Raw genomic sequence first — 121896 nt, forward strand, 5'->3', positions numbered from 1 at the left:
CACCTACGACGAGACGGCTGGCGTGCTGAAGACGGTCAACCTCCAGAGCGAGGGCTTCATCTGCTCCATCCGCTACCGTCAGGTGGGCCCACTGGTGGACCGGCAGATCTTCCGCTTCAGCGAGGACGGCATGGTGAATGCCCGCTTCGATTACACATACGACAACAGCTTCCGGGTCACCAGCATGCAGGGGGTCATCAACGAGACGCCACTGCCCATCGACCTCTACCAGTTCGACGACATCTCGGGGAAAGTGGAGCAGTTTGGCAAGTTCGGGGTCATCTACTACGACATCAACCAGATTATCTCCACGGCGGTGATGACCTACACCAAACATTTTGATGCACATGGGCGTATCAAGGAGATCCAGTACGAGATCTTCCGCTCACTTCTGTACTGGATCACCATCCAGTACGACAACGTGGGCCGTGTCACCAAGCGCGAGATCAAGATTGGACCCTTCGCCAACACCACCAAGTACGGCTACGAGTACGACGTGGACGGACAACTAACGACCGTCTACCTTAACGAGAAGATCATGTGGCGCTACAACTATGACCTCAACGGCAACCTGCACCTGCTCAACCCTGGCAACAGCGCCCGCCTCACCCCGCTGCGCTACGACCTTCGCGACCGCATCACGCGCCTGGGCGACATTCAGTACCGCCTGGACGAGGATGGCTTCCTGCGTCAGCGCGGCACTGAGATCTTCGAGTACAACTCCAAGGGCCTGCTAGTGCGTGTGCACAGCAAGGGCGGCGGCTGGACCATCCAGTACCGCTATGACGGGCTGGGCCGGCGGTTGGCCTCACGCAACAGCCTCGGCCAGCACCTACAGTTCTTCTACGCCGATCTCAACTACCCCACGCGCATCACCCACGTCTACAACCACTCCAGCTCGGAGATCACCTCCCTCTACTACGACCTGCAGGGCCACCTGTTCGCCATGGAGATCAGCAGTGGCGAGGAGTTCTACATCGCCTGTGACAACACTGGAACTCCGCTGGCAGTCTTCAGCAGCAACGGGCGCCTTCTCAAGCAGGTGCACTACACGGCCTTTGGCGAGATATACTTTGATTCCAACCCGGCCTTCCAGCTGGTCATCGGCTTCCATGGCGGCCTCTATGACCCCCTGACCCGGCTCCTGCACTTTGGCGAGCGGGACTACGATATCCCCGCCGGACGATGGACCACCCCAGACATCGCCACCTGGAAGCGAGTGGGCAAGGATCCCGCCCCTTTTAATCTGTACATGTTCCGCAACAACAACCCCGTCAGCAAGGTGCACGAGGTCAAGGAGTACGTCACAGGTGAGGTCACGCAAGGAGAGAACAAGGTGTTTTTAATTCATTATGTGGAGAGGTTTAGAAAAGCAGTCTGGCTACATATGAAAGCAAATTCTTGGGCAAATAGCAAGCTTTATCCGAAACGAAACAGCATTTTGGAAAGGGGGTTGTAATGAGAAGATGTGATATGAAAACATTCATCCTTAATCAAAGGATTAGGGAATTTAGTGTGCATGGTAAAATTGAGTTCACATATGTCAGCCATTTTTTTGGTGTGGGATCACCTTTGTTTGCGCTGGCAGAGCTGTGAAGAGAGGTTTGGATGTTTGCCCTCGGGCTTGCTGTGAAGTTAGGTCAAGTTAACAGAAATGTCACACTGCCAAACCCTGTAAGGATTTGGCATTCATGGTTTTGTTATTGGAAGAGAATTTTCTGGAATGATGCTAACTTTCTATGTTGGTTCTTCCTCCCTCTCCTACTGTACCTAGATGTCAACATCTGGCTGGTGACGTTTGGGTTCCACCTTCACAATGCCATCCCAGGATTCCCCATCCCGAAGTTCGACCTGACGCAGCCCTCACTGGAGATGAGGAAGAGTCAGCTGTGGGATGACCTACCGGTGTGTATCTCCAGCTGTCTTCTACTCAGACTTCCTTTCTCCTCCATCCTTCCACTCTTGCCTTTTATTATCCTACGTCCACAGTGTTTATCCTCTGTCTCTCGTTTCCTGTCTTTCCTCTTCTCTCCATTTCCTTAGCCAGGGGTCTTAAAGCCACTAAGTGGCTGGACATGTGTTGTTTTACCCTCTTAAAGGCACACATCGAAAAGAAGCAAACAAAGTCAGGGTGGCCCTTAGTTCAGCCAACAACGATGAGACCAATTATCCAACGCTGAATCATTACCAGTTTTGCTGGAAATAGGGTCGTTATCTGCAAGCATTTGAAGTGCAAATGAGTCCCCCTCTTTCCTTAATTGTCCTAGCATGACAGTCACATCACTGTTTGTAATTAACAAGCTGTACTCAAAGCTCAACATTTAAAAAAAATGTATCAAAAGTATGCATTGGTTTTTATTACCCTTCGAAACTTCTGTTGTTGTTTTTGCTGAATTTGTTTTGTTTTGACAATTCCTTTGTTAAGCAAATTCTGTCAACTTCTATTTTCTGCCACCTTCAAGTTAACGCTAAGAAGATTAAAAGACAGACATTTTCCAAGTCGTGCCTTTGTTCGGCATTTCAAAATATTTTGTCTTTAAAGAAGACCATTATCCGACACCCCGCTGCCCATTCTGAACGGCTGCTCATTCTTTGCTCACTCTGTTTCGCTCTCTCCCTCTTTCTCTTTCCCCTTCACAGTCCATCTCTGGGGTGCAGCAGGCTGTGACACATCAGTCCAAGGCGTTCTTGTCGTTTGAGCGCATGCCTGAGATCCAGCTGAGCCGGTGGAAGACCGGCACTGAGAGGCCATGGCTGTGGTTCGCCACCGTCAGGTCGCTGATCGGCAAGGGCGTGATGATGGCCATCAGCCAGGGCCGCGTGATCACCAGCGCGCTCAACATCGCCAACGAGGACTGCATCAAGGTGGCGACGGTGCTAAACCACGCTTACTACCTGGAAGACCTACACTTCACGGTGGAGGGCCGGGACACGCACTATTTCATCAAAACCACACTGCCCGAGAACGACCTGGGCACGCTGCGGCTCACCAGTGGCCGCAAGGCGCTGGACAACGGCGTCAACGTGACGGTGTCGCAGTCCACCACGGTTGTGAACGGGCGCTCGCGGCGCTTCGCAGACGTGGAGCTGCAGCACGGTGCCATGGCGCTGCACGTGCGCTACGGTATGACGCTGGACGAGGAGAAGGCACGCGTGCTGGAGCAGGCGCGGCAGCGGGCGCTCTCCAGCGCATGGGCGCGCGAGCAGCAGCGGGTACGCGAGGGCGAGGAGGGCGCTCGGCTGTGGACGGAGGGCGAGAAGCGGCAGCTGTTGAGCAACGGCAAGGTGCAGGGCTACGACGGTTACTATGTGCTGTCGGTGGAGCAGTACCCCGAGCTGGCCGACAGTGCCAACAACATCCAGTTCCTGCGGCAGAGCGAGATCGGGAAGAGGTAACACGACTGCACAGCCCAGCACCACTACATGCCAGATGGCACGCCGGACTCCCTCGCCCTTCCCCCCATTGCCTCTCACACGTCCACCCGCCAAAGAGACTGTAGAGCTCTCCCTCCCCAAGTCTGTGTCCTGTAAACAAATATGTTTAAATACACACACACATGCAATGACGTCCAAATACACAAACACACATACAGATACATATACAGATATATATGGAGCCTCCCTGTTTCTGAAGACTATAGGAGGCTTCAGGCTAGAGCCTCATGTAGAGTCGTCTCAGTTTAACGCAGTTACCATGTAGAAAATGACTCAATTTTAAAGCAGTAAAATGACCACTACATGGTCTGGATTAGAATGGTCCAGACCCATGGTGACAGTTTGGCCCACTTCACTACGTGTAAGTAACTCTGGACTTCTCCTCAGAAGAACAAGTCAAGACTCACTTTGTAAAAGTTGCAAAACAAAAAAAACTCTTGTCTTTCTTTCTTCTTTTCTTTCTTTTTTTTACTATCAACCTTAGAGGTGACCTTCTACAAACAAGAAAAAATGGAGGAGAAAAACAAACAACGGAAGACTTGACGTGTTTACATACAGTAACACATACCACTGCACTTCTCTGGAGTGAGACCCTCTGTGTGTCCTGATTGGCTGACCTAATAGGAAGAGAGTTTAGAAGAAAAAAAAGCGAACCACTTGATTGGTCAGGTCAGCTCTGGGGTGTACAGCTATGAGCTACAGAATGGAAACCGTGTGGTTCTCTGTGGGAAGGACACTCCTGAGAGTGACGTTCACACTCCCACAACGGCGCCAGGGACCCGCGCTCCGACCCAGCGTGCTTAGGGCCACATCCATGTGCGGCCAGACGAGGAGACGCGGGAGAGGCGTACAGTTAAATAAAATAAAAGAGCGACACATGAAAGAATAAAATAATCATATCCAACCAAGCTTTTAACTGAAACATGAGAATAATCTTTATGGATTTTTTTTAAAGATGAAAGAAAGTAAATCCACTTATCCGTATTTCAATATTAGTCTCAGAGAAAGTAATTTATGTACAGTGTTTCTACTTTAAAAAAAATAAAATCTTAAAAATAGAGATTTCCTCTTGTCATGCATTACTGTTTATACTTTAAATATTTTATCCTGTTAGAATTTATGGTAATGCTATCCAAGATAAGTAACAGACTGTACTTTGTCATTCATTTCTGCATTCAGGCTGGAAGTATTTCTTTTCTTTTCCTTTCTGTATCTTCCTTTTTTCTCTCTTTCCTAAAAGTTTGTTTGGCACTTACTGTTTTTGGAAATTGTCCATAAAGTCTTTTCAAGCTCTGTATGCCTTTATAGGAAATCGTTTGTGATAGATACTGCTCACCAGCTCTTTAGAAGATGCAAACAAACTTTACACACGAGTCGATATCTAGCCTGGTGACCGCGTGTTCGATGAGCAGACAGTGTTGTTCTCTCCGGGCTGGATTTGTGTTGTTTTCAATGCTTTATCTTGCTCCTTGGCTTCACACGTCGGGAAGCCTACAGCAAAGATTTCCTGTGAGTGTCAGAGTGCTTTGCCTTGTGTGTGTGCGGGAAAGCATGGGCTGATGCGACCAGCCAGTTAGCTGCTTGCCCATAGGCACAAGTTGAACGAGCGAATGCACGAACATCGTGAACATCTTCGAGCAGGCCACTTAACGCATTCATAACAAATCATGACTAATGGAGCCCAACAAGCCCCCAAAGCCCAGTTATCACAGCAAGTCGCGTGCAGACACAATCGTGTCAAACGCATGATTAGCCCTAGTGTGGGCATGATCAGAAGAAGAGCAGGGGGGAAGGAGGAGGAAAAAGAGGTGACCCCTTCCACACTTCAGTTAAGCCAGTGGAAGGTGGCTGGGCAAAAACGAAACAATGCGCATTAGACTGGATATTTTTTGGACATAACCCAAATAGCAAGTGAGTGTAATGTGAGGAGGTTGCCATGCAATGTGCAGGAGGATCACCAAGCAACAGAAGTGTTCTTGTTTTTACAGTGTTTAACTCAACACTTTCTAGCTCTCTCACTCTCCTTTCCCCTTTCTCTTTTTTCTTTTTCTTTTCTCTCCCTCTCTCTCTTAACGAACCTGAGGGAAAACACACAAGTTGGAGGAGAGGGAGAGTTATAGAGAGAGGGAATAAAACTTTTTGCGCTTCGAGTTTTACTTTAACCAACCATGATTTTTTTATTTTGTAGGTAGAGTTATTGCTTGCGAAGAGAATTTCGACAGTTCACACAGTGTGAAATTATTCTGACAGCAAGCCTCTCATCTCTGAAAAGTCAGGACTATGGTTCTGACTGTAAACAAATACATCCCTCCTTTTTAACATAGGTCATTAAGGAATGGCTCATAGTAGACATTGTTTTTTTTTTTTTTTTTTTTTTTCATAAACACTCTTTAAGATTGTACCAGTTAAAAAAAATGTATGGACTAACGAATGAGAAAGTATTGTTTTTGTTTCATGTTTTTTTGTATCTGTTTGAGTTTCATCCTTTTTTTTTACGAGTCATTGAATTGTATTTTTCTATTCATGTGTGACCAGTTTGACTGGGTCTTTGAGAAGGAAGCAATCTTAGGTTATTGCGCTTGTGTGATTATTTTTGTTCTCTCTATCTGTGTGTCTGATTCTCTGTGGTGTTACTGGCTGGACCCAGCCTGGGTCATGCGCTGTGTTTGAACAGAAAGGACTAAAGCTATTCTCCTCCTGACCCGCCTCCGGCCCTCTCATGCCTTGCCTGTGTATGTATTCGAGGGTGGCATCACAATCAGTATTCACCATGGGATTTTGGTTCTCCATGGCTGTCCCTCATTTTGACCCCTACCAGAAAGTTCAGAGGTTATTTTTTTTAAATCGTTTTGTTTTGTTCAGGCATTTGACTGCATGTCAATCATTTCATCCTTAAGGCTCACAGTAAGCCACACCAGATCTTTGCTGGAGAAAAAGGAGTTTATAACTAAAAATGCAGTCGAGTCCCTGTGCTCCTGTCCCATAGGAGGGGGGCTAGGGAGGAGGAGGAGCAGGGCTGAGCAGTCAGACAGGGAGAGCAGATCACCAGGGTGGAGTGAGAGTGAGGTCCGCTTTTGTTTGACTGTCGTTTGCATGCCTACAATGTAAAATGCCCATCGCCGCTCCGTCAGAGAAGAAATGTGCATCTCATGACTTTGATCCCTCATGTCAGCACACAAAAAAATATGTAGGTTAGAGCAGGGTGGGGGGGGTACATTCTGTAAATGAAATATTGCACTATAATGTTCATAGTGTAATTGCGTCGCATTGTTTGATTTATTTACCTTTAAGTGCTAGTCAGGTCATGGATCCAAGTGAAAACAGGGTTTGTACTGTCATTTGTAATGGCAGATAAGGACATGGGAAGGTCCTCGGTAAGGATGGACCCTAAATGAGAGGGGGGATGTTTTCACTGTCATGCATCATTTGTTGGAAGCAGGCACATTTTCGTTGACATAGGAAGAATTGGTACAAAATGGCTGCCATTCACCATCCCAGATACGAGCACTATTCATACAGTAAGCAACCACTAGGATGGAGATAGTTTGTGTGTGTGCCAGATATGGAAAACCCTGATCCTTGGACCTTATGTGGTGATTGAGATGCGTTTGTTTTAAACATGCTTTTAGTCGTCCCATCACTCCACACTGGCTAGATAAGGAGTTTATTTTCAGAGATGGTTCTTTTGTATTTTTATGTGGCAAAGAAAAGTGATTCTCTTTTTTTGTGTGTGAAGCAGGGATGCAAACACCTGGAGTTAAACTGATCTGAACTGTAAATCCAATAAAAAAAATGTATCAGTCTTTTTCTGTGTGATGAAGGTACAGAACTCTTTTATTTATTCAAACTTGATTTTTTTGCTTAGTTTTTTTTATTTGTCCTTTCTTCAGTCAGCATCCTCTGCAGGTTCATGTTATTGTTTATATACACGTTGCCGTTTAGAGTGCGAATAAAGTGCAATTTTAATGTAATCTGGGAAGAGGTCATTTCTGGGACTCCAGTCCTTTTTATCTTCATGTCAATGCTCCACAGAGATCAATCATACTAATAAAATGGAATACTGTAAAGGTTTCTGAATGCTGCAAGCGCGACTGTTGTTTTCTTTACATATGCATACATGGCTTGGAATAAAGAGTGTTTTGTTTGAATAGGCGCCACAGCCTTGGTCGTGCTTGCACACCTAAATGGGTTTGTGTAACACAGCTGTGCAGAGAAGACGGCCTTTGTGTTTTACATGTACCCATAATCAGTGGTGCAGATGGGATTTTCGAACTGGGGGGGACGCTAACATAGCCTAATCAGCTGTGCAGAGTTATTAACTGATGATTGTCGCCTAACGTAGGGAGAGTGGGGGGGACGGATCGGGGTCACTATGAATCTGGGGGGGGGACATGTCCCCCCCGTCCCCAGTGCTATCTGCGCCCCTGCCATAATCAAGAAAGTGGGTGTGTGTGGGTGTGTGTGTGTGTGTGAATTGAATCACAAATCCACAAGAAAATGTAAGATTGTAACATGAATAACACAGACTTTAACAGTCCCCAAACACACACACACATGCACATTTATACACATGTGTGCAGAAACACAAACACACACACACACACATATAAAGATCCACCAGAACATAGCTGCTTTCCAGCTGTGTCCAGGAGGATGAATCAGGATGTCTAGCAATCATGCCTGGGAGTCTCTTTCCCCAGCCAGCCCGCCTGATTGCCTCGAAAATGGCTAGTACACACATCTCCATCCCAGCCCAGACATCCGCTCACAGCTCCACCACATCCATCCATCCCATCACGGAGAGCCTTCCCGGAGGACGGACGGGCGTGTGTGTGCTGCAAGCCATGCTGGCATAGGCAGGCAGTGGATGTGGGGGTCCTTTTCTCCTGCACCTGGTTTACAGGGTCCCCACTTCTACACGCTCTAGCTCACACAGCCCACTCTCCTGCACCTGGTTTACAGGGTCCCCACTTCTACTTGCTCCAGCTCACACACCGCACTCTCCTGGGGTCTCCCTTGAAAGATCTGAACACACACTCAGTCGGGTGTGAGTGTGTGTCTGCCTAAAAAATAAGTAATGTTGCGGCCATACTGAGTGTGTCTCTGTGTGTGTGTGTGTGTGTGTGCAGATGTGTGCATTAAAGAATGTATGAACGTTTTTATTATCCCTCATGGTCTTGTTTTTTGTACCTGGCTGCCCAACAGTGATAGTTAGAGCATGAATTGATAGATTAATTCATGCCTAACACTTGCATGCCATAAAGCACCTAATGTTGCAGTTACATGTTAGAGAGACTGGTGTACATGTTAAATATTATTACCAAGTCCTGTGTTACCAAGACACTCATGGCTGCTGTGTGAGTGTGTGTGTGTGTGTGTGTGTGTGCGCGTGTGTGTTGATTGGCTGGGCTCTCAGACTGCTGCTATGCTTGACTGGCCTTGAGAGATTAAGGGCTCGGTCAGGTCCCAGCTCCTCTTCCTCCTCATCTTCCTCCTCCTCCTCCCTGGCCTCACACAGTGATGCTGAGATGTTGAGGTGACTTGGCTGCTGCTCCACAGACACCTGTGACTAAGAACCCAAAGGCATCGTGCAAAGAAGTCTTCTGTGTGTGTTTGGTTTTGCTTTTACAACTGGCAAACTGGTTGGTTCAGAACTAGGTAGAGAGAGTCAATAAAGACATACATTAACATAAAAAAGACAATGCAGGAAATTGCATTAAGTTTAATTTACATCTTTTAATTTACACTATTAGTCATATTGTGAGTGTGTGTGTGTGTGTGGTGTGGTGTGGTGTGTGTGTGTCTGTGTGTTTTGCATCAGAGTTGAGTTTACAGTAACAGGAGCTCTACAGTCTCTGTAGTGTCTTAATAGAGCTGGGTATGTAAGAGGGAGTGTGTGTGTCTGCCATAACTGATTATGTCACCTGCTTCCCAAGGCTACACATCTCCCATGTTCAACCATGTATATGTATACCTGTACCTGTGTGGTATGCGTGAGTGCATACATGAGTAGATGTGTGTGGGCTTGCGTGAATGTGTGTGTGTGTGTGTGTGTGTGTTCTAAAGGATGTGTGCTCTCCCATGTATTATTCAGGTAAGTGCAAAAGTTCTGTGAGTGAGTGTGGGCTTTGGGGCATTAAAATATAAAACACTTGAATTCATTCCCCATCTCTTAGCTTTTATGCTCACATAACCTTTTTTTCTTTACCTTTTTTACTAGACATCTGCTTGCTTTGATGGGCCTCCAGACAAAGTTCTGAGCATTTCCACCGACATGGACAATCTTTGAAGTAACAATATTAAAAGACTCAGCTTTGGAATTGAAAAAAAGTCTTCCCTGCACACATTTCCAACATACTATGCTCAAGGGCAATCTCCATCTCAGTGTTCAAGAATGGCAACAGCATCACCGTCTGTCCAAGACCAGATGCACACAAACCGGCCGGATCCATCTCTCTTAAAGGGCTTTCACTGCAGGCACAGCAACAGGCAACAGATGCTGTGTCCAAAGTTTGCACCGAAGAGTAAATCTCTCAAGTTCATTCATTCCTAAAACTCTCAAGTTCATTACTGCATTCTCTATCCATCTGAATAGACAGATGTTGTGCTATACATTACCGCCATTACAGTTGTGGGGCCACCAAACTTAAAGAATACAATTAACTTGTCGAATTGGAGCTCCTTTGGTACTCATATTGCATGAAGGGAAATTAGATTGACAGTAGAACAGCACACCTGTTGGCTTCATCTTCTTCTAAGGGGCCTGGATCCATTACCAAACAATCCACTTCCATGAGCCCCGTCTGCTGATGTGAAACCCCTTAAGGAGCATGCAGAGAGAGGGGAGTTTGTGTTGCAGCATCGCCCTGGTGTATGGAACACATGTGCTCTTAGACTGTAATTACACAGATCTGGTTCACTCAAGCTAAATCTTTTGCATACACTTCTCACCAGTGGCATAACCAACTACAATATGGGCACAATAAACTGGTGACCTAATGTTACATAAATTAACCCTTAAGGATCGCACAAGAAAATCATTTCATATTAGGTAAAAAAAATGATGAATGATGTATCCCTCCTCTTCTCTATTGTGCATATTGTGAGCCCTTCTGCCTCCATGGGATATTAAGAATGAATAATTCCATCATATACGTACATGATTGATTTTCTCTGGCAATGCACTGCTGTTTGTGTGTTTACCGGTGTCTACCATTACTGATGGTAACAACGCTACACATCCTGATGTCGGACACTGCCTGAGTACCCTAACCTCAAATTGGTGGGCGTGGCTAAATCTGGCAAAAGGTCAGTTCTCGCCATTATTGCATTTTTGCTCACTAAATTGGGTAGTCTGTATCAGGAATAACCATCCAATATATTGTTTATAATAGCTAACATGGTATGTATATATAATTATAACACGGGTAGATGGAATTATAACACGGGTAGATGGAATCCACCATTCTGAGAGTTAGTTCCGGGGTGTGCTATATTCTACGGTATAGTAACTGTACGACCTGTTTTCATCTACCTGAGCGTTCCATATCAGTACGCACTCAAAAGGAAATATCTATCCAAGATGGCGGCGTGTTGTGGCTAATGTAGTGGGGAATGTTTCATGTGAATTAAGCTATCTACACGACTTTTTATATGTCTAAATTGACTCGGTTAGTTGTTTCTGTGCTACGCGAATGTTGCAGAGTATTGAAAGTATTTACTGAAAGTCTCGAATATTATTTGTAGGTGACTTTTAGCGCTTAGACCAAAAACCCATTTGAAACACACGTAGCTTTTGTGCTAGGTCTAACAGACGTTAAATTCCCAATGCTATTTGTCTGTTGCATAGCAACAGCCACACAAAGGGGGACTATTTTCTCTTGGCTACTGAAATGCGATACACAACGTTTGGTGTCTACAACTTTTTTTGTCCTGAAAGGCAGCTTACTGTTTACTTTAATTGTACTTAATATTTTGGAGTCGCTGGCAACCGTGTTATAAAAGCAATAAGGTACTCGAGTCAGTACGGTATCGTCAATAATGTACTTGTTCGAGGGTTTGCCGGCCCTCCGCTGCGCGTCGGGCCTAACAACTCCCTCGAACAAGTACATTATTGACGATACCGTACTGCCTCTCGAACCTTATTGCTTAATAATAGCTTACATGGTAGCTGCGTGTGTGTAGGTGTGTGCATTTTTTATTTACGGGTACAATGGTGCCCACAGAAGTGGATGTATAAGCCTCTGTGTCTCACAGGTGTAAGGGCGTCTGGGCTATTTGAGTAACTGAGCACGGTAGCTACAAGACATTCTTGTGTTCATGTGAATGCCATCTCTGGACTGCCTTTGACATTCAGCACCACTGTGTTCATCTCTCTCACATTCAGTAGCAGACAGTGTGCAGCACGATCCATAAAATCCCTCCACTTGGCCTGTCAATGCTGTCGCTAAGTTCCTGTTCAGCCATTTTGCATCTCTATTGAGACTCAGTGGCTTTCTCTCGTGGTCTGTCAATGAGCCGTCAATGGAGAGGAAAAGCTGTCCTCTTTCCTCTGCGCAGGCCGATCATTAGCAGGCAACCCCTAATGACTTCACAGGCCCTTGTCATCTGACAGCTGGCTGAGGGCCAGAGTCGATGGTACTCTTGTGGAGGGGGCCCTCCCGTCTCTGACACTCGGGATTAAAATGTTTTCTCTAGAAGCTAAGACAGGCTAAGCTCAATGAGGTTTGCACAGGCACGGATAGCCATTAGCCTGTGAGCAGCGAGCACTTTGTCACAATATTGTCTTGTCAGGTCACCCCACCTCACCCCACCTCCCCGGCTCTGACTCTATTTCGCCACCAGTTTGATACTGTCTGGTGGTCAGTTCCATTGAAAGTAATAGATTAGAGTTTTAAATGAGTGCCCATATGTGGGAGGGGAGGGGGAGGGGGGTCGGGTTGTCCTTGAGAGTTGCTGTGTGGACTTGTGTGTTAACTTGTGATGGATGGGCGTCGAAGCTGATGCCCAAAAACAGAAAGGGGCTCAGTGCTGCCAGGCTTTCACCATCTTAAACCTTTTTTTTTTTGTCTTTTCACAAGAGCAGCTTCACAGATAAACCTGTGAGACTGTGAGAACCTCTGTAAGAATTAGTCACTAATCAGAAGCAGGCAAACAGTTACACAGTTCTTACACAACCTTTGCTTCTTTAAAATAGTTGCAGACGAAAATCAACAGGACCAGCCATATGTTTAATATTTGAATGCAGCTATTCAGAGCTGAAACTTTTTTCCGGTCCCAGCGAAATTTGATGAGGTTTCCGCAATCCATATGTCAATAACCAGTGACTTTTTGACTTCCTCGTCAACTTGGGATTTAAAGTCCCCGATTTGCCAGCAAGGGTCCGTAATACTAACTGAATGCAATGAACAAAGAACAGAGTTCATAGAATCAGCCTCCTCCTGTGTATGTGACACTCGGATATGCCATAGGGCCGGATTTGGATCCGTTGCTAACGGTGATAAATGAGTCGCTCGGGGCAATGTGAGCAGAAAGTGCTGACTAAGGCCATCTCTGTGGGTGCACACTGGGAAAGAGTCCTCAGTATGACCAAAGAAGTTCAAAGACAACTACAAAGACAAAATCTTTAGGATTTTTAATGAGGGAACCCCATTGAGTATCACAGTGCCATACTCCCTCGATGGACCTACTAGAAACGGAGAGGGCATTGATCGAGAAACATAGCCTATCACACAGTTTTCTTCACATACAGAATAAATTGTTAGACTCTGTTAGACTTCAGAGACAGATGTGTTGGGTCCCAGCTTTGCTTCCAGTTGAAAATGACACTTTTCAAAAAACATGATGCAACAATGCAACATGAACTTAAACAAAATAATTGCAGGTTAAATCAGCTTGTGGCTGTTACATCACTTTGTCCTGTTCTGGTTGATCTCCTGAGAGACATTGGCCTGATAAAAAGGTCCTACAATAAATTAAATAAATCATGTTTGATGTCATGTATTCTTTCATACTAACATTTTCAGCTTTCATAATACCTGAAAAACTAAATAAAACACTAATACTAAATACAAACGTAACTTAATCTAGTCAATTCCTCAAAATGGAAATAAAACTACGTAAACGATAGTAATGCGACCGACCTATTATCCCGCGGGCCACCAAAAAATCTGCTTAACAAATATGTTTTTATCAATATAAATAATGGTTTAATGAATCAACCTTACATATTTCAGAAGTGACAGGTGTGTAGAACATGCACGAAGTCTTGTTTGACTCTCAGCAGGAACATTTCTTAACGTATTTTCCGATTTGTTTTGTACAGTCGCGAAATGGCAACAAAGTTGGCGACGACCTATTATCCCGCATTGATGTAAAATGCCGTTGGGAATCAAGCTCAACAAGAAAAAGAATTTACACCGAACGTCGCGAAATCAAAATTCTACTATTTGTATCAGGCTGGTTTGTACACGCAGTATTACAACACTATCTTATACACTTCAATACGCTGTATATGTGCCATTTTTGCTACAAAGCTAATTGAAATACCCTTTTTGGGCAGGGACTTAAGTTTTCCGAAATCTGCGATCCTGGATGACACCGAAATCAATATTAAGTAACTTGTACCAGCGCTTGCGGGATAAAAGGTCGTGCGGGATAATAGGTCGGGCTACGATAACTATAATAACTCATAACTGCTGTGCCTCACCAGCAAAAAAAAGTAATTTCTCCTTGTGTGTATGTGTGTATTTGTATGTATATGGTCATGTATGTGTGACCGTGTACAGTCAAGGGGTGCGAAGTATGAGGTACCTGTCCATTTTCACCTGGGAGACATGTCACCATGGTGATAATGAGTTACCAGCAGCTGCGAGGTGCTGCGATTATGGAATGTTAAGTGTTGCCGTGGCAGCCAGGCGTGCAAACTGTGAGCATGTGGGAGTAAGAGTAATGGTCCTGAATTCAAAACCTAATGGAGCTTAAAACTGTACTCTATTGCCTGCATCCTGTGGTCAAGTCACTTCCAGAGTGCTGCAGTGCATTTTAATATTGCTGGAAAGGGACTTTTTCATCGCTACACTTTTTTTTTTATGTATGTGAGAGAAGCTGTTAAAAAAATTATGACAGATTTATTTTCCTCAACTTTATGTGCAAGTTGTAGCTCCAAAACTGATAACTCTACTGCCATGACCTACTGCACTGTAAAACCACAAGAGATTCTGCATTATCCTCGTTTTTCACCTCACCGCTGAAAAGTTAGTTTTCAGTTCAAAAGAGTTTTCTGGTTTGCCGGGGTGATTTCAGAGTGTGTCCGTTGTGTGCAAGTGGATGCCTTCTGATGTGTTATTGGAGGTATCTCTTGGCGGTGAGAATTTCGAAGAGGTAGAAGCTTTTGTTTGTCTTCAGTTAAGTTGAAGGAGCCTGGGCTGTTTACAGATGTTGAAAACCATTGAAATCCCCATGCTTCAGAGTTCAGTGTGCTTGACTTCATCACTTTCATCTCTCCACCAAAACAAAAAAGTGGGAGGGTCAATTTTGTACGCTCCTCTTGGCCTGCAAGAAGTTATTCTCTCACTTCATTTGCCGCTGTCACGTCAATAGAAACATAACATATATCAGAAAACCCCAGTGCTTTTTGGCCAAAAATTTAAACTGCTAATCTCAAGCACACTCGGGGCCGCCAGAGACTGTTTTCACTCATTTTCTCTCAAATCTGCTCTGAAAGCAAACAACAAGGGGGCACACACAAACAAGTCGACTTCTCTCTGCCCCTGAGAGGTGCCCACAGTGCCCCCGGAGCATCAGCTTTTCATTGATGTGCAGAATGTCTGTTATTTCCCCTGTTGCCCAGCCTTGCAGCTGAAACACTCAGATTGAATCAATTCAGCAACAACTTGCATGCAGCGTGTGTTTTTAACACCTCCTGCATATTTCGTTCAGTTTGAGAAAAAAAGAGCGTGGGAGGCAGGGAGGGAATGAGAGGGAGAGACGGAGAGATAGATTGATAGAGAGAGAGAGAGGGGAGGATTAGCAGGGAGGGAGGGAGCTATTAGCATTGATCTTTTCTGGATGGGCGAAGGGTGGCCCTGGTGCTCGGAGGTGATCTTTAGTTGCCTGCTCTCCTGCTATGAGTGGAATGGGCCTGTGCATCTGGCAGACTTTATCACCAATACTGATGATGGCCCGCAGTGGCCTAATGAGCACAGCCAATGCCAGAAGCCTCACATTTAGATATTCTCCCTGGCCAGTGGTGTGGATGTGTGCTTGTGTATGCGCGTGTATGTATGTGTGTATGTGAGTGTGTGTGTCTGTGTGTGTGTGTCTGTGTGTGTGTGTGTGTGTGTGTGTGTGTGTGTGTGTGTGTGTGTGTGTGTGTGTGTGTGTGTGTGTGTGTGTGTGTGTGTGTGTGTGTGTGTGTGTGTGTGTGTGTGTGTGTGTGTGTGTGTGAATGAATGATGTTACCGCTGTGTCTCAACCACACACCTATTTATCATTCTCATCTCCTTAGATGCTCAGCCATAACCTCAAAAAACATCTATCCCTTTAAAATGAAGTCCCCAAGGGCACAGAATCTTTTTGTATTATGCAATGCTAATACATCAGATCATTCTGTACACCATAATTCAGCACTAAAACTTGGATATCCTGCCTGGAATGATGACTTCATTGGCCATAAATCAGAGAAATGTGGGGGAAATGTTTTTAAAATATTTTCATTGTGGACTCTCCGCGTCGATATGAAATCCTTCTGCTTTTTATAGTCATGAGTGCTCACAGGTGCGCTCTGTAGCAATCAGTATGTTTGTGTCTATAGATCATGTACTTGTGTTGGAAAAATAGAAGCAGTCCCTGGGAACAAAACCAGCTCTGAACACATCATGAGCTGTGGAATGAGAGCTCTATTGAAAAAGCAAACAAGGATAGGTTCATGGGTGAAAACGAGTTGTTCAGCAGCAAGGTAAAGAGAGAGAGAGCGAGAGAGAGAGAGAGAGAGAGAGTGAGAGAGAGAGATTTAGAAGAACGGAGGATTTATATGTGCTCTACACCGTCAGTGGAGAGGGCTGGAAGAGTTCATTACCGGTTCCAGGTCCTGTCTGACCCGCTTGGCAGATGCTGGCTAACTCTGCCACTGCTCACCCCAACCTCATGCAAATCAAGAGAGGTGGCCTTGCATTAGCCAGGTCGATCATAAGACGCATTGCCATGGCAACAACTGGGCCTCATCATCTGGGCAGCATTATCTCCGAGTAGCTGGCCAGCGCCTCAATCTGTGAAGAGATTTGTCTAGTTCTCGGCGGGTGTCAGCACCCAACACTGTCTACCTGCAATGATGAAGAGCGCTATCTGCATAGACGGAATTGATGTGTGCGGATTCAGGCAATTATCAAACATGAGTACTTGTCCAAACCGCTTAAATGAAATCGCACTCGACTCCACCACCTAACGGTAAGTGACAGGCCGTATTAATCACATCATCTGCTCCATCTCATCCTTGTGGAGCCGTGAATAAAAAACAGTATCTCTTTGTTCCACTTTTGGGTTGTTGTTGTCTTTGTTGTAGTTTTCTCTCTCTGCACAGGCTGCCTGACTGCCAGAGCGCTCCGACAGTAAGCTGAGTCTTGAGTATACCTTGTTCACACATAAGCACCACCGCACCCTTCCCCAAAACAAACAGCATGAGCATGAAGATGCACTCCAGGCATCCAATCTCAGAGGCAGAATCAATCGCTTCCTTGTGTGCGATTGGCTCTTGTCCACAGAGACACAGCAGGCAAAACAGTGTTGACCCAGCTGAGAGAAGAGGCTGTGGGGTTGGTTGGGGAGGGCTTGCAGCAGGCCTGGTTGGGGTGGGTCTGCACCTCCCAGAGGGAGGGCTGGGAGGGAAGTAAGGGGCTGTGGACAGAGACAGGCTGAAGCAGGGTGGCCTCAGCTGGAATCACAGGGAGGCCCAGGCTGCTCATTAGCTAAAGGCCAGTTGTTTCAGAGGCTCTCTTAATTTCGAATGATGGCTCTTGTAAGTAATGGGAGGTGACTGGTGCCGTCGCCATGGTTATCTAGTGAGGTGATGATGCGTGTCATGCAGTGAAGGTGGGTGAGAAAATGTTGCTTGCGGGTGTGAGTGTGTGTGTGTGTGTGTGTGTGTGTTTGTGTGTGTGTGTGTGTTTGTGATCATCCATGCGTGTGTGGTTAGGATGTTTGTGTGGATGTGTCTATGTCCTAAATGGGGGGGTGGGGGGTAGGTGTTAGACATTTGTTGTCTCTAGGGTAAGGGGGTAAGAAAAGAGGGCAGCCTGCTCCATTAGCCCAGAAAACACTGTCGCCTTCTTCACCTTTTCACAGACAGACCTGACCTTCCCAGCTGTGTTTAAAACGAAAGGTTCTTCCACTGTGAAGCAGAGGCACTTTTCATGAAATCCTACAGATATGAGCGAATAGTCATACATTAGATTGTAAGAATTCGCCCCCTCCCCTCCCAGGCTTATCACTCTAATTCCAGATGTCACGTTTGATTTGATAATGGCCTCTTCCTCCCAGTTTTGGTTGCCGATGATGTCAACCACTGCAGATTTAGAATGATAAATCATAGTATTTATCACAAAATAGCCACTCTTCCTAGGGAGGCACTGATTGACTTTGATCATCCATCACAGGATCTTTTTTTCCAGCCACAGATGGGAGACAGGAAGGAAGGATCAATCAAAAACAGACTTTAATGGCTGATGTAGATACTCGCCTCTCATGGAAAGATCAATCCAAGAGTCAGGCGGAGAAAGAGAGAGAAAGAGAGAGAGAGAAGAAGTGAGGCCGGGAGAAAGACAGACCTAAAAGCAACAGAAAGAGGGCGAGAAACAGAGACAACAGCCATAAAGTGAAGAGGGGTGAGACAATAGGGAGCATTGACATTGATAGCATAGGTGGAGCGAAAAAAGACAGAGAGGAAAGCGTTTGTGTACGTGTTCACATTCTGTCCTGGTCTCTACCTCCAAAGATGTACAGCCCCAGAGGCCATTCAGAGAGGAATGATAGTCAGAGCAGTGTCAGATGAAGACATCCCCGAAGACAACCGAGACATTCCTCTGAATGCCGCCACCATGTCCTCTCCGCGCTGGTCCCTTGGGGGCGTTGGTTGGGCTGAAAGCGGCTGAGCACAGGCAGGGACGGCACTCGCTATGGCAGCTCTGAACTTTGCAACGGGGTTATGCAGCCCACCCATGCAATCAAGATTAACATCGGAAACTGGCAAACTGGCAGAGACAGAAATAATGAGAGGGAGAGAGGGAGAGAGAGAGAGCAAGGGATGAAAGATGGAAAAGAGACTGAAAGTGTGGGGAAAGAGATGGAGCTACATGAAGATAAGCAAAAAGATAAATGTAAAGAAGGGAGAACCATGCAGACAGAGCAACAGAGGCTGGGCTTTAAGGATGGCACAGTGTAAGACAGATAGGACTTGGAAGAGCGTACAGGACCGTACAGGGACTGAACTGAATAAAAACGAAACTTCACATTCCTTAATATTGTGCTTTTTAGGCTAGTCCCAAAAGTTGATAAGTCATTTTTACCAGTTGACTGAATACTTCCTGGTGTTCTAGAGCTATTCCAGTGAAATTGTCAGTTCTATCGGTGAACTATGATAGAATGATAATGCGTACAGTATGTCACTGTGTCTGCTGCAGTATCCCATACCGGGCCCCTCGGTGTCTGTGTTTAGGCTATGCAGTGAGATCCTACTCATTCTCCTCAATAAACAGTCACAGGCCACGCCACGCCCCGCTGACCACAAATATCCAGTTATAACACTGTGTTGATTACTGCCAATGGCAACACTGCACTGTTTGGTAATGTCTGCAGAAACTCTGACCTCCTGCAACCATGGAGACAAGAAGACAGATTAGAGGGAAAAGCAGACAGTGATTCTAGCCAAAAAGGGATTGTGTGCATAAATCATAGACACAGGCAGGGATATAGACACACACAGTGATCAATATGTAGGCTATTTGTGAATTCCTTTATCTATCTACTCCACTGTGAGGCTGATATTGAGCAGGGCATATCATGTTTATTATTTCAAATTCCTCACAGCTTTCCCAGGGACCAGACGTTCAAGTCTCCTGTCAATGGGATTTCACTGTTTTAATCCAACAGCCTTTAGCACTTGGCTTCACTTCTTTGTTTTATTGTTGATTTGAATATCGTTTTGTTTTTTCTCCTCTTTTTCCTGTGGCACGTTGAATGTATTTGTCCCTTGAAGGGGTTTCTGTTCTTCAACAAGGACGTGCCTGTGTTTAAGGCAGAGGGATAAAAAAGAACTGCCTCTCTGGCACTTTTCATGCCAAGATGCCTGATTCTCCCAAGTGGAGTTTAGATTTTCACTGAGGTGGAGAGCTGTTTTAGCCTCAAGTAGAGAGAGAGAGAGAGAGAGAGAGAGAGAGAGAGAGAGAGAGAGAGACAGAGAGACAGAGAGACAGAGAAAGAGAGAGGGGAGTGGACGAGAAGGGGGAGACTGGGGAAGGGTGGGAAACAGACAGAAAAAGGGAGGATGGAAGAAGGGCAAGAGGAGATATACAGTAGATGTAGAAATAAGACAGATAAAAAAGGGCGAAAGTGCAAGGCAAAAACACAACCAGCGGTGTTAAAAAGGGAGTGTGTAAAAGAGAGTGTGACTGTAAGCGGAGAGAGAGAGAGAAAGCTCATTAGGGCCTCACGAGGGACATATTACCATTCATAATTGGTACATGGAAACCTGTCTCATTTATATTTCATCAGGTTGTTGAGTGACGGTTTAAGCAATTAAACAGTGTGTGCATTGAGGTGCCCCGAGAAGGGAAATCAAACAGCTCAACACCCAATAACACAGCCAACAGTATGTTACAAAGACTACCCTCTGTCCAATGTTAGCCTGCCAATCATAGAAACACTGCACACAGACAAGACCAAATATAGACTGGGAATGGAACAAAGCCTACTGTCCACACATGTGTGCACTTTCATATACATGGACGTGACAGGTTCCAGTCTTACCATTCTCCTGATTGTGTTTAATGTGCAAGTGGCGCTAGTTGTGTAGCATACTGACAGGTTTCTTTTCACAGGTGTTGATTGAACATACCATTACATTAGCACATAGGCTGTACACACAGTCTAGAACAGCAGGAGCCCTAAGCACACCTTAGGACAGGGAGGGGTCCAGTGGAGACCTGACTGGGCGAACTGTGCAGTTCAACTGCTTGCTGTCTCCTGCCTTCCTGAGCTCTTGGGAAAAGAAAAAGAAAAATGCTTATTTTGTCAGCACTCAAGATAACAAACCCAGATAAGTTCATGTTTGAAACGATAAAAGAACTATTGAGTTTGTGCCAAAAAGGCCAAAGAGTCTGAGGCTCTTATGAGCCCAGACCTGAGAGTGTTGAAAGGAATTTGTCTTTGAAAAGTACAAGCCGCACTTCTTTTTTTCAGGGCGGTAACAGCTCAATCCAAAACGTCAAAGTTAATAGATGTGAAACAGCAAGTAAAAACCATGCGTGCCTATTAACTGAGCAGCACACCCTATTTGAGCCAAATGACTGTCAGACGAACTGGCATGGGTGCAGACATCACTGATGGTCAAATGCATACTCCATTCTTCAACAGAGATCCTTATCTGCAATGTAAACCTGCAGATCTCTCGTTTATTTTACACAAGGATATTTATATATACATTATATATTATTTATGTAAGAATATTTATATATATATATATATATATATATACAGCCGCGGAAAAAACTTAAGAGACCACTTCAAAATTATCAGTTTCTCTGGTTTTACAATGTATTGGTATATGTTAAAGTAAAATTTCCTTTTTTCTGTTGTTCTATACACTACTGACAACATTCGTACCAAATTTCAAATAAAAATAGTGTCATTTAGAGCATTTATTTGCAGAAAAATGACAATTGGTCAAAATAGCAAAAAAAGATGCAGGGTTTTCAGATCTTAAATAATGCAAAGAAAACAAGTTCTTATTCATTTTTAAAATTGACTTATACTTGATTTTTAAACTTGGCTGTATATATATATATATAACAAAATACTGGCCCATTCACTCCAAGTCTGTGAGATGGGGTGCATGTGTCTTAGCATTTTACAAGAGAGACCTTCCTACGTATACCTTAAGGCTGAATCCATGTTTCTGGAATCAATTATTGGCATTCTGGACACATAGTTTTGAGCATGTGTTAGATGAGTATGATGGGCATGACTCAGATTGGAGTGCAGGTGATTATTGTTAGAAAGAACATTGATAAGAAATACTTTGCAAATCAAAATAAGAAAAGGTCCCAAACAAGGACGGCTATAGACTAGATGTTACTCATAGATTTGTAAATCAGGGATTAAAAATGAAGGGCTAATTCATTCAGTCTGGCTTTTTATGTAATGAAACACAAGAAGTAATCTGACACATACCTTCGTCTTTACAATACTGTCAATGCATACGTCCTGACACATTTTTAGACTCTAAAACGTTTGTTTAATTTGAAACTGTTAAAGTATAGCTAAGAGTGCTCTAGAACAACCTTATGAAAGTATGTCTTAAAGAAGGTACACCTTAGCTAAGGATGTTTTGTGGAACATTTTAAAACCTTAAGGTACGGCCTAAATTATAATTTACAAATGATGTGTGAATTTGCGCCACAGAGCCACAGGTCCCAAGTTCAAAATAAAAGGGAGAGAGGGAAAAGAAGGAGGAAGGGACAGAGAGGGAGAGGAAGACAGGACAAACAGAGGGAGAGGAAGGGACAGAGAGGGAGAGGAAGACAGGATGAACAGAGGGAGAGGAAGGGACAGAGAGGGAGAGGAAGACAGGATGAACAGAGGGAGAGGAAGACCTGAATGGTTCTGAAGCTGTACAGGTCAAAAACTGAATGGATAAAAGCATCCCTCCAACCAGACAAAACCTTCTCTCCCTTAAGAGAGATGGCATGCAGGTGAGGGCACACAACCGTGGCTGGACTGCGTGAGGACTGCTGAGGGGCATTCAGGTGAGGGCACACAACAGAGCTGCGTGATGACTATGTGATGACCGCGTGGTGACTGCTGAGGGTTTCTTCAGTGGCATGTGCTGTGTGCTCATGTGAGTCATTAAAAAGCCAACAGAAAACTACAGTCGTGAAAAGCACCATGACTAATCAGCTTGTCATGAGTCCTTTTAATGGTTTTTGCCTGTTCTTAAATGACTTACACATGTACGGGGCTTTGGTCAATCCAGTCTTGCTATTGGGTTTCCAGCATCCTGAGTTCTTCCCTGCACAGTCCAACAACTAAGGGGCATGGAAATTGTTTAATTAGTTCAGGCAGGTCTGTCCAGGATGGCCCAGAACAAAAACAGGCAAAGCTCACGGCAGACGCCAGTGTGATTAGCATGACCTCTGTCACGCTTTTGAAGGCCCCTAGTGAAGCTGGATTGTTGTTGATTTATGAGACGGAGTAAGATGAGTGTTTGTTTTCCTGTGCTCCTTCTATTCTTGGGGTGGGGTTTCTTTCAAGTGCGTCTTGTCTTTGATCATGCGATTGCCATGGCGATTGCCATGCTGACAGTAGATTTGAGTTCACTTGACAAAAAGGAGACAAAATAAAAACTTAGACTTCATATCGTTCTGGTGCTGTGAAATGTGAGTAATCCAAGCGTGGTTGACATCAAAGTGTCACAGTAATGTTCAGAGAATGTTTCCTGGCTTTTAATGAGGGTAAGTGACAATAAATTGAGCAAATAAACTGGAGGTAAAGTGTATCAAAGCCTGAGCCAAGTGTGTGTGTGTGTGTGTGTGTGTGTGTGTGTGTGTGTGTCTGTGTGTGTGTGTGTGTGTGTGTGTGTGTGTGTGTGTGTGTGTGTGTGTGTGTGTGTGTGTGTGTGTGTGTGTGTGTTCTTTTGTGATTCTTTAAGATGATTTTGGATGCACATATGTTGGTTCATTTATTTATATATATTCTTTTCATATTTTTCCAGAAAGGATATGACAACCCATTGGCTGGTTTTGCTTTCTCTTGTTTTGTGCACACAGGCGCTGTAGTACAAACACAAATGTTCACACACACTCTGCAGAGTGCAACATCTTTCCCTTTTCCTGACGACAAGAAATCAAACCACATTATACCAGCAAAATGCACTATTCAGGATATCCAAACCTTTGCCATTTTAATGTCTGGAACTGGTGTGTGTGTGTGTGTGTGTGTGTGTGTGTGTGTGTGTGTGTGTGTGTGTGTGTGTGTGTGTGTGTGTGTGTGTTTGTGTGTGTGTGTGTATGCTTGAAGACTAAAGTGTTATGTGTGTGAACTGCTTCAGGGGTAAGCCTCTGCTGAAAATCCTGTCAAATTAAACGGCACAGATGGGGAAACTGCACTGCTGTGTGTCCGCCCAATGAAAACACGCGGTTGTGTTTGTTTTGACATGGTGCCTGGGATGACAGAGCCCTCACGGTGATGTGTGTGGGAATAGACGTTCAGTCGCTCATGACTTTAGCAGCAGAATGCCCTCTGACTCCGGCTGGACTGCGGTGATAATGTCAGCTCTGTGCACTCACGGAATGGCTAATGTCATTCTCACAGTGTAGCGAGTAACTCTAGTATCTGGCCACGACAAAGAGCACACAGTGTTGTATGGGTTATTACGGAGTTTCATTACAGGGTAAGCCACTAAAAGAGTAGGGGAGGAAAGAAGAGGTAAGAAATCGCCCTCTTGAAACACGATTCCTTCCAGCTGCGCCGTGTTGCACAGAGGCAAGCTTTTCCGAACACCACCCTTCGGCAGGAGAGGTCATTACTCCTCCACACCGGCGTCGCTCTGCAGGGGATGGGACCTGGCCGCGGGGTGGGGGGGGGGTGTCGGGGGGAGTGAGGGAGTGACTCAGCCAAATGACACGGTCATTTAGCCTTTGGCTAGCGCAGCCCAGCGTGATTCAGCCCAGCATGGCTCAGATTGGCTTGGCTTAGCTTGGCTCGGCGTGGTGGAGGTGGTCATTGTCCAGATCATGTTCTGTGCCCACTGCGAGCCTCCCTGAGCCGCAGCCAGCTCTCCTACCCCAGCACCCCTTAGCCCCCAAGCCCAACCCACGGCAATTAGACAGCCACACTGACCAGAGGAGAGCAGGAAACTAAGCCACCAACAGCTCAGGCAGGCGGGAAGATAGAGGAGAGAGGAAACAAGAACAGAGATGGGGGGAAAAGATAGATGGGGAATAAAAGTGAGAAGAATTGATACAAAGAGAGTGAGAGAGAGAGAGAGAGGGTAAAAGAGATATCCTGCAACTTGTTAATGGTAAGAGGAGAAGAAGCAGATAGCCTGTACTCCCCGCTCAGCCCTCCCTTACTCATTTCTTTATCGGAAACAGCACTTCTTTGAAGCCCTTGATTTTTTTTCCCTCTCTGTTCACAGATTAAGGGAATCAGTTACACGTGTGGCATCAGTGATGGAAATGAGAGGAAATGAGAGCTCGTTAAGGAGGCTGAATGCTATTTTAAAAAACAAGCCCCTTTTTCTTCCTGTTTTGCACTAAGACCAATGAGCATCCTCACGATTTTGTTCTCAACACCACCACCGCCACTGCCAAGCATTGCTTATTTCCTTCGACTCAGGTCCATTCAAACGCATTTGTGCAGCCAGACAACCCTTCAGCTGGAGCTGGGAATGGGAATGGAGGGAGAATGAGGGAGGCACATTTACTCTGGTATTTAGTCTGCCATGTTGTGAATGCACAAGGGTGATTCACTCCTTTGATACAGCTCCCTGATTGAGGCCATTAGACAGTGAAAGCGGCGTCTAAAGGAGGAATGCTATTGTACTGACAAGGCAGGTTCAGACTGCAGGTTCAATTAATGCTGCTTCCATCCACGGTAAATTGTCGAGAGTCAGCTGCCATGCCAGTGTTGTTTGCTCTAGCATTTGGAACACATATTCTCTCTCTGTCTCTCTCTCAATCACACACTCACACACACACATCGGCCCTGGCTATTAGCATCTGCACGGTGCTCTCGTGCGCACCGCTGCTGCCCTGGAATGCGGGCGATGTTTCATCGGTGATGACACAAGCCTGCCGAGAGCCCCGACAGCAGGCTGTGGGATTTATGGCCAAGGGGGGTGATGAGGAGTGGAAAGCATAATAGAGCGTCCATTAGGGGAGAGTCCCCCCCCACTCCGCACTACGAAAGGGGCTCGCTTGCGATAGACCAAGTCCATGTGCTGAGTGAGTCCATACGTCTAGAACATGGACCATGTTGTTTTGTTTTTGAAGCCAGAATATGGTAGATACATCATTATTAGGCCCCAAGTCCATTTTTTTAACAGAGAAAACAGATTGTGTAGGTGGGAAATAGTGGGGGTGAGGTCAAAATATTAAATAAGAGAGCGAGAGAGAGAGAAAGAGAAGAGAGAGAGGGGGAGAGAGAGTGAGAGAGGAAGTGAGTGAGAGAGAGAGAAAGAGGAAAGACAGAAGGGTATGGCCACTGTGTGCATAGTGACACAAGATCAAGTCATCATGGTGAAGTTTGCTCTCACTGAAAATAAAGTGACGAGACAATTTGCTCGGTAATACCCCAGCGATTAAAGGCTGGGCATACCTTCACAGTGTGACTTACCTCCGCTGCTATGGGAAGGAAGGCAGAAAGACAAAAGGCATCCGGATAATGACTAAAAGCCAATGAATAAATTTCAGTGTTTCCTTGAGCTCCTGCCTTTGTTCTCTACGTTCGCATAGGCTTCCGAACAAGAATGAATGTGGCACATAAAACAAAATAAAAATACGGAGTCCATCTTTATGAAGCTGTCACCTAAGTTGGGTTCCCATGAAATTAAAGCTGTAACTACCAGCAGTGTTTTATAATGACTTGTCAGGGGGAAATATTTGAAAGTCACTGAGAAGCTGTTGGGCTGTCATTTTTTTCTCTCCCTTTGTGAATGTCATCACAGAAGTGTCCATGCTGTATCAGCTTCAGGGAGTGTGCAAGTCCAACCACACAAGCATCACATTCTCCTTTATTGGCTTCATATATCATAGTCCATGCTTTAAAAAAAGATCTTAAGGCAGAGCTCTGACTAGCATTAATATAACTTAAGCCAGGCAGGCTTGTCTATCAGAGAGGGATCTTAAGTGCTATCACACATCCGTTTCCCGAAAGATAGGTTTTCCTCCTTATTTTAATCCCTTGTTCCTTCCACTTTTTCGGAGGCGGCTTTCGGCTGGAGCCTTTTCTCAGCTGTCACAGGCACGTGTCTGAGAGGCGAGCGATGTGCCACGCATAACTGTGGGTTAGAATGAGCCACACACACCCACCAGGAAGACGTGATCTCCACGTCACAAGCACATTTCCAGATCTGTCACACATACATGTACACACACATACACCCTATCATCATCATCATCGTTGTCCTCCTCTGCCCACCCTTGTAAGGGCCCATCGCTGTTTTGCTTTGGAAATGAGACACAGACAGCAGCCCCTGCTACGCCACTGTATTGTTCCTTCATTCACTCAGGCTGACATTGCAGTGTAATGATGATTTGTGTTCCACATGATGGGACGTATTAAAAGTAAAAATGCTGGAAGCCACTGGTTTGGCTACAGCTGTCATCGTGATGTAGCCTAAAGGAATAGTCGTGTTGGGAAAATTGGCGCCATCACGCATACATCTCTCCTCACTTAGCTTTATGTAGAGATACCCTCGACTCATGTGTTGAATCGCACTGTAACTAAAGCTATCCTGCCTTCTCTCAACAGCTCTCTGATGGTGTTTAAATTGGCGCCATAGAGGGCCACAATTAAGGGGTATCAGAGCTAAAGCCAGGAGACTCGCAGGCTCTGAGGGGTCATGCATGACAGCCACCGATCCATATGGAGATAAAGAACACACACACACACACACACACACACCCTACATATGCACCTCCACATACAAACACCCACAGGACAGAGAGCCCTTCTGTCAGACTGATAAAACAATCAATCCACAGCACAGAGAAGTCATCAGTCTCACTTTGCTGGACTGGGAACAGTGACAGCCTCTTCCAGTTCAGGAGTTCATTTCAATATGATTGTGTGGTGGAAATGAACTCCAGTGACTCTACATCATCAATACGGTCTCATTAAAGGTGTGAATTCCATGGGTTTCCTTTAATGGTGTAATTCTGAAGGAACAGTGAAAATATTGTTCCCAACATTCTGCATTAAGAAGGGCCTGGAGAAGGTAAACAAATGCATATAATGCCTGAAACCAAAGGGAGGAAGACGCACTGAATGCAAAGGAATGCTGGAATACAAGAATAAATGGAAGGAATGCAAGGAATAGATTTTTTTTTTCTATTTTGACTAACTGTACCTCTTAGTCTAAGTCTAACCCAGGCTTACTGAATTTTTTATGTCTAAGAACTGAAGCCACTACAGTTATGATGTGCTCTAAGTAGCAAATGTAATTGTATGTGTAAAAAGCACTGCATTGTCTGCATTGTTATTTTCACACATCTTAAACATATTTACAGATATTGCAGGGAGGATCATACTGTTACCTGGCAACACGGTGGAAATAGCCATATTCACTGTGTATATAAATACAGAACACATACTGATGCACAGAACAAATAGGACACTTGACTGTTGGCCATTTCTTCCCTCCTTACCCACTGAATTAACATCCTCATCTGAGCGGTTTGAAATGGGATCTGTGAGTTGGTGCATGTGTGTGTGTGTGGGGGGGGGGGGGGAGAGAGAGGGAGAGAAGTGAGAGAGAGATAGATAATTTTGGAAAGCCGACAGACGAAAAGAGCAAAAGGCTGGCCGCGTGAGAGCCGCCCAGTTTCCATTCTGAGCTTTGAGTGACTCACCTGTCTTCCCACCTGGGAGCCATAACACTCAGTCTTCAGCTCCGGCCATATTTCACACACCCTTGCTTGTAAGTGTGTGTGTGTGCGTGTGCGTGTGTGCGAGGGTCTGTTTTATTTTGTATTGTAAGTGCAGACATAACTCATGTAGGACAGCGGACTGGAAACATTTCTTCACGGCAGAATCAGACCAAAGGCAAATCGAGCAGAGAGACGGAACTGATGATAGCATCCAGACAGATCTCTCTGCAGCATGTGTCTGTCTCTCCGTCTGTCTGCTCTAACTAATGGCTCCCAAGTGCCGCATGCGTATGTATGTCATCTGTGTGGGGATGAGAGTCATTCCTGAAAGGCAGTGTGTCAGTGGAAAACTCCTGAGAGACCCAACCCATAAGAGATCAAATTACCAGTGGATGGAGAGAACAGCATAAGGCTCAGTCCATGTCAAATCACCAGCTCAGCAGCACCTCAGAACCTGCTGCTGCAAGACCAAAAGGGTTCACAGGTTGTCTGTTCAGTTGAGAGGATCCCTCGCTCTGATTCAGCTCTTGATTCTATTGATGACGAAGGAATGAAGGAACAAGTTCGATTTCTAAATCCAACTACGCATTTCACTATGACATAAAGTTGCACATACTAATGGTAGGTCAACAGTGAGACCAAACCCTCCTTGCCTGTATCCACTATAACAACAGTGTGGCCATGGTGGTATGAAACCACTTATGACTGAACAGAACCACAAAGCAAGTGGCTTGAAAAACACTCCTCTCTCCAATGTCTCACCTCCTCTCTGTGACTCTGTGAGTGTGTGTGTGTGTGATTGTGTGTGTGTGTGCTCCACACCTCCACGATCTTCCTGTCCCTCTTCACTCACCTCAGCCCCTCACGCGCCCTGGGCAAACTTTCCCAAGCAGCCGGGTCGAGGAGCAGGATAAGTGTCGGAAGCGTCCCTCAAAGCGTGTCCCGGATACCCATTTCCACCCCCTCCCTTTGTGCAGACCCTCGCGCCTTTAATCCACACACTTCTGAGGAGCCAATGCCCAGTGAACAGAGTGAAGGACATCATGTGAAGACAAAGGGAGAAGGTGGAGGGGGGGGGGGGGGGGGGGGGTTGACGGGGGGGAAAAAAAGAGAAGAATAAAGGTCAGGTGGGAAGAAAGCGAGGAGGAGAAAGAGAATTCCCAGAGGGCTCTTCTCTCCCTCACAGGCTCAGTCCTGAGACGGTTCTGTATTAACACCCTGAAGATGAGACACCGCGGAATCAATTACCCACCTCATCCCCTAGCCTCTGTTCTCAGCAACTTGTTCCAGGGCTGTGGAGAATGGAAATGTCAGGTTCCCTTTTATTATCAGCAGGAGCCCCCGCGTACACTCTTTCTCTCTCTCACGCACGCACGCACGCACGCACGCACGCACGCACGCACGCACGCACGCACACACACACACACACACACACAGGCCTACGCAGAGAGACAGATGTGACCAAGTGATTTCAAATCTGGTGTGTGTGTGAAAGATAAAGATGAATATGAAAGTAGACAGGTGAAGATGAAAGAAGATAGGTGGGTAGGTAGGCATGTAGGCAACTCTAAGATTCTCTCAAAGACAATTGAGTGTTCATGTGATGCTCCTGAAAAGGTAGTGGCCCTGCTATAGGCAAAAGTCTTTGAACATGTTAATTGTTAAAATGCTTGGACATTAGCCTGCAACTCGCATGCATACCAGGCAAGAAATGTCCATGTGAAACTAGCTAATGTTATAAAGATAACGATGTTATAGGTTCAATTTAATGTTCAGGCCTTGTCTATGGGGCAAAAAAGCTTATTTAATTAATTAAGTTTGTGTGTCATTAGCATATACTGTCCCTTGAAGGGTTGGCTTACAGGTCAGTCTCTCCTGTTTCACATGTAACTTTAGTGTCTCATCTGATATGTCATTCCTCGATGTATAGCATGACTTGCAGCACTCCTAAACTAAACAGACACGGCACCATTTTGTTTGGTGCCATATTCAGTAGACATTCTTTTGTAGTAGCCATTCAGGTTCAAATCACTTCATCTAGGTCCCAACCATAGTCAAAAACCAGTCCTACCATTTATCATTTTGGTAAACAATTTGAGAATGTAGCCTAGGTCTCATAAATATAACACCACAACTAATCAATACATCATCAAGTTAGTAATATTGCTTTTAAAGTGAATATTTCAAAAAAGATACAATATCTGTATAGCCTGTAATGTATAGGCCTTTGAGTTACTTTAATTATTTGCATTAACAATTGTGAATCGTTTTTGTGTCATTGGTTTATATTATTTATGCTTAGAGATTCAAATTTATAATATAATAACTGGCAAATGGCCAGCAGTGGCCTGGAACAAGAACATACTGACTAAGTTATAAATTATAATCACCAACTTCCAACACACATACAATCTGGCAGAACTGTGGTAACGTCCTTGGTAGTTCCTCAAAATGAGTGAGTGTGTGTGGTTTTAAAGTGTGACCCATGCTGACTATGAGGACATTCTAATCACAGCATTTTCCCAGAGAAAATCAAGCTTATACTACATGTTACATGGAGCCTGCACCAACGGTGTGTGCCAATAACGGTCATGAGTTTGCCCAAACTTTGCCAACAACAACACCATGACCTACATGCATGATTATAGATAATATTAGATTGCAGCACTTATAACCTCTTACAAAACATCAAAAGCCTTTTCATCTAATCGTTTCAAAATGTGAATATGACAATCACAACATGATTCAAGCTGATGTACGAACACCTTTGTACTGTAAGCACACACACAGAGAATGGTCGCTGTATGGTTTGGTACCTTGGTTCAGGCGTTTGCTGGTAAGTGGGAGACATAATTAAAGTGTAGCACCAATGTGACACAGTAAGCATGTAACCATGATAAAAAAATTCCCCTTTCAATGACTAACGCCAGCCTGAAAAGGAGCAAGGACCCATTTTCCCAAAACTGACGCAATTTTGGGCACAATTCAACATCATTTCATGTGCCAAAGCTCAGGGCAGCCATTTACCAGACACTAGACACTACATTACAGCTGGTCTTGATGTACATGAGACTTTCAGGGGATAAAACAGTTGGAAAAGGAACTGGTCACCCAAACCACAAAAAGTACAATGTAGTTCAGTACAATGCTATTGCCTTGAGATATACTCCCACTTATCACTTAATAATAATTCACACAAAAACAGTGATTTGGTTTAGTTTATTTCATAACAGCTGCAGTGTCCCACTGAAGATATATTTTGTTTGTGAGTATGTTGGATTTACATCAGATATTCAATATGTGAGGTCTGAATAAGAATCATTCACATCAATGCATTCATAGTGGGCAAAAAAAAGGTTTCTCAATGTACAACTGAACTTGGCTGTTAGGAGTTGAAAGTAACAATTTCAAAAAAGACAGTAGTTCAGCAATAAACCTGGAAGAAGTTTACATATAATCACATTATACCTACTGTTATAAAAATGTAGTCCAAGAGCCTAAAAACGGACACAAACCCATTAATTTACAATGTAACTGAGGTGGACAAACTGTGAGCTACTGTCAGATTTACTTAGGTTTAAAGCAATGTTAACACTTTTTACATTTCAAAGCTTTTATGTAAAAAAAAAAAAAAAAGTTCTAAAAAGTTTCTTTAAAAGTGAAAAGATAAAAACAAAAAGTAAAATCCGACTCCAATGCCACCTCCCAATTCCCACTTGTTTATTTACAGCTGGTGCCATAAATTCAGGCAGGTACACACACACACACACACACACACACACACAGATTAGCATACAAAATGCAGCGGCATGTTAAAAGTGAAATATCAAAACACTCCACGCGCCGTCTCAAAGTCAGAGGTGCTTCTTCAGATGCAGTGCTTGTGTGCGGTGTGGTGGTGCTGGGACGTCGCCGCGGAGAGGGCCATCAAAGAGGTGGTGTGCCGCCGCAGCCAACCGCTCAAGGAGACCACGCTCACCCCGTCAGGCTCTTCTCTCCCGAGTGGTTAATTGAATTAAAATCAATGACAATCTTGGTGCAACGCGGCACAAATTGTCTGACACACACACACACACACACACACACACACACACACACACACACACACACACAGAGAACAAAAAAAGGTAAGAAAAAAGTGTTTCTGTTTTACTAAACTTTTCTCTAATAATGCTTTCATTTAAACTCATCAAAACCTGTGTGAAACAAAGAGCAAGAAGAGGGGGTGGGCAACAGAAAGTGACCGGGGAGGGGGGAGGTGGACACTAGCAGTGGCTTTAAAAAAAAAAAAAAAATGCTTTCAAATTCACACCCCATCACTATAATCTCCCCCAGCAAGCGGAGCACTTTGAAGGAGCCAATTACCCAGAAGTCCACATGGGAGAGGCTGAGGAGTGGTAGCACCTCCAGGAAGTAATGACCAGGGCCCAGAACCTTAGGCCCCATGCTCCAGACCCCCCACCGAGACCGAGCCGCCCAGCAGGGGGGCAAACTCTCCTCTCAACCCCCTCCTTTCATCTCTCCTTCTCAGCATATCCCTCTCTCTATCCCTCTTTCTCTCCCCGTTCTCTCTTTGGATCTTTCACAGCACACCTTCCACTGCATTTTGCCATTTTCCTTCGCCAGCATCCTTTTGTATGTGTGATTTCTCTCCATCCTTCCTCTGGGTTTTTCTACTCTTTGCTCATTTAACTCACTGTCATTTCATGCCCTTTCCCTTTTCTCCTTCTCCATGTGTGATGATCACTTCCCATGATCCTCTCTGTGCCGCACCTCCTCTCCTCTCCTCACCATCACTTCCCCCTCCTCTTTATTCTGTTCCTCAAGCTTAGAGATCCATCTTCCACTACTCTTTTCAAAATTCCTTCTCTCCCCCACTACCATGACCTTTGTCATCCCTTCAAAGCCTCTCCATTACTCTGCATACCCTCCAGCTCTCTCGTTTTGTCTTTTGTTTTCTCTTTCTGTTTCCGAGTGCTGGTTCTCACATTAGGATTAGAACACTAAGGGAAGAGGGGACTCAATTACTGGGATCTTAATTCTGTTCTCTCAAGAGTGCTTCATCCACAAACTTAGGTAAGGTCATAAGCAGTCATACACACTTCCTGCAGACCCCCCTCCCCCCACCCATACACACACACACACACACACACACACACACACACACACACACACACACACACACACACACACACACACACACACACACACACACACACACACACACACACACACACACACACTGTTGATTCATCGCTTTATGTTGTGGACGAGGAGAACCAAGAGCTCAAATGAAAGCCCTTCAATGTCAGTTCCAAGATGCCCTTATGATTTGTTGTTTGGCTTTCATTTCTTCTTTGTAGGTCAGGTGCCACAGGGTTAAAGAGGTGACTTTAAACCCACCACTACGAGGAGGCCCTATTAAACGTGTGAATTACAGCTACTGCATAGCCTCGAGCTCGGCCAAAAATGGATCAAGAAACACAGGCAGGGGAGGGAGGCTGTGTGGGGGACGGGACATACATGGGAGAGATTAAAGGATAAATGTGGATGGGAAACGAACAGCACGTGTTCTCAGTGGTTCCCACATACAGGGCGATGTTGAGAGAGAAATCGGAGAGGGGGTTGACCTCCAGAACCCCAGCTGACAAAATTCCCAATCTCGATTGGATTCTGCTTCTCTGTCTTGGTCTAGAGCCTCTGCATCATACTCCTCAGAGCCTAGCAATCATCTTCACTTACAACCTCTAATGGATTTCGAGGCCTGTGTTTGCTTAGTTGCTATCCGACATATTCCTGAACCGTTAAACTTCCACATCTGTATTCACTTACAATGTTTAAAATTAACATTTCTCATTGAAAGGATTATTATAGATATAAATATTGCTATATATACACAGTACTGTGCAAAAGTTTTAGGCAGGTGTGAAAAAATGCTGTAAACTTAGAATGCTTTCAAAAATGGAAGTGTTAACAGTTTATTTTCATCAATTCTTCATAAATTAACAAAATGCAGTGAAGGAACAGAAGAATATTCTAAATTAAATCAAAATTTGGTGTGACCACCCTTTGCCTTCAAAATAGCATACATTTTCCAGATACACTTGCGCACAGTTTTTGAAGGAACTCGGCTGGTAAATTGTTCCAAACATCTTGGAGAACTAACCACAGATCTTCTGTGGATGTAGGCTTCCTAAAATTCTTCTGTCTGTTCATGTAAACCCAGACAGACTCGATGATGTAGAGATCAGGGCTCTGTGGGGGTCATACCATCAATTGCAGGACTTTCTGTTCTTCTTTAAGCTGAAGATAGTTGTTAATGACATTGGCTGTATGTTTGGGGTTATGTTCCTGCTGCAGAATACATTTGGTGCCAATCATACGCCTCCCTGATGGTATTGCATGATGGAATAGTATCTGCCTGTATTTCTCAGCATTGAAGACTCCATTCATCCTGACCAAATTTCCAACTCCACTTGCAGAAATGCAGCCCCAAACTGGAAAGGAACCTCTACCATGCTTCACTGTTGCCTGCAGACTCTCATTATTGTACCTCTCTCCAGCCCTTCGGCGAACAAACTGTCTTCTTCTACAGCCAAATATTTCTAATTTTGACTCATCAGTCCAGAGCACCTTCTGCCATGTTTCTGCACCCCAGTTTCTATGTTTTCGTGCTTAGTTCAGTCACTTTGCCTTGTTTCCTTGTTGGGGTAGAGCTTTTTGGCTGCAACTCTTCCATGAAGACCACTTCTGGCCAGACTTCCCCGGACAGTAAATGTCTGTACCTGGGTACCACTGGTTTCTGCCAGTTCTGAGCTGATGCCACTGCTTGAAATCTTCCGATTTCGAAGGTAAATAAGCTTGATGGGTTTTTCATCAGCTGCATTAAGTTTCCTTGACTGACCACTGCGTCTACGATCCTCAACGTCTTCTTCAAAAGAGCTTGAACTGCACATTTTGAAACCCCTGTCTGCTTTGAAATCTTTGTCTGGGAGAGACCCTGCTGATGCAGTATAACTACTTTGTGTCTTGTTGCTGTGCTCAGTCTTACCATGTAAATGGATAAAAAATAAACATTTATTTTTTACATTTTTCAAAGCATTCTTAGTTCATAGCATTTTTTCACACCTGCCTAAAACTTTTGCACAGTACTGTATATAATATAAGGTAATATACAGTATATTACCTTTACATGGCCTTGGAGGGTAACCTCACCAACAACCTTTTTATGCTTGCAGAAGATTGTAATGCAACTTTTCCCAATCTGTTAAAAATGTCAGAAATTGATGTATGATCAATCGTCATACTACATCAACATTTTCAATTATTTGATTTTTTTGAAGGTGTAAACAATGAGAACCTCTGCTATTTTATAAGCACGGAGGCATTTTAATAAAATGAGCTGCAACAAAGTCCCGACAGTTTTGTTGAAATGGCATTTAATCTTTTGCAAGTGAACACTGAGCCTAATCAGATACGTGCCATTAGCTAGGCTAGACATAACGCACAGGTGATGATGATCGGTAGAGCTGTTGAGATGGTCGTGTAGTTCTTCTATGTGCCATTAGCTAGGCTAGACATAACGTTCGAGTGATGTTGAGGCAGTAGAGCTGTTGAGATTGCCGTTTAGTTCTTCTACGTGCCATTAGCTAGGCTAGACATAACGAACGGGTGATGTTGAGGCAGTAGAGCTGTTGAGATTATCATGTAGTTCTTCTACGTGCCATTAGCTAGGCTAGACATAGCGAACGGGTGATGTTGAGGCAGTAGAGCTGTTGAGATTGTCGTGTAGTTCTTCTACTTGCCATTACCTAGGCTAGACATAACGCAAGGGGTGATGTTGAGGCAGTAGAGCTGTTGAGATTGCGGTGTAGTTCTTCTACGTGCCATTAGCTAGGCTAGACATAAAGCAAGGGGTGATGTTGAGGCAGTAGAGCTGTTGAGATTGTTGTGTAGTTCTTCTACGTGCCATTAGCTAGGCTAGACATAACTAACGGGTGATGTTGAGGCAGTAGAGCTGTTGAGATCGTCATGTAGTTCTTCTACGTGCCATTAGCTAGGCTAGACATAACTAACGGGTGATGTTGAGGCAGTAGAGCTGTTGAGATCGTCATGTAGCAGTAGGTAGGTCATATAAAGCCATGTCTCTAGAGGGGCAACTTGCATTCTACAGTATTGGCTAGCGTGCAAATTTCAAAGTTCTTCCTTTACCCCATCTGACTCATTATCGCTAGCCTAGGCTCAATTAATACGAACATCTGCCTATGTTCTAACTAGCAGGGTACTAGCTAGTGGCAGTCTACTGTCATTTTTATTCACTTAAACTTGGATTACTTTTGACATTTCTATTAAAAAACTCAATTGGGCATTTGGGTACATTGGGTTATAATATACAAATGACAGAAAGCTATATATAACTTCACGTCATTATCATTAACCATAGCAATCAATCGAGCCCATTCATACCATTTTCAGGAATGATCTTAATTTGATAAACTACATGCCATCCGAGCCGTTTCCATTTAAACGTAGTTTCGGACAGAAGTAGAAAACTGCAAACGGAAATACTGAAGCGTCATGGTGACGCCTAATGATTCATCAGGAATATGGTGGATATAGTGTTTACGGTGAGTCTAAAGTGGCTTTCCACAGACTTCTAGAATCTCCTGCCTTCCCACAGACACCAGACACAACCAGTATAGTGCTGAGAGAGAAGCCCTTCTGGCATCAGGCAGTTTTTTCAGTCTGTCATTTACCAGCACCTCCAACCCTCATATTGCAGGCAAGGCAGATATTAAAGAAACCCTCTGGCCAGTTATAGATCTGACGGAAAATCTACACCTAACTTTGACCTAGACATCAATTCTCATAATACTTTTATGTAACTGCATTCTGTACATTTCCTTGGGCCTCCCTTCAACCCTGTTCTCCGCAGATATTTCACTCTGATTTCATTCCCTTAATTTTCAATATTTGACTTTATACTTTGCATGTGCTTTGTAAAGCACTCTGGATACAGATCAGATTTAGAGAGACGTTCCCAGTATTTTATAATGAATTAAGCCCATCTCAAGCTGGATAGTGTGAAAGCACTGCGACGCACTCTGAGTGCCACAGCAAGGGCTGGGGGGGGGGGGGGGCAAACGCCTCCATCTGTGTGAGTTTGTGTGTGGGGGGGGGTCCTTAGGTGTTCTGTGAAGGCCTCTACTCCAGCCAACATCAGCAGAGACGTGGGAAAGGGGCCAGTGGTCTGGGAGGAGAAGATTAATACACTTCTAACTCCTTATCATGAGCCTCCCATGCTTACACACACACAGTCTCGGAAAATCATGTCAAATATTGCTGCCCCCAAAGAACACGGCGCTTGGCCGGGGGAGCCGTTTAGGAGTCCAATACAAACAGGGATCATCATTTTTTTTTCTCCCTCTCCTCTCCTCATTTTTGAACAGCAGGCAGTTAGTGGCCACAGAGGCCTCCCACCACTGCTCACTAGCCCCACTGATCCCAGTAGAGGTCATTAGCAGGGCCATGTTGCACCCCTGAAACAACCACCCCCTGCTGTACAGCCCAAAACAACACACTCACACACTACACACACACACACACACACATGCGCATACATAGACGGTGGTTTGTGGAGACACTGTGTTCACAGTTCTGTGTTCCAATGGCATGTTGTGTTTGCTAATGCAAGTTTATCATTTTAAAAGGCTAACTGATCATTAGAATTTTCAGAATTATGGTAGCACAGCTGAAAACTGGCCTTCTATAAGCAAAAAAAACTGGCCTTCTATAAACAAGTTGAGTATCTGGAGCATCAGCACTTGTGGGTTCAATTACAGGCTCAAAATGACCACAAACAAAGAACCTTCTTCAAAAACTCGTCAGTCTATTCTTGGTCTGAGGAATGACAGCTATTACAAGCGAGAAATCGCCAAGAATCTGAAGATCTCAAAACAACGATGTGTACGACTCCCTTCACAGAGCCGTGTGAACTGGCTCTAACCAAAATAGAAAAAGGGGTGGGAGGCCCCAGCGCACAGCTGAGCATGAGGACAAATACATTAGAGTGTCTAGTTTGAAAAAAAGACTCCTCACAGGTCCTTAGCTGGCAGCTTCATTAAATACCGCAAAACACCAGCCTCAATGTCAACAGTGAAGAGGAGCCTCTGGAAAATATGGCCTTCTAGGCAGAGTTGCTAAGGTAATGCCATATCTCAGCTTTGCCACTAAAAGGGAAAGATTTAGATAGGCAAAAGAAAACAGACACTGGAAAGAGGAAGACTGAAAAAATGAGACATATGAGTTCGAGGAGTTCGGATCACGGAGCAGAACCTTCATGAGACACAGACCAAATGAGTTAATACTGGAGGAGTGCTTGACGCTGTCTGTGAAGCATGCCGGAGGCAATGACATGCTCTGGGGCCGCTTTGGTGGTGGTCAGGTGGGAGGTGGGTCTTGAAAAAGGAGAGCTACCACTCCATTTTGTAACACCTGAAGACAGCACTGGATTGAAGCTAATATCCTCTGACAACAGGGCAATGACCCACAGTACAGCTCCAAACTATGCACGAACCGTTTAGAAAATAAGCGGTTTGCTGATATTTTTTCACTATAATGGAGGGGTCAGCACAGTCACTGGATCTCAACCCCATTGAGCTGTAGTGGGAGCAGCTTGACCGTATGGTAGGTAAGAAATGCCCATCAGGTCAACGCAACTTGTGGGAGGTGGTTCAGGAAGCATTGGGTGAAATCTCTTTAGAGATCAACAAACTGATAACTAGAATGTCAAAGGTCTGTAAGACTGTAAATGCTTTTGTCAAAGAATCCTCCATTTGCAGCCAAGTTTGAAGGACAAAATCATTATTTTTAGCCCCGTCAGTGACTATATTTCCAATACATTTTGCTATATTGCCTATTCAAACATATTTCATGCATGTTTAAATGGAAATCAGGGTCATTTCTAGATAACCCAATGTACATGAAGTCATCTCTCCCTCCCCACCCCCCTCCCTTTCCCTTTCTCCCCCCCCCCCCCCCCCCCCAAGATAAGATAAGGTGCTCTGGAGACTCACTTGTATTTGATTCCCGCCAAGTTAAGGAGTCGTCTGGAGGCAGTCATTTCTGGCGAGCTGTGGTACTTGTCGGACAAATAAATCACATCCTTTATACCTGTGGGTAACAGAGAGGGATTGAGGGAGGGAGAGAAAGGGAGGGAGAAAGAGAGAAAGGAAGTCAATTATCTGGAAGACAGACGGAGGAGGTAGTGTCCAACTAGGCCCACCCAGACGCGCCTGCAGTGAGAGAGGGGAGGGTGGGGGGATGGAATAGAGATGAAGGTGTGCGCTACTCCTGGGAGCGGTCAGCGGGTCGATAAGCAGCACCGGCAGGCTCTGGCCAATATCAAAAGCACAGAATCTGCCAGAAATCTGCAGTCTCCTCTGACATCCTTAAAACATGATGTGAGAAACCTCCCCTGCTCACACACATACCCATACACACACCCGCATACAAAGAGAGACTCAGAGGTTCACAGAGAGGAATACACTGAAAGAGAAATCACGTGTGTTGTAGCCTGGCTTCAACGCCCCCATGGTAATTCCAAGGTCAGCAACTGGGTGGCAGAGCCCATCGCAACAAATCTCTGACAAATGTGCTGAATGAAGCATGCTCCTGGGGACCCTAGGGTCAGCTTACTGGACACCCCCCCCCCTTCTCCCCCGTTTCCAGCACACACACACTGACCCCACCATCACCACATTACACTACCTCAGCAGCCCCTGCCAGACCATCATATATATATACACACATATACACACACACACACACACACACACACATCACAGTCAGAGAAAGAGAGAGCGCAGGAGGGAGAGAGACAAAGGCAGAAAGAGTGAGTGCTAGATGGGGGCGGAGATGGAATAATGGGAGGTACAGACATCCTCTGATCTGCAGATAGAACATGCAGAGAGGATTTCAGCTCTCCCGGAGCTCGGTGTGAAACAGAGATGGATGGGGGGGGGGGGTCGAGATGAAGACTCTGTGATCGCTGGCTCTGCACCTCCATCCACTGTAGATGTACCTGTGATAACACCTCACACCTCCACCTTTGAGGACCCAAAGCTGAAGCTCCGCTACCTGAGCAAGCAGAGATACAGAGCCGTGATAGTGAACCTCCAACTGACAATCTCTGCACACCTTCGCACTTTAAAAATAGGCGCACAGGATCAATCTAGAAGTGAGCAACGTGGTTAAAAAAAACACAACATGATACCGTGATGCTCACATAATAAAGTCTATATTACATCCATCGTGTGACAATACTAGACACTATCACTAGAAATCCACAAGGGATGCACACTAATTACAGTCACTAATGAAAACATTCTCCGAATCATTGTTTTCTTTAATCCATCCAGAGATTTTGGAACTCGTTGGTCTTATAAATACAGTACATGAAACACCTGGAAAGAGAAAAAAAAAGAAGAAAAAAAAAATCATGACATCATTCAAATCACCCATACCATTACCACTTTATACAAAAAACACATGCATAACGGCTAAAACCCAGGAGCTGTCCAAATACAGTTGCCAGGGGATACCACTGCAATCAAAACATTGCAGAAAAAAGCAACAGTTCCACCACAATGGCTGGTCACCAGTCTCCAGCCGTTCTACAAGGTTGGCACAAACCAAATAATATATTTAATTATGTCCAGGATGCTTGCCTATTGTGGTGATGTGCTGCATGTGCAGAGAGAGGTAGACAGGGGGAAAAAGAGAAATAAGGAGAAAGATGGAGGAAGATGAAAGCATAAAGAACATGGGATGATTGACAGCTAGAAACTAGAGCAACCACAGGAACACAGGTTTCCTCTCTGTAGCAGATCATGAAGTACCCACTACTCAACCCACTACACAAACTACATTCAGTAGTAGTTAAAAGAACAAAGATATAAACTATTAAACTAAATCAAAAGATAATAATTCAATTAAGAGTAAAGTACAGTAAGAATGGAGTGCAGTGTTAGAGTTAAATCATAGGCACGTCAAAATAATTTTTGTTTCGCAGATGGTTCCAATTGCAAGCAGCATAACAGCTAAATGTTGCTTCACCATGTTTGGTTTGCACTCATCTGAGTCCATGGATCCAAGAGCTCTTAACAGTTTATATTATTTAAACATGTCAGAGATGTGTCCTGGGCCAAAAACATACAGTGATTTACAGACTAGTAGCATCACTTTAAAATATATTCTGCAACTAACAGGAAGCCAGTATTTAGATTTTAGAAGTGGAGTTAAGTGCTCTGTTCTCTTGGTCATGAATAAAACTGAAGCCTTTTGAGCTGCAGCGGTTTAATGGCCTTTTTGGGAAGAGCAGTTAAGAGACCATTGCTGTAGTCTACCCTACTGGAAATAAAAGCATGAATAAGGCCAAGCTCTTGATTCTGGCTATATATTTTTTTTAAGTTGATAGAAGGCTGTGTTGGTGATTGCTTTGATATGGTTGGTGAAAGTGAGATCTGAGTCCATTAGAACGCCAAGACTTTGGCTTTTGTCTTTAGAGCCCAGGAGTGAAGGTGTTTGCTAACGTCGATACTCTTCTCTTTGCCGCCAAACATAATAATCTCTGTTTTGTCATTATTTAATTTAAGAAAATTTTGGCTCATCCAGTTATTTGTTTGCTCTAATTCTAAATATTGACACAGTGAGTGTACTGGGTTGTAGTCATATGGTAAGAAAGCCAGATATATCTGTGTATCATCTGCTAACCATAGTAATCAATGTTGTTGTTCTGTAGAATTTGTCCTAATGCCAGCATATAGAGATGGAACAGAAGAGGTCTGACAACTGATCTCTGGGGGACTTGATAAATCATCGCCATCCTATCAGATTGATTCATAACTGCCAATGGAGACAAAGTAACAAATTAAGAACTGCTCTGGAAAGTCCTACCCAATTTTCCAACTTGTCCAGCAGCATTCTATGATCCTCCATGTCAAATGCAGCACTGGGATCAAGTAAAACCAGAACTGATAATTAACCAGAATCCATACTATTGTGCCATATATAATTTAACACTTTAGTAAAGAGCTGTTTCAATAACGTGGTAGGGTCGGAAGCCTGATTAAAAAAAACTTGATTGAAAACAGTTTGACTCATAAAAGGAAGATTTAAGACTGGTTGTTTAACACAGAGGCATCCAGAGTTCTCTTTTTAGGATTGGCTTAATGACAGCTGTTTTTAGTGGCTCTGGGCAAGTGCCTGAAAGCAGTGAGCCATTTGCTATATCCTGCAAATACGTAAAAAAAAAAAAAAAAAAAAAAAGGTCAGACGACAGTGTGTTGAGGCAACATGTCCATGATTTCAGATGGCGAACAGAAGAGATTTTTGGTCAAATAAAGTGTGATGGTAGTCAAATTATTTGTTAGATATGTCATAGTTTGATTTTTTGATTGTGTGGTGGTGATTTTCTTCACTAAAAAAGCAAGCAAATTCATTACATCTCTCTGTGGAAAGGAGTTCACGGACTACATGTTTAGGGGGATATGTATGCATTTCAACCATTACAAAGAGTGCAGGTATTGATCATGTTCCTGTCAATCATCCATGAATAACTCGCAGTACAAAGACTTTGTTTATAGTGGTCATAGTGGAAGTGAAGTTAATTTTTTTCTCCAGCTAATTTCTAGTCTTTTTTACACGTAGTAAGTTTCAATAACGCCATACCATTACATATCGACATTCAAGGAGCAAAGATGAGACGTCGTCGTGTGGTGAGAACTGATAGAAAATCGATAACAACAACAATCGCCGCCATTTTCTTTATTTTTTGTAACCTACAATAAATACAGCAGGATTCCAGTCAATTGAAAAATGGCCTCTCCCCACCGGCGATTGATGTTGTGTACGAATTTCTATCAGTTCTCACCACACAACGACGTCTCATCTTTGCTCCTTGAATGACGATATGTAATGGTATGGAGTTATTGAAACTTACTACTTGTAAAAAAAGACTAGAAATTTAATGTTTATTTTTCATTGAATGTTTACATAAAGTTGCACTGGGTGCCTTTAAAGGCTTTTACTGTGATGGTGTTTCTCCATGGTGCTTTCTGTTCGCTAAACTTTTACCGATGCAGTTACTCCTCCTCCTTTCTTGCCGGTTTCGCACATATTCATAAAACTGAACTTTACTGGTCTCCGTAAGAAACAGAAAATCTAAGTTGTTGGATATTATAATGTCATTTTTTAGGTTGTATAGGCTTTTTTCACTCTGGCAGGGGCACTGCCAATGGAAACTAGCCTTTTGGCTATAATTGTGTGCATTTACATTGTAATGTTCATGAATGTACACGGTCCCTCTTGATCAAATATTGATAACTAACTAACTAATAACGTTGGTTAGAGATCCTATATTAAGTAGAGCTAGCTTTGTAGAGATAACAGGAGCACCTGGTGCAGTCTGCAGTTGATGTGATACAGGTAACAGACTTGCAAGCAAAATACAAAGCTAGCTCTCTTAATATTAGATCTCTAACCAACTAATCATTTTTAGTGAATGACATTAGAATATCCAACCATTTAGATTTTCTGTTTCTTACGGAGACCTGGTTAACAGAAGGCAGCTGTGCTACTGTTATTAGCGAGAACGCGCCAGTAAAGTTCAGTTTTATGAATATGTGATACAGGTCACAGACTAGACTAGTTTACCCCATAAGCTGAATACACTCGATTCCTTCCATCAACACCAGAATAAAGATCATGCTAGGCATACTGGGTCTCAGCTTGATCTCGGAACAGCTGTCAGTACCATCTCTACTATAGAAGTGACGGTAAACCATAACACAATCCAATCAATGTTTTGTACAGTGCCACTGCCTTCAGTAGCGCTCAAGAACATTCTGTGCTCTGTGCTGCCAGGGGTGTGTGTGTGTGTGTGTGTGTGTGTATGTGTGTGTGTGTGCTGCCAGGGGAGCTGAAGGACAAGACTGCTGCTGGCTGTGCTGAGGTGGCCTAGGTGCCTTGTGCTTTTTGGGTGAACTCTTTTTGGGTAGGATTTGTGGCCTGGCTGAGATACAGAGCAAAAGTTTAGTCCCAGTACAGTAGTCCCAGTATTAGATAATGCAGACCATTATAATTCTCGTCCAGTGTCAGAAACTCTGCCTGAGTGATATTCTCCAGTGGTCGGGATAGTTGCTCTGTTGGGCCTGTATTCTCTGTCTACCTGTGGTGAGGTGGTTCTTCATCATGATAAGGGGCAGTCCGGGGACGCTGTGGCTGTTGTTTCTTAGTGCTCTTATTCCAGCCCTGCACCATCTGGCCTAAAGAAATAGATCAAAATTGTCAATATAATTCAGACCTCTTTGGCTGCAGGTTCTGCTCAACCATGTGGTGAGCAGTCAGAAAAAGGTATTAGTTCCTCGGGCAGGAAGAGGTCCACTGATGAACTATTAAGCCATCTTCTCAAGTGTATAACACAGTTCACTGAAATCCAGTTTTTAAGGATTTTTGACTCATCTGCGAATGTCATTTTTTGGCCACATGCAGAATAATCTGATTGACTACCCGGTGTTGGGAGAGAATGTTGGGAAGCTCATCGTTTAATTTCAAGACTGTTGTGTAAGCACTGATCTGCTGCCTACATTCCAGATGGTGGAGTCACCCACGATCAGAGTGCTGAGTGCAGTGTTGGCATCAGGAAAGAGCCACTGCTTGTTAGGCCTTGTGTCTTCGATAGCACGCTTTGAATCTCTTTTTTTGAGTTGAGTCTCTTTGAGTCTACTTCATTATCATTACCACTTGGAATGTATTTGCCTAGTTTCATTAGCAGTTGGAAACGGTTCAGCTGCATTATTGCCCTTTTTCTTGAAGTACAGTAGCATTAACAGTTAGCTTTCCAAGCCACTCCAGTATAGAAGATGTTAAGAACACAACCGGTTGCTTTTGTGCTTTTGTTTTCGCTCCACACCGCTGGCTTGTACTCACATCTTGGTCGGTTCTGTTCACTGATTTTGAGTGAGCTCCGCTGAGCTTTAAGGGAATCCGTTCAGTTCTCTGACCTTAGCACTGCTTGTGGTGTTGCGTTGTTAGTGCAAGTTTGCTTTTGTTGTTGTCTTATCCTAGAGTGGAATAACGCAGGAACCATTTCTCGAGTTCCTCTCTTGGTGAGGGTTCTGTCAGAATGGTGACTTTTTTTTGTCTTTAGCACAGCAATTTTCAACAGTAGTTTGTAGCAGTTGGAGCAACACCGAGACTCAGCTATGGTAACTATAGTTGTATATAGTAGTGCTGTCAGTTTACGCGTTATTAACGGCTTTAATGCAAACCCATTTTAACGCCGTACATTTTTTGATTAACGCATTGTAAAACATATATTTTTTTTAAATTCATGTTCTTTTTGCCTTCCCAAACTGTGTAGTAGGCTAACGTTACGTTTGAGTGAATGGTGAGCGTGATACGGCGAAATGGATGATAAAAAGCTTCTGAATAGAAAGTTTACCTTTTAAAAGTTATGTTGTGCAAAAGAAGCAAGCTTCACTGTTGTCTGAAAATGTCAACAGGCAGCTGGCTGAAAGCACAGAAGTAGTAGGCTTACCTTTTATTGGTAACCTAACTGTTACGGTTCATTGTTTTTGAAATAAGAGGCGTGACTTCTATGTTCACAGCAAACTTGAAAAAAAGAAAATATTAAGCCATGGTTTAACAGTGTAGTTAAACCATGGCTTAATATTTTCTTTTTTTCAAGTAGGCTGAGTCCTTGTTTATCTGAAATGTGCACTTTATAGTTTTATTTTGTACCGCCCTGTTTGGCAACGTTGTTTTTCAATAAAATAAAACATTGCATAAAGCAAGCAAATCCAATTTTCCATGTTGATAAGAGCATTAAAATAAAATACAAATGATGGAAAAAAATAGTTGAAGGAACATTTAGAATAGATACAAATTTGCGATTAATTGCGATTCATTTTGAGTTAACTATGACAAAAATGCGATTAATCCGATTAAATATTTTAATTTTTAAATGACAGCTCTACTATATAGTAGTCATGAGTCCTGTCCTTCTGGCAGTTTGTGGACAGGTCTGATAAAAGTGTCTGATTCTATAGCAATGTGCCTCTCCAGCAGATTTATTGTTAAAAAGATGTCAGTGTCTGCTGTTTGAGCTCAAAGAAAAAAGGGGGGAGTGGGGGCTAAAAAAATAGCAGGCAGAAAGCGTGCATTCAGGAGGAAAGCAGTGAAACTGTAGGACAAAAGGACAAAATGTCTATAGGTGTGTGTGTGTGTGTGTGTGTGCAGTGAACACATGCACAGTATACACATCTACCCACAACCCTCTCCCGGGATCTGTCAATGCAATTTCAATCCTATGACAGACACTCAATCAGATACCTTGGCTTACACGAGTTGGAGAAATGTCCCTCCACATAAACCCCTTTAAGTCCCCCTCACAGCCTGTAACTCTGAACTCTATACACAGATGAACAGAGATAAGATGGCCAAGCTGAGGCCCCAGTCTCAGTCAGCTTCAGAAGCACCGCATCGAGCTAAACTGAAAAGTTTTGTCCTGTAAGACACCAGAATGAATGTATGGGCGGATTCCACTTACAACAATTCAAACATGGCTTGGCAGTATGTGTGTGTGTGTATAGGGAGAGAACGCTGGAGGAAGGAATTATATTTAATGTATTCAATAGTTCTTTCAATATAAAGACAGCTTAACTTCTTGATAAAGTACTCTGGGACAGCACTGAAGGAAATAAATTGTTACGGTGCCTCTAGGTTACAGCAGTTGGTCACTGTCATCCCTTTTTCCTTATAAACACGTATTAGACTTTCATGTATTCATGTTGGACTGAGCAAACCGGAAAGTTCCAGAACGTCAAGCTGTCTCCGGAGTAGAGTGGATAGCAGTGAAGGGGCGTCCGAGCGATGAGGGAGGTGGTGAGGGGGCGTGTGTGTATGTGTGTGTGCGCGTGTGTGTGTGTTGGGGGGGGGGGGGTTAGATGTTTGGGGACTGTGAAACTTCAGAACTTCAGAGACAGCGATTTCCGACCACTGGTGCTCTCGAGACGGTCTGGTGACAGACACGGTCAGAGCAGGAGAAGATGGTGTTTGGGAGTGACAGCGTGGCAGACAGCAGGGAGTCCTAGACACCCAACACACCCTCCCACCCACACCCACACCCACACAGAGACAGATCACAGATTTACAACAGCACACCAAAATAAGAAACACTCAAGGCTTTGTGCAGATGGAGCAGAGAGGAAGCTGTGAGAGGAGATGACGGGTCACAGGATTGTGGGGATGTAAGCTGTGCTTTCAGAGGAAAAAGAGAGGAGAAGACAGGAAAGTGAGAGACAAGAGAACTATTTGCAAAACAGCCTGATGTTTGTGAAAGGCAGCACATGCCTAATACAGTATTATCCTCACTATAATAATCATAGTAATTATCATAAACTATAGTCAATTGTCTTTATCATTATTATCATTTTTATTATTATTGTGTCCATGGTGAGTGAAGACTTAAACAACAGTCAGGTTAGATAGATAGTTAACAGCCAAGGTTTTCAATCCGTGCATGTTTATCTCATCAAAACTACAGACAAGGAGACAAAATCACTATATATTAATAGCATTGACGACAACAATATTCAGCATTGGCGAGGGCGATTTCCCCCAGAGTTCATTTGGATTGTGTGAACCCTGGAGTGACCCCTGTTCATTTGGGTCAACATGAACACAACTCTGGCATGGCATCTGGGTCAGAACCAGAATAACCAGTGCACATCCCTGCAAATCCAGGATAAAAGGACTCAAACCATTACACAATTTCTAATGCAAAAATGACAGGTTACATATGTGTTGAGTTACAAGAGTACACAGTTACAATATACACTATAGGGGACTCTCCTGCTTTACCAAACACTTCAGCGTCTGAGGAGCAGTATGTAAATAAAAGCTCTGATCAGAGTGTATTGTATTCTAGGCTACTGACAGCAGAGCAAATGCATTAACATTTTGTTATCCGATCGTTTTTCAGATCGAATGTATTGTGCATTTTGCTTTCCAAGGGCCTGTTATAACGTCATCATAGGCTATAAAAGATAAAAAAAGGAATAAACTAAGCTATCTTTTATTAAACCTGAAAGATTCCATAGTCCAAATCAATACATCCCCACAGTCTAATATAAGTTGTGATTCCACAACTCCAATATTGGTAAGCAAGACCTTCTGGTCGATGGCCTAAAACATGTAGCCATGGGGATAAGCAACATCACTGATTTAGAGGTTGTTGTTTTTTTCAGACGGTAGAGCTCACACGCCTAGGTTACTGTTGGAGCTGGAGAGAGAGAGGAGAGAAGGAGGAGCGAGAGGGGTTGGGAAAAACACGCATTACGAGGAATATGAAAGCACAGGGCCGACAGGTATGACAGAGTATGATAAATACTTGAGAACGAAACAAGAGTGAGAGGGAGAGAGAGGAAAAAGAGGAGGAGGCAGAAGAGGGGGGCGTAAATCAGGGTAAGCTTTGCTTTTGAATGAGAGATAAGACCACAGTGCCCTCTAAAGACTGAAGCAGAAGCATTCAGTCTCTACTCAAATGTTCCTCTTCCTCCAACTAGCTGGCTTTGCACTTCATCACTGGGATCAGGTGGCCGAGGGCAATACAGGTACAGGTTCAGAGTCTCCCAAAGGCTTTCAATTAAGAATGACACAAAGAAGGATGAGAATGGGAGAAATCAAGAGAGATTAAGAAGCACGCTGGGCCTCATATGTTTACCCAGGTGTACACTTCACGCCAGGTCGGGTACCTGAGTGCGTTAAGAGACCTGGTTGTCCCACACAAATGCAGTCAGATATACACACAAACACTTCACCCTCACACAGAGTTAACGTAAAAGAAACACCTTGTTTGCATAACAGCAGCTCCACTGGAGGGGAGATCTATAATTCATGGCCACTCGTGCAGACTCTTCCTGTTGCCCTTCCCCTAACTGTCACCTGTGTCACACACGCGCACACACACCACCTACAGCAGATGTGGGTTTACTCAAGCATAGCAGGGCATGTTGAGTAACCAGGGGTTGTGTCGGTAAAACACGTACGCTCTTGCTCTGTGTCACCTTTAAACAGCATTTATAATGAAACTAGAGGGTGGTTTTGGTTACTCAACAACCCCCAAACACCCTGCCCCCCCCCCCCCCCCCCCCCCCTTTCTGTTTCATCCTTCAAGGTGTGAGTGAGGCAGCAAGATGGAAATAGATGGATGCAGGGAAGGTTATGAGAGGGGGAGAGGGAGATGGAGGAAAGCCATGTGCAAGATAGAGAGGTAGGAGAAGAGTGAGAGAAAGATGCAAAATGCTTGCTAATGAAGAGGGAGCGTTGAGGGGGTGCGTACACCCCACTGAGCAACTCAGGGAGACGGGAAAGCTCTGCCTATGATCAGAGAGAAAGCAATAAGAGTGTGTGTGTGTGTGTGTGTGTGTGTGTGTGTATGGATCGTGATCCGGAATGCAGCTACAGGAGGCCTACGCTTCAGGACCAACAGCAGGGGATCCTGGGAAGTAAACTAGAGTGCAGAAAAAAAAATCGTTTGAAAGAGTGAGAGCGTGTTGTGGTGACAGAGGCGTGATAGACGGAGATACAGTGAGGGAAAGGAAGTAAAAAGGGGACTCCACTGTTCCACGGAACAGTGTGTGTGTGCCTGTGTATGTGTGTGGTGTGGTGTGTGTGTGCTCCCCCTGAATAGTAGTGGTTTCAGTAGGGCCCTACTTTCCTTGCAATGCACTGAACTCCACGAGGGCTTTCACACACACACATCTTTTTTTTAAACTTCACACACACACACACACACACACACACACACACACACACACACACGCCATGCAGAGAGCACCTCACACACTGTGTGCTACCTGCTGTAACAGCATGACCACAATTGAATTAACCACAAAAATCACTTCACTGCTGTGAAGGAGCGAAAAGGACAGAGTAAGTGTGTGTGTGTGTGTGTGTGTGTGTGTGTGTGTGTGTGTGTGTGTGTGTGTGTGTGTGGGTCTATAAGGAGGCAGTTATATGGAGAGGAATGAATCCCTAAGTTCACGAGTGTGTGTGTGTGTGGGGGGGGGGGGGGGGGGGTTTACTGGCACAGAGGGCTTTTGTTCACATTTCTTTCAATTGCATCCTTCTGATTTCGTTTCTCTCTACCTTTGTCCTGGCCTCAGTCGCTCCACCTCTTGTTGCTCTTACCTGCTTGGATGATGAGCTTGGCACACTCGTTGCAGGGGAACAGGGCCACATACATGCTGCAGCCCTTCACGTCCGCCGAGTTCTTGTTCATGATGGCATTCAGCTCCGCGTGGCACACTGCAGCCCAGGGATGGAGAGGGACAGCAGTTAGAGAAGTCAAACCACACACACTAAAATATGTTTTGCAAATGCTGCCTTAGCAATTTTAGCAAATAAACTGAATTCTATAGTCACTTTGTTGCCTTCTACTGAGTCATGGTTGTGACAACACACACACACACACCACACAGCAGAGCTGAAGCAGGTAAAGCGTCAGGCAGTTGTTGTGAACAGATGTCTGCTCTTCACCGCATCAGCCTCTGCTGCCTGCTTAATCAGTCAGCTTGCACGTTAATTACGCTAAATGAATTAGCCCATCATCGATGGCACCATACAACGTAACCGCTCCTGCGCCCGGATGCCTACAGCTCCCACTTCTCCTTGCCACAGCGATCGAGCCGGAGAAGGAGGGGGATGGAGAGAGAGAGAGGAAGGAGAGTGAGAGATGCAAACGAGAAGCTTGTGAAAGAAAAGAGAAATCAATCATGCACAGAAAGAAAATATGTGGCTGAGAAGAGAGTGTGTTGACTACAGTCATGTTGCGATGCCTTGCGCTAACAAATGAGTGCCGCACTAATTTCTCTCTGCAGGCTAATGCTCCTCGGAAAGTTCAAATCAAGTTTAAAAAGTAACAAGTGCCATTTGCCAAACTGGAACTGCCAGTACGAAAGCTTCTCAAACAGAAGTCTAAAAAGGGTTAATATGCGTTTTCAGGTCGACCCCAACTATACCACCTTAGGTTTACGGATGGCATATTATTAAAAACGTTGATTTTATCATGATTTATAAGTGGCGCTGTCACATCCCTCCTTCACAGGTGGTGAGAGGGAGCACTTGGTTATACACAGTAATCCAATCCTTCCACAAGAGCACTTCAGGACACAATGCAGGCTAACTAGGTTATGACTGTGGCTGACCGTAATCGTGTATTATACCCTATTATTATTCGGCTTTGAAGAGGAGTAGCTCACAGCCACTCAGAAGGGGGCAGGCTCTGATCATACCCCCCTCCTGCCTGACCGACTGCGCTGTGCGTCTTGCCATATGGGCCCCCGGTATCGATAGCAGTGCAGATCTGCATGGTTGGCTGTTGCGGGGTTAGCGCGAGTCTAGGGCAGATCATTAGAGTAAACCCAGAGACACCCCATTTGTCCCCTTGTTATGGTTTTCCCAATGGGGGAGTGACAAGGACAGGCAAGCAACCCCTGCCGGTGACAGATACTAAGTATACCATTATGGCTTTAATGAGAGAAGAGAGTTGGGTAGGGAGAGAGAGAGAGAGAGAGAGTGTGAGTGAGTGTGTGAGAGAGAGAGTGTGAGAGAGAGAAAGAAAGAAAGAAAGAAAGATGGAGACAGAGAGGGGTTTGCAGGATGTGACTTTGTACTGTCTCCATTAACAGCGTGAGAGGAATTTTCGGCTTGGCGGAAAACTGCCGGCAAAACACAACATGGGAAATGTATTCCATCTGTGAAAACATTAACTCGTCGTTTGAAAGAGAGAAAAAAAAGATGGTGAGACAGGAGGAGGCCAGAAATAGAGAGAGAGAGGGAAAAAGAGAGAAAATGGATGAAACTTAAGTTTTCCTCAAAACTAAAACCCAAATTAGTCTGCAGGGAAAAAACAACCCCCCCCTTCTTCATGAAATGAGCCGATTGGCTTTGCCGGAGAGAAAACCTTGTCCGTCGCCCTGCTGATCAACATTAATCAGCCATTTTTCCTTTGTTCCTGGTATACAAATGCCTCAGCATTACCCATCAACATAATCACCCTCCTAAAAAATCCATCACGATACAAAAACTACTATACAAAAATCTATTCGCTTCATTTTGTCTGTTTTTGACATAAATAAAAATAGGGTGGGGAAAAAATTAATAATTATTCCCTTTTATACTACGAGCTATTCATTTTCCACCAGCCATCAGCCCATAGCGATTAATAGACGCCACGCTTAAACGGAAACACAGCGAGAGAGGGGTGCCATGCCATTGGAACGGGGCGCATCCACCTGTGGCCAATTACACGCGGACATGGAATCCACACAGCTGTTCTTCGTGCCGAGCCTCAGGCAAAGCCACATCTATGTTCTACTGCCAACAGGAGGCAGGGTGTTTCTCTTTCACCACAGCCTGCCTGCCTGCCTGCCTGCCTGCCTGCCTGTGTGTGTGTGTGTGTGTGTGTGTTGCCCCCTTTCCACAAATGCGCACTAGGTGCTAGTTCTGGGCTGGTTCAACTTGCAAACCTCCTAAGAACCAGTCAGCTTTTTCACAGGATAGAGAGTCACGTCACTGAGTCACTGTATACGTCTCAGCTTTCACAGCAACGCTAGCCATGGCGGACTATCAAGCAAGCATAGCTACTGATGTCACATTAATGTGACAATAATACAACATTAATATAACGCATGCAACATTGATGTAAGAAATTAGTAGCTATGCTTGCTTGGGGAATGTTAGCTAACCAACAGCTAGCTAGCTAGCCAGCCATCAGTGTTATGTTTGTAAAAATAGAGGTTATAATTATATTTCAATTTTTCAATCATCCATACTTAACAATTATCGGCCAATACCCAATCTACCATTTGTTGGCAAAATCATTGAAAAAGTAAACTAAACATCTTCTTAATGTCCAATCTCTATTTTATTAACTTTGTCAGGTTTCCATGCCAATGATAACACTGAAAACAGTTCTCATTAAGGTTTTAAATTATACAGGGACCTCAGCGTAGCCTTTCACACTGTTGATAATATCTTACTATACAGACTGGAACATTGGGTTGGATTTTCAGGTATTGTGGCTCAGGTATCAAGTGGCTCAGATCTTACTTACAAGACAGGAGCTTCTTTGTTGCCATTGGAAACTATACCTCAACCCCAACAACCTTGACCCGTGGTGGAATCCACATGAGAAATATTTAAGAGTGCTACTCATCTAAGAGTGCTACTCATCTACTTATCAAAAGGTCTTAAAGTGAAGGCCATTTTTAAAAACCTTGGTGTCTTAATTGATTGCGATCTCAGTCAACAACCATGTTAAAGCAATAACTAAGTCAGCTTATTACCATCTCAAAAACATAGCAAAACTAAGAGGGCTTATGTCAATACAAAGCTCTTTTCACAGGCCTTCCTGGAAAGAGCATCAAACAGATTCAGCTTGTAGAAAATGCAGCTGCTATTCTTCTGAGTTCTTATGAAAACCAAAATAATTCACAATATGACTGCAATACTTAAGTCCTTACACTGAGCCAGTCACAGAATTGACTTTAAAGCACTGCTGCTAATTTATAATGGGACAAGACCAAATTACCTCTCAGATATGTTTCAGCAGTAAACACCAGCTAGATCACTCAGATCACTGGAGAGAAATCTGTTGGTAATACCTACTGTCAGGACTAAACATGGTGAGGAAAACATTTGTGATGACATAAAATGAACTCAAACTGTAACCAGTTTCAAATCTAGACTTAAGACCTAACTGTTCGCAGATGCTTTTTGTTAACTGCTGTGAATGCACTGTACATTTTATTCATTTACTTTTCTAGGTTCTTTTAGGTACTTAACTGTTTTAACCTCTTATTTTTCTATGTTCTTTTATCTGCTCAATTGTAAAGCACTTTGAATTACCAATGTGTATGAATTGTGCTATATAAATACACTTGCTTTGCCTAGGGAAGCACCTCAACAGCAATAATAATACAAATGATTGTACTCTTTCTGTGGTCTGGCCAATATGGATTACCGTATTTTCCGCACTATAAGACGCACTGTCAATGAATGGTCTATTTTCGATCTTTTTTCATATATAAAGCGCACCGGACTATAAGGCGCATTAACTTTAACTTTATTAAACGTGTTCACAATAACTCCCAACCTAGTTCAGCTGTAACACGTTGCAGAGTATTGTAGGTCTTAACTAAAGCTCTCAGCCATTATTGCTAGGTTGCTGCTAACGCTTAGACCAAAAATCCATTGAAACACATACTAGATAGCTAGCCTCGCTGCTAATAAGTATAACGTTAGCATGCTGATATGCGCTCACACGCCCCCCCTCATTGAGGCCGAGGTACTGTTTGCCTCCAGTCTCTTGGCTCTTTCACTGCCGTTTTATGTAAGGTCAGCCATTCTAAATAGGTTCTACACATACGTGAAAAACATTCCCTATTTAATGCATAGAGAGCAACACTCCCAGCATTACTACATAGCAAATTACTTAAGTTGTCATTTCAAGCTTGCTGTAGAAGGCACTTTCAACCCCGAGCCACCAGCAAAGAGAGCAACAGTGGTCGGAAGCATTGTACTGTTCGAAGGTTTATATAAAAAATACGGTAACCGTAATGCTGCAAGCGGTGCGGCTTTGTAGTTCACCAAAGTCGTACTAAAACATTTTGACGGAGCGCCGTGTACCACACAAAATCGCTTCGAGGTCAGTAAGCACAACCAGAATTAATCCATATATAAAGGCGCTCCGAATTATAAAGCGGATTATATAGTTTTTTGAGAAAATGAAAGGCTTTTAAGTGTATATAGACCAGAAAATACGGTTGTTTATTTTCTGTACGTCTTTATTGCTGCAATAATAAAATGCCCATGAGGAAAAACTTTTATTCCAAATATTCCAATAGTAGATTGTTATCGGTACTGTGTTTGGCATCAAGAGCGTTGCTGATGTCTGCGAAGGCTTATGCCCACTCCTGGCCTTACATGGCTGCTCCCCTACATGGCTGCTCCATAACCAAGATAAAGACTGCAGTGTTAGGGCTCAGATACACATACGCGTTTTTGTAAAAACGCGACGCTAGGAAATACATTGATTCCTATGGTACGGCGCGCTTTCACGCAAAGCGCCCCGTACCATAGGAATCAATGCATTTCCTAGCGCCGCGTTTTTACAAAAACGCGTATGTGTATCTGAGCCCTTTCCTCTGTGGCAGCGTTCTGCAGCATCAGATTTCAATCCAAAACGGCTTCAAATTATACATGCGCCAGTCCTACTGTGAGTCACATATTCTCGATATGTTGTTTTTGTTCCACTTACATCCTCATGAATGCTCATTAGTCTGAGTGGCTGTCCACGTTTTAATGCTAAGCAGAGTCAGATCTATCAAAAAAACTCACTCTGATAGAAAGGCAGGCAAAGAGACTGGACGATCTTTATATGTAGTTAAACCACTGGCATCTTACACCATTTTAAGTTGGCAATGATGCTGCAGTGAATCCATCAAGACTACCTTACCTAAAAAAAAAAATAACTTACCACTCCAAAATGGGAACCACTGATATGTCAATACTGATGAATGATTCTCTTAGCACCCAGCATAAGAGTTTGCTTTTGTCCAGCACATTTGAGTCGCTTGGACCTATAAGGGTGGGGCGCCTGTTGAAGGTCAGATAGATCTGGAGGACATGGGGGCTCGTTTAAAGCTTTCCGAGTCGTGTACTATTATGTCAGCATGGGAACGAATGCACAGCATTCAAAAGTGGAGCCACAGAGGGATTGAATACAGAAGAGCTAATGGGAAGAGGCTGCAGCCATTCCTCACTTTAACCACAATATACAGTGCCTTGCATAAGTATTCACCCCCTTGGATGGTTTACCCTTTTATTGCTTTTATAAATCAGTCATGGTCAATATAAGTTGGCTTTTTGGAGAGAAAAAAAATCACAAAATAGCCCTCTTTAATGTCAAAGTGAAAACAGATTTCTACATTGTTATGTAAATTAAATAAAAATATGTAATGAAAATAAGTGATTGCATAAGTATTCACCCCGTTTAAATAGACTGACCTAATTCAACAGAGGTCCAGCCAATTGGTGCTAGAAGGTGCTCACAATTAGTGAAATGGGGATCAGTGTGCAGTGAATGTGTCTCAAGTGATTGTATTGTAACGACACCTGTGTCTGAAGGTCCATTCACTGGTCAGTATTCAGTATTCCTGGCTATTGTTACACCATGAAGACAATTACATATTTTTATTTAATTTACATAACTGTGTAGAAATCTGTTTTCACTTCGACATTAAAGAGGGCTTTTTTGTGAATGTTTTTGTCCCAAAAGCCAACTTATATTTACCATGACTGATTTATAAAAGCGATAAAAGGGTGTGTGTGAGAGAGCAAGAGAGAGAAAGTGAGAGTGTGTGTGAGAGAGAGAGAGAAAGTGTGTGTGTGTGTGTGTGTGTGTGTGTATGTGAGAAAGTGAGTGTGTGTGTGTGTGTGTGTGTGTGTTGCTCTTGTTAGTGCAGACAGATGGCCGGTGAGGTGCACTCTGTCCTTCTCAGCACCGTCCAGCTAATGAGACAGACCCGGCACGAGACAGAGGGAAGAGGACGGCAAGCTTCACACTGCCCACAGAGCAGAAGGTGCAGGAGCCTCACAAACGTGCGCACACACACACAAGGACGCACATACGCGCACACACACACGGAAGCACACAGAAACAGGTTTTGGTGACTGTGGCAAACGTGTGTAGATCTGAAATTGAGGCATTGAAGTTTTCATAACTGTGAATCCACAAACATTTAGAAATTAGAAATAGAACTATGGTGCAGAGCTGATGCCGTGATCTAGTGACAATCACATGTTTCTATGTGTGTGTGTGTGAGTGAGTGAATGAGGGAAAGAAAGTAAAGGAAAGAAAGAAAGAAAGAAAGAAAGAAAGAAAGAAAGAAAGAAAGAAAGAAAGAAAGAAAGAAAGAAAGAAAGAAAGAAAGAAAGAAAGAAAGAAAGAAAGAAAGAAAGAAAGAAAGAAAGAAAGAAAGAAAGAAAGAAGAGAGAGAGAGAGAGAGAGAGAGAGGGTGGTGTTAGGACAATCTGTGCTGGCCAGCCTGTGCACTAGTGATCACTGGCACCCAGTCAGTGTTGGAGGTGGGCATCACCTGTGGCCCTTTATCTCTCTGGCCTCCAGCACACGCCGCCCTCCTTACGTGGCCGTCCAATTGCTTGGCACTTGCTTGGAAATAAATTACAGCGTTTTGGGGGATTGGTCGGAACAGGCAGCTACCTTTTTTTATTTGGTTATTATTCTCCCACTGCACAATGGCAGCTCTGCCAGCCAAGGCCACAACACTATGGCTAGATCACAACAAAAAGAAAGATTTCTACAGCATTGAAAATCGACTCCATTTCAAAGCCAACGTTATTTGTGCTATAATTGTTCCGCATTCCAGGGCTTAGGAGATTTCAAAGTAAGGGAGTGAGACAAAGAAGAGAAAGAGTGTCTGTGTGTGTGTGTATAGAAACAGGGACTCTCTTTAGGAATGGCTGCTAAATGATAATTATGTCGACTGAATGCTTCCAGTTGGGGACTAATGGTGGTTCAGGGAAATTAATTTGCAGCTAGTTCTAGCTACATGGTAATCTCCCTGGAGCCCTTCTGACGGTGTAGCAACCTACTCACATACACCTTTATAAAACACACACACAAATAAGCATCCAGTTTGAGGGTCTTTCATGTAAACTGTCCATACCCTGTAAACGTGCGTGTTACTACAGCATGAAATAACTGTTGGCATTAAAAGGACTTAAGGAGGTAGACAGGGTCGCAAAGAGTTCAAGATATCAACCAAGTACAGGACTGTCAAATCCTATTACAATGTTCACCCCACGACCTCCCTCTATCTCTTGCAGTCTTTTTCACACTCCAACCTTTTCACCACATTACCTCACTCTCTCCACCATGGCACCTGCTACCCTCAGCCCTTGCTCTCTCATTCGCTCTTTCGTCAGACTTATCTGCTGAAACAGTGTCACCTTGTGCGTTACGGGTGGAACATTATATTTTTCCCAATTCACTGCTATCTCCCCCCTGAGTGCTATTTTAAATAATGTACACACAAGGTATCGCCCCCATGGAGACCCGTGTCCTTCCGTGACCAGTGTTGGGAAGTAACAGAATACATGTAACAGCGTTATGTATTTAGAATACAGTTAAGAGTTTAAACTGATGGCAATCAGAATACAGTTACATTGATCACTCCATGGGACTACTTTAGAAATAGTCATGTGTAGGCTATTCGCCTCGACAGTAAATATTTTTGCTTCATAACATTTTATTCCTGCTAGCAGAGTTATTGCGATATTAAGTCATGGCATGTTCAAAGCAAGCAATCAAGTCTGGATGCTTTTAAGCCAACAAGCAGCAGCTATGCAAATGTACAAAAAGAACCAAAGGAAAGGAACATTACCTGTACATATAATTACTTATATTAAAGGACCATTTTATCTCCAGTAATAGCTTACTTCCAAAGCCAGTGTGTCATCTGCCAAACATGCTTTCACGGGTCAAAATGTATTGACAGTGTTCTACAAAAAGACAAGTAACTCCCCTTTCTAATATGTGGTTGTTACACCAAGGATCTACTGCCTTGAATTGTGTATTTCTCTGCACCAGTTATTGTCCATGGCACAGGCTTGAGGATGACAAATTAGTCTCGGAGACAAATTAACGGCACATTTTTCTGACTAGGCATGTATTGTCCAAGAAGTATAACAAAGAAAATAGCTTATATTTAATTAAATTTCTCCAAGTGATTGAGAGCGCCTGCAGTGGGGAAATTGCTGCAGGCCTTCTTTTTTGTCTTGTTTATAGCAATATTTAAAAACGTGCCATTCTTGGTTACTGGATGGTCGACTTGATTCATTAATTGCACGAGCCAGAGAGGACAGCATAAGAGACCCCAGAGGATCGCTCATTGACAAGGCTCACCGCTCGGCTTGCCTGCTCCTTGCGCACTCTGATTGAAAGTGTTAGCCGCCAGCACCATCTACAGGTCAAACGCAGCCACAGTCGCTCACCTCGGCCTGCAGCAGTGTGCAATTACAATCGGAAGAATAGCAGAGGGGAATGGGGAAGAGGAGTAGAGGGGGAAAATGGTTTGCTAAAAGACGGTTATTGCTCTGGCATCTAATTCCACCTCAGATTGCTCTGAATGCCTCAGTCTCCCACCAACCTCCCAAATCATCTTCTTTCCACCACTCCTTCAGAGTGCTCTTTCTTTACTCCACCAACATCCACCTAGACCACTGCACCGTTCCTACTGGCCACTGTAGCCATGTTCTGTCACTTCTACTTCTTCTGCTGCTGCTGCTGCTGCTGCTGCTGTTGCTGGTTGTTATCTTGCAACATAGATCATACTCTCACTCTAGGAGCCATACTCCCCTCCATCAGTCACAACCTTCTGCCTTGACAACATCACCTGCTCCTCTCAGATCCTGCTAGCATCAGCAGCAGTAGTCTCAGGCTCGTCACATCTGCCCCTCACATCTCTATGATATAGCGGCTGCCGTGAAACAAGCGATGGCCAGATAAGATGAGAGGGAAATAGATTTGAGGGAAAGAGTGTGAGTGAGCGAAGCTTTCCCTTGAGAGACAAGCTTGGCCTGATTCTGGCTCTCTCTCATAGAACAGCAGCAGCACAGCTGTGCGGACCAGCAGGGGGCGTCAGCGCAGAGTGTGGGGGGGGGGGGGGGGGGGGCATGGCAGGTGGGAGCACACCGTATGGGAGCTCGCTCTGGGGGGGCTCGGAGGTTGCGGCTGCCTGTACAGCTGCATGGGCTATATTAAGCACAACGCTTGCAGTTCACTCACTTTCCTGTTTTTGCCAACATTTTTACTGTGGTGCGGAACTGGTCGCACAAACTTGAGTGGGTAATTACAGAGCAGGTGCCGGATTTCTTCCCTCGTTTAAAGTGCTTAGGTATTCGCTGATTGATCACAAACTGTGCTCTATGTGCAATTATCCACTCGAGCCACGTAGGCAACTGCATAACTGCATATGTAGGCCTGCAAGCTCTTGACCAACTTCAGAGAAAATAACTACTATGTATCCAAGATATATCACACACAGGCATAAATTATACTGCATAGATTATATAAAGAATGCACTGTTTTACTGCACTGTGAATTAATTGAATTGGTTAAGATAAAAGGTTGAATTAAGTCTGTTGACACCAACCATAGGGATATTTGGTGTCCAATCGATCATCAGCCGAGCGAGCCCAGGGCAGCAGGTCATCATTGCAGCCGTTGGGCATTCCATTGTACCCGATGCCTACAATCTTATTCTCCGGGCTCACGATGCAGGCACCAACCTTAGACAGAAGGAAAGTCAACAGGTGAGTTGAGTTTATGAGGGGAATATTTCAGCAAAAACAAAACCAATGGCCACAAAGACAGGTGGAACTGTAGACTTCTTTTCAACTTGAGACCAATTCTCAACTGCGACAGTTCAGTCGACTACAGCTCCAGCCACAGAGGCCAAGAGGCAGCAAAAGCCAGAGCCTTCAGTCTTTCACAAAGACAGAATGGAAGAGACACACAGGACAGGAGCGAGGCAAGGAGGAGGTCATTTTTTACGAGAGGGCGCTGTCGTTCAGCTGCCAGCTTCACTCCATTGTGGGCGACCCTTCCACTTCCTCAGCGTTGGCCATCCAAACAAATGAATGGATGTCACAGGGACCGCCGCTTTGCTGAAGGCAGCCCACTTCACAGCTAACAAAAGCCAGCACTTGATAGGAGCACTTTGAAATATGCCTCCCATTCCCTTTCTTCCCCACCACCAAATCCTACCAAATTTGCATCAAGGGTTTCAACTGGGTACAAATGGAGCGCAGCAGTGGATTGAAAGTTTTGAATCAATCGTGTGTGTGTGTGTGTGTGTGTGTGTGTGTCTGTGTGTGTTTGTGTGCGTGCCTCTGTGTTAGTAGGGGGGTAAGTTATTCAGGTTAGCCGATTTAGGGAGTGCACAGAAGCAGAAGACAATTCCAGCTGGGAACAACTTCTGAGGGATGCCAATTAGAGGGAGCCAAATGGCGTTAAGACGCCACCAAACTGCAGCGGCGCGACTGAAATCAAACGCACAATGCCACCGACATGGAATTGGTATGCCACGCAGACGTCATGCCGAGAACGAGACGCGATAAAGCCGCTTCGCCTCTCATCTGCGACAAACCACAACCATTAGAAATCAGCAGAAACAGAGATTTGAAAAAAAAGATGAGAAAAAAAAAACACATAACTAAACATCAAAGTGAGCTTACAAACCTACGGTGACAGGATGTTACGCACACCTATATATATATATATATATATAGGTGTGCGTAACATCCTGTCACCGTATATATGCCGTATATATGCTTTTTCCTATGTATATAAATATAGGTGTGCATATCATTCACACACACGCTCTCTCTCTCTCTCTTAATCAGTGTACGCAAGATTACACATTTTGGTGAGGAAATCTCATGCTCAGCCTTGAGACATGTATCTAGTTCTCCAGCACCACTGTCATACAACATCAAATAGCGCAGCAGAGCGCAGAGCTCATCGGGGGGTTGCACCTTTGATCTGGGCAGCATCGGCATCGGCTCGCCCTGCTCACCCTCAGCGCAGTTTCAGCCCTGGCTGTTTCTACCGAGCATCAACCCCTCAACACCACCTTTTGCTCTGGCCCAGCGGGAGGTATGGCCGACGCACAGCTGGGCCCACATCTCCCCACTCAGACCGAGAGATCACGTGTACGGACATGAGTGAGTGAAGACATAAATCAATCACGCACTCCGTCTCCTCACAGTGCAGCATTAAGTGATTCGCCATTAGACAGTGATTCGCCATAACAGCATGTGCAGTCTGGGTATTTACCCAGGCTCAGAGGAAACATGGAAAAAAGTGACAGAGATTTGAAACAGGGAAGGAGACAGAGAGAGAGAGAGAGAGAGAGAGAGAGAGAGATATTCTCATTCTATGTAGTTTTGTGCAGGGTGGGTTTCAAAGGAAAGCTCTCACTGTGTTGCTCTCTCTCCACCTCATTATCTACACAATGACAATATACTCTGAGTACCACACTCACTCACACACAAAAAGATTTCCCACACACAGATGGCAACACAGTAGAAAACACACCCTCTGTTTTATCCTTTTCCCCTCACTGTGTTCCTCTGTTTCTTCCATCTCTTTCTGGGCTTTTTCCTCCCCATTCCCTCCATCCTGGCCTGATGTTCCCCCTAACTCCCTGCAGCAGGTGTGCTTAAGTGAGCTCCGGCAGAGGTGCATGCTGGGAGGGTTGTGAGGGGTTAGTGGGACAGAAGAAGCCCTGCTGAGCACCCGCTGTACCCTGGCCCCTGACTCTCCCATAGGCCCCACTTATCGGGGGGGGGGGGTTGCAGGGGTGTAGCACAGCCACATTCACAGGTACTCACACTCTCACATTCACAGTCTCACAGATACATAAATTCAGGGCAAAATGCTTTAATGTGCATATGGTGAGGAGCTTGAAAAGGGGGAATGAGAGGAGAAATGTAAAGCATTCTATAAAAGGGCTGAATCTATACTGGATGATCAGAGATTAATTAAGGCTACAACAAATCACCCTGGCTGTTCAACGAGATGGGCCAAGCGCACAGACGTCTTGTGTGCTCCTGAGCACAATTTTAACTAGTAATTATTGCTACACTAGGTCTCTATTGCTCAAAGCTTGATAGTTCTCTCCCTCGTCCGTCACTTTGGCTAAAAGCGTCTGCTAATGACTACATGTAATGTTAAACAACAAGAGAAATCACGATTCACGAAAAATACGACAGAAAGATCACCACACACACACACACACACACACACACACACACACACACACACACACACACACACACACACACACACACACACACACAACAGTTTACTTTTCTTGATGTGTCCTACTTTCTTACTCTTCCAAACTCTCACAAGTCTCTTCACAAAATCATGAGGTCATGTGCATCAAGTGAGAAACCTCTACTACAAAACTCAACTTCAAGTCAATCAAACCTGACAACCAGGGAAGGGAATCCGTGTGTATACAAACAGGAACCAAATTCCAGGTGCAGCCTTCCCACAATGCCTCACTGTGCAGCACCCCTCTGTGTGCTGGACAGAGCCTAGCTTGGCTGAGGCCCGACAGAAAATGTTCAAAGGCCCACCAAAGACCTGCTGGGCACCGGGGTCTCTGCCCCTGGACTTCAGGCCAGCAGTAGGCTGTGATGAGCCTGGCAGGCCAGTTAAATTTTCATGACAAAACCGCTGCCTGGAACAGGCTTCACACTGAGGGTTGCAGGGAGAGAGACGGCGGGTTTGCATCAGCTCCCAGTTGGAGGTAGGAGAGGAAGACAGAGAGAGAGAGAGACAGACACAAACAGACACACACACACACACACACACACACAGACACAGACACACACACACAGTTTGGGATTGAGAGACATGACAGGCATCCAAAGAGAGACTGACAGAAGATAGCAGGAACAAAGACTGCAAGAGACAGAACTGTATGCAGTGATACCTGGGAGCTAGGGTCCTTACTCCTCTGGGCAGAGAGGAAGGCCACTGCCATAAAATACTCCGGCCACTCCAGGTAGTCTTCTCTCTTCCCCAACAGCACTTCATTCTGTGTCCTATGTGACGAGAGAGAGAACAACAAATACATGGATGTGAGACAGCCTGCGGTGGGAACATGAGAGGCAAATCTATGCAGTTACATTAACAGAAGGAGTCAGTCAAAATCGCATTGAGAATACCGTAAAGGCAACACAGAGAGGATAAGAAGAGGGAGATAGCAGATTCAATAACCTTTAGAGAGAGAGAGAGAGAGAGAGAAAAATGTTAAAGCGGTTATGCAGTGGGCTTGGGAGCACATAAGGATAGAGGTGTAGGGAGAAAAGAAAATGGAGTCTTCAGTCAGGATGAGGCTTTTCAAAACACAGCACTCTTCTTCTCTGGAGGGCACTTCCGTGCCTCTGCCAAAAAGGAGCCCCAATGCTGATTGCAAGGAAACAAACACTTCACCCAGCTGGGATTTTGGCCACTACCTGTGCCCCTTCTTGAGTATAAAAAAAACCTAACCAGACTCTCTTCGTGGTAATTACAGCCTAAACTGTGTTGTGTATGTGGGTGAGTGGGTGAGTGTGTAAGTGTGTGTTAGTGCACGTACTCTGCAGTGCATCCGTCCTCGGCAGTGCATCAGGTTTTTGAAGGGAATCATTATTTAGCGCGTCACCACTGGGCTCTTGGCCTTTCATCCATCATTAGCGTGGTGGCTGGCTTTGACACGGGACATGAATTTTGCAGCGCCCCGCCAAGGCCCTGCTTACTGTGGCAGGTCTGGGCTGAAGTAGGCGATTAAAAGAAAACCACCTGTGACGAAAAGTGCCTGGACAGTCTGGCGCCTCTGCCACGTCTACCCGTCTGGGCCTGCCAGGTCCCTCCAAAAGGGACAAGGCGGACGTGCAGCCGTTTCATCCCTCACCCCCTGGGAGGCTGCGAGGGTAAAAATCAAACGCCTGTGTGGGAGTGCGGGCCTCGTTAAGGCTTTGTAACTCCACTTCTAACCCGCCGTGGCCGGGCCTTGGGTGAGTTACAGCGGTCTCACGGCATCTCTTTTGCTGCTTTAAACAGCGGCACAGAACCAAAGGATACAGCCTCAAATGAGGCAACTCTGTCCTCTGTGAGACGAGCCAAAGGTTTCCCTGAGCCTTCTTAGCACTCTCTTGTCCTTACCTAAGTATACCTTCCATAAGAGATATTCTATTTCCGTTATCTCTTATATATCTCTCTTGTCCTTAAGTCCTAAGTATACCTTCTAGAAGAGATATCCTACTTTCCTTAAGGCTGGTCTGGACCATTCGTAGCTGGGTCAAAGACAAATACGGATTGGCAAGATGCCAATTTAAAAATATGTTTTAAACCTGTTAAAACAACATGCCCAAGGACTGTTAGAATGTATATTTTGCATTTCTGTTGGTTTCATAGTATTTGATATGACATTTCTACCATTTTTCACCAAATCAGGAACTAATGGCCCTGTATATTGTCAAATGGTGTAACCATTACACAAGTATTTAATATTTCATCCTCCTAGATTTTATGTACGTGTAGTCATGAAAACAAGTAATTGATTTATTTTAAAAAAATCCAGATTAAATTGATGTTTTATTGTACTGAGCAAGACATTATGTTGTAAACATTAAAGTTTTCTGCATATTCCATGGCCATTTGGGTAAAAATGGTTTTAAAACACATTATAACAGTGTAGTGGAATACTTAAGTATCATCCATATTCACTTTTTTTTACAATATGAGATTTTTGTGAAAAATACTGGTTACGCCAAATGACCATTCTGCTTCTACAGCCAAAGAGCAAGCAATTGACACAGAAAAACAAATAGGTCGCCAAGGTAAAATGAATTAGATGTTTTAATATATTGTCATGTTATTTTTCATATTACATTAAAAACATTAACCAAAACTATGAAGAAACAGGACCAAACAGGACCAAACTGATCAGTTAAATACTCTGAGGAGGGCTGTCATCTGCTGACGGATTTAGTGAAGGAGTCAGGTTCAGCATGTCTGTACTACCTTTCCTGTCTTTTGGCCAGGCCATTGACTTAATGCCTACCAGATATGAGGCATACCAGCCTATGGCAAGCCTTTTTCTTTGGTTGAAAGTGGCATCTGTTAGGGGACAAGAGGATAGAAAGCTTATTGTTTGCATTTACATTATGTCCAGACCTATATCAAAATTCTGTCTACTTACATACAATATATTATAGAAATGTGAATTTAAATGTATGAATGAATGAACAAATAAATAATTAATCAAATAAATAAATAAATAAATACAACTAAACATACAAAAAAATGTATCCATCAATAAACTTCATGGGGGGAAAAAAAAAATCACATCTAAACCTGCTGTTAATATTGAACAGTAGGAGTCACTATTTCAACTATAAGCAATTGTATAATCAGGATCACAAATAAAGCTTTTGGCCCTAAATTGATCAAATCGGCCTCAAACAGGAAGATGTCAAATGGTGTAACCGGTTACACCATTTGACATTTCAATTTAAAACCAAAATCTGCAGGCATTATTTAGGATGACTGTCAACACTTAACATTGGTGTGAATATTTAAAAACATATTTTACATTTAATATAATCACTTTGATTATTATGGTTTATTTATATTTTTACTGAGGTCATACCACTTGACATGTCACCTGACCATGGCTGAAAAACGCTTAATTATGGCACATTTTAGAAAGAGTACTAACCTTGACATGTAGCAGTTAGGTTCTTCAGGGGTCTTCTCTGTGACATGATCTTCTGGCACAATATTTACAAAATGGCTCCTAAAATGCGGTTACACCACTTGACATTTCAAGAGGTTGATTGGCAGACATGATTCCTCATATTAATTTAAATATTCCGAACGATGATGTTACATAACTATTATTACGTTTTAAAAAGTGCAAGTGTAAGATTATGCCAAAGTATATCAGAGGCTATTTTGAAGAGAGTTTCACAATTTTTTTGCATGTTCTATTAGTTGGTACCACTTTTTTATGGTTACACCATTATTTTCCTAATATTCTCAACAAAATGGATAAAACCAGAACTTTTAGAATTTGGTCTTGAAGAAAATTATGTTTCAAAGTGATTTGATAGATTATTCTCAAATGTTAGCCTAACACTTTTAAATGTATTTCATCCTCATGTTCACACGTCACGTCTTTGACCCAGCTATACCTCAACACAGTTTTCAGGTAAAACAAATATTTTAGAGTCTGAAAGTGTTGTTTTAGTGTGTGGATGCACTGACTACAATAAAGGACAAAATAGTATGTGTTGCATTACATTTTGTGCTTCATTAAATAAAAAGCCTCAGTATAAATGAATTAGCTGATCCTTTTGAATCCCTTGCAAATACAAATCTATGAAAAACATCTAGTATTTCTTGTTTCTGATAAAGATCCCCTGAAATGATCACCACAACTGGATACCAGAAACATGGATTTGCCTCTTACATAGGGTGGTTACGTAGGAAGGTTCCTGTTAGGGGATCTCGTTAGAGATGGTTACGGAAACACGCAGAGAAAAAAAAACAACTTTAGTAAATTATACCTTTCCAGTCTTCGTTAAACTCTTAAGAGACACCGTTATTGGGAAACCCAACCCTGAGTATCCATTACTTCTGATGATTTAGTTAGATTCACAGGTTTATATTTGTGACCTAAAACGTTTGGATAAAGTAAATTGAGCAATCAGTGGGCTGGCTGAATCCATTTAACAGAGCGGATTCCACTTAGCAGTCTCGCCACGTGTGGGATGGAAACCCTCTCACCGACGTCCCTTTCAAAACCGCGGCACTGGCACCGTCTGGCACTGACAGCCATACAGAGCCACATACGGCCCATTATGTCTCGTCATGCCCACAGAAGCCCCTTAATGAGATGCGGGTGGGCGCATTAGTCCCTGGGCTCACATTGGTGCAGCCCGTGATGGACCCTGATTGCTAAAGTGGCAGTGCAGCTGGGAGGGATGAAAGCTGGGATAATGCTCTGTCTCTCCGGGGAATTCACTTGAGGAATCCTAGTCCTCGTCGCAACCACGAGCCGCATGGATTATCGCTTTTGCCAGCAGTCCGCCTGGTGCTTCAATATACATCCTTTTCTTTGTCCTTTTTTTGGCAGAGAGCCTCAATTGCAGAGGAAGAAAATTACCTGCCTGTGGTAAAAAAAAACATGAAGCAAGCCTCACAGGTGTGCTGAAGACTTGCACAGGTGGACATTTTGCAGAGCAAAAAAACAGCAGCAAACATGAAAAAAATTACAATGTTAGTGTGCCAAAATCGGATATGGTCTTGCACATATATTTTACCTTTGGCTGAAAAAGGTAAGATTTAGTCCAAGTGAGTAGATTGCAAACATCTAAATACATGGCACTCATTGACAGAAATTACTATGCATCTGCAACTGTGCAACGCCTTCTAGCTGTGTGTGTGAGTGAGTGTGTGTGTGTGTGTGTGTGTGTGTGTGTGTGTGTGTGTGTGTGTGTGTCTGTCTGAAGGATTAATTTTAAAGGCAAGCATCCTCAAAACTGAGATTACGCTCCTCATTATTCAAATCTCGCTGTACTCACAGAGTCAGTCAGGAGTGCCTTTGAGTGTTGCTTAATTTCAGCCTCTCAAACACAAATGTAATAACCAGACAGACATTTCCCTTGGCATTTTCCCTCGCTGTCAGAAGCGAGACGCGGACATGGGCTGAATGTACGAGAGGAGCTGGATGAGTACAGACCCTGAGACAGAGGGTGCTAAAGGTTCCTCTTGGCAGGGCACACAGGGGTTAAGGCTGCACTCTTGAGTGCCACCCCAGGGTGATGTGGGCACCTCTTCATGCCTGCGTGGGTGAAGAGGAGGCTCAGGATGGCACCATTTACACCTCTCCTCTGCCACCAAGGCTCACCTTCAGGGATTGCATGAGTAGGCACGACTAGGAAGTACAAAGTTAGAGCTCCCACTAGGCTGACAATTGTTTAGTGTGTGTGTGTGTGTGTGTGTGTGTGTGTGTGTGTGTGTGTGTGTGTGTGTGTGTTCTCATTAACCCTTAACCCCTGCATGTGCCACTCACACCTGAAGAGGTGTTAGAGTTATAATAAGGGCCTCTCTAAAAGAGCACAATAATCAGTGCTCTACTGTAGTCAGTTAAACCACACCGGGGAATCATTTTTGATTTTCACACATGCTGTCTCAGTGTACCATAATTGTAGCTTTCACTGGAATTGTGGCCAAGGTGTCATTTCCATTTCATCTATTGAAATACAAGTGCGCAAAGAGTGGAGTGACTGATGATAACGCCAGGCGCTGTACTGTACCGTGATGTCAACCTGTGATGTTCCAGAAAGTCTATATAGAAGCCAAATGTGTTAGAAAATAATACTGGTCTACAGTCGCTCTCAGTTGTTACCCGTCGGCTACATCCTTATTTAGACGTGTTTTAGCGCAGTTTCCCAACATATTACTGCACTCTTATCTTGCCCGTTCTAGTACAGAGTAGGTAAATGCAGCAGTTTAGTCGCTAGATACCGGTTGTCAAATGCCGCCTTCCCATAAAGTATCGATAATCATTTCCCCAAGGAATGATTCCATCACAATCCCAACTTTGCTATTGGCGTAATGCCTGGTCATAAAAGTAAAGCACTATACCAATGTATAACTGTGTAACTGAACGCTAAAATCCAACTTCAACGAACACCCTATGTAAAGAACCCGTTCCACACCATGTCAGTAGTTGTTTCTGATGTATATCATATTTGTTTAAATTGAATTTACCCATTTAAGTGAGATGTCTCCTCATTCGTGTCCTCACTCATCGTTGGCAAACTCTATTCAGTCTAAGGTCGATGATAGAATGTTTGTGTTGCAAGCAGAGGATAACCTAGGAACAGGAAGCTGAAAGTCCCGCGAAAATTATGCCGGGAAAGTGTTTTGACGTACGTACGTCATTTTTAGCCAACTTAAAGATTGCGGAAGTTGCGTGGTATCGAGCAGTTTGCAAAAATATGCTTAAAATAGGCCAAGCACACTATTCACCTCTTCATTACAGTGTTGGTATTCCTTTACAAATAAATAAACTAGGCCAAGTAAATGTACCCAAAGTGGTAGGTTTTTGACCATTTTGTCTTGCAAAATGGCTAACAAACAAAAATGAAGAGATGATAAAACAATATGTAAGATAAATTAAACTTGAGTAGGCCTACTAGAACAAAAGTGTGAACAAAATGCAAACAATGCAGCGCAAATGTCATCTTACAAACTGCAATACTCTCCTTGTCCACCGCGTGGCAGTGAAGTGGTTTGTCCAAGTTAATAAAGTGGTGCCATCGGTCCGAATCAATAACATAAACTGACAAGCTTATGTTTCATGTATCTGTAAACTTTAGTCACCATGTCCTCTTTCTCTTACACAGCTTCTCCCTAACATACGTATGGACGAGGCCTAATAGAGTCTATTTTGGAAAAAATATTGTGCTATTGTAATTTTTCCCTCTGTTGAGCCAAATCATGTTTAAGAGAACCCTACCTCTGGAACGAACAGCACAACAATCACCCACCTTTATCCCCTCTTACGTCCTATTTCACTCCCTGCACCACTTAAAACTTTCAAACAAATGTCTTAAACTTCAAACAAAACAAAAGACGCAAAATGTATCTTCCAGTGTCAAGCCAACACATCAGTCTAAGCAACTCCTGTTACTGTAGCCTACATACAATCTAGTGAGGGTAACCAGTCAGCGTGGAGTGCATGGTTTTGCCACATGTGGTCTCATGGCATAATGACATCTCAGGGGAGCCAATTATGGCACAAGATTTTCAGTGGGCTTAATCCCTTGGTGTAGCCAACACTGAGAGGTAGGCTATTTGGTTTGCAGATTGCACTTTTTATTTAGTTTTTTTCATATTTGTTTGTGGAACACCTATCCATTTGATTTAAAAAGCCAATCAAATATACCCCTCCCGCAGTGCTCTTGCAGCACCATTGCTGATTGGCTAGATAGAATAAGGTTCAGACTCTGAATCACTTTGTTTACAGAGAAGAACTGTGCCACCAGAGTTTTTTGGAGTACCTTTGTTGTTTGGATGACGTATTAATATTTGGTAGATCAGAAGCAGAGAGTTTGCAGCTCTTGCATATAGTGTTTGATCGGTTAAAGAAATACACCCTGAAGATGTCTCCTGCTAAGTGCAATCATTTTAGGAGATCTGTAAAGTTTTGGGGACATATCATTTCTCAGGAGGGCATCGCATGCAATCCAGATAAAGTGGAGGCTATTGTTTCTTCCATTTAGATATGATGGAGTCTGTTGGTGTCACACCATCTATGAGCAATATCCACTCCTTTCTTGGTATGGTGGTTTTTATTGACAGCTGTTATGTGCTCACAAGGCCACTTTTTTGCACTTACAATTTGTTCTAAATGGCCATGCAAAAGTAAGAGTGGGAGCAGGCCTGTGCATAAGCATAAGCTTTGTCCTCAGGAACGGTCCCCTGAGCGTACAGAGGCTTTTCAGCTGGATGAAATGTAGTGAAATTAGTGAGGATGAGGGTAGCAGTTAGATGAGTTTTTCTGAATTCTTCCACTGCAGTTTTGTTTCCCTGAATTTCTCTCTGTGTGGTATGCATTTCCCCATGCCTATTTGGATCTGGGCACAGTGGTGAGTGTTGGCTTTGTTCTCTCACTAGGATCCTTTAACTTTTGGCCCCTATGCCTCTTTAAGTGCTGTGCTACGGCAGTGGAGCTGTGATGAGTCTGGATCATACCTGCAGGCAGCTGTATGCGTTTTCTTTCTTTGATGTCTATCAGAGCAAAAAAAGCAGTCTGATTGTGGCGTCCGTCAATTTCTACACAACACAGCGCAGAGGGAGAGCAAACTCATGTTACACACAAACTGTACTGAGAAACATGTATTGTTCAAACATGGTATATTTTCCAAGATTATCAGTTTTATGTTTAATAATGCATATTGCTCATTGTGTATCCTTGTTGCAGGTTGCAGATCGTTTTAATAAGCCTGGCACTGTCAGCTCACAATCTTGAAAAGAGGTGTAGGTAGGAATTGTGATCCAAATCAATAATGGAAAGTAATAGCGTATATTGTGAATGCTAAATGAAGGCTAAATACCCAATGGGGAGATGAGCAAAACATCCTGCACCAAATGTACAGTAACTGTTTACAGTGTTCTGTGACTGTCCATAACCCCTGGAAAAACGGATTCAGCTATTTTTAGCCCACTCAAAACAGCTATGTTGTTGTATTTCAAAATGTTGATCTCACACACTCTTCTGAATGTACTACAATAGATACAATAACCTAAGCAATATCTAAGATGAGACACAGTCAGTTGTCAGTTTCAGGCTAAATTTGAGTAAAAAGGATGAGAGTGATGGCTGCTGTTGTACACAAAAAACAGAAACAAAGATGAGATGCTTCTCTCAGTAGTAATTTCATTAGGGCTGCTAAGTTAATGTTGAATTAGATGGGAAGATATTTTATAATGAATGTACAAGACGAAAATGGACCACAAGGGGAGCAGAGGGTGTGTGATCTCAGTCCACCAATTTGCCTTTAACCACAGGAAATCATTGTGGACTGAATTTGAAGCATGAATTATCATTCACATTTAAACATTGTGGTTAAATTAGATTCAATGTGTTTTAAAAAGCTCATTATAGGAGGAAAGGGAGGACATAAGTGGCAGATTTAATGCTCTTCACTCCTCCCAACTAAAAACTCTTTTGAAACGAGGTGCAGGCCTACCTCGGGTGACCTTAGAGTATTTTATCCACGGCTACAGTTTTAAAAATATCCCCTTTCACAACGAGATGACAACCCTCAATGAGACAACAAGCAAGCCGTTCCGCAGGAAAGACACCATCTCACCAGCCCCAAGCAACCATTCATCAAAGATGACAAGAAGAATGGGGGAAAGAGGAACTTTCCTATTTCTAAATTCAACTCCAGCTTGTTCAGCAGATGCAAGACAAAGGTAGGAAATGTCCGTCAACCACCAAATTGAGTTTGGAGTCAGAAGAAAACTCAGATGTTTACTATAGATGTGTGAATGATTTATTTCATCTTTCTCTCTCAGCAGAAAGAGAACTGTGTGTGTGTGTGTGTGTGTGTGTGTGTGTGTGTGTGTGTGTGTGTGTGTGTGTGTGTGTGTATGTGTGTGTGTGTGTGTGTGTGTGTGTGTGTGTGTGTGAGAGAGAGAGAGAGAGAGAGAGAGAGAGAGAGAGAGAGAGAGAGAGAGAGAGAGGAAGAGAGAGACAGACAGAGAGAGATGCACTTTCCTCTGTTCTGCTGCTGAAGCATTCCTACCCATATCCTCATTTCTCATTTTTCTCTCCTCTCAATTTTTCCAGATGGGTATGTGATTTTTCAGTTGAGATAAGGCTCTGCTTCTGCTTACATCCACTCTTTCTCTCCTACCTAACTACTACCTAATTAGGCAATATCATTATTTCTTTCTGCCGAAGGACAGAATTTCATGGAGAGAATATAAGTGGATCTAGAAGACCAACAGGCAGTAATGACCCCCTTTTAAAATTAAACATCCCCAAACGTGACATTTTATGTATTAATATAAAGTATAATGTATCATTTTTCAAATGTTTTAAATCCATTAATTTGAGCCAATGACCTAGAGCTTAAGATAAAAAAAACTTCCCATTTTCTCTGATAGGATAGATCTGATTGGCATTGCTTGTCTACAAACAAACCAATCAGTTCATCAGTATCACTGCTTCATTTTTTGGAGTTGCCTATTGTGTGTGTGTGTGTGTGTGTGTGTGTGTGTGTGTGTGTGTGTGTGTGTGTGTGTGTGTGTGTGTGTGTGTGTGTGTGTGTGTGTGTGTGTGTGTGTGTGTGTGTGTGTGTGTGTGTGTGTGTGATTGAGAGAGAGAGAGAGAGAGAGAGAGAGAGAGAGAGAGAGAGAGAGAGAGAGAGAGAGAGAGATTACATATGAGAGAGATGTGTTGGAATAAAGGAGTTCACCTAAGGCGAGGAGCTATGAAGTTCCGGTAGGATTAAGGCTGACTTTTATGTACATGGGCAAACTGTGATGGGATTTCTGACTTAACACCAAAAACAATAGCCTACAGTCCTTATTGTGGAATCAAGAGTCATGTTTCTGTTTGGTATGGAAGTAAACCAAGTTCTAAATGGAAGTCACTCAACATGGGGAAAGGCATCTAGCTTACCAGAATGGTTAGATTTTCGTTAGTTCAGTTATATATATAAATGAGTTGACGTGACAATAAAAAACTACATCTGTAAATGCAAGACCGATATGGTATGCTTTAAGATAATGGCTTTGATCTCCATATACCGTTGACATTCATGTCTATAGCACATGTTTTACTGGTATCCATAGACTGTCTGGACTTCGCCCATGCAGTTACATCTTAAAAAAAAAAAATTAAGGCCTAAAAATCGGAGGAGTTTGTTTTTCCAAAACACTGGTTGGTGACTGAAAAGTAGGGGAGAACCTGGGGGAAAGTACTCTTTTTAATTCAACTGAAATAAAGACTAGAAGACAACATTTTGTGACTAACTAATCACACTCGTTGTCCTCAAGTAGCTATCTTGCGTGATGGAAATATGATGCACTATGGATGATTTAGCCTTCTACATAGATATAAGTCTTGTAATCTATATCCTGTTCCTTTCTTTGTAAAATGTTATTTAATTTCAGTCAAACTGTTGCCCAAATAGGAGCCCTTCGTGACCTTACCCCATCTGTCTCCATGGGTTATGGTCACTACCTAATTCCCCCTCCATGATACGCACATACGCACAAGATATTAACATCATACTAGGGCTGATCTTCCATTTCTCACCTCAACAAAACACAGAAACAAAATAGTTATTTATGCTTTTATTTTCAATATCTGGGGGGAGCCTACTGCATTGATGAGGGGACAGGTGTTACTTTCGTCCCTCCATAGTTATTTGCCATTATAGCCTAGCTTGTAGGCCCTATTCGGTGTGAACAAGCATGCTAGAGACCAGGTAGCCTACAGCTGTGACACAGGGGCAGTTGTAACTTGCTTAATTTCTCAGTTTGTGTGTAACCTAATGCGATGAAACTCACAGACAACGTGTGTGATGGAATCCGCATGCTACATTCAAAATCTCACCTTGTGTCTCTGTTGAAAGTTATACATTTGTGTGCAAGATTTTCACTACACAATTGATCCGATGAAAATTTGTGAACAAAATAGCTTGAATAGTGAATAGAGACGAAAGCTGTATGTTTGATTTTAAAATGAAAAGTTTCACTTCAAGTGTAAGAACTGTAGGCTATCTGGTCTGCTCTATGTAAAGTCTGGGATTGTCAGTAGAGCAAAATGGTTTAGGCTACTGAATAAACATGAGGTGGAACCTTTACAAACACTCAACATTTACATAGAACCGTCAAAAATCGTTTATCGGCTGTAACTGCGTGATAAAAGGACATGACAGGAAGATGTTTAGTTTGGCAGATAGATTCAAATAGAAATTCCATATAGGCTATTTTTAATCTCTCGCTTTTTTTGTTGGCAGAAGAAAGAAAGAAAGAAAGAAAGAGAAAGCAATGCAGAAAGTAAGATAAAGAAAAGCTTTGCTAACAGCAAACCAATTTAACGGGGTCGTCAGACTTGAAGTCGATCGGGCCAGTGCAACAGGTTTTTTTGTCAACACAAATTCGCCACTGGTGATGTCTTGAAGGGTTAATCCCGTGGAATGTTGCACTGAGGAATGTGCATGCAAATAGATTTATGCTAATCATATGCTAATGAGCTGCTGGCTGGGAACGGACTCGTGTCTGTCCGAACTGTTAGGAGCTAAGATGGAGGACAGGGGAGGGCGAAATATGGATCTGGACGCAGTTTTGTAGTTCGCTGGAGTTTCTTTCTTCTTTTCCGTACTTATGGCGGAACTTTTTGGAGTTGACAATGCCTAGAAAGGGGAATGGACAGTTGCCGTTACCGGACGGCTGGGAACAGGCGACGGATTACGACGGCAAAGTATTTTATATCGACCACAATACCAAGCAAACCAGCTGGGTTGACCCTAGGGACAGGTAACGTTACGTTGCTATACAGCAACATTAAACACTTCAAAGTTGACAAACACGGTTTCCTCAAGCATTAACAGGGGAGGGCAGTGATCTAGTGTTGGGGAAAAGAATGGGGAAATGCTTACGAAGTTTCTTTTACATGGCAACTGCACTGCAGCGACTTAAGCAAGTTGCCGACAACGTGCTAAAGAAGGCTAACACAATATTCAGTTGCAGAACTTGCATATTAGAATTTGGGCATACTTTGCCGAAGTTGAACTGTTAACGTTATTAGCTAGCCACTGTTCTTTAAGTTCAATAACTCTTAGCAAACTAGAGCAATGAGAGTACAATACATTGTACAGTTACTGTGGGGCATGCACCGTGACTAGGATGGATTTTGCCGTGGAAGTGTACAAAAGGGGGATTGTTCCCGTTAGGATTAGTGACGAACCCCCATACAGTCATGGAAAATATCATCACTCTTCTGAATGTTCACATAGCTAAATATATATTTGTATATCAAGTTATGCTGTTTTAAGTGTGCAGTGAGATTTTGATATGCTACCTGACCCGCACCTCAAAGCCAAAGACACTGCTCAGACCAGTCTGTACACCAGTTCAGCCGTGGTTTGTCACATCACTGTTCACTTAGGCGTCAAGTATGTTATGGGTATGCCTGTCAGACAGTTCACGTTAAGACTGTAAAAACAGTATGCAACCACTCAATAATGTGTTGTTAATATCAACTGACTTCAATAGGCCCGTTTGCATTTAGAATAGGTGTGTTGGGAAGCTGTAGAACATCAGCGAGTTAAACTACCGTTCAGGCCACATCACACTGTCTTGTTAGGCCTTGTTCTTTACCATAAAGAATGTTGATATGAAAACGACACACCTCTATACATCGATTTACCTTTTGGGGGTACCTTCTTACAGAATACTGTGAACTCCGTTTGAAGGAAAGACAAATGTTATGGAGACAGAATGCCACTGATGGTCTTATTATTTGAACTCTGAATGTTTCACAAAAGTGTTGCCTCATTAATGAAACAGGGCTGCACTAAACAATGATAAAGTTGAAAATCTTCAAATTAAACCAAATTAGTTCTAAAAATATAAATTCTTTGACAGGATTACACCTGCATATGAGACTGACGTTGTCAGTGGCACACTTGACTACCTGAACACACCTGCTTTAGTTTCTCAAGGACATTTGGGCACTGATTTGAATAGGGTGCACTTGGAGAATCGAGAGATACAAGATATGCAGGGGTAGGAGGACTCCAGAAGCAGGACTGAGAAGCCCTTGGATGAGTCTTCATTGTTTGGGCAGATCTATGGCCTTGAGGCAATCTGGAACCCCACCTCCTCACTGGCAGAAGGTAGCGGTCAAATCTGTAAGCACCTGTTACTCAGGCAATGTTGTGCTCATCATGTTGAGCAATCCCAAAGAGCATGAAGTTGTCTGTTCCTCTCTTCAAAACAAACAGAAGATTTTCTCTTCTCTCTGTAATTCCTTACAGTATTACACTGAGGATGATATTGGATCATTTTGTTGTTCTCTTAGTGAGGTTTTGACATTTTAATGTTTTTTATGTGTGTGCGCTTCTGTAGACAGGTGTCTGGGGGTGGACATTATGCGGCGTGCGTGCTTGTGAGTGAGAGGGACAGGCATGGGCAACGTTTCGATTTGGGCTGGGGTTCCTTATGTAATGAATCAGTAGATGGTATACGAGTTTGGGCATTGATTAGTGCCCTGACACGGTAAACAAAGGAACACTGATACGGGAATATTTCACGTTACCAACGCAACATGTGAGTGACATTTCACATTCTGTTACTAGCTTACTAAGTCAACTGTGACTGGCATGCTTGCCAGGTTAGTTCTACACAACATGTTTTAACTATGGCAGTTAGACAGATGTTAACAATTTAAAAGTTAAGTCTGTCATGAATCATGATGTTACTAAAGGTCTGGGAGCACTGCATTTCCAAGTGCATTATGGGATTTTTCAGGGAGTTCATTTTTTAGTGCACTGGAACATTCCGAAAATGGGACAGCCCTGAAAACGGCAGATTCCCTAGAAAGTGTACTGCAAAGGGAGAATATTGAGATGTACCCATGGTGACTGTCTCTTATAGTAGTATAACAGGAGCCTGCTGAGATATGGTACCCCCTCTCTTTCTCTCATACACATACACATGCTCACTCTTCACTGTGTGGTGAACCTGTGAGGGGTCCCTGTGGTCAGAGGCCCTCCTTGCCCCTTGCTGTGTTGCTGACATCTCCATGGCAACCCAGTCCCCCCTTGGTGTGTGTTCATGTAGGTGAAACAAGAGGAGCGTATGACCAGAGACCTTGTTGTTCGCCATCAGTCCAAATCCAGCGGGTCTCGGTGGGATGTGCTCAGTTGGCGGACAGCTGGAGACGGTCTGTGTGCACTTGTGTGGGAGAAAGGGGAGCCGAGGCCTTGCTGATTGGTTCTGACCCAGGTCAGCTTAATGTTCCTGGAAGGGCCTTTGGATAGGAGAGAGATAGCAAGAGATGTATGATGACGCTGAGACAGATGAATTTGTGTAGGAGATTCACAGTCAAAGGAGTCTGGGTGTGGAGTGAGGCAGAATGTATGATCCTGTTTGTTAGTTGGATGGTATTTATGTTCTATTACAAAATACGCCTAGATGCGTTGTTTTGTGTCTGTAAAAGGGTTACACAGTGTGGTAAGATGTGGTAGGTACTACTATTTGGTACTTTAGAGTTTAGTGTGCGTGTGTGTGTGTGTGTGTGTGTGTGTTTGTATGTGCGTGTGCGTGTGTGTGTGTGTGTGTGTGGTGGTTTGTGTGTTTACTGTTAGAGGAGGTATTAGTGAAATCCGGGCCAGCGGAGGCTCAGAGGCAGGCACAGGAATGTGCGGGAGAAGGTGGAGCCTGTAGAACCCCTAACCCCCCCCCCCCCCCCCCACCCACAAGATCCCAGAAGGCACAGAAGCGTTGCAGTCCGAAAGGGGGGGGGGGTGTCTTGGTATTTGCCCTCGACCGTCTAGATGACAGCTGTGACAGTTAGGCCTGTAATGTTAATTTTGTCCAAAGAGAAATAGGTGAGGCAGAAGAAATGGGATTGAACTCAAATAAAATAACCCAATCTTCATTCACATAAAACTTGAAGAGAAATACATTTGGTTACTACTCTGAACTAGTTTGTAAGTGTTTTTACACAGCATTTTTAAGGCGGGAATATTGCACCGCAATTCTGCCTCGCCTCGCCGTTTTGTCTTAAAGGTGCTGTTATGACACACATTCGAGACAATTCGGAACATCTGACATGATGTTTCCCAGCTCCGACTCTGACATGCAAGTAAGCACTTATCAGTTTGTACTGGATAAACTGGAGCTGAGTGACCCATCAGAATACATCACATGCACAACACAGCTTTCAAAAACATGTAGCCTACTGCTGCAAAATATTTGATTTTGTTCAACATATTGCTCTAGCCCAACTGTACCATTTGATTGATTTAGTTAACTTTTTTAAAGAGCTTTATTTAGACCCGCCCCCCCCCCCCCCTGTAGACAGTCTGTATTAGTTCAACATTTGAAACAAGCTCTCATGCAATTGTTTTAGCGGAAGAAGTAATCTTTTTTATCTTTTATAATGGAGCCAAATATTCATAGCATCCAGGTCGCTGGCTTCCTGTTGCCAACATTTAGGTTAATAATGCACAGGCGAGCATACTGGCTTAGAGACAAGCCAGTCACTGCCTGGTACTAGCCCCTTATACATGCGTCAATGTAAAGCTGTTACATCGCGTCTGCACCGATAGAAACTCACGAACGTGTTACAATTGCCTCATGTATAAGGGGTCTAGATGTGAACTGTTCGTTTTTCCGCCGATAGTCTGAGCCTTTCGAGAGAGGTGGTTTACCACGATCGTTCGGCTCAGAAAAGGGCGTGTCAAATCAGGCCGATGTGTCATGGGGGAGTCGGTGCGTGACTGGGGGGAGACGGTGACAGGAGGCTAGAAAGTTCGAGGCTAGAAAGTTCTTGCCTGTTCTTGAAAGGAGACTGATCCAATAGGCTAGTAGGCCTACAATTTTTTATCAGTAATAAAACGCAATTTGGTACACCATTTTAATATGGTAATATAGCCTACTGTTTTTTGCAAAATGAAAGAAAGCATATTTAGGAAACGCCACTCGAGCCTATTAATTCCGAAATTTCACCACATTGAAGGCTATATACTGTAACAACCCCAACACTTGCCTGCTTCCCTTGCAAATCAAAGTTTTCCGACTATTTTTCTTACCTTCTTTCTTAGCTGTTGATGTTACTGAGCTAGAAGTTTAAGTTGTTCTGAACATATCGCGCTGCCAATGCCCAATGTCACTTCTGAGTCAAATCACTCCATCATCTCTTTGAAATTCCTTATTCCACGAGTGGTAGGCTACAATGACTGGCTGTTTTCAAATATAACTAATAGCCTAACGAAACAAAGATTTTCCTCTGCTGATCCCGCGTCTATATGGAAGTTTGTAGAGAGAATGCGGGGGTGTAAAATGCTCCGCAAAATGCTTCGCTGCCGGGGTTAATTCCCTTTCCTTTACGTCTACTGCTGTCTAGTAAATACATACAGACAGCCGGAAAGGTTAATAAACGGAATGAAATAGCTACACATTAGCACATAAACGTTTGTCGCTACATCCAAACTGCGTCACCGTTGTCTCTCCCTGTATCTGCTCCAGCCGCACCATTTTACTTGCAATGTGAATCATTTAATTTAAATATGCTTATTACCATTTGTTGCACCTTAATCATTTTCTACAAAACATGATATGCTATGTATGGTGTAGTAGACTGAGACTCTATTCACTACTGCACAAAAACTAGACACGTTTGCAAAACTAGACGTTTGCAATGAAGTAGGTAAAACAACTTTCGCCAATATCTCCGTAAGGGAGATGGGTTGTGTGCTCAAATTTCCTGGGATCAAAGAAGACGTTAGTATTCATGTGCAAACTAAAAATCACGTCTCAGGATTGCTGCGCATGCAAGTTATTTCGGGTGTCTCAACTGTAACTAATAGCCTACCACTGTCATATAATTATGAGTTCAGTAAAAGACGGAGCAAACACAGTTTTCTACCGTTGTTGAAACACATCCACGCGTAGACTCGTTTTCTTTCCATCTGAGAGGGGTTATTCAAAGAAAATATTAAGAACTATATGCTGATAGAAAGAAGGGAACTTTAAGCCACTACACTGCCTGTGCACGTTGCGGATCCACGTTGATGTTGTTAGTAAACAAACCAGGTGGGAGCACATCTCCGTGGTCTTTGCGCATGCCCGAGGCAATGTAAACGCTTTACATTTTGCACATGTAAACACGTAACGACAAGAGCCGTTTCCCTTGAAAATGTTCACACCTACACGCGAATACGATACGATAAACTGTTCTGATCACATTGGCACATGTATTAGGGCCTATTGACAGCGTTTCCTCACATGCCCTTACATTGAGCTGCCTCTAAATGCCCGATGAGCAGTCAAGATAAGAAGTCCGCTGCATAGATTATTCTGTATTCACCAGGAGTCATTTTATCCCCAAACTGCCTTTACACCATAATAACAGCTTTAAAGACAGATTAGATCCATCCTTTTAATGGTTCTGATTTGCCAGAGTGAAATGAAAGTCAGGCCATTTGAGATTACCATGTCTCGTTGGGAATCCACACATTTTGACATCCTTTGCCCCACACAGCATCAGTATGGTAGAAGAGTCTTTGAAGGCAGTAGTGATAGATTCCCTGCTCCAGGCTGAGCTTTCCTCCAGGCATAGTCTAAGTCACTCTTGATTTGTCCCGTCAGGGGCTAGATTAGTAGACAGTCTGTAAGTAGTTTCAGGCTAGTGCAAAAGTCTTCAAGGTTAGGCCTATATCATTTTGGCAATATGCAAATGTGTGGAAACCTGTGCCAGATACAGTGCCACTTGAAAGTATGTGAACCCCTTGAGGACTTGTACATGGGTCTACAATCAGACGAAAATTGTTGGTTTTGATCGTGACAAAATTATTCTATCTCGGACTCATCTGTTTAAAGAAGGGACTTCCAGAAGGCCTTTGGTTTATCCAAGTGCTCTCGGGCAAAGTTGAAACGGGCAGTTTTGTTCTTTCTTGAGAGCAGAGGCTTCCTTCTAGCAACCCGATCATGAATGTCATGTCTATTCAATTTTCGTCTGATTGTAGACCCATGTACATTTACCCCAGATGCTGCCAGAGAGGTCTGAAACTCTTTAGAGGTGATGTGTGGGTTGACTTTTACCTGATTTATTCTTCTTCTGGTGCTTCTTGGTGATGGTCTTGATGGGCGTCCACTTCTAGGCAGAGATGCGGTCATGTTTAATGCCCTCCATTTCTAAATTATTTGTCTTGGATGGATGGATGGAGCTGGAATCTTTTGGAGATGGTCTTATAGCTTTCCCAAGACTGATGGGCTGTCAGAACCTTCTTCCTGATGTTCTCGGATATCTCGTTTCCTTTCGGCATTCTTGATCTGTGTGGGTACACCTTGGCACTACAGTAGTTTGGTTGGTTTCCTCCCTCTTTTAATCTGTGTTGCCCAAACCTTTCCCTAAGGATGTCTCAGATGATCGGTTTGCTTAATTGACTAATTAAGCACCCAAATAAGTTTCACTGAATCTGTTACCTGCTTGACTTTACAAATTCAGCAGGGGGTTCACTTACTTTTGAAATGGACTTATTCCATGTTTCATGTAGTCTTTTGGCTACTCAAACAATTCCCTCTAAAAAAAGTACATGCAAATGATAAACATAAACCTGACATTCCTTCTATGGAAAATTGGTGATGAAAAAAATGAAAAATCATGGTAAAACAACAGAAAACTCCTAAGTGGTCAAGGGGTTCACATACTTTAAAGTGGCACTGTATGTGTTCTGTTCAATACACAGGCTTATCTCTGTGGAGTTTACAAGCACATACCTCCAACATGACTGCCGGTAATGAAGGCGAGTCTGCAGATCCTTCTCAGGTTTTGGGATCACATGCGGGACACATAACATTGGAAACTCCCGATACTCCTGAATAAGTTGTGCAACACTTCGACCATATCAGTGCTGAGTTTTATAAACCCTTCTCTTCAGTCATGGCTACTCCCCCAAAGCTTAAAAACCTTTTAAAATGCATTTTCAGAGTCAGTGACTAATTTGGTTTCCCTTTTCTTTGGCCCCTTGTTTTGCAATCTTTTTTGAGGTGCACTTATTTACAGATCTCTCTTGAGCAACCCTTTTGCTTAACCTAAGATATGTGTTCATTAGTAGATATTAGGGGTGTAACAGTTGTAAAACCAAGACAGAAATCGCCATACAAACATCTCACAGGTGCAGCCCATTAAGCTCTCATTACGTTACTAATGTTTCAAAACTCATTTTACATTTCACAATTACTGGCATGGAACAGGGACGAAAGCTACTACAACATGACATGGTTATTTTGCTCTGGTAATGGTAGTGATGTCCATCATTACCACTCGCACGGTTGGAACAGAAATTCTATAGCACGCTTTACCCGGAAGGTTTTGGCAGTGACAAACCCGGCAAACCGGGCTAAAATGCATAGCTATTAGACAACAACTGGTGCTGTCTATCAGCTGTACATTTTAGCCTGGTATGCCGAGTTTGTCAGATTCAGATTTGGGTGAAATGCTGACAATGTTCAACTGAACTCTGATATCTGTGGGTACACAGACATTACCCAAATGCAAAAGGAGACAAAAACAGACAGGTCCTTCTCCCCACAGCATTCAGCCCCAGTACGATGCCCCAGTACGATGCCCCTTCACCTGTTCATTTTAGTCAGGCTGTGCCTGCCTTGTATAAATGAACACATACATTTATTTTTTTCTTATTTACAATATGCCAATATCGTTTTTGCTTGTGTTCTCTACTGTACCAAAAACTTACTGAACCATAACCCCAAAACCGAGGTACATACCAAACCATGATTTTTGTGTACCGTTACACCCCTAGTGAATACCTCCACTTCTTCCACCTCCTCCTGGCTCTATCATCACCAGGGTTCCCACGGTACCTGGAAACCATGGAAAACATGGAATTTATTTTGTCATTTTCCAGGTTTGGAAAAGTCATGGAAACTGAGCAAAACTGAACATTTACATGGAAATTGAAAGAGTTGTCCTGGAAATTGAAATTGGATGATGTGTAAAATAGTATTACAATGAAACTATTGAGCACAGAATTAAGATGAGTTAGTTTATAAAAACCCTTTATATGTGAACAGCTTTATGTAGCTAGAAATGGATGATCCCATGTTGTAGAGCATGCTCTTGGCATCCTATCTGGTATATTAGATGTCGGAATTTGATGCAGGCAACCTGGTGATATTGACGTTAAAAGTATAGTTTCGGATTGGTGGACTTCGGGAATAATAACTGAGAAACGTTACTCGCGATCTCAATAGATTAGAAGGGTCAAATACATGCATTTCCCAGCCAACACGGGAGCCTTGACATCTTCAGTGAAACGTCTTATGCAAGTTTATTCTCAAATGTAAGTAGCTGTGTTTTAACTGTGTGGGAAACCTGAGTTTATCAACGTCAGTTAGTAAGCAGTCTACTACAGCTTGTTGCATTATTTCATGCATTGATATGATCAATAAGACAAAATCTCTAAGCATTTACAAGGTAGACTTGTTTGGCACATCTTAAAATCAAGTAAGTAGTCAGGTGTCCTAGGGGGTTGTGTGAGGGGAGGGGGGCGCGGATGGGGGGGAAAGCTTCAGGGGCCTATAGATCATCACTTAATATGGAAAATCAGGAGGTAGTATGGAAATTTTTTTCAAGGTAAGCGTGAGAACCCTGATCACCAAACGTCCAGACAGCTGATTGTGATTCATGCTTTTCGAAGACTGTAGAGCTTTAAGATGCCTCACAAAGGTTGTTGAATATGACTCGTAAGCATAAGTGTAAGCGAAGCGCAGAGGTTGCAGCTTCCTAATATCTCCTCAGTGTTGCTTCCTCATTCCTGTGTTATGCGCTCACTCCTGTATCAGCAAGAGCGAGAGCCCCGGCCCCTGTGTCACCCCAGCTGACTGATAATGGCTGAGGCTCTCAGCACCTAGGCTGAAATGTATGACTATAGTATGTAGGCGTTTGGAAGTTTTTCAGTTGCAAAGGTTTTCGCTTCCGCTTTGGTGTCCAGAGGCAGTGTTTCTTGAATGCTCTGTATTCCTGCTGTGCGTGTCTGTTCTGACTGGGCTTGTTATCTTCTCCGATCACGTGAATCAATTTAACTAGCCGAATTGCTTCTCATGTGTAAGAATTTGTCGATCCGGCTCTGTGACTACCCCCATTCCGTGTTCATGCCATTTATACAGAAAGGCGAGGCGGAATAAAACCACAACATTCCCACCTTAAGCAGGCAAAATGGACTACTGAAACAGAGAGACCTGTGGTTATCTAGGCAAACAACGCCCCTGCAGTAACATTTCCAACAGCTTCAAATCCTCTGCTGTACTGTGCTGTGCACAAACCAGCTTATACCTGGTTCACAGGCGCAGTTAACTTTGTCACCCTACAACCATGGAGCCAGGTCTCTCTGTTGCTGTAGTCCATTTTATACCGCCTGTTGTGCTTTTATTCCGCCTCGCCGTTCTGTATGAATGGCATGAACACGGAATGGGGGGGGGGGGGGGTTCAAGTGGTCTCAAATGCAGCCTTATACGCTATGTTAAAAGTCATGCCTCTTCTACCTGAATGCCAGCACACACACTGGGGCAACATAATGCGACTTTGGTTGGTTGAGTGTAGGCCTAAACTTGTTTTACACGGGCACACAAGTACTCCTCGGAAACGAGTAAGCACAGAGCCCCGCTCTGTTATCTGACCAGAGAGAGGCATGCATTTTGATGTTGGTTTGTGTGCACTGGTTATTTCCAGGCCTCTCTCCCTATCCCCAATCCTTTACCTTTGCACCTCGTCCAGGAGCATCCTTGTGTCTCAGCACCTCCCTGCAGCTCCAGTGTTTTGTCTGCCCTCTCCAGATTGTGAGGTCGCCACCATGTGATCACGCCCAGCCCCGTGCCAGGCTGGCAAACTTGTCAGGGTCAATAATGCACTTTGGAGTGAGGCCTGCTCTTCCGGCTCGTCCCGCATGCTCCACAAGAGGGCCGGGGACTCCAAGACTGATTATAGGGGTCACTCGACAGGCAGCTGTGTGTGTGTGTGTGTGTGTGTGTGTGTGAGAGAGAGAGGCAGGCTGTGTGTAGAATATGTCTGAAAATGTAGGTGAGAGCGTTTGTAGGTTTGAATATGTCTGCGTTGATGTTTATATTTGTGTGTGTGTGGGGGGGGAGGGGGGTGCCAGTTCATGTGTGTGTTGGAGGGAAAGAGAGGGGAGTAGAGAGGGAGGGACTGGCACCTGCATTGCATGGCCAGTGGAGCGAAGAAGAAGTTGGGGCCATTCAAACGGCACTTGGCCCTCGTTCAGAAATGCCAACGTTTGTTTGCAGTCCTAAGTACCTCAACTTGTGTTGTTTGGCAGCCAGGAAAAAAGCAGCCAGGTTTGGGCAGTATTGTGTTGTGTGGGAGTACACGGAGCAGAACAAAACGGTAATAAAGATAGCCTTGGCAGATAAGAGGCTTGGGTTAGCCCTGCTTTGTGCACACGCCCCAGCTCTCTGCACGCACGCACGCACGCAAGCACGCTCCTCTCGGATTTGTTATTGCTGCCTGATTGCAGTGTGTAATCTTACTATGGCAACTCGTCGCAAGGTTTGTGCAGGAAAGGACGTGTTTGAGGGGAGGAAGATGTGTGTGTGTGTGTGTGTGTGTGTGTGTCTGTGTGTGTGTGTGTCTCTGTGTGTGGTGTGTGTGTGTGTAATGCATTAGGGCTGCGTCTCATATGACTCAGGCCTAATTCACTATGCAGAGTGGAGTAGTCGTGCAGGCAGTGACATCAGAAAGACTGTGCTGTGTCACGGGATACAAGGACTCAGATGTCTGTTTGCTGCTAGTGTGATGCTGCATTCCAGGAATGCTCTGTGCTGTTCAGATCATATGGCTTTATTGTAAAGTAAGTGTCTCTGTGCATTCAGTGTTCAGAGAGCATGAACTCTGCCACACAGTGTAAAGTGTGTGTGTGTGTGTGTGAGAGTGTATGCGTGCACTGTACAGTGGGGCCTGGATAGAGGGCTTTTGGCTCAGACTGCCCCTCTGCATGCAGCCAAACACTTCCTCATGTTTCTCCCACACACTCCATCCCCTCACATCCCCATAGCAACCAGTGTCGACCTGTGCACTGAAGCAGAGGAAACCCTGACCAGTGGCAGGAGCCTTTTTTTCCTTTTTCCCCTTCTTGCTCCTCCTTTTTAATTTCTCTTTCTCTGTTTCTCTTTCTTTCCTCTCCTCCCTTCTATCTCTTTTTCTTTTCTGCCACTCAGTTGCACTATCCTATTACTTTTCTCCTATTCTCTTCTCCTTTTCCTTTCCTTTCCTCTTCTCCTTTTCCTTTCCTTTCCTGTCCTTTCTCTCTCTTGCTTTCTCTCTTGCTCTCTCTCTCTCTGTCCCTCTTGCTCTTGCTCGCTCTTGCTCTCTCTCTCTCTCTCGCTCTCTTTCTCTCTCTCATTCTCCCTCCCTCATATTCCCTGAATGCCCCAGATCTCAGTGAGCAGTGTGAGGCGGGGAGAATAGCAGGCTATGTCAGGCCCTCTGCATTCCTGGGCTCTGCTGTCTGGGGACTCAAGAAAAGGGGAATTTATAGTCCTTAACCGAGACACCCTGAGCCCCAGCCAAAGCTGTTTATTTAAAAAAAAAAAGTAGGTGTGTGGGGTGGGGTGGCTGGGTTTGGACAGGGAGAAAAAAATCACCACATAGATAAAATTCCAGACCGAGTTCTCTCTGCATTCTTTTACTTTCACTGTTTAATGGAGCTTAACCCATTTAATTAGGGCAAATTTGTATAAGTACGCCACTGACACAAAAGACAGCCCCCCCCCCCCCCCCCGCTTTTTGTTTTGGCAGTGGTGGCAGAATGAAAAAAAGAACTTGAAGAAGAAGAAAGCGAGGCTGATATAAAAGGAGTGATGTAAATCGTGGCTTTTGAAAGCCACTGGCATCTGGGCGGGTGTGAAAGACATTGTGGGGAGAGGGACACTGAAGGAGGGAGAGAAAGAGAGAGGTTACAGGGGGGCCCTGGACTCAAACAAGGCTGCACTGTGCCCATGGAGACTGGAGGGTGGGGGGCATGTGTGTGGAGGGTAGAGGAGGGTGTGGAGGGGGGGGCATGGAAGCTGCAGTGTCTCCTCTGAGGCCCTGCCAGTGCACTGCATCAGAGGGAAGACACTACTCAACCATACACATCTCTGGGATGTCTCCAACAGCCTAGTTTGCCCTATATTCATTAAATTAAGCAACCTAGGCTACTGTCCGTAATGAGTCACCATAATGGGTGGCAGGCTCTGTATTCCAGAGGTGTCCGGCTTTACTTTTCATCTCTTTATTAATCAGAATGCAGACCACACACACACACACACACACACACACTCTAAACAATAATCAGCACTCATGGTTATACCATTATATAAACTGTAGTGCGCATACGCATGCGTTCTAGCGTCATGGACATTCCCATTCTCATTGCATCTTGGCAAGTCTCTTTTGCTTAGGCCAACTACATTGCTCCTCAAAGAAAATAGATGTAGCCCAGGTAGATTTGTGGTGCCTCATTGTTAGGTTTCCTCGGGTAGGAGGTAACCTATTGTTATCGTAGGTATTATTATTATTCTTGTACCATGGGAGTCAATGGCAGCCCCTAGAACCATATGGTAACTTTTTGTGAAATTTGGCACACTCATTAAGGACAGTCCCTTCTTCATTCACACCAAGTTTCATGGCTCTCATTAGACCACTCTAGCGCCACCAACAGGTCAAAATTGGACTTTTGTAACACACGCAACTTTTGAACCGTGTGACCAATTTTCAAAAATGATGGCACCATTGGATTCCCTGGATCAAGACGAATTAATCCCACCCCATGGCGTCAATTTCCGGTTATATAGATTTTCCGCTATTTCCGGTTTTGTCAAAAACCTTTGAAAGCCTACTCCTCCTACATTTTTTGGCAAATCTTCTTCAAAATCACCAGAGATGATCTTCAGACCTAGCCTCACAAAAGTTATGATATAGAATTTTGATCCTCACAACCGTTTGTCCGGTACAGCCACTCAAATTCAGCAGAAAAGCGGCCAAACAGGAAGTGAGGTCATATGTCAGCAAATATTTGAGTGAAATTTACGCCACATGGTGTGTTTAATTCGTCTTGATCCAGGGAATCCAATGGCACCTCATTTTTGAAAATCGGTCATGCGGTTCAAAAGTTGCGTGTGTTAACACAAGTCCAACTTTGACCCGTTGGTGGCGCTAGAGTGGTATAATGAGAGACATGAAACCTCGTATGAATAAAGAAGGGTCTGTCCTTAATAATTGACCTGTCGCTAAGCGCCGCCCTTAGAACGCAGATGAACCAATGACATTCCAGCCTGAACTGGACTCGGACATCGGCTCCGATAACTCCATTGAAAACAACAGGGAGGAGACCTTTTTCAATAATTTAATGATCGATTGATGTTGCTTATGAAAAAAAAAAAAACATGGTCAAACGATGTGCTTGGGGTACACGTAACACCGACCGTAGGTATCCCGATAGTCTGCAGAATGGGGTATATTTCATCCCTTTCCCCAAGCCACAACGGGACAAAAACAAGTGTGTAGGCTAATTGTGGTAATGTAGTTTCAACATAAATGGCCAAACGATGTGCATGGGATAGATACAACACTGATACGAGTTATCGTGAGAAGATAGGCAATGGGGTATATTGTATCTCATTTCCTAAACGAAAACAAGAACGGTCCAAAATATCTCCGGTGGGTGGATTAAGCTGTGTGACAGACCGCACAGTGAACGCTACGCTACGTTCATTAGCTGCCATACTCTTGTTAGAATTTCCCATTGCTAAAGCAATCAACTAAGCCTACATGATAAAAGGCATAGGCCTACTCATTATTCACAGTACCTGCTTACTTTCACCACTGATGTTATGCTAGGCTTAGGCAAGTTATCTCTGGTTCAAATTAGCTAACGTTAATGATTCAATAGCTGCGCTAGCGTAACTTTGTCAGTTATGGGACAGTTTATTAAACAAACGATAGGTTTAATAATGGATTAACATGACAACGTGAACGAAACACACGCATGCCGGTAATTAAGAAGGTTACATTAACAAGCTAAACAGTTAGGACCATAGCCATGGTTTGGACACTGTCCTGTCAGGGGCAGGTTCCTGCTAGTTAATAAAGGTAGGTGTACATCTCGGTGCCTTCCAGATTAGTTAAATTAACTGACTGTGAATTTATTGTATCTTTCCCATGCGGTGCATGAACAATGCTGGTATTTATGTATTTATCTGCAATCGCGATGACCGTGAGTTAGGCTTCTCCCTCTTGCATTGAGCTCTGTAAATTCTCGCCTCAAATTTAAGCTTGTTATCCACCATATCGAGTTTTAAATTGTATACATATCCCTCCATTGCATAATTAAGTCCCTTTTGAAGCCTTCTAGGCGAAATCAGGTCCTTTTGTCTCCAAAAGTTGTCTAGAGCCTCTTAGGATATAGTTTTGTCACTGATAGCTGCCATTGTAAACTCTAGTCAGCTCTGATAAAGTGTCCGATTTAGCAGCTGTCACAATGGGGGGCAGGGCTTAGCGATAGGTCAATTGTGCCAAATTTCACAAAAGGTTACCATATGGTTTGTCCGGTACAGCCACTCAAATTCAGCAGAAAAGCAGCCAAACAGGAAGTGAAGTCATATCTCAGCTAATCTTTGAGATATCAACACCAAACTGGTATGTCACTTGGAAGACACTACAACATGTTCCCATGTGCAAAGGCAACTTCATATCTTGAAAAATGATTGATATAAAGCAAATTGGATACATTGTTAATGCTAAAATAATGCTTTACACATCTGCAGGTCAAAAAGTGAAACTCTGATTCAATCACAAGTTCATTTGAAGACACTTGAGAGTGTTTAGTACACAAATCTGAAAAAAAGTTGACTGTAAGATGAAAAGTAGATTTTTGGTGAATATTTGAAACATGCATGCTTGACTACTTGCTAGGGTGGTTCTCTATAGAATGTCTCTGTCTCCTCATCCGCGCGGCTCCTAAATCTCACACACTCAGTCTCCCCTTAACACACGCGCACGCCCTAATCACACACACATTCTCACAGACATACAGCTTGGTGTCACACACATACATTCTCACAGACACACAGGGTAAGCGCACACACACAACCTCCACTCAGTCTAAACTTCAGGGCAAAAGCATTGTAAAGGTTGGATTTGAAATGTAATATCCCATTGGCAAGTCTGCAGCATGGATTTTTCTATACAGTGACAAATTGTCACAAAATTACATTTTTCCCTAGTTCGCAAGGTTTGGAGGAGGAAACCGCCATCGCTGCTTGCAGCTATATTTTGTTTTTGTATTTGGAGGGTCTACATATCAACATTATTTATGTTCTGACCCATGTTATCAACCCCCCCCCCCCCCCCCCCCCCCCTCTATTTTGCATTTATCTTATCGATACAGAAGCACACACACAATGAAAATCACACAAACACACAAACTGGCACACGCCGCTCCAGAGTGATTGGTGACGTAGATAGCCGGATGGCATCAAAAGGCATTTGTATCTTATCTCAACCTCAGCCCGACACACACAATCTCTTTGTGTTAGCCAGCAATTAGCTGTCAGGGGGCAATAAAACTGCATACGTGTGTGCGAGGGGGAGATAGCGAGGAAGAGAGAGTATACATTGAATCATCATGGCTCTGCAGGACTTCTTACCTTGTGGTTATTGATGGCCTAGTGGAGATCTGCTGTAGTTTGTGGACCTTTTGGATTTGGCCTATCATGGAGTACTTGAATCTCATGACTTTGGACCATAAAGTAGCCTATCTGACAGCTCGTCCTCAGAATGGCAGTTAAACATGGTCACAACTTGAACCGTTAGCCTAAGCTTTGAAGTTGGTGGTTATAGTTTCCAGGTAACCCTTTCATCCTGGTCTGGGGTTAGTTGTGTGTGTGTTCAGGGCAGTGCTATGAGGACGGTTATCCAGACAGCTCTATGGATGGAGCTCTGAGGTGCTGATTAGATGAAGTTTGATTGAACGTTCCCTAGAACCAGCTGTGCAGCGAGATGAGTCCTTTTCTCTGGTGCTCTCTTGTTCATCTCTGTTTTCATGGGTTGTTCCCACCCCACCCTTCACTCAGTCACTCTCTCTCTCTCTCACACACTTGCACTCCTGCCTGGTACCGCATAACTCCAACTGTAGACTTTAGCCACACTGGAGGAGCTGAGGAATGTTGTTGTTGTTGATGTTGTTGCTGGTGGTAGCGTTTGTTTCCTAGCCAGACATGTATTTGGTGCAAAAAAAAGAAGTTTAGAATGTGAGACTGAAATATGAAACGTATTAGTAGATTAGGTTTTAATCCTCCAGATGGCGCTTCTTATTGGATCATTTTGACTGCAGTATGTTTTTATGAGTCTCTCATTTCTCTCTCTCTCTCCCCCCCTCTGTTCCTGTATTAAATCTCTCATTCTTATTTCTCACTCTGTCTTGGCTTCTTCAGCATGGTCATCAGTCTTAAGTCATCTTCAGACTCTGAACTAAATGGGGTGTTGGCAAAGGAGTGAGTGCAACCATGCAACATTGAGAGAAACGCATTAATTAAAACATCTTCTCTCTTTCTCGCTCTCTCTCGCTCTCTCTCTCTCAGGCAAACGAAGCCCCTGTCATTCTCCGACTGCGTGGGTGATGAGTTGCCCTGGGGGTGGGAGGCGTCGTATGACCCCCAGGTGGGCACCTTCTACATCGACCACATCAAGAGTAAGTACGGCGCGTGGCCTGGGGCCTCCGCCACACAGCACAGGTGTCCTCTAATGGGCTCAGGCCTCCCCTTATCCGCCAGCAGCAGAGGGGGAAGCCCCTCTGTATCAGCCCTTCATCTCAGAGATCTCAGAGAGTCAGTGTGGCTGGGGTGAATGGAGGGTCATCGGATAGAAAGTGAGTGACACAGCCGAAAACCACAGTGATTACAGAGTACCCACGGTCTTAACCTGATCCTCAGAAATGGGTAAATCAATGCCATGATTTATCACAGTTTTTTTGCATTCTTAATTATTGCCTCTAAAATTGTATCAGACCCACATTCTTTTCAGGTCTATTGAATGGAGAAGTGAAAATAAACTTTTTCTTAATTCAGACTTCTAATGGATTGGCAGCTTTACAGTCAGTGTGGTGTAACTGCAACTATTGGTAAACTATTGGGCTTCATAAAAAAAAAAAATTACATTTCCTTTAAGTTTAAGCAGTTGACTGGATCACGCCAAATGAAATTGCATGTTTACATTTGTATTGGTCTGACATACCCTAAGCCAAGTCATGACTTGTGTGTAGTATGTATAATTTGAGGTTAGTTTTTAAAGTAATGGAGGGATATTGTTGCTGGAAAGCTCAGAGCTGCTCCCCCCCCCCCGACTCTTTCCAGCAGCCATTCATCTCTGCATGTCGTGCTCTATTTAGAGTCTGCGCCAGACTTTGGTACTATCGGCATATACGTCGTCCCAATCCATACGCATGCTGAGTTCAGAAGGGTGCACCATAAAGTAAAGTTATTGATTTCTCATAGGACTGATGAATGGTTGGTGAGAAAGTCAAGACTATTTGCATTACTTTTTCCATTTGTTAACGCAGGTGTCTACCGGCTTGCCTAAACCTTTATTGATCACCTTATAAGGTAAAGTATTGAGCCGGAGGGATGATGAATTGAAAGTTGGTGAAACTTTGGGTCAGTGTAGACATTTTGCAGAAGAAAAATATGCCTGTTTATGTTATCACCTACCTCCCAGTTTCCTTGGAAAACTTTCTTCTGTGCTTGTAGTTTACTGTGCTACGGTCATAAGCCAGCCCGTTTTCTTGCCTCAAAAAAACAAACAGATCGCAACGCATGCATGCATACATGCATGCACATACACACAAAAGTAATACTGCCTCTTGAGTTATTTTTCCTCTCCTGTGGTGGCAGCATAGATTCCTGATTGACAGTTCTGTGCATCGTCATTTCCAGGTGGTCTTCATCCATTTATTTATGATGGTTCATTTGAAGTAGCTGGTTGCTTGTTGACAATCCTTGTCATTAGAGTGACAGGCACAGACATATTTTTAGACATGTGCGTGCGTGCGTGCGTGCGTGCATGTTTGTGTGTGTGACTTTGTGTTTGTGTGTGACTTTGTGTTTGTGTGTGAGAGTGCGACAGAGAGCAGGAGAGGGAGTGTGCACGCAGAGAGAGGATATGCCTTTTCTGTGTGCCCTGTGCCACTAGTGGCCTGTTCCAGCTCCAGGCTTCCTAGTCCTCTCTCTTCTGATCTCACGGGCATGCATAGAGGATGTCCCCTGGGGTGTCTGTTCAAGCTGGGGCCTGAAGTTGTTGTAGTAAACCCACTCTCCCCTACGTCCCTCTCCTCTACATCAGAGCTCTATTGCACTCGGTTGTGTGAATGGCTCTCCTCTTGTACCAGTCTTAGGTGATCTCCCAGAGTGAAGCAGGTAGTGTCATGCCCCTGGAGCCTAGGCTGGCCCACAGGGCTTCGTGTCGGGGTGGATTGTTGACTCTGCCTCGGGCTGTCACTGGTTGATGCTGTACCACTGAGGTCCCCCAGAGTGAGAGTGGGATTGCTTTTATTTTTTGAATTGTATGAATTACCACCATGTCCATAACATACATCGAACTGCTGTTTCTTGGTGTGTATGGCTGGCTTGTTTGTTTGTTTGTTTGCTTGTTTGAGTGGGACTTGTAAGTAAACAGGCAGCAAGGGAAGATCTGAAGACAGCAGGCACACTTCCTAGGATTTGATTGGATTTTTTGAGTATTTGCTGAGGGCTTTTTGAGCATTCTCATTTAACTGCAGCGATGGTTTTGATGTGCGTGTCAGAGTGCCATAGCTATGGGTCTGCAGGCGAGGGAGTGAGTGCAAAAAAATTTTTCTTGGGGGAAAAAAAATAATTCTGGCCCACAAATTTTATAATATAGCCCACTGCACCTGGTCAGCTCAAGAGCGCTCTGGCTTCTCATTGTACCATAATTTCAGTCCATCCAATATAGTAACTTCTTTTATTTTCCTAGGAACAGCTATCAAGAAATCACCCATTATTTAATTAAATGTCTGTGGATTTTGTAGTTTGAGGGCTTCTGACCGTCTGTCAGAATTCTGTGTTCCACCCATCCCTACTGCTGATAAAAAAAAACTAGGCACAAACACAGAACACAGCCAGCAGATGAGACTCAGAACCCAGAGGAGGCATGGTTTTGTCCCCCACATCACATCACATCACACCGGAGGAACGCATCTCAGCCGAAACAGATTTGTGTTCATGAGGAGGTTGGAGTGCCAAAGGACATTCTGCTTTATATAGACACATGCGCATATCACAGGAAAGTCACACCGGCTACCAATACCAACCCTCCTCAAGTGAGCTGTTTAACAAGGTAGCGAATGAGGGTGCAGAAAAGTCGGTGACATGCTGACACCTTTTACAGAGTGCATGGCACATAGTCATCTGTCCCGGGCCAGAGTAGGGATCAGAGAGAGTGGCAGGGATCAATGTGTTGGTTTAGGATGGATTTTAAAAACTCTCATGCATTGAGTCCGCAGCCTCTGTTGTTCTCTAACAAGTGCTTCATATCTGATAGGTTACGCAAAGGTCACCTGAGAAGGTGTGCTTGTGTGTACGCCAGGGTGGTGTGTGCGTTAGAGATGCGCGGTTGGCGGTTGCACCCGCGGACTCCGCGTTTAAACCGCGGATTGGGCGGGTGACGTGACAAAAAATAATATTTTAATTAAATTCGGGCGGGTGGCGGTTTACCCAACGAAATTCAAAATATCTACACATTGTTAAATGTCGTTACCTACATCCAAGCACATTTTTAAATAATCAAATTTTCAGGCAGTAAATTGGGTTCCGTGTAAGTAAATTGAGTTCCGTGTATGCATACAAAGCAAACAAAGGAAGCAAAAAAGTTCAAATTAAGTGACGATCCCTATCATGTCGCGTCTCTTTGCAACGCCGCAAACCTGCAAGCTATGAGTCAGCTGTCAGTATTGGAAGAAGCCTTAACGTGTCGTAGATGAAACTGCCTGGGTTATTTTGTTTCGTTAGGCTATTAGTTATATTTTAAAACAGCCAGTCATTGTAGCCTACCACTCGTGGAATAAGGAATTTCAAAGAGATGATGGAGTGATTTGACTCAGAAGTGACATTGGGCATTGGCAGCGCGAGATGTTCAGAACAAGTTACACTTCTAGCTCAGTAACATAACCAGCTAAGAAAGAAGGTAAGAAAAATAGTCGGAAAACTTTGATTTGCAAGGCAAGCAGGCAAGTGTTGGGGTTGTTACAGTATAAAGCCTACAATGCGGTGACATTTCGGAATTGGCTAACAGACTCTGCGTTTCCTTCTAAACTAAAAACAAGGCTATATTACCATATTAAAATGGTGTACCAAATTGCGTTTTATTACAATGATAAAAGAGTTTAGGCCTACTAGCCTATGGTAAGGTCAGGTTTGCCGATGTGCTTGGCTATTTTAAAGTTTCTCCCTGTGCATCGATCGGAGACAGACGTCACTTCACTGATAATATTCTGGGGATAGGCTACAACATAGCCAATAGGCTTTCATACTAGGGGCTTTATCCTTTAAATATCTTTGCGGCATTGGATCAGTCTCCTTTCAAGAACAGGCAAGAACTTTCTAGCCTCGTGTCAGCAGCGCCTATACCTAAAAACAACAGGGGGATGGCGGGCGGGTGCGGTTTTGAAAATTGGTCAAAAAAATTGGTGCGGATGTGTAGCGGACGGATCATGCGTTTTGTGATGCGGTTGCGGATGAAATAATGGCCCATCCGCGCATCTCTAGTGTGTGTGTGTGTGTGTGTGCTTCTTGGGGTTCAGTAACTGCAGTTAGTCTGCAGCAAAGTAGGTTTTGTGCGGTTTCTTGTACACATGCCAGGCATTTGGTCTGTTGTGGTTATGCTCTTGGGCATGCATGCGGTCTGCAGCAGGCCTCTCATGAAGGCAGCTATAGAGTCTAAAAGGCCACACCACTCCTCCTGCCTTGGGGACACACACGAATCGGTGCAAAGAGACAAGGGGGCGTAAAACAATAGAGTTGGAGAGAGAAATGTTCGTAAAGGGTGCTTTTCAGGGAGAGGTATGGAGATCAAATTTACTCCCTTGAGTGTTGAGGAGAGGTGGGGGAAGTGAGAGTGCAGTAGGGAGAAGGTGAAAGGGGGGAGGAGAAAGGGGGAGAAGAGGGAGTTGTCAGGGAGCAGTCTGGTTCTTCCTCATACCACGGAGTCCTAACATAACTGTAATGCTCAGGGAGGCAGGGCTGGGGCTTGGCCTGAGCTATACCTGTCACTGCAGCACTTTAAAGTGTGTGTGTGTGTGTGTGTGCATGTGCATGCATGTTTCTAAGTGAGAGTGAGCCAAAGTGTATTAAAGCAAGACTTTTAACCCTTTACCACTGTAGTATCCAGTGTACTCATATGGGGATGCAGTTCCTTATACAAGAAAGGAACCTACTGATCGTGTGTGTGCGCGTTTGCGTATGTACGCGCACACGTTTGAGTGTAGCTCCAGCATCAAACTGAGCACTCATACTGGCATCCTTGGATCTGATGATGACGCTGTCCAGCTTCTTCTTCATTGGCCTCCATTGTCCCTTCTCCTTTCTCAGGTGGGCTTGCTAATGGGATATGAGGCAGGTCCTTGAACCGCAGCTGCAGGGGCAGTGGGGGCATGGAAAATGTCTGGCGGGGACTGGAGGATTCTAGCTGTTCTCTTCTTATCACGCAGGGTCTGCTCTTGTTCAAAGTCCCTTTGGCAAGTTCACCTTAAGGCAAGATTCAGGGGAGGTGAGATCCATCCATGCAGACAATTTGTTTAGTCCAGTGGAGGGCAGGGCAAAGAAACATGTCTTTGATGCGCCCGGAATCGCAGTGCGAGGGATCCTGCCGTGTGATGCACAGGATCAGATGGAGGCAACGGATGTGGAACACTTTCAGGGTCCTTTTCTTCTTGCTGTACACCATCCAAGATTCACATCCATAGAGGGGTGTTAAGATGCAGGTTTTTGTTTGAAGTTGGTTGAGAAAAGACGCATCCGAAGGCTGATCAAATACGGTGGTGACTTGCTTGATCAGAGTTTTTTTTTTTTTTTTTAAGATTTATTTTAGGGATTTTTGCCTTAAATCAGATAGGACAGTGAAGAGAGACAGGAAATGAGCTGGAGAGAGATATGGACTGGGATTGGGAAATGACCGCGAGCCGGATTCAAACCCAGGTCCCCATGGGGATTCGACCCATTCATGGTTCGGGGAAGCTGCCTCTTGCGCCACAGCTTGGCTTGGGCCATGTGCACCCTTTATCCGATGTCTGATCTCTTCAGTCACGGAGGCATCATCGAATATGATACACAAAGAAGTGAGTGTTCTCCAGTGGTGCGTTTCAGACTGGTGATCATTGGATGAAACGCTGTCTGCAAGGCCTTACTTTGTGCCAGCTGTGGCTTTACCGCCTTCATGTCTCACCGCCAAATGGGGACTTTTGCTGTCATGCTATTATGGAACTGACGGAGCGTAGTGAGACATGTCGTTGGCCATCCAAACTCTGTGATGCAACAGTCTTTTCTTGCAGGTGTTCTGAGGACAGCTTGAAGGATGGAGCAACAAGCCTGTGGTCTATCCAACACTCTGCTCCACACATTGTTTAAGTTATGTGGTTACGAATGTTACGACGGCAGACGATGGCATAGTCCAGGCGTTGCCAGTTCTTTGAGCGGGGTCGCATCCAGGTTGTCTTGTGCTTGTCTGGGAATTGTAACATTGTGTTTGTGTGATGGGTAGTTGCTGTTCCAGACAGAATGAGAGTAGACAGAATATGTTGGCATTGATGTTTCCTGTTCTGTTCCTTCCGATGACATATTTCCAGACATCGTAGTTCATGCTCCCCTCTTGCATTGAAATCTCCAAACAGAGCAATTCAACCTGGAGGACTTTGTCAAAACAAACATAGAACTCATCATTTATTTCCTCTGCCAAATCCACTGACTGATACACAAAATTGCCAACCTTGCTTTAAGGACCTGATACACGTCTCCCCTTAGAGTGAATTTAACTAGGGTGCAACTCTTCAACATAAGCAAAGCTGTTTGATGGATCTGATTTCTGAAGAGGGGGGGACAGAGAACATTTAAAAATTGTTGTTCACGGTGGTAGAGAGGTTGCGTAGTCCTTGCTCACACCTTGGTTTCCGTAGCAATCAAGGTAGCACCACTAATGTTGCGCTCCTTGTAGGGCGGACGGTTGTCCTTTAGCCTCGAGTTGATGGAGAGTTTGAATCGTCCAGATTTCGACCATAGTTCTCCCCGACACCATGGTGAGGACTCCCGTGGTGGTGAAAGAGAGGGAGGAGCGTATGTTCCTTAGGAAACTCCGTCTTCGCCTCGTTCTCCAACTCAGCCACTGATAATTTGCTCTGGGCCTTCTCTCTATTTGTCTGACCTTTTAAAAAAAAAAAAAAAAAATAAAAAAAAAAAAACACTTTAGCGCTTACACACTAAGGCACTCTTAGCTCTTGTAACACTTCAGGGTATCTGTGCTATAAGGTCTGCTTTGCATATTTCAGTGAATACACCAACAATGGGACTTGGTGTTTGCTTCACAACAACAAAGTCCATAGATTATCATATTATTAGCAAAAGTAGAGGGGGATAGAGTGAAATGTGAAAGTGAGAGCAAGCAAGTATTCAACCCCTTCCAGTGTGATATGCACCTCTCATCCCTCCCCTTTTAGATGCCCTTTAATTAAAAGGTATGCACTAGCCATTTGGGGTGTTGTGGGATGTAGAACGTTGTGTTTTTTTTTTACAACCAGTGGTATTTGGGCTGTTTATAGGGCACCTGGTGCTTAAACTGTGGGTTTACAAAGCATGTCCAATGGTCATGAAAGACCTGGGAGTCTATGAGTTTGTGTTGCATTAATATGGAAGTCATTTTCAACATTCTCTGCTCTGCAGTAATACTGATGTATTTTCTGTCTCTGTCTCTGTCTCTGTCTCTGTCTCTGTCTCTCCCTCTCCCTGTCTCTCCCTCTCCCTGTCTCTGTCTCTGTCTCTGTCTCTCTCTCTCTCTCTGGCAGGGAATACTCAGCTGGAGGACCCGCGGAAGGCATGGCGTGGGGAGCAGGAGCGCATGCTGAAGGACTACCTGACGGTGGCCCAGGACTCACTCAGCGCCCAGAAGGAGCTCTACCAGGTCAAAGAGCAGCGGCTGGCACTCGCCCTCGATGAGTATGTGCGCCTCAACGATGCCTACAAGGAGAAGTCCAGCTCGCGCACCAGCTGTGAGGACGCCCACACCTACCGTCACTTACACATAAGCACACAAGGCGTTGAGATCCAGCACCTGCAATAGTTAGTGTAATCGCGTCAGCATGTTGCAATCCTAGTGCTGCTCTTCATAAGTGTTCTTTTATTTCTTCTTCTTCTCTATTCCACACTTTGGCAAAGCTTCTGCTCCTGACACTTTTGAGAACATGTCCGTCCTGATCCTGGGCAGTGCACGTGTAAAAATGTTTGCAGTCCCTCAAGTCATTCATTCGTTTTTGCAAATTCTCAATGCCAGCTTTATGCAACCACATAAATGTTTACAGCTAACATTGCATCTAACATTTTAACCTTCATGGATACTTATCTGCTTTTTAAATAAATGAAGAAACCACCAATACTGGATTATTAACAGCCTACATGTCAAGGTAATGCCTACTATAACCAACCACTCGTTAAGTTGCTAGCATAGCTAGTAAGCGGTCAGTCAACAGCTAACATTAGCTAACTAGCCTATAATAACCTACGATTGATCACTAAAATGAGTTTCGGTCCACACATCAGCTTATACGCGCTAGACCAAGAACTTGGCTACATTAATCTGAGCTTTACTCCCTTAGCCGCAGTCTCCTCTTCAATGTTCAGCTCTGCTAAAGTGTAAGGTATAGTTCTGCGGACACAGTCTGTGCACATGACGCAGTGTGGATGACGCAAATTTCTTGAATTTGACCCTTTTCAAAAAGAACGGTTGCTGTGTATATTGTGACACAATTGTAAACACAAGGCTAAAACATTTTTAGTACAAAGCAAAAGTGTGGCAGTATTGTCCAACCAGTCGGGTCAAACCACTCTTCAGTATGATGAAGAGTTAGCTTTTATGTAGCTTGAATAGAGTAATAAAACCACGGATTGCTCATGCGATGCAACACACTGATGAAAATGCATCTTTAGTCATCATTTAGCATGGAAGCTATACAAGTGAAACCTTCTCATCCTTTTCCTATCCACTTTTACCTCTTTCCCACTCTATTAGTATTCTCAGGATCATCATCAAGCACAAAATATGACCCTGACATCTTAAAGGCAGAGATCTCGACGACAAAAGTTAGGGTGAGAAATTAACCCCTTCTCCCTTTGATCCTTGCCAGTATAATCATTCCTATCTTTTGTCGGTGAATTGTTTTGTATAGAAAGACTGTAAAAAGGCTGAATTCTCCATGTGGTTATATATTGTCCTTATAGGTAAATAAGCTGAAGAGAGAGTTGTTACAGATGAGACAAGAACTTCTCTACAAAGAGCAGGGCTTTGAAACCCTGCAACAGTAAGTGACTTTATAATACACACCTGTTTGATTGTGCTCATATGTACGCATAATAGTGACATCAACCAAGATGTGCCTTTAAATTACTGATGGCACAGTCTCTTTAAGGCTTGGTAAACCATCATGTAGACATGCATAGCTTTTATGTCCTATGGCACTGTTTAAATTAGCCTGGAGAAAGAGGGGCTGACAGAGTAGGTAAGGGCATGAAAGATAGAATGTGTCATTCATGTGTCTGAGTGTTGACCCTTATCCTACACTGCAACCATGGATGGTGTTCAGTTGTGAACGAGGATCATTGCCCTGTCTCTGATGCATCAGCACAGCGCTGTCATAACATTCTCCCAGTAGTATAACAGTAGTATAACACACACATACGTATGTACACATACACACGTACACACCAGACACACACACACGTACACACACACACACGTACACACACAAACACGTACAAACACAAACACGTACAGGTGTATTGAGCGTTGAGGCTTTCCGGTTTAAGGCCTGTTACACTCTACTACACTTGATGATGTAGCTCAGTGGATTGCTCTGTGCTCACATCTTTGCTTTTTATTTACATAAGAACAGGGATGACGAGGCAAAATAGAACACAAACCAAATTTGGTGCTCTTTCGGTGTTCTGCTAATTCATTTCTCTGAGTGCCATTAACCAGTGCCTTATAGGCATAGCTGTCACTACAGAAGCATTAACCAAGACAACATTTGTTTGATATTTTATGCTTACTCTTATCTTTCGCTCTCAGGTCAGGTTTTTAAAATGGTATGGTTGTAAAAGGCACTCAGTGACCATCTCCTTCTTCACCATTGTGCTTTGATTGTCGATGTTCTTCTGAAGAGCATTGTTTCATCAAGCACATTCAAATGCCAGCTTGCCCCCCACCACATGAAACACAACCACACGCGACACTGGTTACGGATAAAAAAAAATTTAAGTTGGAGCTGTTTGCCAGACTCCAGACCACTCATCTTGACAGTCTGGTCGAGTTAGTAAGCGATCAAATGAAGTTACCTGATTGACTTAAGAGACTGACACAGATGCGCACCTGTCTCTGTGTGCAGCTGCCAGCTTCGATTTCAGCAGTGACGTATTAAGTCGCAGTGAAATGAGAAGTCAATTATCTATTAGTTAATTTGGCTCTCCCTCCTCCTTGCATCCAGGATTGACCAAAAAATGTCCGGAGATCAGAGCGGCTACCGGCTGAAGGAGGCCAAGGCCATCGTGACCGAGCTCAAGTCCCTCCGCAAGGCCATCAGCTCCGGGGAGAAGGAGAAGCAGGACCTCATGCAGGTGTGTGTTTGCAGGAGGTGTTTTAGAATGGACGGAGGTAATGTTTAAATAGCGTATTTGTGTGTTATGACAGCCGGGGTGTAATAAGTGGTTGTCGGTTTGTTGTGGGAGCAGCGTTATGTATAAGAGGACAGGTGTCCTTAATCACCAATCTCTGACTGTGGAGTCTGTAAGGCTATCTTTCAGTCAAGAGCTGATGTGAATTCCTAGTTTGGAAAGTTGGACTTTATGTGATTTATTTTCGGCCTTTCTTTGTAAAGCTTACTCTCTACATGTATGTGCATTTGTTAATTCTCATTTTTGAATGGTTTAAATTTTTTTTTTTTTTAAATATACGTTTCTGTAATTCTTCCTCAGTGTTTGGCCAAGCTGAAGGAGCGATTCTATGCTCAGAATATTGGTCGGTCGGAACCTGACCTGAGGAACACAGCAGGATCTCAACCGTCGCTCTCCAGACAGACATTGGACGCTGGCTCTCAAACGGACGTCTCCGGAGAGGTCAGTGAGGATCAGGTCAAATCATGGGTCAGGCTACTGGCATCCAGTAATGCTCTGGTTGTGACTTAGTCATGAGGGCGAGGGGGTAGCCTCTCTGTATGGCATGTTCTGTAGCACATTCTTTCATGGCTATGCAAGTAGGGTTTTAATGAGCCTTCTGAGGGTAGCAAAGAGTAAAAATGAGACCCTTCCTATTCCAAATACAGAGCCCACATATACATATATATATATATATATATACACACACACACACACACACACACACACACACAAGTTTTCCTTGTCCAAGCTTTGTAAGATGTCTACATTCCAAAGCTGTGGATGGCGGGGTGAGGAGTGCAAGCTGCCATGGGCAAACAGGCTGTGTGTTATCTGCACCAGACTCCTTCTCAGCCCCCAGACCTCCTCTGGCTCTCTCGAATGCAGGCTGTTTTCTCCTCCTCCCCCTGTGGAATGCTCCCCTGCTCTGGGGCCTTCCCGATGGAATGGGCTCTTCAGGCATGGGGAGGGGCGGGGGGGATATGATAGCCTAGCACAAGCTGAATTACTGTGCATGCTTGGGCACACACACACACACACACACACACCACAGAAACTCACAGGTTCAGAGTAGGAGAGTAAGTAGCTTAGAGAGTGGTGCGGTTCTCTCTCTCTCTCTCTCCTGCTTCCTCCCTTGCTCTCTGAATCTCTCTCCCTCTCTGAGTTTGAGGCTGGAATGCTGACTGGGTAGAGGGGTGGGGGTGGTGTTGGGCGACTTTAATGATGTTAAATCTGCTCATTGGAAGCGGCTCCATGTGATGTTTTTGCGCTTTCGCGCTGACCCCAAGTCAGAACGAAGTAGGCGAGAGGTCAACGGGGCGTGAGGGCAGTCACACCGGTGGATGTGAACGCTGCTCTACAAATGCCTCACATGTGTTAAGTGTCTGTCTCTCCCTCACATTCTTTCTCTCTCTCCACCTCCTCTCTTCCTCTCTCTCTATCTCGCTCTCTTTTCCCTTCTCTCTCTCTCTCTCTGCCTGTCTCTGTCTCTCTTAGGCCGGTTTGAGGAGCAGGTCATCTGTGGCTGAAAAGGTCAGATTGAGCCTACAGTATGAGGAGGCCAAAAGAAGGTATTGTGTTTCCTCAGTTTCTCTTGCTCCCTCCTTTCCTTCTTTCCCTTCATTCCCAACATCCACTCAGTTACACGCCAGCAAACTGTTCCCTCATTAAAGAGTGATGCCAGCATGCAGTTTGTCACTGTGTGTGTGTCTGTTACCGTCACTATACATTAGATTTCTGTTCTGTATGTTCTCCACGTCTATTTTTGGGTGCATATGTTTAGCTTTACATTTCCAAGTGCCGTCTTTTGGCAGGGTGTGTTCCCGACAGGCTCTTGTTTTAAAACATTAACAGTACAGTGCGTGATTGGGATGTGTGTGTGTGTGTGTGTGTGTGTGTGTGTGTGCATGTGTGTGTGGAGGGGTGGGGATATTGTAGGCACGGGCAGGTAGCCCCCCTTCTCTCTGGACAGACAGACTAATCCCCAGCGTTTGGGCTCGCAGACAGTCTAATCCCGCAGCATGAATCAGGCCCAGCTACAGCAGGTGTTTCCCCCTGTGCCAGGCCGTGGAGGCACTCAGGCCGCTCTCTGCTCACAGAGCCACAGCTTCAACCCACCCTGCTGGAGGACATGGCTGCTTTCTCAGCCTCTTTTCTCTGCTCTCTCTCTCTCTCTCCCTCTCTCTCCCTCTCTCTCCTCCTTTGGCTGACTATGATCTTCTCTTTGATCTTAATTTTCTTTCTGTGTGTGTACAAAGTTGTTTTGTCTGCAATTCTGCTCTGCAGTAATACTGATGTATGTTCTCTCTCTCTCTCTCTCTCTCTCTCTCTCTCTCCCCTTCTCCTTCTCTCTCTCTCCCTCTCTCTCTGTCACAGTATGGCCAACCTGAAGATTGAACTGGCCAAGCTGGAGGGCGAGGCGTGGCCGGGCTCGGTGGATGTGGAGCGTGAGCGCCTGCTCCTGCTCAGTGAGAAGGAGGAACTGCTGAAGGAGCTGCAGTTTGTGTCGCCACGGCGACGCTCCGTGGCCGAGCTGCATCGGCTGGAGCAGGAGCGGTCGCGCCTGGAGGAGGACCTGCAGGCCGTCAGGACCACGCCCAGCCAGGCCCTGGCACAGAGGTGAGGAGGGGCACAGTCTTTTTGTACGTGGGGACCCTTCACAAGGACTGACGTAAGGGTTGTGTGTGTGTGTGTGTGTGTGTGTGTGTGTGTGTGTGTGTGTGTGTGTGTGTGTGTGTGTGTGTGTGTGTGGGCGGGCCAAGTGCTCCATATGGACTGTCTGTCAAGAGCCCAGTCTGCACACCCAGGAGCTGGCATGGATGCAAGAAATGTATTTCTACTGCCAGTGTGGTGTGTGAAGTCCATGATGGAGCCTTAGCCATGTCTGTATCGGTCTGAAGGGTCTATTGGTCATATGGGCTGACAGTCATGAACAACTCTGCCCCCCTTCCTACCCCGTGTGTGCAATCAGTCACCAGTCTGTCGACAGAGACGCCACTTAGTGAGTCGAGCTGCACAGCCCGGTCTCCAGCTTTTTAGAATGACTGAGAACTAGTCCGTTATCTCTCAACCCACATAATCACAGCATGAGAAGTCACCAGGAACAGCCAACACAAATCCATTCCAAAAGCCGTGTGTGTGTGTGTGTGTGTGTTAGTGTGTTTGTGTGCGTGCGTGCATGGGTTCCGGGCACTTTCCGGGCCGTCTCCTCTGAGAACCGTCTGCCAGCTTGATAATGATAAGGGAGGTGGGGGTTGGGGGGGTGGGGTGCCTTTTGTGAAGCCCTTCTGATAAGCCCGGACCAGTTTTCTGCCTACAAGGTTGTTGTTTCTATTTATAATGAATGCAACAAAAGGGTACACACACACTAGGTGCCTTTAATTACATCATTTGCATGTTAATTGTGTGGTAATTGTTGTGTTCAATGATGGTGCAACACCCCAGCAAGGGCAACACTAGTGACACCGTAATTGACGACATTGTGGTTTTTAGATACCTAATTGTAATTACATATCGGTGTATGTGTGTGTGTGTACGCTGTTTATCACGTGGAAGATAAACACACTCACTCTATGTTGGAAGCAGCTGATTGCACTGTGTCTGTGCAATTAGTTGCTGTATGATTGCTCCACTGGTTCAACAGTAATTAAGGGCAGTGTTGTTTTATCTGCGCTAATGCTACTGTAGCCACACAGAGTAGTGTTCCACCAGGAAACAAAAGGCAAGTAGAGAAGAGACTTTCACATGTTTGAAGTGTCTTTTTTTGTGTGTGTGTTTTTTTTGCAGGCTGAAAATTCAGGAGAGGCGGCGGGTTCTTGTGCAGAGGCTAGCAGAATCTACACGCTTGGCGACCATGCTCCAGTCCCAACTCAAAAGGTGAGATTTCACACACACACACACACACACACACACACACACACACACACACACACACACACACACACACACACACACACACACACACACACACAGATTTGAGTCATTGTGTCTGTGTCGGCGAGTCTACCATGTTCTCCTCTGTCTCGGTCTCTATACCCCCCCCCCCTCCTGCAGTCTGTCGGCCAGCACCCTGTCGGTGTCGTCGGGCAGTAGCCTGGGCTCCCTGGCCTCCAGCCGGGGCTCCCTCAACACCTCCAGCAGCCGCGGCTCGCTCAACTCCCTCAGCTCTGGGGACCTGTTCTACAGCAGCCAGCCTGACAGCGCCCCACTGGACCTGGACTACCAGTTCAAGCTGGACCTCCTGCTCCAGGAACAGCTCCAGTCCTCCTCCTACGGGCCCCCGGGCCCTATCACCACCATCCATGAGCATGAGGTGGCCAGGACCCCTTCCTCCTCCTCCTGTACGGGGCACCCTTCTTCTTCTCCCCCCGGCATCACCTTCTCCACCAACCCCCACTCCGAAGGCCCTGGCCCAGCCCTCTGCGTGCCACCCAAGTCGGCTGAGCCCTCCAAGTCGGTCACGTCACTGTCATCGCGTTCCTCGCTGTCCTCCCTCTCACCGCCCGGCTCACCACTGGTGCTGGAGGGCACGGTCCTGCACCCCTCGGCCCAGGACGCCCCCGCACAGGACTACGGTGAAGGGGAGCTGGTGGGGGACTTTACTGGGCTGGGCTTCTACGAGAGCACGCCGGTGTTTGACCCCGAGAATGGGGACAAGGAGTTGGGTGAGGGAGTGCGAAGGGTACCCCTGACCACTCTACAAGAAGGCATGACGGGTGAGCAGAAATAGGGTACCCATTGGTAATATAATTAGTGTCATGGCTCAACCACACAAAATTGCAAAGCACTGCTGCCCTTCTTGCCCTTCTTAAGTTTTACATATCATTTTCTTTATTTCTCTATAATTATTCCACCCCTTTTTTGGCGCTGCTTCTGTGCCTAGCACTTCTGACATATCGACACCCTAGCACTGAAACGTCCGTCTTGAACACCTGTCGTCATGTCATCCCTCTTTTTTGCCCACCAATTGAAATAAACGGTGGAAAGCTAACCTGACGTTACGCACTCCGCCAGCTGTAGCCTACACTAAGTGTAGCTGGCATAGCTGGTGATTATTTGGACGCATTACATTTTTAAGTGGCAGTGCACTATGAATCAGTGTTAGCCGACGTCATTGTGTAGTACTTATCTTTTCAACTGAGTATGAAAATAACATTCATAAAACTCAGTGCACAAATGAACAAAAGATAATTTTAAATAACACTTGTCTGTACATGTTAGTCTATTTAGTTTTTCTCATAACACTGCTGCCATAATCAAGAAGCCTTACTAAATACCATACCTAACCAGTGCTTCAAGCCCTAAATCTTTCATTTCAAACACACCATTGAGTTTAGATATCAGTGGTTAGCATTACTTCCCTAAGACATTTATCCCTACAGCCTTTCACACGCAATGCAGCTTTTAGCATAGTTACGAGAAGTGCAGTTCTGTTCAGCGTAGTTATTGTGTGTATAGTTATTAATAATAATTTGGTTTTAGTGGACCGAAGTGTGGATATATAAGACAAACACTACCTTTAGTATCTGGCATTTGTGAAGTAGTTTCCCTCATGCTTTGAGAGCCAGTGATGGCAGCATGTTGGCTCCAGCCCCATAGCTGCAGTGTTTCAACATTCTCCTGTGTTGATCTGCAGCCAGCTTGGAAGGAGAGAACTTTGAGCATCACAGGAAATATACACCGCCAGTTTTACCCTCACAGTCATGATGACCGATTATGTTCCGCTGCAGCGAGAGTGTGTGTTTATCTATCGTGTCCAACGTCGTCACAGTCATATCGACCATCCCAGTGAATCATGTCAGCCCTGATCCACGACACCTTTATGGGCTCTGATTTTGAAAGGAGGCTGCAGACAGGTTCATGAGTGAGCCAATGCTGTGCCTGGCCTTGAGCTTTACAGGCAAAGATGGTTTGTTGTGCTGCTGAATGGTTTCCAATTATGTGTATTAATACCAGATCGATGAAAGTACAGAACGTAATATGTTTCAGATTGGCTTTGAGGAAATAACACAATGGCATTGTAAATTTACATCCAGCATAATCTACAGACCACATCCTAGCTTCAGATGAGGCATTTTTTGAAAGTTTTAAAAGTTTTGAAGAAATTGCTTTGCAAAGATGAAACAAGACAGATGACCTTGTAGGTACTCTTACGCAAAGATTTTACAAGACATGTCTCCCTATTTTGATTAACTGTGAGCTTAAGTTTACAAAGAAACTGTTGTAGGAGAACTCCCTTGAGCTGTTTAGAATGGATGCGTTTTGAGAAGAGAAGATCAATTTTGCTGGGTTTGGCTCAGCAGGTGTGCTTAAAAGAAAGGAGCTATAGTCTTTTAGGACAAGAATCCCAATGAAGACCCTCTAAAATCCTACTTGACAATATTTGGAGTTGTATTAAACACGTTTGTGGTGACAAACGTCCAGTGTGGCTTACACAATCTGGATATACAAGTTCTTTTTCATGAAATGTTCAAAAAGCCTTGCCATCATTACACTCCCACAGTTTCTGTATTGTGTAGATAAAATATCTAGTGGAAAGGTCAAATAAAGAGGGGGGGGTGTTTTAAGTCTTTAAGTCAGTCCCTTACATGATGATCTGCACAGTGCATTCTGGTGGACGTCTCTTTTTCTTTTTTAGTGGCTTTGATTCAATCGATAAGCAAAGGCGCTTTTCCAAGCACATCCAAGGCACAATGGACAGCTGAAAAATAGCCCTCTTTTACCTGTGACTGCGGGAAGTTATTTCCCCTATTTTCTAGGTCCTCAAACCTGCAAGTGTCTGCTGGTGTAACACTGCCATCTATTGTCAGCCAGTGGGAACTACACAGAATAACTGCAGGAAGGAAGGTTTTACTTTGCTGTGTGTGTGAGACAAATGATTGTGCTGCGTGCCTGTACACACATTTTTTGGTGTAGAATGAATACTGGGCCACTCTTGAAAATACTTAAAATAAGCAGTGTGAAATATTCCCTCATTACATATGCGGTAATATTTTATAACATTATTCACATATATTTGTTATTGCCTGTCTACAAATGGTTGACTTAGGATAATATTATGAAGGGTGAGTCATGTACAACTGTCTCTCTCTGTGTCTCTCTGAAGATGTAGAATTTGCACGGCACTCTGCGGACTCTCTGGAGGACAAGCCATCGTGTGTGTCTGCTGCCGTGTCAGACGAGTCTGTGGCTGGTGACAGCGGCGTGTACGAGGCGTCTGTCAAACGGTAAACCCACCACTCCCCCTCCCCTCTCCTCTCTCTCCTGCTCTCCTCTGTCAGCTTCTTTGCCAGCCTCAGTCCAGGAAGAATTTATTTTCAGTCAATGATAAAACCCATTTTCAGGTTGCTGGCATTTACCGTCACCGTTATCGTTACTTTTTAGGATAGATTACGCCCGATAGATTACGCTTTTATAAAATGTAAAATGTTGACAATATTAACGCCAGCATTGATGTGTTTTCATCACAGTACTCATATCATTAAGGTTATTGCAAAAAAAAATAATTGAAAAGGTACTGCACACTTAAATGTATCTTTTTTTTGTGATAATCGGTTAATACTGGCTAATGGAAACACTGCATCCTACAATTTTTTTCCTCCCTCCATTTGGGAGCCTTTCAGTTTGAGGAGGTCAGCTTTGAGCTTTGCACAATCACCTGCAGAGGTCGGCACCATTCACTGGGAAGCAGTGGCACTCAGCCCAGCTGGTTGAACTCTTAAAAACCTATCCCGTCCAGCTTCACCTACAGCCTTTCTTTTACCATTGTGTGTACAAACACACACACAAACACTCACACTCACACTCACACACACACACACACACACACACACACACACACACGCACACACACGCACACACACACGTAAAGGTGTTAAGCCGGTCAGGCTGTGCTGCTGTGTTTTTCATGTATACAGGAAGGCTTCTTTGTGGGTGCAATCCTTCTTCCTTTAGCTGAAGGCCCAGACACAAAAGCTGGTAGTAGTGTTAGGCACAGCCCGCTCACACGCACACATCCCAGCAGTTGAAAGAAATGATAATGACCACTCATTCAGCATTATTATTGTCTTCTTTATCACCTTACCATTTTCTCCGTCAACCTCTCAGACATTGTTTGTGTATTTACCTGCAGCTATGATGCCCCCGGCTCCCAGCATTTCTCTTTTTTCTGACTTTTTAATTTATCTCTGTATATTTACTGCCTTTATCTCTCTGCTGTTCCTCTCACACTCTGTTCTCTGTTGAGACTCAGTCCTTTCTTCCTCCTTGCTCTCTGTCTGGTGTGGTCTAATTAGACCACTTGGCAGGGGCAGGCTCCCAGGGTGCTTCACTTCAGAAGGGCCTTGCCGTGTGTAATTAATCTGATCAGAGACCCTTCACCCAGCCCCTTCAACAGGGACAGGAAATGAAAAAATAATAGCTCCAACCTGAAGTCATACTCAAGTGTGTGTTTGTGTGTGCATGTGTGTGTGTTTATGTCCAGGTCAAATGAAGCCGAAGACCCTGTATATATTGAGGACGAGCCAATTCTACCTGAGACAGCCCAAGTTCAGATGGGGATGAAGTAAGTAAACATACACACCAACTCAGAAACACACCCAGTGTCTGGCCAACACTTGACCACAATGCGCTCCAAAGGGTCCTCATACCATTTATGGTTGTGTTTCACTGCTTTCCACAACCTTAAGGAAAAGTGCTTTTTAAGATTCCTGAAAATGAACACAGAACTCTATTGAAAGGGCGGTTTGGGCTGTAAGTAATGTAGTTTGTTACCATTTTAACCCCACTTGTACACATGAATTAACTTGATGTGTTCTGGGAGTTCTTGGACATTATGTGTGTCTCTGTGTGTGTGTTGCAGTTCATATATGTTGATCACTTGACCATCAGTATCCCTCTTCTACCCAATGCACACATGCTCACACACACTCACACAGCCTAGATAAGACACAAGCTCTCCAGGTGTCTCTTGTACAAAACTTGCATAGAATTTATACTAAAACATAGCATATGCACAAAAACATTCAGATGTATGAAACGCACAAGATTCCACGCACCTTTTCTTTGTACATTACAAAATGCAAAATGGCAAAAGCAAACAGCCACTAAGCACAGACTCCCAAGAGGATAGCTCTTGGAATCCTAAAACGGTTGACAAGCCAGTCATCATCATGCACAAGAAGTTAGCACAGTCTCTAAATACACATTCCCTTTTAATTTAGCCATTGGCAATATCCTTTTAGGCTACACCTAACTGCATACACCTGTCGTTATTTCCAATAAGGCCCATTTGTCAATACTGTGCTAATCATTTTGAAAGCCTACCAACTGGTAAACTAAAAATGTTTGAAGTTGCGCTGCATAGCCTATAAGTGTCTCCAGCTGAAAAAAACATTAGAAATGTGAGCACACCAGAGATGAAGTTGGCGTGGAGGAACGTTCTCGCGTTTATTTCACTCTTGATACATCTGACCATGAGTGTGAAAGATGGCGTACACAATGTTTTTGCGTGTACGCCATGTTTGAACATAAAGCCCCTGGTCATACATAAGCCCCCATGACTTTCATTCCAATGAGCATAGGCACGGGGAGGCAAAGATATAGACACTATTATTTGTCAGAATTAAATATTAAGTATGAAGGTAAAACTTCATGAAGTATTGATTTAACGTATTGATTGATTTAAAAGTACGTCTTGAAGAACACTTAGTATGACTCTATTTTAAACATAGTTTATCGGCTCTTGTCTTGGTCAGACCTGCTTTAAGAGCTGTCAAGATTTAGGTTGCTGTTTGTACACAGGGAAATTTAGGTCTGGGTCTGGGCATGGAGGATAAACAATTCAGAATTCATGACATTCAAATAATCTCTGGAAAAGTGTGGATCAGTGTTCAGTTATTCATAGTGTTAAACATTCTCTGAACTGAGCAAATTGCTGTTAAACTGAGCTGATTTCAACATCAGTTAACCCTGATTACTGAAGACCAACAGTCACTACAGGCCAACAGTGTAACGGTCTTCATCTGTGTGCAGGTACGATTCAGCCACCTCCAGCTTTATCATGGTGCTCATGCAGCTGCAGAACTCCACCGCCCTGCTGCTGCCACCTGCCTCGAAAGTGTGAGTAAAACTGATTAGTGCTTCTCTCCCTTCTCTTTCTATGGGTATAACTGATGTGTGTGTGTGTGTGCCTGCCTGCGTAGTGTGTGTGTGTAGTTTGTGCGTTAGTGTGTAGTGAGTATGCACTGGCAATGTTGGCAAGGCTACATGTAATTTGGTCCTATTTTCACTGTGTAGCTTTGTTACATTTCATTGTGCCATATTCAAGTGCAATTTACTTTTTTTTCTCGTCTTCAGTAACCAAGAGGTTGTCATGAAGTAGAATGCATAAGGAATGAAATCACCTAGCATCAGCTGTTGTAGCATGTCTCCCGTCACCTTCAGAGTATATCGGCACCAGTGAGGAGTTCATTCTCCAGCACAGAAGTCATGGGCTGTAATCTGCACTGCCCTTCCATCTCTTCCATCTGCGTGATATTGCTCAGTCAGAACCTGTGTGTGTGTGTGTGTGTGTGTGTGTGTGTGTGTGTGTGTGTGTGTTGTCTTTTCATGGTGTGCTTGTGTTAGAGAGGCTGTTACTGTGACAAGCAGATGTGTGACCTGTGCCGGGAGCCGCGGTGGGGGGTGAGAAAGAAGGACAAAGAGAGGACTGGGCTGGCAGCAGGCGATGGCAGGCCAGGGTGGGAGGGGTGTGAGAGAGAGTGAGAGATCAGGGAATCACACCTCTGCCTCACACACAGTGAATAAAGTCACACACCGTGAATATACTCACACGCGCACAGTGACGCACACGTGTTATTCCCTTGCAGTCTGCACACACACATGCCCGCTCGTAGTACTCTCCAGCTCCGACTCCTCTCTTTAAAGTCAGGAAAGGCTTTGTACAGGATGTTAAACGCACATCCTTCCATACATACTGACAGACACATGCACTCACATACATGCGCACGCACACTCACACACACATGCACACATACGCACTGGCTCAGGTGCTGCTGGTTCAGCAGGGGGTCTTGTGGGCTGACTGTGTTAATTATTTATCTGGACTTCTCTCTCTCTCCTCTCTCTGCGCCCGTCAGTTGCTTTTTCATGTTTCTTTCATGCCGGCAGAAATTAAAACCAGGCCTAATCCCTTTCTCTTATGTTGCGGAGCTTGAAACGACCATTCGTGTCAAATCGAACAGCGGGACCACCTCTTTGAATCCGGAGCAGTCTGAAATCTGTCCTAAGAACATGACGATAAAACTTAGTGGGAGGCGTTTTAAGTGTTTCCTCATTTTCTCTCCTATCTTTCACCATCCTGCCAAACCGGCCCCTCTCCCATACTCCGCTCGCTCTCTCTCTCTGTCTTTGTGTCTATCTCAAACACTCCCCCTTCTCTCTAATGCTTCTGACCGTCTTTGTGTCACTTATTCTTCTTGCTCTATGATTCCTTCTGTCTCTCTCCCTCTTTCCCTCTCTCTCTTTCTCTCTCTCTCTCTCTCTCTCTCTCTCTCTGTGTCTCTGTCTCTGCTTTCTTTGGATAAGAAACAGAAACAGGCTTTGTTGTTGGCTGGTTTCTTAAGCTCCATAGAAGCACGGATCAGCTGAGAGATGGAGAAGAGGAATGGAGGCCAGGTGTGCATGTTTGGGGGTGGGGGATAGTGGTTTCTCAGCTGCCCCTGGGATGGTGGAGGTGATGAGTGTGGCGCTGGTGTAGCCCAGGGGAGGCAGGTGTGGCGTGAACCAGAAGGGGGAGGGGGGGGGGGGGGGGTTGAGGCTCAGCGCCTCCAGCATGTCCAGGCTTGACCAGGGGTGTCAGGACCCCAGTGTCCGGTGTCTCGCACTAGCACTGCTCCTGAAATGAGTCAGCTTCACAGGGACATGTGGAGAGATTAATGAGATTAATGTACTTCAACCCAGGGACATTATTGCATGTCGTAGTTTTTCTGCAGGATTATGTTGAAGAATTTATTTGGCTGTGTTGGTAATAAGAAAACATTAAGGTATCCATCATTTGGCCTGCATTTCTACTCTACCCTCACTCAATGTAGTATGCATTACAACAGAGATGTGTCATGTCCTTTTTTTTTTTTTTACAAACGTGCAAATGTGATAAGCTGCTAATAATATGGTGGCAGCAGAAGAGTTCCCGTACCCCCCTATGTACCCCATTTACTCACTGAGTGGAACCACAAGGTTCAGGAAATGGCCTTCTGCCCCTCTGCACTGCAGTCCATCAGCCCACAGCCCTCCGTCTCCGTCCCCTGACCTGCCGTGCCTCCCCCAGGTACCTGCGCGTGGCGCTGCTGCCCTCCTCCAGCGACGCCAGCTGTCTGTTCCGCACGCGGGTGCACGCGCTGGCCGAGCCGCTGGTTCTGAGCGAGGTGTTCCACGCTGAGGCCCCCCTGGCGCTCCTCCGCCTCAAGACGCTGCGTATAGACGCCTGCACCGTGGGACACACACACCACGAGGAGTGCCTGGTATGTTTATACGCACACACACACACACACACACACACACACACACACACACACACACACACACACACCACGAGGAGTGCCTAGTATGTTTATACAAACACACACACACACACACGCACCATGAGAAGTGCCTGGTATGTTCACACACTCACTAGATTAAAGTCCTGTGTATGTGGGAGTAAAGTATGGACCAGTAAGGCTTATGGATGCCGGATGCACTTTCAGTCGGCCAGTACAGCATCGGACTGCTACTATTGCTGCTGACCACTCGTTTTAGCTTAAGTTTAGATAACGGCACAATGTCTGAGAAACCACCAAGGTGCTTTTTAGCACCTTTTTCCAGTGGATGGTTTAAAAGTGCATCACTGTTGAAATTCACAGCTGATGAAGTTGTCTGTGTCTGTCTGCTTCTGTAGGCAGGAGTGCAGGTTTCTTTGGGTGACGTGTGTCTGAGCGGGGACATGAGCAGTGTGTGGTACAGCCTGCTACCCTGCAGGAGAGCTAGCAAGGAGCGCACCCCTCCCCCACTGGACCTGGTCAGTACCCCGATCATCATAAGTGCTAATGCTGTTTGGGTATCAGAGCTGTGTAGCCTTTTTTGAATGTGCTTGTGTTTAGGATGCCGTGTCGGCCTTGCTGCAGAGGACCTCGAGTGAGTTGGAGGCTGTGGAGCAAGAGCTGGCTCGCGAGGAGAGCCTTGGAGAAGAATGGTGAGATTCTGAACTTGCGCACACACACACACACACACACGCACACACACAGACATACTTGCTGTACCGGTGCTGCATTTACCCTTCCCTGTGTCTGTTTCTGCGCAGGTTGGCCATGCTGGACGAGCCTAGCTCAGAGCTAGTCTTAGGACAAGAAGACGGAGATGAGGAAGAGGACAAGGAAGAAGGAGATGGCGTGGAAGTGAAGGGTTGGGCAGAAATGGACGAGTGTGAGGAATCTGTTGGAGCGTGTTTAGGTGAAGAGAAGGTGGAGGAGGAAGAGGTGGGGAGTGGAGCAGAGAGGGCCGAGGAAGTAGAAGAGGGCATCAGAGGAGGTGTGGAAGAAAGCCTTACTGAAGTGGCCGAAGGGCCAGCACTGGTGAGTGGTGTGTGTGTGTGTGTGTGTGTGTGTGTGTGTGTGTGTGTGTGTGTGTGTGTGTGTGTGTGTGGTGGGTGGACAGAAATGCCTTTGAGTGCTGCTTTTAAACTGAGGCTGCTGTGGCTTTTGATCTGAACTACTGTCCTTTTCCCCTCTCTTAAAAAAAAAAAAAAAAAGATCCTTTCATCTTGAGCAGTCTATTTCTGCTGGGCTGTTGTGTGTGTGTGTGTGTGTGTGTGTGTGTGTGTGTGTGTGTGTGTGTGTGTGTGTGTGTGTGTGGTGTGTGGTGTGTGGTGTGTGTGTGTGTGTGTGTGTGGTGTGTGGTGTGTGTGTGTGTGTGTGTGTGCGCGTGTGCGCACGCGCGCACGCATGTCAGTGCATGCACACCTTTCAAATCACTCCCCAGCGTTTTTGTTGTTGTTGTTCTTTGAGGGGTTCACATAGGCCAGTACTATTGGCGAAAACGCCCTGTGCTTGCCTCAGGATTATTCCTTGTGGACCTGCTTCAAAGGAAAGCCATTACCAGTTAAAGAGTGCAGGACTGGCCTCCTTTGTGTCCTCAAGGCTGCGGCAACACATGGCCAACTGGAGAAGTTCCATTACCATAGTGAGGGAGGGGTGAGAGTGTGTGCTTGGAAATCAAGGTCTCTGTTTTGTACCTCGGTGGCCATTCAGTAACAATGGTTGGCTATTCTTCCCCAAAACATCAAGGTCAACACTCTGTGGAGGTCTCAGACTCCAATTTAGTTCAGATTGGAGGTAGCCAAAGCTCAAAATAAAAACCGCTTTAACCAAACTACTCCACTTCCAAAACTCTTTAAGCGTGGTGAAGGTGTCAACTCCATTATCGAAAGGTCAAAGGTCAGTTTACCCTCTCCTTGCACCCCCCTGCAGGTGGACAAGGAAACCAACACGGAAGCGGCATTGCGGGAGGGGGTGTCTGTGAGGCCAAAAGACAGGCCGTGCCTGGGTCCGCGTCAGCAGAGGAGTTTCGTCAGGAACAGCCTGATCCTGCGCTCGCAGACCTTCTCTCCGGGAGAGCGTAGCCAGTACATCTGCAGGGTAAGACACACCAGCGTCCTGTGAACATGAAAGTACCTGCGTCATACATTATGTAAGTCAACATTTTATCGAATATGAACTTCACAGCTGGCACTGCTAGCTACGTAGGATGCTAAAAACATTAACTAGCCAGATGACTGTATCCATATCAACAATGCAAAATGTCCATAGAATGTCTTCTCATCCAATTAGAGTAAACGACACACTTTGAACGTCTGCTCCCTTTCAAAATTTGACATGTACACGACCAGTCTCCAACACAAATGTATTCTCTTATGCCATTTTTTGTCACTTGGACTATAAATTGGCCCTAATAAACGTGTGGAGCAGAATCAGTGAGCCTTGACGAGACTGGTGGCTGTTGGATAGTATTGTCCGTAGTCAGTGGCAGTATTGCATCATGCAAGCAGGCAGGCAGGCCTCAAGTTGCCAGCAGTGGTGGTGTGGGCGCTCACCCCTCAGCGCTCCTCCTTCTCCCCCAGTCAGACACATGCATCCCAGCAGTGAGACTCCAGGGACTAAAGATCAGCTCGACACTCAAAAAGCCTGTCGCCACGCCTTCCACTGATGCTGTTCACTATGCCACCAGCATCAGTCATGCAATCTCACTCCCAGCAGGGCCACACCCACATGGCTTGCATTGAACAATCCCTGACTTTAATGTTAGGGTTTCCAGACACGTTAGATGATTTCAGACTGTCCTTATTTCTTTGCAGTTGAACCGGAGCGATAGTGACAGCTCCACACTATCCAGAAGGTCGCCGTTTATTCGCAACGCTTCCGAGCGCCGCAGTCTACGAGTTAAACGGGTATGTGAGGTGGTATTTTTACTACTAAATGATTATGGTTTTAACCTCTGACCGTACTGACCTCTGCCCTCTCCCTCCTGCGGGTCAGACACTGTGCCAGCCGGCGGTGCATGGCGCGGGCTCAAAGCAGGAGGCCCGCACCTCCCTGGACCTGGAGCTGGACCTGCAGGCCTCACGCACGCGGCAGAACCGTCTGAACGGCGAGCTGCAGACGCTGCGGGAGCTGCGTGCGCGCCTTGAGGCAATGAGGGACGGAGCGGACGCAAGCGGGGCCAAGGCCAGCCACCAGCCACCACCCCGACTCCCTGCCGCCGTGCTGCAGGATGAGCGCTTCCATAGCCTGCTGAGGCAGGCTGAGAGACAGGTAGGCTGCCAGCCACACTCATCTGCGTGTGTGTGCGTGTGCGTGTGTGTGACTGGTGATCTTTTTGCCTGGCCTGTGGCAGTTGCCGTATGAAGTAGCACGTTGTTCCATAATGTGGTTCTGTAAAGGCACTAGCTTCTCCTTCATGTGTAAATTTTTCCTCAGCCGATCAGGCTTCTCAGAATTTAGTCCCGCTCTCTGCGATCCAGTTGTCACTGCATTCTCAGTCTCCTCAAAGGCCTCTCCAAACTCTTTCAGTGTTTTTCATCAGCGGCACCAGACTGTAAACAAACAACACTGTAAACAAAGCTGATCTCTTTGCCCCATGTAAGATGCGCCGCCAGGTGCGTCTGTCTCAGGTACTTGTGCTTGGGAGGCACTCGTTAACACCAAGGCCAGCCAGAGCTGATATACTGCATCTTGTCTGTTTGTATGTCTTGTTTGTCTTTGTAAGATTGTTGTATTGATTTTCTGGAGGAGGCTGTGTTTTTAAATCTCAGCATGTCTCGAGGGCTCCTGAATTATTTTTATTTATTTCTTTATTTTTATTTATCTTTTTGGCTCGGGTCCCTCTGTCTGATTTTTTTGTGAGTTTTCCCTTGTGTCTTGATTATGTGTGGGTTTTGATGCCTTCTGTCTGTGTTTTTTTGTGCAACTTTGCACTGACCTTCAGTTTGCCTTGAAAGGCGATCTGCTGTGGAAACTTGGGCTGGTCTTTGAACATTTGTTGTGGTTAAGAGTGCACTTTCTTCCTCAGGCCTGCTGTGTTTGATTACTCTTTCCTAATATCCCCTCCTCCCTCCCTCTCTCTATATCTACTCACTAGGCCGAGCAGTCGAAGGAGGAGCAGAGGCAGGAGCAGAAGGCGGACAAGCTGATGAGGAGGGCCTCGAAAGACGTGTGCCGCCTGCGTGAACAAAGCCAAAAGGTCCCCCTGCAGGTTCAGTCATTCAGGTGAGCACTCTTTCCTCGTGCATGTCCCAAAACGATCACTCAAACTGATCACATCACTTCAGCTCAGCTCAGCTCAGGTCAGGTACACTGGCAATGTTAGATATTCCTTTGTCCAGCTCGCACCAGCCCTAACGGCTGCTACACTCACCAGATGTTGTCTGTTGGTCTTTGCCCGACACTCTCCGCCACCCGAGTGTTGATCTGCTTTCTGGTAGAGCCCCACCTGTAAGCCTCGGGCTTTGGATAGGCCAGCTGCCATTTCTGGCTATTAGCAGTACTAAAGTGCCACCCAGTGGTTGAAGAGTGCCTCTGCAGTTCAAGGCTCTCCTGTCCTCGCCTCGGTATTCACGAGGCGTATCCGAGCCGAGTTGCTCTGAGGCAGGGCAGTTCTGCTCGTGCTGGGATCCACTTCATCATGAGATAAAAGATTAGGTCAACAAGTCTCTGTAGGAACTGTCTGTGCCACCAGCCTTTCTCTGCTGGGCTAACATCTCAGGTCACCATGAGAATCATTATTCTAGAGGATGTATACCAATGACTGTGTTCTAATGTATGATTAATTACTTGCCAGATAACTGTGTGTACTGAACTTGACCCTTCACATGTCTTTCTTCCCACATCTCTTGCTTTTTTTTCTCTTTTTTCATCTCTCTCTATCTTTCCTTCTCTCTTTTCTCTGTCTCTAGGGAGAGGATGGCCTACTTCACACGTGCAAAGATTCATATACCCTCCTTGCCAGCTGATGATGTATAATCATACTTAACAGCAAACAATGAAGTATTTTCTTGACTTTATAGAGTATTTTAATCGTGTAGTCTCTATAATGAAAACTATTAAAAAAATCGTAGTTTTTCACAATGTAGGTTAATGTATTTGTATAAAAAAAGGTTGAATTTGATTTCTTTTTCTTTTTAAAAGATGAAAATAATAGTTTCAGTTTTTTTCTCAGAGAAAACCCAAGTAGGGTAATTTTGGTACATGTATTTGCTTAGTCTTGGTGAGCCTGTACAGTTTTGTAAAGGAATGAGGAAGGAGTGAAGGAACAAGAAATGTGACTGCTGCTCCTCGCTTGTGTGTTTGTGCGTCTGTGTGTGTGTGTGTGTGTGTGTGTGTGTGTGTGTGTGTGTGTGTGTGTGTGTGTGTGTGTGTGTGTGTGTGTGTTTTCACCTCAAACAGGGACTTTTAGTCTCAGTGTTAAGTGAATAGGTGTGTGTGGTGTTAAGATAGAGAAGGGGAGAGATAGAGATGTGTGTTCTGTTTAAAGCCGGTGCTCCACTTTGGTCTGTGTATTCTGATCCAACACAACTTTGTTCCTGTGAATGTAAGCAGTCATTTTCTCCCATGTCTTATTTAACTGCACTGATTCCTGCCTCCCCCCCCCCACCCCCATCTTGGTTTTTAAAATGGCTGTCAGTATTGTGCTGTGGTAGTGGCATGCTATTTATCTTCAGCACAATCCCCCATGGATGCTCATCCCCCCCCTTTCCTCATCTCCCCCTTCCAGCGCTTTTAAATCAATACCAAGGGAAGCAGCTCTGCTCAGTGTTTAAAGACTAGCTCATATATGGGAGAAATGAGATCCAAGTCCCTAGGCTCCTTGGCCAGATGAAGGATTTTCATTTCAAAAATGTGTTTCTCAGCTGTCTGTACCCCTGCAGATGTTTTTTTCTTCTTCTTTTTTTTTTTATAGGTGGTGCTGTACATTCTGTGAGTGTTTTCATGTCTTTGTTTTGTTTTTAAGACTGTCATGCAAGACATCTCAAAAAGCTGTCAGTATTTTGGAAAGAAAAATAAGTAGGTGATGTTACAGTTGTCAAGTTAGGAATGAACA

General features: G+C 44.5%; 3 protein-coding genes across 8 annotated transcripts in view; 2 read left to right on the forward strand and 1 right to left on the reverse strand.

Annotated features, from left to right (window-relative positions):
- The window catches only part of tenm3 (teneurin transmembrane protein 3), a gene marked incomplete at both ends in the record, with an annotated part of 201492 nt that extends 198096 nt beyond the window's left edge, over window positions 1–3396 (forward strand). For all 6 annotated transcript variants that reach the window (XM_080837071.1, XM_080837072.1, XM_080837070.1 and 3 more), the window contains 3 exons: window positions 1–1310; window positions 1775–1905; window positions 2641–3396. The exon at window positions 1–1310 is cut by the window's left edge and continues 302 nt beyond it. In XM_080837071.1, the coding sequence (XP_080693197.1) occupies window positions 1–1310; window positions 1775–1905; window positions 2641–3396 (2197 nt within the window). The remainder of the gene's footprint in view (window positions 1311–1774; window positions 1906–2640) is intronic.
- Window positions 3397–32270: 28874 nt separating this feature from the next.
- dctd (dCMP deaminase) lies at window positions 32271–69824 on the reverse strand (the record flags this gene model as incomplete). The annotated part of the gene is made up of 6 exons (XM_080836944.1): window positions 32271–32352; window positions 39371–39467; window positions 50550–50666; window positions 60599–60734; window positions 63953–64064; window positions 69784–69824. The coding sequence occupies 6 exons, from the start codon at window positions 69822–69824 to the stop codon at window positions 32271–32273; spliced, it is 585 nt and encodes a 194-aa protein (XP_080693070.1).
- A 6030-nt stretch (window positions 69825–75854) lies between these two features.
- Window positions 75855–121538, forward strand: LOC308364154 (protein WWC2-like). The gene is made up of 23 exons (XM_080837171.1): window positions 75855–76077; window positions 92929–93038; window positions 100410–100613; window positions 101630–101706; window positions 101839–101918; window positions 103101–103230; window positions 103588–103728; window positions 104764–104837; window positions 105643–105885; window positions 107053–107142; window positions 107320–107981; window positions 110372–110492; window positions 111749–111829; window positions 113299–113385; window positions 115595–115787; window positions 116204–116323; window positions 116406–116497; window positions 116606–116876; window positions 117771–117938; window positions 118655–118747; window positions 118836–119111; window positions 119938–120065; window positions 120752–121538. The coding sequence occupies exons 1-23, from the start codon at window positions 75950–75952 to the stop codon at window positions 120816–120818; spliced, it is 3636 nt and encodes a 1211-aa protein (XP_080693297.1). The 5' UTR covers window positions 75855–75949; the 3' UTR covers window positions 120819–121538.
- Window positions 121539–121896: the final 358 nt, after the last annotated feature.

This window comes from Sprattus sprattus, assembly GCF_963457725.1.
Source record: "Sprattus sprattus genome assembly, chromosome: 4".
Lineage (NCBI taxonomy): Eukaryota > Metazoa > Chordata > Actinopteri > Clupeiformes > Clupeidae > Sprattus > Sprattus sprattus.

Excerpts from the sequence above, each read along its gene's own strand:
- LOC308364154 (XM_080837171.1), top strand. The coding sequence starts at position 75,950 with ATGCCTAGAAAGGGGAATGGACAGTTGCCGTTACCGGACGGCTGGGAA. Across the intron at positions 116,324-116,405 it reads CCCCTCCCCCACTGGACCTG|GATGCCGTGTCGGCCTTGCT; the intron begins GTCAGTACCCCG and ends GCTTGTGTTTAG. Across the intron at positions 117,939-118,654 it reads GTAGCCAGTACATCTGCAGG|TTGAACCGGAGCGATAGTGA; the intron begins GTAAGACACACC and ends ATTTCTTTGCAG.